General features: G+C 37.8%; 1 long non-coding RNA gene across 1 annotated transcript; it reads left to right on the top strand.

Moving 5' to 3' along the window:
- Positions 1-83,350: 83,350 nt before the first annotated feature.
- Positions 83,351-128,059, top strand: LOC140523769 (uncharacterized). Its single transcript, XR_011973464.1, has 2 exons — positions 83,351-83,643; positions 127,710-128,059. It is a non-coding gene; the product is annotated as an uncharacterized lncRNA (long non-coding RNA).
- The last annotated feature ends 16,120 nt before the right edge of the window (positions 128,060-144,179 follow it).

The following is a 144,179-nucleotide window of genomic DNA, read 5'->3' as shown; positions in this document are numbered from 1 at the left end:
GATATTCCAGAAGTCAAAGGAACTAGGACTAAAACCAAGAATCACCTACCCAGCAAAACTGAGTATAATACTTCAGGGGAAAAAAATGGTCTTTCAATGAAATTGAGGACTTTCCAGAATTCTTGATGAAAAGACCAGAGCTGAGAAGAAAATTTGACCTTCAAACACAAGAATGAAGAGAAGCATGAAAAGGTAAACAGCAAAGAGAAATTATAAGGGACTTACTAAAGTTGAACTATTTACATTTCCACATGGAAAGACAATATTTGTAGCTCTTGAAACTTTTTTCAGTATCTGGGTAGTTGGTGGGATTACACACACACACACACACACACACACACACACACACACACACACACACTAATAGAGAGAGAGACAGAGAGCACAGGGTGAATTGAATAGGATGGAATCATATCTCAAAAAATGAAATTAAGCAGTGAGAGAGAAATATATTGGGAGGAGAAAGGGAGAAATGGAATGGGGCAAATTATCTCATAAAAGAGACAAGTAAAAGATTTTTCAGTGGAGGGAAAAAGAGGAGAGGTGGGAGAAAAACATGAAGCTTACTCTCATCACATTTGACTACAGGAAGGAATAAAATGCACACTCATTTTGGTATGAAAACCTATCTTACAATACAGGAAAGTGGGGGAGAAGGGGATAAGCAGGGTGGGGGGGATGATGGAAGGGAGGGCAATGGAAGGAGGGAGCAATTTGAAGTCAACACTCTTGGGGAGGGACAGGATCAGAAGAGAGAATAGGAGCAAAGGGGGAGGGATAGGATGGGGGGAAATGTAAAGATAAGGAAACCATGGCCTCAGAAGTTAAATGCCCAAGATACAAGATACAAACCATAAGGATCAAGTGGTAAAGTCAGGATTTCAAACCATATAGCCCAACTCCAAGTCTGTCATTCTTTCCAGTATACCACACCAAATCCCTCCAAAATTCTGACCTCAGAAATTCTATTATTTGACACCACTTTTTATTTTGACCCATTATTCAGACTAAATGTACTATAAATCTTGGGCACATAATCTCAGCTAGGCTCTCTCTGCTAAACAATGCTTATATATTTTTTAATTTTTTAAACTTTATTTTTGCTATACTTATTATTTTATTTATTTATATTTTACTTTTATACACTCATTCTTCCTAATAGCCAACATCTAGAGGAGAAGCAGCATAGTGTAGTGGATAGATCACTAACAAGACCTGGGTTCAAGTCCTACTTCTAATATATACCACCTGCACGGCCCTAGGCAAATAATTTAACCAAGTGTTAGTGGTCTAGGCAACTAAGATTATAAATTGCAAGGAGGATAGCATGCATTAGGAGAGAAAAGTTTCTTTACCTGGAATTCCCTAAACTAATGAAATCACAAGTCTAATTCCTATCTATAATAACATTGTGTAGCATTTTAAGGCTTACAAAGATATAGATAGATAGATAGATAGATAGATAGATAGATAGATAGATAGATAGATAGATAGATAGATAGACAGACAGACAGACAGACAGACAGACAGACAGACAGACAGATAGACAGACAGACAGACAGACAGACAGACAGACAGACAGACAGATAGATAGATAGATAGATAGATAGATAGATAGATAGACAGACAGACAGACAGACAGACAGATAGATAGATAGATACAGATAGATCGATATAGATATAGATATATGTACACATATATATGTGTATATTATATATACATATATATTATTTATCTAATTTGATCCTCCCAACAACTCTGTGAGGCAGGTGCCATTATCAATTCCCATTTTACATATGAAGAAACCAAGGCCAAGAGAGGTTAGGTGACTTGTTCATTTTAATATAGCCAGCACGTATCAGAGGAGAGATTTGAACTCCAAGTCTCTCTGACTTAAAGTCCAGCACACTAGCTTTTATACCATATGACCACAATAACTCTACAAACTTTTTTTTAAATCAAATCCCAACCCATAGTTCAGCTGCCATTTTGAATCTTCAATTTAACTAAGAAGATTGAGGCCACTTAGTAATAGTTGCCTCAGCTTCTCTCATCTGTTCCTCAGAACTTTTAACTACCACCAAATATTCTCCTTCCCTTTTGTGTCATAAGTATAAGTATCCTACATGTTGCTAAGGATAATCTGGCTACCAATGGCCTTGATCCTATCCCTTATTGCCACCTCCAGGACCTTGCTCTAGTAATGAAGGAACACGTTTTTCTCTTGCATCTCTTAGTTCTCCTCCACTGTCACAACTGTGCTCATGTATTCCCAATCTTAAAAAGGCTTCACTCACTCCTTATGCCTAAACCAGCAACTGTTCCCTCTTACTTCCCTTTCATAATCAACACCCCCATTTCTTCACCACCCACTTTTTCAGCTCCCAGGCAACCTGACCGTCTTCTATTTTTCTCACTCTACACTCTCACCTTTGACAATCTCATTCATTCCTAATTAGGAAAATTATCATCGTTACCTAGTTATCTATGGATTACTTCCAGATCTGTATCTCTCTGGTCACATATCTCCCAATACCTATGAGATATCTCTTCCTTTATGTCCTGCCAATAATTTGCCGAAACAAGCTTATTATCTTTCCCACAAAACCTGCCCCTCCTCATGACATCATTCTTCTTCCTTCTCTCTCTCATCCCTCATATTCAATTAGCAATCAAGTGTTCTCAACTCCTCCTCTGCAATACCTCTAGCCTTTGTCCCCTCTGTTCTGTATTGCCTAGCCCTTCCTAGCACCATTGCCCAATGGTCCACTAGTACCTTATGTTACGCCTTGAAAAGACTAGCGTCTTGACCTATTTGTTCAAATGAGTGATCACTTGAGATTAGATGACTTCTCTCTCTTTACAGATAATGCTGAAATCTAAAGAGGTCAGGTGATTTGTCTAAAGTCACGCTGGCAGTCAGTGGCAGTGACACTTCTGATGTAGTTACAAAACTTGCACATATCACATAGTTAGAAAAGCAGAGTCATATTGTGTAAAACTGAATAAAATATTTTAGAGGGTGTGGAAAATTCAGTAAGGAAGGTTCTTATTGAGAAGGTCAAATCTGAGCTAGGCCTTAAAAAAATGGATAAAATTTAGAGGGGGAAAAAAGTGGGAACTTTGAAAGGAGTGATTTTCAAGGTTGGAATGAGCTAGGAGAAACCAAGGGGGAGATTTTCTTGACTAGGTCCGAGGGTTCATGTTGAGAAGTGAGAGGAAACTAGATTAGGTAGGAATAGGAGTAACATTACCAGATCTGTGAAGGTTCCTAAATCAGATCTGTTCTAATCCTGAGGACTATGTTACCCATAGAATAAAGGGGACAGATCATAAGAACCCAAGGGAAAGGGAGGCAAGAATGTAGGAAAAGGTATAGTTTGATTAACTCGGAGATCAAATTGTGACTAGAGGAAAGTGAAGAAGGGAAAAGGGTTGGAAGAACAACAGGGAGAGGAGCAGAAAGAAGACACGGAACAGGTTTAGGAGAGCAATAGGAAAATATGGAAGGATAGGTGACTGAGATCAGAGAGAGAGTTTTCAGAACTCAAGATCATGAATGGTCTGGAAAAACAAAAGAATGCAAATTCTTTCTCTTGACCCTATGTAGGGCATGAAAGAAGGAACAAGTAGCATTAGAGATTGTTGCCAAGGGGTCAGTGTCTTGTAGGGAAAGCTAAATTTCCATAAATTCAAAATGGGAAAAGTATGTGAGGAAGAGATCTAAGATGAAAGGGAATTTGTCAACAGTAAACCAAGAGTTCTAGAAGGCATCATGGGAGAAGTCTGAGAAGTAAAGGTGAGAGAAGAGGTTGATCAGGATGAGGATGAGAAGATAGGTAAAGATTGGAGGGGAAAGGGTTTTATCTTAACAGAGAATCTATTTGAATCAGAATCTCCAGTCACAGGGAGTAGGAGAAAGGAGAATATTACTCCTACAAGTAGGGCAGGGTCAGCTCATTAGAGTCCCACCTTTCAAGATCCTAGAATCATTATTTAAAACTCAAGTCAAACTTGGAATGGACTTCAGAGGTTATAGGTTCATATTTTAGATCTTGAGTGCCAAACCCCTCACTTTACAGATGAAGAAACGGAGGCCCAGGGAGGTTAGTGACTTGCCCAAGGTCACACATCTAATAAGCCTCAGAGGTGGAGACTTGTACTTAGGCCCTCTAACTAAACAATAAGTACTCTTTCCACTGTACCACAGTCCCCTAATCTGACCTCTGTATGAAGCATGAATTCTCTCTACAACATCCCTGAGAAGTGATTGTCCAGAATTTTCTTGAAAATTGCTAAGGATGAAGAACTTGATATCTTCCAAGGCAACATACACCATTTTGGGGTAGCTCTGGTTGTTAGGAATTCTTTTCTTAGATCAAATAAAAATCTGTGTTTCTAATAATTTTGCTGATTGCTCCCAAATTTGTCCCCCTCCACCTAGGGGGGTTGGGTAAAATATATGAAGATTGGTGAAAAGAACTGATGATTTCTAACCTACAGAGAGAAGGTTTAAGTGGTACATGATCCTTGTCTTTCTATGTAATAATAATTAATAACAGTAATAGCTAGCATTTATCCAGTGACTAAGTTTTGCAAAGCACCTTATAAATATCTCATTTTGTCCTCATGACAACCCTGAGAGGTAGATACGATTGTTATCATCATCTTTCAAATGGAGAAACTGAGGAAGACAAAGGTTAAGTGACTTGCCTAGAATCCCACAACCAGGAAGTATCCCAGGCTGGATTGAACTCTAGACTACAGGTCCTGGTCTAACACCCTATTTGCTGGACCACCCAGCTGCTCAAATTAGAAGAGGATTTGTGTGGAAGAGGGTGTAGACTATGTCTCAGTGTGTTCATGTGTAAAATAAAGCATTCGGACTAATAGTAAAAACAGGGATGTCCTCTGAGGTCCTTTCTAGCTCCTGATCTGTGGTCTAACATCTTACGAACGTGTAAGCCTGTGAGGACAGCCTGACAGTAGCTCTTGGCAACAAATAATTCAATAAGGATTTATTAAGCCCTTACTATGTGCTGGGTACTATGCTAAATGATCAAAATCCAAAGCTAGTCCTTGCCCTCAAGGAACCAACATTCTGTCAGGATAAGTTAATAGAAAATAATAGAAAATAGGAATTAGTACCTACAAAGTAGTTTCCAAGAGTACAAGTAACTAAGGGAATCAGGATAAACTTCTTATAGGAGGTTGCCCTCAAGCTAAGTTTTGAAGGAAGCTAGCAATTCTAGGAGGTACAGATAAGGACTAAGAAGGAAACATCTTCCAGGCAAAGGGTCCACGAAAAGGCATAGAGGTGGGGGATGGAATCTCATAAACGTGGGACACAGAATAGCAAACAATCCAACATAGCTAGACTGTAAAGTTCATGAAAGAGAATAATGACCCTAGAAAGATAGGCTGGAGCCAGATATGACTGGAAGAAATGTTATGCACCATCTAGTCCAATATCCCATTTTACAGATGAAGAAATGGAGGTTCAGAGGGATTGTAACTTGCCCAAGGTCCTACAGTAAGGGGCAGATTGTTCAGTCATTTCAAGTCATGTCCTACTCTTTATGAACCCATTTGGGATTTTTTTGGCAAAGATTCTGAAGTCCTTTTCCCCTTCCTTCTCCAGTTCATTTTACAGATGAGGAAACTGAGGCAAATAGGGTTAAATGACTTGCCTAGGGTCACATAGCTAGTAAATGTCTGATGCCAGATTTGAACTCAGATCTTCCTGACTCCAGGCCCGGCACTATCCACTGCATATTTCAAATCCACTGACCTAAACTCAGTTCTGTTAACTCCAAATTCAGAGCTCTTTCAGAGCAGAAAAGTATTAACCATATGGATGATCCTGTAGGATAATATTATCCAAATGATTTGTGAGGTGATGACAATTGGTGGAGAGAAAAATGTAGGTGTACAAGTTGTAGAGGATGGGAATTATTGGTTTCTTTCTTTCTTAGATTTGTAGCAATAAGGTAATAATCAATAAACCTTTATTAAGTAAGTACCCACTATGTGCTGGGCACTGGGCTAAGCAGTGAGAATATAAATAAGCAAATAAAAGGCAATTCCTGCCCTCAAGGAATTTACAATCTAATTAGAGAAGACAATATACAAAAGGAAGCTGTAAAGGGGAGGGGAAACATAATCATAAAGTCAGAGCCATCAAATAATTGCTTTGGCCCAGTTCTGCTGTGATGCAATTCCGCCTACAGAACTACCGAATGCCAACGTTGGAGGGGACTTCAAAAGGCATCCCGTCCTCCCTTCAGTGAATACTCATGTGAATGTCTTTGGAGGAATGAAACTGAAGATGTGAAGTGAAAATGAGGACCTGACCTTTCCCTTTTTGAGGAAGGGGCAGGGTGAGAGGAAAGAAAGAGGTTCTAAAATTCTCATTGTATGTTGGACTGCTTTCTTTTTTAAAAATTTAGATGCCAGTAAACCACACCTTTGAGGAAAAGTGGGGATTTATCAGAATGACTAATCTATTTGAGAGTAGGAAGGTGGATGGAGCAAACATTTAGGGCCAGGAAAATGTCCATTGTTCATTGGGTCCAGGGTGTGTCTGTTATCTTAATTCTGCCAATGAAATAGGAGCTACAGGTCTCAGAAAAGGAAACAGGGAGAGGTCTGAATAGGATAGAGGTTTCAGTAAGAAAAGAAGAAGTTGGAGGATGAGAAGAAATGTTATGAGGACCTGGGACCTAAAACTTCAGAAAATGGAGCACAAAGGTACTGACTACGTGGTCCTGGAGCACAAGACCTCCAAACAGAAGGAACAAGAAGGTGGAAAAGTCAATTTGACAATAAAATGCAAAGCTACATATCATAACAAATTAAGGAATTCACTTTAAACAGCCCATCCATAGCAAGCAGGGCAGACCGACAGTAGGAATTAATTTTAGTGATTATAAGATCTTAAAATGAGAAGTAGGGGTAATCTAGGACAATCCCCTAATTTTTCTTTTTTTTAATCTTTTAAAATATTTTTTGCTGATATTTTCTGTTCCTTGTATTATCCTTTATTCTTCCCTTCCCAGAGAGTTATTCCATATAACAAATAGTATTTTTAGAGAGGAGAAAAAAAATCAGTACAATTGATTGATATCCTGAAAAAGTCTGAAAACTTGTGCAATCTATAACACTTGTGGACCTCACACCTACATGAAGGGGTGGGGGAAGGTGTCCTCTCAGTTCTTTTCATTTGAATCCTGCTTGGTCTTTATAATTTGGTTATATTCGCTTGTGATGGTGTGTGTGTGTGTGTGTGTGTGTGTGGTTGTTCCTTCCATTTGCTTTGCTGTACTCATTGTGTACAGTCTTTTCTTGGCTCTGCTTATTTCATTATGCATGAGTCCATGTAGAACTTTTCATGCTTCTTTGTATTCAGCAAAAACATCATTTTTTACACCACAGTAACATTCCACTGCATTCATATAACACTTAAACATTTCCCAATTGATGGACATGTACTTTGTTTCCAAGTCTCTGCTGTTACAAAAATTGTTACAATAAATGTTTTGGAATATATGAAGACTTTCTTCTTATCAATGACTTTCTTGGGGTATAAACCAAGTAATGGATTCTCTGGTTCAAAGGACCAGTACACTAATTTTCAAATGAGGAAATCAGTCCTGTTTTATTTCCACCACAATGTACCAGGGATAGGCAAAACTTAAAAAAGATGCATTACCATTTGCTTTGCTGCTGTACCCTAAGGCTCAGTAGGCTTTTGTCTACCTCGTTAGAATGTGAGCTCCTTTGAGAGAAGGGAATATCTTACTTTTCAATTGGTATCCCCATCACTTATCAATTAGCACCATGCTTGGCACCTAGTAAGCCCTTAATAAATGTTTTTCATTTGTTCATTATAGAGCTAAAACCATCACGTTAACGTTACTCTACCTCTCCAAATTTTGTATGTTCTCCCCTGATCTGCCCCTTCATTGAACTCATATTATATCTATAATCTTAAACACACCACTCAATATTTTAAAATATTATTTCTGGGTTACTCCCTGCTTGTATGGCTGAAGAAAAAAGTATGTGTCTGCTGACCGAGATTCGGCTAAGGTAAGTGCAGAAAGGCTTATCACCAGTAGGATGGCCACTGGATAATGAATTATTTATCTATGGTAACCCGTAATCAAAGTCAAATTTAAACAAATTTTTGTTCCTCTTTATTCTATGTGTTCCCTTTCTATTTTTTTGTTGACAGTAGAAGAGTAGTTAATGGAAAGAGGGAAAGAAAGAAGGCATTTAGAAACACTCAGTTTTTAGACCATCTCTAAATATGATATTAATTTTTGGTCATCTAAATGTAAGCTCCTTGTCCAACAACAATAATAAAAATAGTTCACATTAATATAGCCCTTTAAGGTTTACAAAAAAGGTTTCACATATATTAGCTCATTAAATCTGTGTAACATCCCTATGAGTTAGGTACTATTGCTATCCTTTACAGATCAGTAAAGTGGGGTTCTGAGAGGACGTGACACAACCATGGTCACTAAACTAGTAAACATCTAAAGTGGGGGAAAATCTCCCATGAAACTCTTGTCTTCCTGACTTCAACATGCTACTGGAATGTTGTCGTCACTAAAATTTAAGTCAAAGATACAAAGTACCTGTAGCTAGGTGGAAAGATGACTGATCCAATAAAAGGGATGGTAGAGTTGGCTTATCATATGTCCAGTGTCAACAAGTAACTTTATTTCATGGGATACTTTGATCAGCTTAGCTTTTAGTGCTAAGAAGAGACAAGCACTAAATCCTAGCCTTTCAGAGTCAGAAGAGATCTCAGTGTCCATCTACTCTAACTCATGCCTACAGAAAGGATCCCCACTAAGTACTCACCTACTCTATCTAAAATTTCTATAAAGAGGAAACTCATCCTCCTGAAGCAGCTGTTTCTACTTTTAGATAATAGTTGTTTTTAGGAAGTTTTCCCTAATATTAAGCCTAAATTTGCTTCTAACCTTCTTCCATCCATTGTTCAATTTCTGTCCTCTGAGGCCACAAAGAAAAGATCTAATCTTTCTTTTACATAATCATTTATATACTTGAAGAGAGCTATTGTTACCCATAAGTCTTCTCTTCTCTAGAACAAACATCTCTACCTCCTTCAGCTAATCCTCATAAGAAAGACATGGGCTCAAGACTTTTCAACATTCTAGTTCCTTGCCTCTGTTTTCTCTGATTTATCAATGGTAGCTTCAGTATCCAGAGCTAAACATGATACTCCAGATGTGTTCTGAGGAGCAGTACAGCAGAATTATTGCCTCCTAGTTGCAATTTCTGAACCAACATCTGCTACAGAGGTTAAGGAGGTAGAGAAATTCTATAAGAAATATGTTGAGTTCCTCCAGACTAAGTCAATATGCCTTAATATTCAGTAAATTGAATGTATAGATAGCAAGAAGAGCAAAGTTCAAGGTTAAGAAATTAAGGTAAAAAAACTTACATGTAGACAACTCATACCTATCAGTCAAGATCACTCTTCAGGATGAGAATGGGAAAACACTGGGTATGACAAGAAAAAAGCAGCAGCATGAAGGAAAAAATGAAATGATTCTATCTTAAGAGATTAAAAAAATTCCTGATATAAGTATCCCTTCAGATTGAAGAAAGAATATTTGAATTGAACACTGAATCCTTAAGAGACTCTGAGAGTCCTTTCAGATTCAGTACTGAATATTAAGGCTTACTGACTTAGTCTGGAGCATCTCAATACGTTCCTCATAGAATTTCTCTACCTCTTCACCTCTGCAATAGATGTTGGTTCAGAAATTGTAGGGGATCCTTCTGCTGTGCTGCTCCTCAGACCACATCTGGAATATTCATGTTCAGAAAAGAAGTGAATGGATGACAGCATCTATCAGGCAGTCAAAGGTCAAGTTCAAAGAAGTCAGCAAAGGCCAGTAGTACTCTAGAGCCAGGCAAGCAAGCAAGGACCAGAATCCAAGGAGGCAGGGAGCCCAGATCAGGAATTCAATCAGGTATGTCCAGACAACAGGAATTGAAGACAAAGAATTTGGGAAAACAAAAGATCAAAGTCTAGGGAAGAGTCAAAATTGCATTCATGTGTCACCAACCAAAAGAATGGGATCTGATGTTGAGCCAATGACCTCTGAAGGAAAAGTTTATTCTCCGGTCCCTTCCTGTAGTCAGATGTGGTTTCAGAGTATGGACAAACTAAGTCTAAAGGTGGGGGGAGCAACTAGGTATATCTGGCTAGAGAAAGAAAGGAAAAGGGGGGCAGAAAGTTAGGTATCTCCTGACATTTGGATGCATATGATGTATTAGGGATAAATACTACCAACATTTTTATAATTATCATCATCACTCCAGAATTAAGCAACATGAAAAGAAAAGGTCTAAAGCCTTCATCTGTGCAAGTGGGTAAGAGTGAAGACCAGGGTGTGTTACCTTAAGAAGTTAATACCAGGGAAAAATTTCTCTGGAAGTCAAATGATAAACAGAGCCTTTCCAAAGAAGGGCAAGTTTTCCACTAAGGAAAACCATGTAATAGTCACTGTGGAATTAGATCCAATGGTTCAGAGGTGGCAGGACCAAATATATGAGAAAGAGACTGTAAGTTCCTTGAGAAGAACATGTTTCCATTTTTATCATTTTTTCCTCAAACCCTATCACAGTGCCTTGTGTACAATAATAAGCAAATAATTAAAAATAAATACTTTAATAAATTATTGTTGAATTAAATGAAATGCAAAGTGGTACAGACCATGACTGAAGGACGATAGCTGGAAATGAGACTTGGGTTCCTGGAACCCTATAATCCACTAGTTATTAGGTGCAGCAACTTCTCTTGACCACCTATGCCTCTATTTGTTCTCTGAAGCTAGGGCATGGCCTAGACACCTCATTTTGTTTGTGAGACTCTGGCAGTTTTAAAATGGTCTAGGTTAAGTATCTTATGGTATCTGAAACATGGTCATGTTGATGTTGTTTTCCAAACTGGTTGATCCAGTCATTTTTAAAATCACTGGTAAATTTCCTGGAGTTTTGTCAAATAATCTATTCTTCCTACCTAGAAAACACTACCATTCTCTGTTCAGAAACGATGCCCCTGTGATAAAATGGAATGAAGGCATGGGCTTCACGGGGGTGGAATCATCACTTCTACTGAGCCTCTAGCCCATAACCACACCCTATATCGAGTTGTGTCATTTTGCCCCCCCAAAAATAGTGATTCTGAAACACTTCAACTTTTCAAAACCTCACTTAAGCCTGTGAGCTATCAGGGGCAGTTACATTCTTTTGACTGTCCATCCCTTAACTGCACACACCACACCACATATCCTACCCTTGGCCTCCAAGGGATCTGTTTCTGAGCATGAGAGCAACAGACATCACCCAGAATTCAAAGTTTTCTTGTAAAAATGTCAATTGCAATAAAAGGAACCTGGAGCCAGGCTGGCAGCCCCAGCGGCTGTTAAAGGATGAAATCAGCAACTTAGCCTCTATGCCTACATGACACCAAACAGCCCGTTAAAAGAGTGAAGAATTCAGTCCGTCATCCAGATGTTTTGTCCATACAGGACCAAACACGCTTATATTTTTGAAAATCCAGATGTCTGCCATCACATGGAAAAGCTGGGCAGTGTAGTATATAAATAGTGCTAGGCTGAGGCTTACAAGGCCTGGATTCAAATCTAGACCCTGAAACTGACTAGCTATGTGATTGTCAGCGGATCACATAACCTTTCTGAAGCTCAATTTCCACTTCAGTAAAAGAGGAAAATAAGAGTTTCCCTAACCTTCACCTTTATGGTATTATTGGAGTGGGAGGGTCACTGTGTAAGCTGTAAAGTACTGTGGAAATGTGAGTCCGGTCACTATCATGTAGAGCAAAATTCACGCACTTAGAAGTATCTGGATATTTGTTGTCCTCTAGACACACTTTTAGGCTGATGAATAGGGAAATCTAAAGATTTTGGACAAAATATTTTCTTCTCTGCAATCAAAAACTACTCCAGAGAGATCTTTTTGAAAGAGACTTTGAAAGAGATCTATTGTGCTAGAGAGGTGATAATTGGAGGGACAAAGATAGGTGGAGTTGTGGATAGAGTCTAGACCTGAAGTCAGGAATATGACCTTAGACACTTAACTAGCTGTATGACCCTACGCAAGTCACTTAACCTCTATCCACCTCAGTTTCCCCAATATAAAAAGGGGATATTAATAGCACTTACCTCCCAGGGTTGTTGTGAAGATCAAATGAGAACATATTTGTAAAGTTCTCAGTATCTGGTACATAGTAGGTGCTCAATAAATGGTTGTTTCTTTTGTTTCTTTTTCCCCCTATAAACCTGGAAGGTGATCTGCTTCTAGTATTTAGACCTAAGCTGTGGGCAACCCAACAGAGTCTACTCCAATTTCTAATGGTTCAGAGATTTTCCTATCCATTCCCATTCCTCCAAATCACTAGAAGATCAATTCATTTCTGTGGTAGACTCAGAGTTTGGGGTCCTGGGAGTAAATCTAAATCTCAAGACTGAAAGGTAAAACCTCCTCAAACCTCCCCAAAGAGCAAGACTCAAATGGCTCAGGGCTCTGTGGAACCAATATACATTCAAGGCAATTCTTCTATGAGGATACCATTTCTGTATGAACAGAGATCATGGTAGTGTAGACTAGCCTCTTGGTCTGAGGGGGGAATAATAGAAGGGTTATTTAATCAAAAATTAGACCCCTCACAATTTTCTCAAAGTGCCTACCATCTGGAGAGGCATGCTTTGTGCCACTATAGTCTCCCGAATGTATACTCATGATCTATTGCTTATGTCCATCTCTCCTGTGCTCCCACAAGTCTGCAGCAATAAAAAGGAGCTCCTGAGGACAGCATGTGCAAGGGAATTTATAAAACAAAACCGCAACATAATAAAAAGAACAATAAGAGAAGCCTAATAAACCCAGGATGAAACACAGTCATGTGAAAGAGAAGATCTGAACATCTGTACTTTTTCTTATTTATAACCATGTCATGAAAACAGGAAAAACAGCGTGCAAGACCACAAGTGGAATTTTCTTTAGGCCCCATTTCTGCTTGTGGATTTCCACTCGGAAGAAATTCACCGATCTGATTGTGTTCCATAGGTATATAATATACCATTCATTATTGTGTTGTGCATCCTATGATTGTCAGTTACTTTTTCTTACTCATTGTTATTTATTCTCAGGAATGCCCCTATCCTGCATACATCTGGATTTATAAAGTTAGCAGCAAAGGAAAAAGCAGGACCCATCTGACCCTTCCTCACTTCTGGGCTCTATAGATCCTTTTAAAATTATATTCAGTCCCTTTCTTCATTATGTATGTGTGTATGTGTGTGTGTGTGTGTGTCTCTTCTTGTGAACTAGATTCTGAGTCAATCTTTTTTTTATTATTTTAATGTAACAGTGTTCATGATAACAAATGTCCTTGCACCAAATTAAGTCATCAATACTCTCATTGTAAAGTCAATCATAATATTAGTAATCATTAATATGTACACAATTTGGTCTCCTTAAAGGAGACACATCTGGCTTTCTTGGCAGTGGACAATTTCCAAGCCCTCACTTGATACCATGTGCGTGTCTAACTCCTGTTCACAACAATAGCTTTTATCCTTAGGGTTTGGTAGTATAGTTAATTGATGCCTTTATCTCTCCATGAAAGATGCCAGCTCAGATCAAAAAAAAAAACAAAAACATACTACAAAGGCTTGGCTTTGTGTCTGGTGGAAATCGAGCACCTCAAAGCCTGAGTAGAGGAAAATAGGAGAGGAAAATAAAGATTGCTTTCATCCACGTTGCTGAACATTTTGCCTACATCTTTCTTTTTCCCTGTTACTATCAAAAATTGGTTAAAATCAGAGGGGAGGTATCTAAGAGCTGAAAACATGGGTGTGTGCTACAGGAAAAAACAACCTAAAGAGAGAGAATGGCAGATGAAGAGAGAGACAGAGAGACTAACAAAAGAAGGGGGAAGAAGGAAGGCAGGCATAGTCCAAGTGTTTGCCCATAGGACTGGTTTCCCACTAGGGCAAGCAGTAGAATGCCCTGAGAACCCACATACATTATTCATTCAGTCTTTCAGCAAGGCGCAATCTGATTTAGTGGAAAGGCCACTGCTCTAGGAGTCAGAAGACCTGAATTCTGGTCACAGCCCTGCTAGAAACTACCTAGGGGTCATTTAATGCCTCTGTGCTCCTCTATAAAATGAATGGAGCTGAACTAGATGATATTGAAGGTCTCTTTTCACTCAATATTTGTTGAGCACCTTTATGTACCTAACACTATACTTCTGACAGAGAAGTTAATTTTTGTATATACATATATGTGTATACACACACACAAACATGTATACATCTATATATGGGGGTGCACACATATATATCATATACATATATGTATATAAACACAGACACATTTGTATATATACACAGGCATAAACATATAAACACATGCCTCTCTCTCTCTCTCTTTCTCTCTCTCTCTCTCTCTCTCTCTCTCTCTCTCTCTTTCTCTCTCTCTCTCTCTCTCTCTCTCTCTCTCTCTCTCTCTCTCTCTCTCTCTCTCTCTCCCTACCTGGTTTGTTTAGATAATCAGGGAGGTAGCATCACACAATGGAAAGAACATTTAGTTTGCAACCATTTTGTAATCCAGCCATTTACCAATGCCTTTTACCTCTCTGGGCTTTTGTTTCCTTATTGGAAAAATGATGGGATTGGTTGGATTAGTTAACTTTTGAGGTGTTTTCCAGTTCTAGATTAATAATCCTATAATCTACTAATAGATATATTTTTGACAGATTCCAATCCATAAGAGATAAAATCACAGATTCTTTCCAAAATTATGTGATTGACCCTAAATGGGGATATGATATCTGTAGAAGGATTTTAGTTCCCAGAGTAAAAGGTACCAGTAAAAGTTATCTTCTTCATTATTATCAAAGTCAAATTATATTTTTAAATTATAAACTTCTTAAGGGTAGAAAATGTCTCTCTTTTTCCTTTACATACCTCAGCCCAACACAGACCCTGGTACACAGTAGGTACTTAATAAATATTTGTTGATTGATTATATTCATTGAACTGAAATCTGAATTGAGGCTTTTTTTACATGACTAAGAAAATCAAATTTAATTTATTTTCAATACTGCCTTTAAAAATCTAAATTTTCAATTTCCCTGTCCATTTAGCCCACTTACCAACACTAATTTCACAAACATAGTTGATTTCATTTAATGTTTGAAATATTCAAATGAGCATATTGAACACTCATTTTCTTATGCCATAAAAATCCTCAGTAATATTAATGTCTCCTCATCCAGGAAGTATTTCCTACTGGCCAAGATTCTCATTCTTTCTAAGACTTTTCACAGCAATCCATCTATCCCTGCTCTACCATTATAAAGGCAAGCTACTTAACTTGTAGGTATTTGATTTATACATATAAATATAATTATATGTATATATTATGTATGTAATATATATTGCATGTTTGTGTTTTAATCAGACCTATAATTTCATTGGTGTAGAGTCTCTGGGTTAGGAAACTCACTCTACCAAGTGAATGGACAACTGTCTATAACTTATACCTTAGAATAACTAGGACACTGAAAGGTGGCGACTTGTCCAAAATAACATAATATGTGTCAGAGGTAGGACTGGAACTCAGATCTTCCTGACTCTAAGACCTCTCAAATATGTATTTGTTGAACATGAAAGTTTGAATAGGCCTTAGGGATCATCTAGTCTAGGGGTTTCTTAAGCTTTTTTTGTGTCACGGACCCCTTTGCCAGTATGGTAAAAAACAATGGACCCCTCAAAATAATGTTTTTAAATGCAGGTAATGAATACCTAAGATTACAAAAGAAACAAAGGTTAGCAAAAATATAAGTATGTGTTTTTCCCCAATCAAACTCACAGGACCCATGGAAAACGGCACATAAAATTATCCCTGATTTATTTTAGAGCAGAAACCAAGCCCTGAAAGACTTAATCCATTGATAACTGGAATGTGGCCTTGTGTTAATGCTGCTGATTGCCTCAGTCACCCTACAGCTAAGCCTAGCCTTTCCATGACTTCCCCCTTTCCAGTTCTGTAAACTTAATCAATTGAACTGATACTCCTAAAACATGGATTTGACCATGCTGCTTCCCTGTTGGAGAAGTTTCAGTGGCCCACTGTTACTTTTAGGATAAAACATAATATTCTCTCTTTTACTTTTAAAACCCTTCTGGGTCCAGACTATCTTTCCACATCACTTTCCTGCATGAATGGTATTCTTCAGGCAAACTGGCTTGCTTGCTAATTCCTGATACCCATCATTCCTTTTCCCATCTCTATGCCTTTGTCCAGTTTGTACCCCATGCTTGTAATACCATCCCTTCTCATTTCGGCCTCTTGGAACACCTAGCTCCCTTCAAGGCTCACCTACTATAGGAGCATCTAACTTATAGTTCCAAGTATTAAGTGACTCCCCCACCTCACCCCCGCCAGAACCTTTACACTTAATGTTGTTTATGTCATGCTTACATTTCTATCTGAACATGTTGCATTCTCCTAGCAGAATGTAACTCCCTTGAAGGTAGGGAATATTTTTTTCTTTGTATTTCTAGTACCTAGAACAGGGACTGACATAGGACAAACACTTAAACATTTACTGAAGTGAAGCTAAGAAAAGTTTTCAAGAGAGAGCCATGATTATAGCTGCTTTTAAGGAAGATTAATTCAGAAGATGAATTAGAGAGTTTGAGTATGGAGGCAAAGACTAGCTCTGAGCCTAGGACACAGATTAGGTATTTGGTAGTCCCAGATGATAAGGCAGCTAGGTGGTGCAAGGGATAGAGCATGGGGCTGGAATCAGGTAGATTCATCTTTCTGAGTTCAAATCTGGCTGTAGAACACTTACTAGCTGTGTAACCCTGGGAAAGTCACTTAATTCCATTTGCCTTAGTTCCTCATCTGTTAAATGAGAAGGAGAAGGAAAAAACACTCCAGCATTTTTGCAAAGAAAACCCTAAGCGGGCTCACGGAGAGTCAGACACAACTGAAAAAACTCAACAATGGGAAGGGATGATACACTGGCATGGAGATTGTGGGAATGATAAAGAAGGGATGGCTTTTAGACATGGGGCATTTTGAAGGAAAAACAGTCAAAACCTGGTAACTGAAAATGGAAGGGAAGGGCTAAAGACCACATGAAGTTTTCATGTTCATACAGGAACTGAGATAATGGAGGGGTCATTGATAGACAAGTTGGGGAGAGGAACTGGTTGAAGAGGCAGAAAAAGGGTAAGATAATGAGTCCACATTTAGATATCCTGAGTTAGAGGTACTGGTGGGATTGTTTTTGTGGAGATGTCCTAGACAAGGTTGGCAACACTAGATTGACTCCCATAAGAAAGGCAACAGCTAGAGAAAGAGATATGAGAGTTGTTTACATAGATGTGATCACTGAACCCAGGCCTCCTGATTTAGTCCAATGTTCTTTATAGCATACTATCATGACTTGATGCCTTAGGGTCACTTTGGACATGTAGCAGAACTTCTCACAGGGGCTGTTCTCAAGGTAAGGCCTTGGACAAGCAGCATCAAACCATAATAGAAGCTATTATTGGATAATAATATTGATGTCTGAGCAGAAATTTGCTGGTAAATCTTTAATAACTGGCCTTCTGGGGGTGGGGGAGCATTTCAGAGAAACTTTCTTTTAAGTTTAATTTGCATTGCTAACATTTTACCCATCACTTTCTTAAGTCTAGAAGTCAACATAACAATAAGACCAGTCCTGATTTTTGCCAGTTTCTGAGGTATAATTGCTTACATTGAAAAATTAACAATTGGCTCTCTCACACTAGTTCAAATTAGCTCCAGCATATCTTGTGTCTGTTTTCTTGATTTCAGATGATTTCAGCAGCAATACATCCAAATCTTCTGATCAAGAAAAATGTACTAAGGTGGGAAAACAACAGTTTTCAAGCTTTTCAAGCTGTCTCTATCTACTGATATATTCACATAAAACTATTATAAAGCCATCTGTATAATTTAACAAAGATGCACTTAGAAACCACTTTTCTGGTCTACCTAGCAACAGAGATAGACTATCTTTGGAGTGAAAGTACCCAAAGATTACTTAATGCTTCATTTAGAACACAAATCAATCCAGTTCTGATTTTGAAAGTGTTGTTGAGAGAGGTCTTATCTTCTGACTGCCCCACCTAAGCTAAATTTACTGCCTTCAGTCAAGTATTCTACATTGTTAGCACTGGTACTTAACCAATAAGTCCGACAGAACACTGAGACCATTCTCTCCCTCCTCAAATTTTCTTCATCTGGATCTCCCCTTTTCCCCCTCCACATTCTGCTTTATACTTAATCGTGTAATAGAATTCATAAGGAAGCTTATATCCTATCACCCCATTCAACTGTAAGTTTCTGGAGAGTAGGGACCATATCCTTTTTCATCTCCATATCTGCCATAATAGAGCAGGGCCTGGCCACGTTATAGGTGCTTTTCCAAAAAAAAAAAAATCTGCTGAATATGTTTGTTTTTATTCATGGATCAAGTTCTCGTTGGAAATTTCTCACTCCATAATGCATTACTATGATTTTCCAACAAAATAAAGTCATGTCTTCTTTTCACCCTACTAAATTAGTCCATGTGGCTTTATTTAAATTCGTTAAAGTGTACACTCTTTAAATGTACTGGACACAATATTGCATCCCATTCCTTGTTACAATTCTTCAGTTCATGAATTAAAGCATACTCCAAACATAAAAGTGTTAGGCATTCTTCAGGCTCCATTGTTTAGGATACTTCCTGGCACTTCAACCACCCTGTGTTTCAGGTTTGTCTCCATTCCAATTTGAGGCTCTAAATCAGAAGTATTTTTTTTAAAGGATTCCCATTAAGCATTCAGAAAGAGAAAAGGCATCTCGGAACTTGATGTCAATGTCAATTACAAAGCTGGGCAAAGTCTGGGTTATATTGACCCTGGCCATCAGTATCAGAGGCATTTAAAAAAAAATGAATCAGAAATGATTTGTTTGTTCGAAAATAGGGTAATCTCTTTGTTTTGCCAGTAAAAATGAAGACTTGAGCAACAAAGCAGTGGAATTTATTCACCACTACCCTGTATTTCCTTAAGAAAGCAAGAATTGTGTGTTCCTCACAAGGATAATACACAGTGAGTATCTGTAGGTTAGATATACTGGCAACGGCCAGTCAACTTGTAACTGAAAATCTAAAAGTTTAACAGGAAATCTAATAATGAAACTTGCAGGATTATAGAGCTGATAAAGCAGAAAAAAAATAGTAGGTGGAAGCTGTTAAGAAGCATTGCTCAAAGAGGCTGCTATATCGTTGATAAATTTCTTGAGATATGGAGGGATCCTCCTTCTCTTGTGAATTTATTTATTTATTATCCATGATCTTCTAAGATAATGCCTTGCCTTGTTTGATCATCAACAAGGCCACACCAGCAGACTTTTCTGCTCAGGAATTTTTCCCTAAAGTCATAGAGATTTCAGGTTATCTCAATGTCATGTGGGGTACTAAACTGTACAACAGAGAGTGAGATAGAGTGAATGCCAAATGGGGAACCTAGTTAAGGTGGACTTTGCTCCACTTGAGGTACCTTGGGGGGCTAGGCATTATAGGTGGAAAGGGGAGTAAACTATGGCTGAAGCAGGACAGGCTACTGTGGAAGAAAAAAAGGAATGAAATCTTCTGATTTAAAAATGTCCAGGTACATGAAGGTTGGGAGCATTATTGATAGTATTGTGAAGAAGAAGAAGAAGAAGAAGAAGAAGAAGAAGAAGAAGAAGAAGAAGAAGAACAAGAACAAGAACAAGAACAAGAACAAGAAGAAGAACAAGAAGAACAAGAAGAACAAGAACAAGAACAAGAAGAAGAACAAGAAGAAGAACAAGAAGAAAAAGGAGGAAGAGAAAAAGTCTGTGAAACATCTTTTAAAATACACAGAAGTAAGTTCAGAGGGAAACAAAGACAAGGCAAGCAACCTTTAAAATAACATGATGAATTTTACTAGGGGCAGCTAGGTGGCATAGGGGAGAGACTCTGGGAGTTGGAGTCAGGAAAGCCTGAGCTCAAATATTGCCTCAGCCACTGTCTGTGGGAGCCCAGAGAAGTATTTAACTTCTCCAGCCTTAGTTTTTGTAAAGTAGAGGTAATAAATGATTTAATCCCTACATTACAGGGTTACTATTGTGAGGACCAAGTGTGATAACATCTGTAATGTAAAGCATTCTGCAACCTTTAAAGCACATATAAATATCTGCTATTACTAAATACTTTAAAAAGCAAGCTATCTGGAATGGAAATGAAGGGTTTTCTATATAACCCTCTTCTGTTCTATACTTCTTTCTTTCAAGTTCAGGAGTTTTAAAAAATTAAAGAAAAAAATATGTACCCCAAAACATCTTAAACCAAGTCAGAAATTTAATGATTTCATCTTTGTTTTTCTACTAAATGTCAAGGGAACTTTGAGTAAGTCATGCATCACCTGTATGCCTCAATTTCCTGTTCTTCACAAAAGGGGCAGTGATGTTCATGAGAGCTGTGTGGTTTGGTGTGGTGGCAAGACTGTAGGTTCTCCCATTTACTATCTAGATGACTCTGGACAAATTGCTCCACCTTCTGAGCCTCGGGCTCTGAATCTGTAAAATAAGAGTTCTGGACAAGATGGCTTTTGAGGTCCCCTGTTTCACCACTAAATGTTTTATCTTTGTTTGCAATTATCTGCTAAACTATGTTGTTGGATGGTGAGGATTCATTAGTTTCCATTTTCAAGGGGTTCCTATCTCTATGGCTTTCCACAAGGAGTCCAAAAATGCTCTACTCTAGCCACTACTGTATAGCCCAGAAGTAGAGTTTAGAACAGGGACTAAGAGGGTCCAGTTAATGGTTATCACTTTGCATGGATACAGAGAAACTAAGCAGGGATTTCCAAGCAAAAATCACTAAAAATAAGAACTGTCTCCAGGCAGCAATGTGTTGGTTGGATAACTTTGTCTCAGCATCTCTAGAGGGAAAAAAAAGGAATCCTGTAGGGTATCTCTAATCAATCAGAAAATCAGTGGTTCAACAAGCATTTTTTAAACACTCACTATGCACCAGTCAATGCACTAAGTGCTAAGGATACAAAGAAAAAGAACATTTCCTGCCCTCCAAGAACTTAGATTTTAATGGGGTCAATAGCATATACATAAATGGATACACCCAAGATACATATAGACCAGACAGAGTCAACAGCAGAAGACAACATAGAGTTCAACTGATTCATCAATGGTTCCCTAAATTCAAAGTTTGAAAGTTTCTGGAGGAACCTCAGACGCATGCAGAAAGATAGTCATCAAAAGAAATTGAGACATTTTAAAGACATTTGTGCTCCTTTTCTTCTTCTACACACACCTCGCCCCTGCCAAAGTCAAAGAGGTTACTATTGCAATTTTTAGTAGAAAACATATATTTTGGGGCCCATGGATGGAGACCTGGATTTGGAGTGTGAAGATTCAGTTCAAATACTATTACCTCTCTCACTTCTGGAAGGATTATAATGTTGCCTAATATCAGCATTTTGAGGTTTACAATATACTTTACATGACATTATCTCCCTTGATCTTCACTGCAACCTTATAAGGTAGGTACGATTATTATCTTCATTTTACAGATGATACTAAAGCTTAAGAAAGTTAAATGACTTGCCCATAATATGAGGTAGAATCAAATCCAGGTCTTCCTGATGGCAAGTTCAGCATTCTACTTTTTATTCCATAGTAAAAATCAACAAAAATCAAAGAAAAATGATGTTTTGTCAGCAGATAGATAGATAGATAGATAGATAGATAGATAGATAGATAGATAGATAGATAGATAGATAGAAAGATTGCTAATATCTATAGGCCTAGGCATTAGTCCATTAGACTGAGCACTGAGCACCTTGAGGGCAGAGACTGCCCTCAAAATACATTTTGCCTCTTTTTGTATTCTTAGAACTTGGCACAATGTCTGACACATAGTAAGTACTTAATAAATGTTATTGACTGACTGGTTAGCTGGTTGGAAGTGAGCAATTGACAATTCTCTCTTCCTCTTTCTTTTCCTGTTCAATGAAGGGATCATACTGCTTTGTTTCCAAAGTGTATTTGGACTTTGAATCCTATGGACTCACTATTGGAAAGTCTGGAGACTACCCTGAGTTACTGGACCTTTGAGCTTGCTCTAGAATAAACCAAGGTGGTCTTAGAGAGGTCATTCAGCCAGCCCAGACTTCCTATGGCCATTGTGACTGACATTCTGTCTGTCAGTCACTCATGGTCCTGACATGACCTTTGGACTCTCCATCTAGGACTCTTCTTGTACCATCTTACTGTCTTTTCCATCCTTGTCTCTGACTTAGCTAAACATGTTTCTTTAGTTTTGATTAATGTTGTTATCCAGTTTCTCCTCCACATCACTTATATGGTGGGTTTCTCCCCCTCAGATGTTAGCCTCTCCCCTGATGAACCTCATTTCATTACCCATATTCCTTTAGTCTCTAGTCTAGGAGTTCTAAGCTCTTTCTGTGTCATGGATCCCTTTGGCAGTCTCTTGAATACTATAGCTCTCTTCTTAGAATAATGCTTTATTTTAAATTCAAAATCGAAGGAAATGCTAACTACAAGAGGTTAATAAAAATAAAGACATAACTTTTCCCTATCTAAATTCATAGACTCCCCTGAAATCTATCCATAAACAAAAGACCCCAGTTTAAGAATCCCTGCCCTGGGTCCTACTGGGGGGTACATTTTGATAGAGAGGAGGCTAGAAAGAGCATAAGGACATGAACTCTCTGGGGTGGGGAAAGGAGAGAGAAAGAACCTTTCAAGGAAGAAAAAGGAAAGAAGAAAGAGGCTGAGTTAGCCAGGAAATTGATGTCAACATTTTACCCAGGGCTTTACTACACATATGTCCCATTAGGCACTGGTTTATGAAATCAAAGTGAGGATATGGCTTCAGAAATGATGGATAAAAGAGGAGGAAAAGAATACCAGTCAACCAAGTAGATAAAGTTCTCAATTATGAATTTTCTTGTCCTGCAAATCTATTTCTACGCCTTCAGTTCAGTGAACCTGGTGCCTGATTGCAGCATCCTCCAACAAGCTCTAGGCATCTTCAAGACATGTTAGTCACTCACCCAGACTGCTCTCCCTTTGTTGATGACAAACAGGAACCAGGGGCCAAGACTCAGCACTTTTCTTTCTGTGGGATGTTCAGTTGATGCAAGAAAAGCTTCAGAACCAATCTTCTATAGTAATTACAGTGAGGAGACCTACAAGTTGGGGAAAGTCAAAGCAAATGGAGTGGGAGGCAAAGCCAGAGAATGAAAAAGAGAAATGCTCCTCTTCTGTGAAACTTGAGAAACATCCTGTTGATAGAGTGGCACCTGGGATATGAAAGAACTGGACAGCAAGAATTAAGTTCAAATCCTGCCTCAGACAGATACTGGCCAGGCGACCCTCAGAGAGTCCATGACGTAAGCAGCTAACACTAGGTTGTACAACAGGTGCCTAGTTTTAATTGATGGTGGTTTTTTTCTCCTACTAATGAAAATCAAAGACCCCATTCAGAACTAAGACTTTGGTAGAGAATAATACATTTCTGTCCCATATTCTGGTCTTCTTGGTTTGTTATAAGCCCCTCCAAATGGTTTATTTGAGGTGAGTTGATTTTGACACCTGTGTGTAAAGCATGGATCTGGAGTCAGAAGACCTAGGTTCACATGTCATCTCTGCCACAGATTCTTTGCATGAGCTGGTACAAAGTGCTTCACCTACTTGGGCCTCAGTTTCCTTATAAAGACCCTTGCTTAGATGGCCTCTGGGGAACCTTGCAGCTCATCATCTATTATCCAACGGGCATTTATTAATGTCAGACCACAAAGTCACCTGGCTTGTCTCACTCTAAACCTGGTGGAAATGGTTACAAATAAATGTAACCTAGAGAAAGATGGAGTTGAAGGAAGTTTGTTAGGTACTACTTTGTATTTACAAAAAAAAAATTTTTAAAAGCCCAGCCATTGTAGCAATATGGCTAGCAACGTTGTTGTTGTGGCCGCTACTGTGGTTATTATTATACCCTGACAACTTACATCGCCTTTCTGTGTTTTTCAAGACAAAAGAGCCCAGCTGAGATTTAAACAAAGGAGAATACAGGGAAAAGGAGAGAATACAAGGGGCAAGAATAGTTTGCAGAGAGCCAAAAGTGGAAAAGGAAGTCTAATTCTGTCCTACTCTGGGGGAGAAAAAAAAAGTTTTTTTGAGAAACGTAAACAAATCAGGAAATCCTGGCACTTACTCTAGTTCCGATCTGGAGAAACACACCAACCCTATCCCTATGTGAGAGCTGCTGTTTGTGAATGAAATCCAGATTAAATTATTCATTGAGCCTGGCTGCTCCCACAGTGTCCAGGTTTCCTCTTGCCTGTGGCATAGCTTAAACCTTAAAATAATAATCATAAAAAACCATATGCATGTTATTAACTCTCCATATTCAAATGGAAATACAATGCTATCATAAATCTCTCTTTTTCTAATGTAAATTCCTTTCTCCGGCATGAAGCTGCAGGAAAGCCTTGTATCTGAGTAATCTACACTTGAAAGAGAATTTTTGCTAAACCAGTTATGATAGGGGAAACATGTTTTTCTCTGAGTCTAAAGATTAAAGTTGGTCGTAAAAAGGGGTGGGGGATTGAGGGAGAATTATTGGCTGCTCAGCTAATGATTAGACTTCAAGGACAAATTAAGGGCACAGAAAAGAAAGAGTCCTGGAGATAAGTGAAAACAGTCCCAATAATATTAAATAAAAGGTACATTGTTTATCTGAGGTTGTAATCTCCACCCCCACATTCACCTCCATCTATGCAACCCCCCAATTGGCTACCCCCAAGTGGAGTTCAAACTCCATGGAACAATTCTTGCCTAAGACTAGTGACTGCTTTTCCTTTTCATTCTCCTGTAGCCCCTCCTTTCTGCTTTCCCTCCCTTCCTCTTTCCCTCTGGATCTTCTGATTGACAGTGAGTGTCCTTCAGTCTTTCAAAAAGGTTCTAACCCAAAAGGGATTTTTAAGTGTTGACTTATTGTGAGAATTTACCAAAAGTGCCCAATGTCTTTCCTCTGCCCCAGGTCTACAAAGCTGATTTGTTTCTTCTCCCACTCTTACCCCCCTCCCCAATCAATTCTTTCATCAATTGCTCTTCTGCACATAGTCTTGACCTGGCCTTAAAGCAACCAATAAACCTGTTTATTACAGAGCTTCAGAGACCAGCTTTAAGGGTCTTCCTAGGACTTTGACATCAAGACAAGTCTGAAGTCCAAGATGAGTAACTATACACACAGGGAGTTAAAAAGAGTGTTTTTACTTAGAAATGATGGTGAAAAACACGAGGGTGGATACCAGTGAGATAACTGGAAAGAGTGATTGCTTTGAAGGTAGGGCACCTGTGAAACTTTGGTGTGGTCACTTCACTCTTATTGGCCTCAACTTCCTCAACATACAACGAGTGAGTTGGCCTATCTGAATTTTGAGGTTGCTTCTGGCTTTAAATCTGACTCGTCTCTCATCCATTCAGTGTGGTTTCTATTTTTGTGTATATATTTGTGCAAACATATAAAGTCAATGGGGGGAAATGGGGAAAGGGAAGGATAAGAACTTGATCTAGTGAAAAGAGGGTTAAACTCAGTCTGAACTCCTGAGTTTGAGCACTGACTCTGGGCATCTATTAACTGTGAACTAGGGTAAGCATTCTCATAAAATGTAAAGAGAGGGTGATGTCTGCCTTACCTGCCTCACAGAACCTCTAGTACTGAAATTCCCAAGGCCTAGTGCATTGTGAGGGCTTTTAAAAAGGACAAAATGATGACAGTTCAGACAAGGGATTTCATCAAGGCAGAGAAATCCTAGTGTAGAAACTCCATCCATCTATGCAAATCAAACATTGTCAGTGACCTAAAGACTTGGAAAGTTGGCTGAGGCATGGATAAGTGACTTGCTAGCCCCACAGCCAGTGCAGTCAAGGTCAGGACTCGAATTCAGGTCTTCCTAACTACAAAGTCAACTCTCTGGTCACATTACCATGCTGCCTCAAGTACATGTGTGCACACATCCATACTCTAGAAGGCAATTTATATGTATAGAATAGCTAACATTTCCATAGGTTTTGAGTTTATTAGGCCCTTTACATACCTCATCTCATTTGATTCACAACGCTGGGAAGGTAGGTGCTATTATTATCTCCATCATAAGGATATGAATACTTTGGCCAAAACAGAGTGACTTGCACATTTTGGGAGGGGAGGGGGAGCTCTTGACCTTTAATTTCATTACTATATTAAAGTCCTACAAAGGAAATGAAGATTGGGAACTGTTCTGCATCTTCCAGCTAGAGAAATGCCTAGGTCCCAGAGAGCTTAAGTAATTTGCTCAGGTTCCAATGGACCATGGAAGCAGCCCTTAAAACTAAGCCTTTCTGACTGCAAGGCTGAGAAGATTCTCAATTCCAGACTGCCTCTCCTAATATACCCTTATATTGATAACCATGGTATTGGTGATTCTTAGTATGGCCTGCATCTTCTTGGATTTGGTTAAGATGTTCTGTCCCTATGAACAGGCCCACAGGACTTCCTTATAATACTTAGAATATAAGCCAGACCATAACCGAACACTTTCTGAGAAAAACATCCAAACTTGCCTACTACCTTAAAGTAATTTCTTTAATTAATTCCTTTAATACTAAGTGCCTTAGCAGCTCTAAGTCTACCATGACGATAACACTTACCATCTGGGACTTCCACTACTACCAGCTTCTTCTCTTACCCAATACTGACCCTATCTAATCCTGATTCCTTAATTTGATGTTTTCTATTGAAGCAGGAACATCTTGTGCAACTCCTAGACTTTCAGATTTATGGCCCCTATAGAAACTTTCATATGATCTGCAGCTATCCAAGAGGTTTTGGTTTGGATCTCATTGTTATCAAACTCATAAAAATATCTTCCATCACCAGCTTCATCTGCTTGTATAACATAGTCCAGGAGAGGCCCACACTGACTTAGGCCCCATTTCATTTCTCTTCTATTCACCTGCATTGGGGGAGGGGAGAGAGGGAAGAGGGGCAGCTCCTGCAGCCATGGCCATGTTAGTGGCCTTAATGGAGTGTCATGGCTGCTCAGTTGGGTTTTTTTAAAACCACGCCTAACCTAATTCACATTTTCTTTCTCCACAAAGCTGAAGCAGCATTTCTCATTTCAACCTGGTGTTCCCTAGCCAGCTCTAAGTTGTAACCTCAGTGTGGCAAGAGAAGGGAAACAGGTGCTTCATGTCTGCAGCATCTGGTTTAGATGACCACAATGTAGCGAGAACACCTGCACTGAGCGGGCAGCCAAGTCTTGCCTCCCATTGTATTCCACTAAGCTTTCTGCCTCCAGCAAAAAAAAAAAAAAAAAAAAGGCATTGTATATCAGATTTGCCAAAGGAACTCCCAGGGAGGTGGGGAGAGACAGGATAAACAATTCTGAGACAAAACTGAAGGGTAAGCCAGTCAGTGTGAGACCTTGATTGTTAGTGACCCCCCAAGACAATCATTCAAGCCTGACTCCAGAGAGTGTGGACAAATCTGTACTGGCAAAGAACTACCTGGGCAAAGGAGTTTGCTTTGGATCTCCAAGGTTTCTGTTAATGTACAGTCTCACTCCTGCAAATATCATTCTACTTCAGATGTCTAAATCCACAGATTGGAAAGAAAATATTCCTATGCATTTGATGTTATGGTTTATACAACTTCATTGCTATAAGAAACATGCCTGGAGCAGCTTGAGTTATTAGTAGAAATGCAGAGGAACTTGAAATGTGAAATCCTAAAAGGCTAGAGAATTCCTTTTTCTCAGTATTATAGTTTTCAAGATGGAAGAGACCTCCAGGATCATTAAGTCTAAACCTTCTCACTTTACATACCAGGAAACTGAGGTCCAAAGACCTCAGTGATTGGTCAAGGGTCATACAGCTAGTGTGTAAGGAGGCTAGAAGTCAAGTCTCCTCAAACCCAAGTCCAATGTGCTCCCTCCATGACTATAGCATATTATACAACGTTACACTGAAATCCCTCAAGAAATGAGCAAAGAGAATTCATTTGAGCCACTTAAGTGATATGGTATCATGTAAAACATCTGTAGCATCTTCAAACCCAAATAAGGGATGGGTGACATTTATCAACTCACATCCAGCGTATCTTCCATGAAAAACAGCTTAGAAGGCGCCTCATTTTGTTGGTAAACAGGTCTAAGGATGCCTTTGTGTTTCTTTCCTTTGTATGGAGCGCCAACGAGTGGGCAAGTTAGAAAACTGCATTCATAGGAAAGCAACATATAGGAGATATTCATTAAATTAGGGCAACCTTCCAGTCTGGAATCAGATAATTTGCATCTTATTCGTGGGACTTAAGACATAAAGATCTGGAGGAAATACATTCTTTTGGATAGGAAGAGAAATTCCAAAGGTATTTGCTTGCATTTTTAAAGGAGAACTGAGGCAAACCACTGCAGAAGTCCTATACAATCCTAACTTAATTTTTTGAAATTGAACAAATATGCTTGAAAAATTGTAATGATTCTTTTTGTTTTATATACCACAGATACTCCACAAACCAGCCCACACTCATTCCCTCTCCCTTGTCACAAAGAAAGCTAGAAAAACAAAATCACCTGACTTAGCTACCATACCTGAGAACATAACCCTCCACACCAGTATCCCCCACCTTTCTATTAAAAGAATAAAGGTGCTTTTAATTTATCATCAAGTCTCTAGAACCAATATTAGTGAATGCCATAAATTCTATTTTGTTGTTGTTATGCAGTCATGTCTGACTCTCTGTGATCCCATTTGGGGTTTTCTTGGCAAAGACACTGGAGTGGTTTGCCATTTCCTTCTCCAGTTCATTTTACAGATGAGGAAACTAAAACGAACAGGGTTAAGTGACTTGCTTAGAGTCACACAGCTAGAAGTGTCTGCGGTCAGATTTTCACTCAGGGCTTCCTGACTCTAGGTCTGCTGTTCTCCCACTGAGCCACCTTGCTGCCCAATATACATGTATACATGTACACACTCTCTCACTCTCTCTCTCTCTCTGTATGTATATATGCATATGTATACATATATATACACACATCATATACATATATATATACATATACACACAATACGTACATATATATATTTTGCTTTTTAAACCCTCCTAGCTGCTTTCCCAAATAACGCATGTGATTTGATGACTAGGGATGTTAACAATAGAGTAGATGAATTCACCCTGCAAACTGTGTGTGGTATTTATGACCCAGAATGACAAAAACTGGTAAAAAAAAAATTCAGATTTTTCTGAATGTCTCTTACAATGAACTTAGCAATCCTGCAATTCTGTCTCTAGAGATGCTGATGGTAAAAAGACTTCTGGTCTTTCACATTACTGTTCTTGGAACAGTAAAATTTACTTTAAGACTATTCCAGCAGCATTCTGTTTGGTGTCCCAATTAGACTTTCCTCAAACCTACATGCCATATTAAAATTGTTTTAGAAATAAGCATGTTCTAAATATTGACAAATTGACTTTCCCAGGTTTACTTTGTACAGTCTCTGTTGGGGACTTATCTCACGTTTTGCTCTGGAAAATGTGAGACCATTTTTATTTCATTTTGCAATAGATTTACTAGGGTAAATCTTCTGCGGGTGAAAGACATCCATAAACTTTAGGACCCAAAGGATTACTCAGCACACTTAGCTGCTGCTATCCACATGAAGCCAGCAAAGCTCAGCTCCAGTTACTTAAAAGTTTCCTGGTAATTATTAAATAAACTCTGAAGTCTTTCCTTAGCTTGAAAGTGGTTTGTTTAATGACCATTTATTTAAAGATCATTAAGTCTTCGGGGTTCAAGGGTAACAGGGGAGATAATACCATGGCGATGATACCAACCTTCTTTTACAGCATCGGCTTCCCTGGAGATCAGACTTTCTAAATGACTTTGTTGTGGAGCCAGGCTGTTCTATTAATCTGTCTGTCCCAGCCTTCACCTTATGCCCAGACAGTTAATCTAAAAAAGGGGAAAAGCTGGCGGACTTATGGGGATAACTAGAGTAATACAACATCTATAAATAATCCTTTTGACAGTGTCAAAGGGGACTATCATGTCACTAAAGATTATTGTCTCTCAGATATTTGGTTGCTAGGGTGTTAAAACACACCTTTCAGCTCTCCTCAATTCAGAGAGTCATCAAACCTAACCTTTATTATATTTTTTCTGAATATAAAAAAAATAAGGTGTGCCTGAGATTCTTATAAAAAAAAAAACCTACTCAATTACTCCTCTTGGGGTCAGTCTTCTAGACTCCAGGACTTAAGGGATAAGAAGACCTGAATTTGACTCCTGCCTCAGACACTTGCCAGCTGTGTGATCCTGGACAATTCACTTTGCTTCTCTCAGCCTCACTTTTCTAATCTATTAAATGGGGTAATCATTACACCTATATCACAGAGTTGTTGTAAAAGTCAAATGAAATGGATGAATGAATAAATGAATGAATGAATAAAGAATTTATTAAGTGCTCACTATTTGCAAAGCATTGTGCCAAGTGCCAGGGATACAAATAGAAGTTAGCCAGTCTCTGCTATCAAGTTTGCTTTCTTTTATTTTAATTTATCTAATTTTTAATTGAAGGGATAAAATAAGTGTTTTCATAACATAGTATAATTTTTAAAATGATTGCATGTGAAATTGCAAATATATTATCTACAAATAGATAATAGGTTTTGTTTTTTTCTTGAGGAATCTTGTGAGGTTTCATTTTAATTGCCTCTTTGACATAAGTCAGGCACATGGTCTCATTTTCACTAATGCAAATTATTAGACACAATCAATTATGCAAATCTATTATGTACAACTTGTTATTCCATCTAAATATGTCATAAAGTTATCATGTAAATTTCTTTTTTTTCCTTTTTTTAAGGAGCTCACATTCTAATAAGGAAGAGAACACATAGTATATGTAAAGCACTTTGCAAATTTTAAAGTACTGTGTAAGTATTAGACATCACATAATTCTAGCTATCATTTAAGGTTCTCACGGGTTTTTTTTTAACTTGGAGGGAATACAACATATTAAAATAATGCGCCCATTGGAGAAGGCAAATGTCACTTGAAAAAAAATTTAAATATGAAGATTTTACTTTTTTTTAATTTCCCAAAACACTTTATTCATTTCTGTACAAGTAAAGAAAGAACCTTTCCTCAAACCTAACCTAGCAGAAACTTTTTCAGTTATGAGACAACTGGATGACCCTGTGGAGAGAGTGCTGGACTTAGAGTCAGGAGGACCTGAGTTCAAGTACGGCTTCAAACACATGCTATCTGTGTGACTCTAAGCAAGTCACTTAACCTCTGTCTACCTGTTTCCTCATCTGCAAAGTGGGGATAGTATCTACCACCCAAAGCTGTTGTGAGGATCGATTGAGATAATATTTTAAAGCACTTAGCACAGGACCTGGCACACAGTAGGTACTTATAAATGGTAGCCATTAGTATTATTTAGTTTTTGCCTTTGTATCCACAGGCCCCCATGGAGGCAGGAGCAGCCTTGCTGAGTACAGTTTTTTTATTGATCTTTTCATTTAACCCTTCTCTTGTCACAGATTTGCCGCTGTCATTTTTAAAAGGAGTGCAGCAACCATGCAGAAGTCTCTATATTAGAAGTACAGGTCGTTCAACCAGGAGAAATCAAAGTAGGCCACTCAGGCTTTGGCCCTCATGATTATGGAATTTTCCCAGTGCAAAATTTTAATCATGGAAGGTTAAACTACTATAAAATATTGACTACTAGAAAGTTAACATTCAAGGGAAAATGTTCGTTTCAAAAATGAATCCAAATTTTCCAATTCTCCTCTTTTGGGTTAACAGAGAAGAATATAGTTTTCATTTTTCCTTCTCCCCCAATCTCCCAAACCTCCACTACTCTCTCAGAACTAAATTGACCTTCATGAACATGCAGTAAAAACACAGACTTGAACTTGGTCCAAAAGCCTTTTAGCACCTCATCATTATGAACTCTGAGGTTATGTTTGAATATAAATTTTCTAATTTTCCTTTACTAGACAGATAGACAACACAAAATCAGTTTGGGCATGTTGGATAGCTTCAGTCTTACAAAGGAAGAAAAAATGGAAAAGCTTTCAGAAATACCTCTGTCAATGTGAAAATTAGTGAAAATGAGAGCGTTCATCTGCCTGACTGGTGTCAAAGAAGCAATTAAAATGAAACCTCACAAGATTCCTCAAGAAAAATACAAAACATAAACGATTGGTTTCAAGATTGAGCAAGATTTCAAACAGACAAAGGTGTTTACACGCTTTTGGCGTTAGACCGTAAGGTCATAGACGTAGACCTGTGAAGTCAATGACTGAATGACAGGGACAGTAGGTTCCTGACTAGTTTCCAATAATCTAGTCTTTTGTTATAAATAAAAGTATAGTGAATTGTGATCAGATCGTTAAAAAGAATTATAATAAACACACATAAGAAAGTCACATTGGGCCACAATATATACTCTAAACCTAGGAATAGTTCAAACGCATATGTGAGAATAGTTAGGTAAAAATCCCAAAGGAAAACTTCTGGAGGTTAGCCCATGTACCACCACTGAATGAGATCTAATTTCTTCTTTTTACTGACTGAGTTGATGACAAGGAACACAGTGAATTTTGGTTCTTAGTTATAGCCTGCAGGGCTAATTGAATACCTACTTGGAGAAGACAATTTTGATTTTTTTTCTCCTATTTAATCCATTAAGCATATTGTTCCTGGCAAATAAACATGATGTGTGTGTGTGTGTGTGTGTGTGTGTGTGTGTTGAGCATGAACCTACTAACTGGTAGTCAATCTACAAACATTTATTAAGCAGTTAATATGGGCCAGGATGGTAAAGACAAAAGTGAGACACTAAAAATATTTATATTCCAATAGGAGAGATGATATATGTGTGCATATATATATGTGTGTGTTGATGTTTGCATGTATCTGTGTATGTATGTACATGTATGTATGACTATAAAATGCAAACAGGGCAGCTAAGTGGCACAGTGGATAGAGAGCCAGGCCTGGAGTCAGGAAGTTGTTAGCTATATGACTGGTCAAGTCACTTAACTCTGTTTGCCTCAGTTTCCTCATCTGTAAAAATAATCTGGAGAAATAAAATGGCAAACTACTCCAGGATTTTGCCAAGAAAACCCTAAATGGGGGTCACCAAAAGTTAGACATGATTGAAAAATGACTGAACAACAATAAAAAAAATTCAAACAAAATGAATACAAGGTGTGTAGACTGTGGAGGAAAGGGACTAGGAGTTAGGGGGATCCAGAAAGAGTTGTTGTAGAATATGGCATTAAAGAAACCAAAGATTCCAAAAGATAAAGGTGAAAAGGGGAGAACATTCCAGTCATGGGGGTCATTCAGTAGAAAGGCACAGAGATGGGAGATGCAGTATATCTTATATGAAACTTAGCAAGGAAATTAATTTGGCTACATGGTACCATAGAGTAGATGGAAAGGAAGTATGTGTAAGAAGTATGGTATTTAAAAAGTTCAAGCAATATAATTTCTGAGCAATTAGTCATTTTATTAATTATGCTAACATTTTAATAATCGAGGTCAGTGACATTCTCAAATGCCTCATGGCAGGGGGCTCAAGGCTTAAATGGCCTTGGAAAAGTGGATGTTCTAGTGGGTGGCAGTCAACTCTGATTGGTTAACATGTTGGTTGGTTGTTGTCCTTTGTTTTCAAAGAGGACCAAAATGGCATCACCATGATAAAATGAAGTTTCAGTGTGTCCAACTGTGGCTGAGCAGACCAATATGAGCTCGGAATGCTCTACCTCAGGTTGGGCACAAATAGTCCATATGAATTTTGATAATGGATACTCCAAATTCGCACATCGTATGTTTCCCTTGTGCTGTCTTAATTCTCCTTTGTTCATAGAGCACAGCACCCTTTCTGATGTGGGCATGCTATGCTGAGTGGTCTTGTGCCAGTGTCTCCCACGTTGCACAGGCAAATCCAAAATTCTTGAGAGAGATCTTGAAAGTATCCTTGTATGTCCTCTTTTGACCACCATGTGCTCACCTGCCCCATGCAAGTTCTCCATAAAATAGTCTTTGGCAAATATATATTTTACATTCAAACAATGTGGCCAGTCCATTGGAGTTACGCTCTCTGAAGCATGGTTTGAATATTTGGCAGTTCAGCTTGAGCAAGGACTTCAGTGCATGGTACCTTATTCTGCCAGGTGATCCTCAAAAATCTTCCTAAGACAGTTCAAATGGAAACAATTCAGTTTCCTGGCATGGCGCTAGTAGACCATCCATGTTTCACAGGCATACAACAATGAGGTCAGCACAATGACCCTGTAGACCTTCAGTTTGGTAGTTAGTCTAATACCTCTTCTCTCCCAAACTTTTCTTTGGAGCCTCCCAAACACTGAGCTAGCTCTGACAATGCATGCATCAAGCTCATTATCAATGTGTACATCCCTGGAAAGTACATTACCAAGGTAAGTGAACTTATCCACAGCATTCAAAACTTCTCCGTTTGTTGTAACCAATGATTCCACATATGCATGGTGTGGTGGTGGCTGATAGAGCACCTGTGTTTTCTTGGTGTTATTAGGCCAAAATTAGCACAGGCAGCAGAGAATTGATCCATACTTTGTTGCATCTCAGTTTCAGAGGCTGCACTCAGTGCACAATCACCTGCAAACAGAAAATCATGTACTAACACTCCCTCCACTTTGGTCTTGGCTTGTAGCCTTTTCAAATTGAAGAACTTACCATCAGTACGGTAGCTGACCTTGACGCCCTGTTCAACCTCATTGAAAGCATTTGACTACCAGAAGAATCAATGTCAACAAATTACAGCTCTTCTCTGGGCATGAACAGTTTGTTGCTGACTTGGAGAGAAAGTTGAGCCAACACACAGTTGGCAACAGTGGAGCAGAAAAGGAGTGGGCAGCATTCAGAGAGTTGGTGTACAGCACTGCATCTGCTCATCTGGGTCAGAACACTTGCAAACACCAAGACTGGTTTGATGAAAATGATGGGGAAATTCAAAAGCTGCTTAACAAAAAATAGAACTCCACAGGATTTACCAGCAGGATAGTTCATCCATCTCTAAGAAGGCAGCATTTAATTCCATCAAAAGCAAAGTACAAGCAAAGCTTAGAGAGATGCAGGATTCCTGGCTCAGTAAGAAGGCAGATGAAACTCAGTTCTATGCCGAGAGTAACAATCCAAAGCGCTTTTCTCATTCCCTGAGAGCTATTTATGGACCAAAAACCTATGATGCATCACAACTACTCAGTGCTGATGGAGCCACATTGATTAGTGATAAGAACATGATCCTAGAGAGATAGGCTGAACACTTTCATAGTGTTCTCAACAGACCATCATCAATCAATGCTGAGGTCAATTGACCATTTACCTCAGGTTGAAGTCAGTCCCTCCTTAGCTGAACTTCCAACTGAAGAAGAGGTTTTGAGGGCCATTAGGCTCCTTTCATGTGGCAAAGCACCTGGTGCTGATTCTATTCCAGCTGAGATTTACAAGGTAGGGGGACCATTGCTCATATAAAAGCTGACTGAAATTTTTTAGGTTATATGGCAAGAGGAGGTTATCCCCAGGAGTTCAAGGTTAACAAGTAATGAAAGAATGAATATTACAATGAAAGGCTGAACCTATTCTGATGATCTTCAATGATGTCATTTACTAAGTCACTCCCAGCCTTGGGCAATCTAAACAAAGAATCTGTATCCCCCACTAAAACCTGAGCAGAAGACAATGGTCCAAGAGTTTCACCTTAGATTCCAAGCCTGATCTAGTTGGGTGGAGTAGCAATACTCAGAATAAGTAGAATATTAATCCTATCTTCCATCAGCCCTCTCCTTGAGATATTGGACAAGGAAACATGACAAGGGAATACAACTTGGATCTTCTCAATTTTAATAACTGATTATTCATATGAGAGAGAAATAATCACTTCTCTCAGAAGACTAAAAAGGTGTGAACAGTTTTAAATGTCTACTTTATATTTGATTCTAGGGGTAATAGTGAAGCACTGGAAGAGGGTGATGGAATGGGCAAACCAGCAAATCCACTTGGAGCCTGTGTGGAAGATGAATTAGAATGGCGAGGGAGACCAAAATGGAGACTCTTGCAATCATAAGAGTAAGAGTTCAGGCGGTGGTGATTGGATGAGTAGGAAACAAGGTATACATTTGAGAGATGTTGTGGAGGGATAAATGGCAAGGTTTGACAACTGATTAGACATGTGGAAAGAGTAAGAGTCAAGGACAAGAGCAAGGCTGCACACCTCAACTTGAAGAATGTTAGGGCCCTCAACAGGAATATGGAAGCTCAAAAAGAGGAGTGGGTCTGAGGAGAAAGCTATGTTTTCTGTGTTAGACATTTTAGATAATAATGGGATATCCAGTTCAAAATGTCCAATAGGCAGTTGGTAACACAGGATTGGAGGTCAGGAGGGAGACTAAGACTAGATATATAGATCTGGAAATTATATGATGATAAATGACCCCATATAAGTTAATGAGGTCATCAAGGGAGAGAATATATATATGCCCAAGACTTTTGTCTTCACTCCACCCCTACCACCCATCTATTAGTGATTTTTCAATGAATCAACAACCATTATTAAGTGTTCTAGGCATGGTGCTAAGCACTGTGAATACAAAGTCAGGTAAAAGAGAGCATGGAATACCATGTTCTCAAAGGGTTAACAGTCTAATGGGGGAGACAACATGAAAACCACTATGTACAACTGTGCTATGGAGAAGATCAATTAGAGATAATCAATAGAGGGAAAATGTTAATATTAAGGGGGATCAGAAAAGGTTTCGTGCAGAAGGTAGGTTGTTAGCTAAGACTTTAAGGAAGGCAAGGTAGTTAAGAGGCAGAGATGAGTAGGGAAAAGCATCCCAGGAATGGGGGATGGTGAGTGAAAATTCCCCAAATTGGGAAACAAAACACCTCATTCAAGGAACAGTAAGTTGCCACTGGATCAAAGAGTTCATGGGGAGGAGAGTCATAAGGAAGAAGAAGGATGGAAAGGTAGGAAAGAGCCAGGTCATGGAGGGCTTTAAAAACCAGACAGAGGATTTTATATTTGGTCTTAGAGACAATAGGGAGCAATTAGAATTGATTTAATAGGAAGTGACATGATCAGATTTGTGCTTTTGGAAGATCAATATGACAGCTGAATGGAGGATGGACTAGAGTGGGGAGAGACTTGAAGCAGTAGGACCAAAAGATGCTACTAGAATTTATTGAGTAAGGTGTGACATGGTCAGACTGTGCTTGAGAAAAATCACTTCAGTGACTGAATGGAGGGTAAATTGGAGAGGAGAGAATCTTGAGGCAGGCAGATGTACCAACAGGCTATTGTAATAGTCTAGGTATAAAGTAATTAAGACCTGCACTAGAGTGGTGCCAGTGTCAGAGGAGAGAAGTGGATATAATCAAGAGATGCCACAAAGGTAAAATTGACAGTTCTTGGCAATAGATTGAAAATAGACGCTAAGGGATGATGAGGAATCCAGTATTCCTAGGTTGTGAGTCTGAGGGACTGGGAGGATAATGTTGTCCTCTACAGAAATAGGGTATTTAGGAATGGGAGAAGATATTTCCTAAATTTAACTGAAAAATGCACAAAGTGGATCATCTGTAAGATGATAATATCCAAGGCTATGAAAACACTCACATTTCTCATGGAGCCACTGCTAACAGGACAGGAGCTGTCCATGGCTGAAGCTCTTTCAGTTCAACTAGGAAAAAGGGATTAGCACCAGGACTAAAAAGGATATTGATATTCTTGCAAAGTATGTTTATTTGTTTCCTTAAATCCAGTTGGCCTAATCTTGAACCACTTCTTCTATTGTTGTCTATAGTTGCTCTTATACAAGAGTGTAGGACTCCAATCAGGATGGAAAATCTGAGTTTGGATCCTGCCCTTGAAACTCAACAAAGACAAAATGTTGTATGCTAGCTGTGGGAGATGGACAAGTCACTTAACTACTCTGGGACATAGCTTTCTCATCTATAAAATGGGGATAATTATAATAATAATACCTGCATTGTCCACCTCAAGAGAGCTTGTAAAGCTTGAATGGGATAAGGAGTGTGTAGTTCTCTGCAAACCTAAAAGTACTACAAATCTCAACTAGTAGGAAGTAGTAACCACAATATTGCTGTTGTTGTATGTTTTTATTTGTTGTTGGGTTTTTAATGTTTGATGATAGAGGCAGTGGTGCTGTTGTGTCTCATTCCTTTCATCTTAGTTCAATGGAGCTCAGCTAAAAACTCCTGGGACAAGGTGATAGTCTGATGTTATTTATTTATGTTTAATGTTCTGCAGACTATTATGCAGGTGAATGAAGTACCTACTTTTTATAATTAAATAAGAACAATGGGACGCTTTTTTGTTTTTGTTATTCTAGCTGATTTTTTCAGAATGACCTTGTCTCCAATCCCTCATGATGTAAGACATTAACACTGTGAACTGTTATGCCCAAGTTAACTTGGCCCACTGGCATCAAAGCCCATGCTACAAAAGATCCTTGGCTAGATATCCCTGACTGGTCCCACACAGCAAAATCAAGTAGCCTATAGGCTAAGTTTCAGTTGGAAGTTAGTGGCTAGTGAAAATAAATATCTAATTATTTTCCCCATCCAAGATCTCAGATCTTTCTGATACCTATCCATGGACTTCAGGTACAGGACTATAGCAAACTACAATCTCTGTCTCCTGTGTGTGGAATTAGATAATGTATTTATTTCCATAATATGTTTTATTATCTTATGGAAGTGAAGTGAGGAATAAATAAGGTAAGTTATTGACCTCTGAAGACCTGGAATGTGGTCTTTAGGAAAAGGACATTTGATTTTTTTAAAATTATTTTTAATTTATAGAATAAAACAAGTATTTCTATAATATAGTACAATAAAAAGATGGTTGCATATCAAACTATAAATCTACTATGCACACCTTGCTATTCATTTCATATATACAACAAAATTATCGTGTAAGTTTTTTTTCTTCCCTTCCTCCCAGAGATGGCTATCATTAGAAATAAATGTGTGTGTGTGTGTGTGTGTGTGTGTGTGTGTGTGCAAAGTTATTCTATACATACTTCTATCTATAGATTCTTTCTCTGGATGCAGATAGTGTCTTTCTTCATATGTTCTTCCAAAGCAGGTTTGAAAGGACAACCAGGATGAGGAGAGACATATATGATTCTGAATATTGTAAGGTCAGTATCTATGATATCTCCCCTCAGTCCCTAGGTATAACACCTATGAGCGGCAACATGTGTGTAATTTCCAAAGAGTATGTGCATGCCACTCTTAAAAAGTGTCATAGAGACCCTGTTCTTGAGTGAATCTCTGTGTAGATATAGAAATTAGGCTACAAAAAAGGGAAGATATGACTATCTGCAAAGGTGAGTGTAAAACACAAGTTTATTCTGTGTGATCAACAAATTATCAAGGAAGCAACCAAACCTCAATCAGATAAAAACCTCTGTTCTGGATTTTCATTTGTTAGAGCTGTGAGCTTTATGGGAACAAGCTGGAAAACTCTGATCATGCTAGAATATACACTCTTAGGCTTTCCAACTATATCTAGGCAGGAACCAGGGGAAAGTATAAATATTTTCAAACGACTGATAGTAAATACTAGCTAGGACCCTGACAAAGATAACAAGAAAAAGTAGCAGTAGTGGTGAGCAAGGAATAGCACTGCAAGCCTACTGCGAGTAGTTTTTAGAGAACTTCATCACATTATGAGAAAAAAAATCCCGCTAGGGCTGTGACCCAGGGAAATGCTTATTGGGGGAGATCTTTGTAGGACTCTGAATTACTGCAGTGCTCCCTTTGACAACTAGGTGGTGCTATGGATAGAGCAAGTCAGGAAGTTTTGAGATCAATCCAACCTCGGACATTTGTTAGCTGTGTGACCCTAGTCCAGTAATTTAACATCTGTTTGCCTCAGTTTCCTCAACTGTAAAATCGGATCATAATAGCACCTGCCTCCTAGGGTTGTTTTGAGGGTCAAGTGAGATAATATTTGTAAAAGTGTGTAGCACAATGCCTGACACATAGTGGACATATAATGTTATTTCCTTCCGTTTTTCCTTCTTCCCTCTTTTCTTCCCTTCCTCCCCTTCTTCCTTTTTTCCTTCCTTTCTGCATTTTCTCTTTTTTCCTTCCTTCCTTCCTTCCTTCCTTCCTTCCTTCCTTCCTTCCTTCCTTCCTTCCTTCCTCCCTTCCTTGCTTTTCTCCTTCCTTCTCTGTAAATATTCATTAATGTTTTTTAGTAAAATCTTGTTCTCACACATTATCATCTTCATGCTTACAAGAGGAAACTAGCTATAAACTTTCCAGGCTATCCCAGGAAGGGATTTGCCTAGGTTTCTAACTAGATGGTTGAATGAAAAGGGGTGTGACCTCTCCCCAAGCTTAACCCAGGTGTCCCAGTACAAGGATTCATAGTATCCACAACTAGAAAGGATCCTATAGATTATCTAGTATAATATTCTCTTTTTTACACGTAGAGAAACTGAGGCTTATGGTAGTGAAATGATTTGACTTACATCATGAAAGTAGTAAATAGCAGATTTGAACTCATGCCCTCTGAAACCAAAGCTGTTGTTATTTCTACTTTATGATGCCAGCTAACTTTTCTATAACACAGTATATATCTTCTCTTTATGCATTCAAGTTAATTAAACACCATCTTGAAGATTCTTTATTGTTATATAGCTCTTTAGATGGCTTCCCATTTATCATATTGTAAGAGCCATACTTTCCCGACAATTTCAATAATGACAAAATGCTGTTGAGTAATATGTGAAGCTTTGTAGGCCTTTGCTACAACAGCTTTTGTATGGATTGCATTGTTGGCTCTTTTTAAAAAAATGACTTCTGATATAAAATGAAAATCATTGTTTTCTGACTAGTGTACCTTATAACTCTGCTTTTCATGTCAGGTTTCAAAGACCTCCCTCCAAAACCAATAGGTCAAACTAATCCTTGTGATGTTGGCCTTCATGAGTACAGATACTGAGCACACAGATTGCATGTTTTATCCATAAGTTTCAACTTTCTCCCCATTAAACCTTCTCTTAAAACTGATAAGGGGGCGGAGCCAAGATGGCGGAGTAGAAAGACACACATACACATAGCTCCGAAGGCGCAACCCATAGAACATCTACAAAGAAGTAACTCACGGCGAATTCTGCACCCAGAGGCCACAGAACGTTGGAGAGAGGGAGATTTCTGTTCTGGAGAGACCTGCAAACCTCTCCCAAAAGGTCCTTCGCGCCACAGACTGGGCACCGGGACTGGGAGCTGAGTATAGCCCTGCCGCGGCCACGGCACCAAGAGGAAAAGATCCGAGCAGGCTTCAGGGACGGGATCTCCAGTGGCCACGCGGGTCCCTCCACCCACAGGTGACAGGGGTCGGTGAGAGGGTCTCTTTGGTGGGTCGAGAGGGGAGTGGGGTGCCCCCATAACTCAGGCCCCCTCAGGAGGCAACAGCAGAGGCAGGAGCAGACTGGGGCTCCCCAAGCAGGCAGGAGCCTGGATCCATTGTTGAAGGTCTCTGCATAAACCCCCTGAGGGAACTGAGCCCGTGAGGCAGCCCTGCCCCCACCCAAAGCACTGAGGCTGGGAAGCAGCATTTGATTCTCAGACCCCAAGCTCTGGCTGGGAGGATCTGGAGGTGAGGTGGGTGTGAGGAAAATATTCAGAGCTCAAGTCACTGGCTGGGAAAATGCCCAGAAAAGGGAAAAAAACCAAGACTATTCAGGGTTACTTTCTTGGTGAGCAGGTTTCTCCTCCCCTCCCTTCTGATGTGGAAGAGCGGTGCTCACCATCAGGGGAAGACACAGAAGTCAGTGCTTCTAAATCTCAGCCCACTCAATGGGATCAGTTCTGGGAAAAGGTCTTAAAGAGCCCAAACAATTTTCAAAATCTTGATAGAGAGGTGGAGGAAAAACTGGGAAGAGTAATAAAAGACTTGCAAGCAAAGTATGAACAACAAATCAGCACCCTGCTAAAGGAGACCCAAAAAAATGTGGAAGAAAATAACACCCTGAAAAATAGGCTAACTCAATTGGCAAAGGAGGTTCAAGAAGCCAAGGAGGAGAAGAATGCTTTCAAAAGCAGAATTAGCCAAATGGAAAAGGAGATTCAAAAGCTCACTGAAGAAAATAATTCTTTCAAAATTAGAATGGAACAGATGGAGGCTAATGACTTTATGAGAAACCAAGAAATCACAAAACAAAACCAAAAGAATGAAAAAATGGAAGATAATGTGAAATATCTCATTGGAAAAACAACTGACCTGGAGAATAAATCCAGGAGAGACAATTTAAAAATTATGGACCTACCTGAAAGCCTTGACCAAATAAAAGAGCCTAGACATCATCTTTCATGAAATTGTCAAGGAAAACTGCCCTGAGATTCTAGAACCAGAGGGCAAAATAAGTATTCAAGGAATCCACAGATCACCGCCTGAAAGAGATCCACAAAGAGAAACTCCTAGGAACATTGTGGCCAAATTCCAGAGTTCCCTGGTCAAGGAGAAAATGTTGCAAGCAGCTAGAAAGAAACAATTCAAGTATTGTGGAAATACAATCAGGATAACACAAGATCTAGCAGCTTCCACATTAAGGGATCGAAGGGCGTGGAATAGGATATTCCAGAAGTCAAAGGAACTAGGACTAAAACCAAGAATCACCTACCCAGCAAAACTGAATATAATACATCAGGGGAAAAATTGGTCTTTCAATGAAATCGAGGACTTTCAAGCATTCTTGATGAAAAGACCAGAGCTGAAAAGAAAATTTGACTTTCAAACACAAGAATGAAGAGAAGCATGAAAAAGTAAATAGCAAAGAGAAGTTGTAAGGGACTTTACAAAAGTCGAACTGTTTACATTCCTACATGGAAAGACAATATTTGTAACTCTTGAAACTATTCAGCATCTGGGTACAGGGTGGGATAACACACACACACACATGCACACGCACACGCACACACACATAGAGACAGAGTGCACAGAGTGAACTGAAGAGGAGAGGATCATATCTTAAAAAAAAATGAAATCAAGCAGTGAGAGAGAAATATATTGGGAGGAGAAAGGGAGAAATGGAATGGGGCAAATTATCACTCATAAAAGAGGCAAGCAAAAGACTTTTTAGTGAAGGGGAAAAGAGGGGAGGTGAGAGAAAAACATGAAGTTTACTCTCATCACATTCCACTAAAAGAAGGAATAAAATGCACAGTCATTTTGGTATGAAAACCTATCTTACAATACAGGAAAGTGGGGGATAAGGGGATAAGCAGGGTGGGGGGGATGATGGAAGGGAGGGCAAGGGGAGGAGGGAGCAATTTGAGATCAACACTCATGGGGAGGGACAGGATCAAAAGAGAGAACAGAAGTAATGGGGGACAGGATAGGATGGAGGGAAATAAAATTAGTTCTTACACAACACTACTATTGTGGAAGTCATTTGCAAAACTACACAGATCTGGCCTATATTGAATTGCTTGCCTTCCAAAGGGAAGGGGTGGGGAGGGAGGGAGGGCAGATTGGCAGACAGGGGCAATTAGAACGCTCAGTGTTTTGGGGTGGGGGGAGGGGACAAAAGGGGAGAAAATGTGGAACCCAAAATTTTGTGAAAATGAATGTTAAATGTTAAATAAATTAATAAAAAAAAAAAAGAACTGATAAGGAGCTGCAGTGTTGGGTTTCACCTTTGACTTTGACAGCATTTATAAGCATCATTTGATGTTGAAAGAGCCCTGAATTTGTAACCAGAAGATTTGGGTTCAACTTAGAACATTTGGGCAGGTCACTTGCCTCTCTAGGCATTAGTTTCTTCCTATATAAAAATGAAACTTGGGAGTAAATGGAGTAAAGTCACTTCTAGACCTAAGTTCTATGAACCTGAAATGAGAATTGAAGGCTGTCAAATGATCAGAATATAAAGAAAGGACAAATGTACCATGAACTAGATAACTGCTATGCAAAAAGCACATTCACAACTGAACAAAAAGTCAGCTGAAGACTTTTAACAGGCCAATTCAAATACTGAAACAGAGTGAAGAGTTAACATTAAAGGAATTGTCTTAAAAGGAGTTCTGTTACAGGGGCAACTGGGCAGGTTACTTCTTTATGAATAAATCTCATCTCTGGCACTGCTTTGAGATACCTCAGTGACAGTACCACACTAATCCAAGACAGAAATATTGGTTGTGTTTCGTTGAAGTCAGTCTTAAAGCTTTTGTTTTTAGCCCTGAGCTAGATGAATCTACTGGTAAAGAGATATACAAAGTAGATCTTTTTTGACTTCAGGTTTTTATGGAAGGATTTTTGGAGTACATTAAAGGGAAATGTCAAAATGTTAATATTGACACCGATAAAAGATGAAGTGAATGCTTTAAAGGAAAGAATGAAAGAATAGAGAAATTACTCTTTGTCTTGTCGTTATGTTCCTGCTATCATTAAAGACTTTTGGCAAAGGACTGGAAAAAAATGAAAGAATAGTAAATGTGTGCATCCAATCAGAGTAACATAAAAAATTGACCAAATACCCATTTTAAGGTACAGATTCTGATCACTTTTAAGCATGAGTTCTTAACCTTTTTGTGTGTTATGGACCTTTATGCAAGCCAGGTGAAACCCATGAAACTTTTCTCAAAATAATAGTTTTTTAAATTTACAATTGAAAGACGTGCTAAATTTCAGTTGGAGGTTAATGGCTAATGAAAATAAAGATGCAATTATTTTCCCATTCAAGTTCTCAGACCCCTTGAGTACTCCAGATAAAGAAGTGCTATTTTAAAGAATCAAAAGAGTGCTCTTTCTTGACGCCTGTCTTCTCATTTTTATATAAACATGTAGCAAGTGAGAAATTACACTTAACAAAAAAAAATGTCTTCACACTCACTAGTAAATCAATTAATAAATATTTATTATGGGCTTCCTATGTCAGGCATTGTGCTAAGCACTGAGGATCCAAAGAAAGTCAAAAGATAGTCCTTCCCTGCAAGAAGCTCACAGTCTATTGGGAGAGATAACATGCAAAGAACTATGTACGAACAGCCTACACCCAAGACAAATGAAAAGGAATCAAAAGAGGGAAAGTACTAGAATGAAGAGAAATTGAGAATGATTTCCTGTAGAAAATGAGAGTTCAGCTGGGACTTGAAGGAAGCCAGGAAAACAGAGAGGTGGAGATGAAAAATGAGAGCATTTCAGACCTAGGGGACATCCAGGAAAAAAAAATTCCTGGAGGCAGAAGAAGGAGTGTCTTGTTTGAGGAACAGCAAGGAAGACAGGATTACTGGATCCAAGAGTATGTAGGGGAGAAGGGTGAAGGAGGAGGGCTGGGTGCTAGCTCTACGAAGGTTGGAAAAGTTTGGGATGGGAAGCAAGGGCTGGGTTTTGAGGAACTTTGGAAGCCCAATAGAGGATTTAGTGTTTGATCTTGAGGCAAATAGGGAGTCACTGTAGTTTATTGATTAGATGATGGCTTGGTAGAACCTCTGATTTAGAAAATTCAGTTTGGCAGCTGAGTAGAGAAGCATGTGGAAGACAAATCAATGAGAAGGCTATGATCATGGCATTATGGTGCCATTTACTAGTGCTGGATGGGAGGCATATATCTTATTTTTGAAATTCCAGCAGGAATGATAGGTGGAGGTAGCAACAAGATGATGTATATCCTGTGGAACCTAGCTTCTTCTCACTTTGTTAATCAGTAAAATGATAATGATAATAATAATGTCATTATGTATTTATATAGCACTGTTACAAAGTACTGTATATATATTATCTTCTTTAATCCTGAAAATAAGCAAGATTGGCAGTTAGTGCAGACAATTAGTGCATACCTTTGCACGTGGTTCCCCATTGTCCTATCAGGTCCTCCAGCTTCCATTCTCTCTACCTTCCCTAACTTATTCTTTACCTCTCTAACAGAATAATCCTGCTTATCTTAGATCTGGCCATAGAGCTCCTTGCAAATTCCTTTGCCTGACTTTCAAGGCCTTCTCCAATGTGCCTTAGCTCATATTATTGCCTTCCACAAACACATGCTCCAGACAAATTAAACTGCTATTTGCCTCCTCCTACCCTCACCCCACTAACATCACATTATCTCTTGTTTCCATATCTTTGTCCATGTTGTTTCCTGTGCTTGAAATTCCTGTCTCCCTACTTTACCTGTTGAATTGTTACCTGACCTCTACAGTCCAATTCAAATGCTGCCTCCTCCATATAACCTTTCTTAAATCCTTCCTGGTCAGCATAGCCTTCTCCCTTGGAACTCACATAGTACTAAGTAAGAAGACGTCTAATGAACTCATCATACAATATTCTAGGCATATGTTGTCCAACTCCGTGATTTCGTTGGTGCAGAGAACTTCTACTGAGAAAACTACCTTAACCAATGCTGACTGGCAACTATTCTATGACTTAGATGAATCTTAGAGAATTGACTAGATCACTGAGAAACTCAGTCACAGGGTCACACAGCCACTGGGCATCAGAAGTGGAATTTGAATCCAGTTAACATGGCAGCCTACGTAGGCTACTTCCCATGAGGAAAGCTACTACATGGTGGTTCAAGGGGTACTTTGTAAGAACCCACAATTAAAATCCATGTCTGTCTGAAGTGTTGGTTGGTGGTTGGTTGGTCATTGTCCTTCATTCATAAAGAGGACCAAACATCACTCTGTTAGAGTCAACTTACAGTATGTTTGACTGTGGCTGATCAGACCAATATGGGCTTGGAATGCTCTACTACAGGTCAGGCACAAATAGTCCATATGAACATTTGGGGTGGATTCTCTAAATTTCCACATCTTACATTTCTTTTGAGCTGATACAATTCTGCTTTGCTCATAGAGACAACCAATGCCTTCTTTGATGCAGGCACACCATGCTGGGTAGTCCTTTGCTAGTGTCTCACATGTCATACAGTCAATTCCAAAGTTCTTCAGAAGGTTGGTTCTTTAACTAAGCCTCAAACTCTGTCTCTCACAAAATACAGAGGGGCCAATATGGGGCCTCCAGTGCTAGATTTTCTTTATCAAATTAACAGCAGCAAAAGACAAACAAAAATAAGAACAAGTTTATAGCACTTTAAAGTTTGTGGGACACTTCATATTACTTATCTAAGCAATGAAACAGCTGGGTAGCAGAGTGGGTAGAGCTCCGGACCTGGAGTCAGGAGGACCTGAGCTCAGATCCAGCCTCAGACATTTATTAGTTGCGTGATTCTAGGCATGTCACTTAACACTATTTGCTTCTGTTTCCTCATTTGTAACAATGAACTGAGAAGGAAATGGCAAGCCACTCCAGTGTCTTTGCCAGGAAAATCCCTAAGGGGATCACAAAGAGTTGGATATGACCAAAATCTCCAAACAATAGAAAGGTAGAAAAAACTTAATACTACATAAATTTGGCTTAGTTCTCCCTATATCAAGGGAATTCATTGTATGAGATCACATAAGGAAGAACATCCTCCTCTTACCTCCCACATTATAACCTCTAGCTATGATCCTTTGCTTCTATGGGAGTATATATTACCATTATATAGTATATTCATTCATTCAGTGCTAATAATGGTATATACTAGAATGAAGGCAGTGGGAGTAGAGAAAAGGAAATGTTTGCAAGAGGTATTGTAGAGGTAGGATTGACCAGGATTTGAAAACTGAGTAAATATGAAAGTTTAGAGAACTGGAATCACCAAGAATTATGTCAAAGTTTTAAACATGGGAGGCTGGATAAATAGTGATGACAGAAATACAAGCCACTAAATCTTTGTGGGGGGGAGACAGGAGGGAAGAGTCATGGGAAGGGATGTGGGGAGAAATTTTGGCAATGTAAAAACAAAAGATATCAATAACACTTATTTTAAAAATATATAGTCTTAGAAATTTGTCTGCAACTTTTAAATTATTCAGGAAAATGGAACAGTCATATCTACTTTGCAATGATATTGGGAAATTGCCATACCTCAGACTTGGAAAGACCATGGAAATCATCCATATGAGGAAACTGAGGTCCAGAAAAGCTAAATTACTTTCTATGGTTACAAAGACAGTAGATGGCAGAACTAGGAATTTAATCCTGGTCCTTCAGGCTCCAAATGCTGTATTCTTTCTACTGCAGTGAAGTAGTAATAGAATAGGTGCTATAGATGCTTGGGAAGAACTTAGAGATCATATAGTGTAACCTAAGTCATAAAATCACAGGACTAGAACTGGAAGGGATTTTAGAAGCTATCTAGCCCAACTCTCTCCCCATTTTACAGCTAAGGAAACTGAGGCCCAGAGAGGTCATGAGTTTCTCATGTTCATGGAGGTAGTAAGTTAACAGAATAAGGATCTAATGTTATGTCCTCCCAACTCCAAATCTTGACCTATTTCTATTATAACATGATGCTTGGGAAGAACTTAGAGTTCATATATTGTAACCCATGTAGTATAACCCATATCATAGAATGATGAAATCAAAGCATGGAAGGAACCATTTTACAGAAAAGTAAACTGAGACCCAAGGAGAGTAAGTTACTGCCCCAGGGTAATACAGGTGGTATCAGAGATGAGGTTGAACCCAGATTCTCTGACTTCAGTTAGTGTTCTTTCTATAATACTATACCTCCTATCTCAGTATGCTGGTCTCATCTGTTTCTAAATCAAGAGGGAAAAATGTGGCTAAGATATCATTTTTAATACGTGGTGGAGCGTTATTATTATGAAATATCATCTGAAATTACAAAACTTGTAGAATACTTTATTTCATACTAGGAGTCTAAGGGTATGTGGATAATTTAAAAATACTTCTTAAAACAAGCCAACAAAGTAGAAAGTTTGCCAATTGCTTTACTTGCCCCTAAAATGTATGAAACAATTTCTCTCATGCTTTCCATTCAAAAAAGTTACAGTACATGAAGGGAAAGAATGATTTCTATAGACATGGCCAATAGCCATGGTGGTTTCTTTTCATTTACCAGAAAAGAAAAGACTATTAATCAGCCCAGATGCTGGGAAAAAAAAGGAACAGTCTACAAAGATCATGGAAGGAAATGGAAACTTGGAGGTAGAAAAGACAATGAGATTGAATTTAGAAAGGAAATAGTAAGCCTGTGGGATAAAAAGAAGCAGAAAAAATGGCAGCAACAGAAACCAAAGAACAATGATTAACAGAGAAAAGAGGGATGTGAGTCTGAAAGGGGAAAATGACAGAGTGCAATTTTAAATGGCAGGAAGATGGGAAATAATATTTTCATAAAATACATATCCTTGTAAACACTCACTTTTTAAAAAATTGTTGTATTTCTTAACTTAGTGTACCAATCAGCAACTCAAGCCACTATTTGTCAAGTCATATAAATACTTCATATTCACCTTCTTTGTGCATGTATTAGGGGGCTGGAATTTACTCTGTACTTTAGAAGGCTTTTGAACTTATATAGAAAATCATTTCTGTAATGCAAAAGAATTGCACATAGTTAACAAGACAGATAAGTCTTGACATTAATACTCCCAATCTATGTTGGCCAGGCAAAATAAGATCCTAATTACAAGGCAAGGGACCAAGACAGAATAAAATCTCTCAAGTCCTTTTAAGCATTGTCTCTCAGACCCAGTGTTACCAATGGCTGGAAGTAGAAAAATGTCCAATAGAAAGAAACAATTGAGACATTCGTTGCTTAAGATTCCATTTACATTTTTATTGTTAAGGCTTACCACTTGCTTATTTTAAATAATCTGTTAGGATCTACAAACAAATGAAAATGTATTTGAATAATCTATGCCTTTTGAGTTTCATAGCTGGTACAACTTCAATACTTTCATATCTGATACCTATAATCAAGACCTACGTCCGTATTTATTAGTAACAAATATCTATCATTCAAAATAGAAATGTAAAGAGCATGTGAAATCATAACCTAATAATTCTAATAATTCTTCCTGCTTCAGATGTTACCGATTCCTCATGTATATTTGGGGCAATTAAATTGAAGATAGTAGGTAAAATTTTGGAGGGAAAATCATGTATATGGTAGTTAAAAGTTGGAGGAATTAATGGTTTCATAGGAGTGCTTCTCTATATAATAAAAATAGCTGATCTAGGGGGCTGCTTTCTGTTTTCCTTTGAAGTTCTAGATCTCATAGGAGTAGACTGAGGCTACTTGAAAATAAACATTAGTGGGAACATGGTATGGTTTAAAAAGAATTAGAATTAGAATTATCGGGCCAGAATTTGAATTCTGACTCTGCTTCTTCCTGTATGATCTTGGAAAGGTTATTTAACTTTTCTGGACCTCAGTTTACTCACCTTTAAAATAAAAGAGTTGGACAAGGCGATCAAAACCAGAAAATTTCCATATATTCCAAAATTTTAAGAAGTATCATTTTTCTTGGTATCCAAAAACTGGAAATAAATAAGTGATTATCAACTGGAAGCCAAGATAACTGAACAAATTGTGTAGATTAATGCTATGTACTACTATCACATTGTAAGAAACAGATATAATAAGAACTCAAAGAAACATGGGAAATTTGAATGACTGGATACAGAGCAACCAAAGCAAAACCAGGAGGAAAATCTACAAAGAAATTATATAAAAGAAAACCACACTGAAAAACAGCTGAACTCAGATTAAATGATGAACAAATGATCATCTGCAGATGATCAAATACAACATCGTCTTCCCTCTTTATTATTTTATTATTATTTGTCATCCCAATATTTGTTATTATTTGTCATCCCAATATTTGTTATTATTTGTTATCCCAATTTTATTATTGGGAGGAACTGCAGGTGCTGAATGCCAAATATATTGATGTTAGTTCTGATTATTTGTTTTTCTTTGTTACAGGACAGAGTTCTTTTGGGAGTGGGAGTGTGTTGAAAAATGATTGGGTTGTTAAAAAAAAGGCAACAATAAAAATGTTCTTTTTTTTAAATAAGAGTGCTAGACTAGATGACCTCTAAGGTATTAAAAGTGACACACAAAGAAAAATGAGTGAGATTTACAGAATAGTTGTATTTGCCTTGGCTTTTCTATCTATCATGAGAGTCCATCAAGACTCAGAACCAAAGTAGGAAACTGGTCAAACCAGACTGATTATCTTGACATAGTTGAAGCCCCCATATCATGGTGAGGGGAGCTGGAGGGAGAATGAGGTATGAGGGGGTTGAACAATTCAGTTATGGCTAAAACTCAAACATTTGAGGTCTTTCAATGACTACCAAATCGCTTACCCTCCCTTTCTTTCACCTTCTAATGATTTTGGAGTTGTACAGATATAAGCTCAGTGCAAGGGTGTGCTAGAAACTGCTGATACCAACTTGGCAAAAGCCAATTGTTAAAACAGGTATTTTGGACTTGGAAATCAGCAAATGCACAAATCACAGCTTGATTTATTGTTTTGTTGATTGTCTAGACTTAAGAACTTTATGGAGAAATGCTAATAATGCAGATTAAACTTAAAAGAATGCTATGTATACTTTTTATTTTGTTTGGAAAACTGGTTGTTAAACATTTACCATCATGTCCCTGGATCATGGTCATCTTGGCAGCATCTCAAGCCTTCAGGATGAATTTAGATCCAAAAATTATCTTGGAACAAATTAGTCCATTGTGGGGCAGGCAGCTCATTTTATAGATGAGAGAACTGAGGCCCAGTGAGGTTAAGTAACTTGTCCAAGGTCACACAGTTAGTTAGTAGTAATGAGATGATTTGAAATCAACTAATTTTAAACCAGACATTCTTTCCCCCGTACTATTCTGATTGTTAAGGCTTTGGCAGGAGGTGGGGAAGGAGAGAGGGGAATTGTCATTGATACAAGGCTTTGCGGTTTAATTTTAGCACCTTGAATTACAGATTAAGGATAAGGAAATCAAGTGAACTAATAGGCTAACAGGCGGAGAATGTCTGGAGTAGTGCACATTTGCAATGATCTGGGCTGCTATATTCTACTCAAGCTTAGTACCCAGGGTGGTCCAATATATTGAGCTTCCTGCCATAAAGCTATCACCCAGCACAGGTCAAGTTCATCATTAATACCAGATTCAAAACTATTCTTTGCAAACTCTTCTCTGTAATTAAAGCAGGATGAGCTTTGGGAAATCCTCCAGGAGCAAGCTCATTTTTAAAGCAGTTTGCTGTCCCATGTGATTAAAAAGCAAGGGGTAAGCTTAGGACAAACTAATAGGAAGGAAAACACTGAGAATAATCAAGAAAAACTCTAGTGTGGTACCACAAGCACAAGCAGATTGGATCAAAACAAAATAGAATAGTTGCTTCCTCAACCTTATAATGAGTTGTGATCCATGCCTACCATTATAATGATATCTTCAATCACTGTGAAACATGGCAGCAGTCATCTCACCACTAGTCATCTAGCTCTGGTTCTTTCCCAATTGAAGCACGGGACAACTAAAATTTATTTAACTGAATAAAAGAGTGAGAAAATGTGAGAAAACAAATAAAGTTTCTTAATTGCCATCAACACACAAAATATAAGGGCTTCATCACTAGAGACTGTTAAGAAGAAAACAGATAATATTTATTCTAGATTAAGTAATTAGCAGGCATTTATAAAATGTCTACTAAGTTTCAGGCATTGTGGTAGACACTAGGAATAGAAAGACAAAAGTAAAATAATTCATGCTTTCAAGATGTTTACATTCTGCCAGGGAAACAACAGATAACATGTAATGAATGTGTGTGGGAGGCCATGGTGTCCCAAAATTGATAGAAGATAATTTGAAGGAATTAGAAAAGGCTTCACATAGAAGACAGAGTTAAACTTTGAAGAAAACTAAGGATTCTAAGAGATAGACATGAAGAATTATATCTCTCTAGAGTGTATTGGATACTTCCGGGGCAGCTAGGTGGTACAGTGGATAGAGCACCAGTGCAGGAGTCAGGAGGACCTGAGTTCAAATCTCACCTCAGACACTTGACACTCACTAACTGTATGACCTTGGTCAATCACTTAACCCCACTTGTCTCATCCTGAGTCATCTCCAGTCATCCTGCTGAATATCTGGTCACTGGATTCAGATGGCTCTGGAGGAGAAGTGAGGCTAGTGACCTGCACAGCCCTCACTCACTCAAAAACAAAGTCAAGTGCAAGTCATGTCATCATTTCTCTGATGGCATGGTGTTCTTTGGCAAAGAAGGACGAACATACACATAGCACACACTGGATATTTCAGATTCTTCAGACATTCCCTTTTAGGGCAGGGAGTGAAATGAAATAACTGATCCCTTTCAATTCTTTGATTCTATAACTTTTATCACATATTTCTCTTAGTTTTTAATCAGCTTCAGTTTTGATGCAACCTTCACAGAAAATTGGGTTTGTCTGGGACACTAATATACTGTTGGTGGAGTTGTGAATTGATCCAACTATTTTGAAGAGCAATTTGGAACTATGCCCAAAGGGCTATAAAACCGTGCACACCCTTTGATCCTGTAATACCACTACTAGGTCTATATCCAGAGACTTCCAAAAGAAGGGGAGAAGACCTATTTGTATAAAAATATTTATATAATCTCCTTTTGTGGTGGCTAAGAATTGGAAATCAAAGGGATGCCCATTAATTGGGAAAATGCTAAACAAGCTGTGGTATATGATTATAATAGAATATTATTGTGCTATAAAAAATGACAAACAGGATGACTTCAGAAAAACATGGAAAGATTTACATGAACTGATGCATAGTGAAGTGAACAGAACCAGGAGAATGTTGTACAAAATGTCAAGATATTGGAAAACAACCTGTTTTCCAGATCTAAGGCTCAGCAAGCAGACTGTGCCCTGAACTTGGCATAACAACAATCCTTCACACTAACCCTCTGGATGATCTTACCCTATGGCAAAATCTCACATAATTACTGTATTGCCAGATGTTCTCTGAGCTCAGACAAGTTCTGGTCATGAAGCCCTGATACAAAATTTGTCACACTTTTTCTGCTACCTCTCATTGTCAGGGCTACAGCTCACTTTATAACCACTAGCATAAGTATTGAAATCTACGTACACTAAAGTGGGTCCACCCACTAGGGGTAGGATCTCAGCACATGTGTCCTTGCTTACAAGTCATTTCCCTCACTTTGAAAATAAATTTCTATTTGATCCTTCTGTTCAGTTCTGGCCATCCACAAATTGGAAGCTGGTTTGGTCCAGTGGATATTAATAGGTGTCAGAAGTGGGATTCAACATGGAACTGGGTCATTGGACTCTGGTACCAGTGGAAATGGACTAGATGCCACCAGAGATTTATTTCTTTTGCGTCCAGTCCCCCTCATCTGATGATTCCTGTGTCCTTCTCCCTGACCCAGTACCTCAAGCTCCTTCCTTCGTTGAGCTCAACATTCTCTGTGAGGAAAACTCTAGGGCCCTCTGGTGATCCGATTCATCTCAGACCACTCTGGTAAGGATATCCTTTCTTAAACCACCAGTTAAAGGGTTAATTGGTCCCTCTGTGTGCCTCCATTGTTTTAAACTGCACACCTCTGTAACTGTGTGCCACTGTTAAAACCAGTAAACACATGCCTGGACATGGACTATAACTATGCACTTTATTCTATTTGTATCTGTCTTGTCATTTTGTCCGTGTTTGCATCTTTGTAAAATGTCTGTATTGTGCTTGTGCTGTGAGCTAGATCTTGTTACCTTGAAAGATTTAAAATGCATCCAGTCAGAAAAACTTCTAAGGACTATAGCCAGAGTTCAGAACATTGAGAAGATTAATGAACTTTCATACTTAAAGCTACTGTCAGAGTAAGTGGGACTAACTCAAACTTTAGGCTTTCTGTGGGAGATTGGGTTAAAAGAAAAAAAAACCCTGCAAGACACTTTTTTCTCCCTGTCATTTCAGCTTTGATTATGTTGATTTACGGAAATAAAGTCAGATAATCAAAGTTTATAGAATTGCTAAAAAAAAATCTTGGTAAATTTTGGAGGTTTAGATATTAATCATTAAGGAATTTGAAGACATTTTTTAAATTGCAGGGGAGAAGTCCCAAGACTTTGAGTAATTCCAAGAACTCACTCCCTTCTGAAATATCTTATTAAGATTTGGGGTACAACTCTGTAGAATTTGTTTTAAGGAAAAATAAGAATTAACTTTTATGAGTTTTAAAAGCAAATGGCAAGATTAATAGACTCATTGTTCTAGGGCAGCAAAAAAGGCAGTTAGTTAGAAGTAACAACAGAGTGAGGAAAGAAAAAAAATTAAGTAAAAGGATTGCACTTTTTAGCCACTTCTAGTTAACCCTTCCTTAGTGAGACACCCTCTCCCTCTTATCCTGTTAATAAGTTTTCTCATCTTATATCAGATTCCCAAAAACAGGTGTTAAAAATAATGCTATAAAAATGTAGGGAAAATAGAATTTTTAGTTGCAGAAATTTATTAGCTGTGTAATCTTAAGACAGTTATTTTATCACTGTTTTCCCCAGTTTTCTAATCAGGAAAGAGAAAAATTGTAATGATACCATCTCAGAGCTGTTGTGATGAAATGATCGTAAAATGCTTGACATGGTGATTGGCATGTGCTAAGCACTACATCACTATCATTATTTATTTAATTGAATGTAATTGTTCCATACCTGATAATTCTAATGTGGTTTTAAAATGCTAAAAGGAATAAAGTCAATTATTTTTATATGGCATAAATTGGAAATGCAATTTATGTCAACTGAAGTTTTGCTTCATTTTTAAATACATAATTTTGTTATTATTGTATTTCTAAATTCTCTTATGTTGTAAACGTAGAAAGCTCATTGTAACAGAAATGCTGTTAGACAAAACAACTTTTTAACCTGGATGCTGCTACCCATGGATTGGGCTTTTTAAAGGATGTGATAAAAATAGATATTTGAAACTGTTAAATAATTTAATGAAGTATATTTTGATGTGAAGCAGATAATGAGTTTACTATAATAACAAATTCTCATTTGAAATTCTTGGCTATTATAAAAGTATACAAAGTAGTTTAAAGATGTAGCTTTAACATATTGATGATGAGTCAACTATCAGCCATTTACTGTATAGAGGGCAGGTAGGTGGTGCAGTGGATAGAGCACCAGTGCAGGAGTCAGGAGGACCCGAGTTCAAATCTCACCTCAGACACTTGACACTCACTAGCTGTGTGACCTTGGACAAACCACTTAACTCCAATTGCCTCATCCTGGGTCATTTTCCATCATCCTGATAAATATTTGGTCACTGGATTCAAATGGCTCTGGAGGAGAAGTGAGGCTGGTGACCTGCACAGCCCTCCCTCACTCAAAGCAAAGTCAAGTGCAAGTCATGTCATTACTGCTCTGATGATATGGTCTTCTTCGACAATGAAGGACAAACACACACACATTTGCTGTACATTTGAAGCCCCAGAATATCAGTGGTTTTAATTTATAAGTAAAGGATAAATGAAATTTTTACTGTTAGGGGAACATCAGGAAAGATATTTAAACCCTAAATTGTGGTTAGTGTAATTGTTCTATTTAAGGTAAAAACTACTAGGACTATAATTACTATTGTTTTGAGCTTTGATTACAAGGATAGTTGTCTAAATTGTCATGAAGCCAATAGTAGAAAATGGCATGTGCTGCAGTCTGGGAACTGCTAAAGATGGATGTCTGTGCCTGGGAAAAGTTTTGGGGACAACTTAGGCATGGCCCAAGGTAAGATCCTCCTGACTCTGTTATCCCATTCTGCTGTTTCCGTTCTGAAAAGGAAATTTTCCCACCTGGCTAATCATGAGTCTTGCTTTTAATACCCGGTAACTATATGATTGACTGTCAGATGTGACTCATGCTTGAAATCAAACAGAGCTAAGGGAGGTTTTGCCCCTGTTAGGATATATGACACTGTTATAACTACATCTCTCCTTTTCCTTTTATTGCAAATCTCTATAATCAAGAACTTTTATAAGTATAACACTATATCTATTAAATGATAGGTTGATACTGGTACATCTCCAAGTTACTATATAACAGTGTGCAAATACGAACACCTTATAATTTTAACCTGTATTTGTGGTCAAATTATAATACAGGGACAATATCCTCGTAGAGGAAAATGATTAAATAAAGTAATAGGGCAAATATGGAAAGTAAAACATTTTCTAAATAAATGGAATAATAAATTTTGAGGAAGCAACAGGATTAGACTATTTTCATAAATTTTGAGAAAACAGTATTAGACTGTTTTCTCTAAGAACTATATACAGATGTATATGATTGGCTTATAAATGTATCTATCATAGAAATCCAGCTGTGAGTGTGTTTCAGTAATAAGTTCACAAAATTGTATTAGGGAGATTACACATAAATTGTATTGATAATGGTAAAGAAAGTAAATATTTTCCCATTTTTAAAGTGTCAGTCTGATCATTCTAAAAAGCAGAAGAACTCATTTTACAGCTGGACATAAATTTTGAAAAGATTCTTGTATCAGACACAGGATTTAGGTAAGGATAGAAACAGTAAATTGCATATAAACTGAAATTCTCTCAATTTTCAAATTTAGGAAACCAAATCTACCAAATTGTATTAAGTCAGAATTATCCCGGAACCTCTAGGTTTGGAACAGGAGAAGCAGAGCTCTCTTTTGAGTTGTCCTGAGAACAGAACCTTTTTGGTCCAAGAAAGGATATCTAGGGAGCAGATAACCATGTAAGATATTTGTGACTCAAAATGTGGTAGTTAAATGGACTTGGAGAATGAGTTACTAGGCTACAAAGAGACTTGATGTGAGTTAACATTGGTGACAATTATTGTATTGTTTGGTCTTTTGTTTCAAGATATTTGTGTTTAAATTTTCTTGGTTACCTTGGTGACAATGTAAAGCTAGTCCATTGTGAGCCCTCTAAGTAGTCTGATCTGTACCTGACAATGTTATTATGCAATTATGAGAGCTGTGAGAAAATTTATTTCATTGTTTGAAACTAACCCTCCAATGACTGAAAAACTGGACCATCTCTAGGTACTATTTAGAGGTGCTGACCGGAAACTTGGGTCCAAAGACTAATGGTTCAAGGAGTTTTCTCACAATTTTCAATCAATCATTGTTTCTAGGGACCCCTACCAGGTCCTTCTGACTATTCCCACAGCTTCCAAACTTGTGGGTATGGACTCCTAGATGATCTAAAGAAAGTCCCTGCTCCTGAGTAAATGGCAGAAATCTCTGGGGACCTTCACATTTCTCTAGTATGGACCCAGAGCAGCCAACATCCAAATGAGACAGCTGTCCAAAGGTCTAGGCAAGGGCCGAGTATGCCATTCTGTTTTTTTTCCTCTTCTCTTTTTTTATGCGCCCAACCACCACGGCCCTGATTCAAGCATGTTTTGGCATTTTCTCCCTGTACATTCTTGGGTTCCTCTTCTCTCCTTGAAAGCAAATAATGACTTGTTTAGAAGACCTATTCCATTCAACATCTCATCCTGGCCCAACTGGCCTCTTGTGGCATCTTGACTTATACTTCCCTCTCCACTATTGGCCAGAAGGAGAGGGATTTTTTCAGTCTGCTCCCTTCGGCCAAAGGAGGGAAATGTCAAGATAGTAGGAGATGGTCTGTTTTCCAGAGCTAAGACCCAGCAAACAGGCTGTGCTCTGAGCTTGGCATAACAACATGCTTTGCACTGACCTTCTCAATGATCTCACCCTCTGGCAAAATCTCATGTAATTAGCATATTGCTTTGAGTAGGACCAAGTGTTCTGGGAGCTGGGACAAGAGCTTGACAAGCTGAGACAAGCTCTGGTCATGAAGCCCTGCCATGGATCAAACTTGTCACATTGTTGACTCTCATTGTCAGGGCTACAATTCACGGCATAGCCATTAATCTAAGTATTAAGCTTAGCCTACACTGGAGCAGGTCCCCCCTCCAGTTAGGAGGAGGGCTGTATCACATGTGTCTAATTTGTCTCCTTGATCGCAAGCCATTTTCCTCACTTTGAAATTCAACTGCTGTTTGATTCCTGACTCTCCTGTCTCCAGCCTGCTCTGCATCCACAGGTTAGAGGCCAGTTCGATCCAGTTGACAACAGTAACGGCAATACTGTACAATGAAGATCTGTGAATGACTTAGCTATTCTCAGCAATCCAACGCATCTCAAAGGACTCATGATGAAACATACTGTCTGCCTCCAGAGAAAGAACTGGCATTGTTTGAATAAAGATTCAAGTTTTCTTTCTTTCTTTCTTTCTTTCTTTCTTTCTTTCTTTCTTTCTTTCTTTCTTTCTTTCTTTCTTTCTTTCTTTCTTTCTTTCTTCCTTCCTTCCTTCCTTCCTTCCTTTCTTTCTTTCTTTCTTTCTTTCTTTCTTTCTTTCTTTCTTTCTTTCTTTCTTTCTTTCTTTCTTTCATTTTTTTCTTTTGAGTTTTCTTGTCCAAAATGACTAATGTGGAAATATTTTACATGATTGCACATGTGTAACCTTTATCTGATTGCTTACCATCCCAGGGAGAGGGAGAGGGGAAGAAAGGAAGGAGGGATAGAATTTGGAACTCAAAATTTTAAATAAAAATGTTTTTAAAAAATGACTCAGATGCATATAAAGCTTTTTTAAACCAAGGAAAAACAAAATTCAGGTTTTATAAAAAATAATACTATTTACAAAATAATCTCAATGAAATGTAAAATTAAATCCAGTTATTGTATACTTCTCTAGAAAGAAAGGAAAGAAGGAAGGAAGGAAGGAAGGAAGGAAGGAAGGAAGGAAGGAAGGAAGGAAGGAAGGAAGGAAGGAAGGAAGGAAGGAAGAAAATTGGATTTGTTTGAAACAATCAGTTTACAAATATTTATCAAGCTCCTACTAGGTGCCAGGCCAGAGAAACAATGATAAAAATGAAATAGTCAATGTCCTCAAAAAACCTACATTCTATCAAGGAAGATAACACACATATAATGTACATAAAATTTCTGCAGAATAAAAACGAAGTATGGAGGGAGAAAGTACTAGTAGCTGGGGGTGGGAGGCATCAGAAAAGGCCTCATGTTGAAGGTGGCCCTTGTGTTGAGCTTTGAAAGAAACAAGGAATCTAAGTCATGGAGAGAGGAGAGGAGAGCCTATGCAAAAGTATAGGGAAAAGAGATGGAATGTCTTGTGTAAGGACCAGTAAAAAGGCCAGACTAGCCAAACTAAAGAATGCATGAAGGGGAGTAAAGTACAATTTGCCTGCAAAAGTAGGTTGAGGCCAAGCTGTGAAAGGCTTTTAATGCCAAATAGCAGTGTGTGTATTTGATCCTAGAGGAAACAGGGAAGCACTGAAGTTTATTGAATGGCATGGTCAGTCCCTGGCTTTGGGAAAATTACCTTATCAACTGTGTGGAAGTTGAACTGAAGACAGGAGAGTCTTGAGGCAAAGAGATTATTAGGAAGCTATTTCAATAGTCCAGGTGAGAAGTCTTAAGGGCCTGAACTAGAGTGGTGACCATGCGAATAGGTGAAAGACGACAAGAGCAATGTGAGACATGTTGTGGAGGCTGGATCAGTAAACTTGGCAACTACTTTGATGACTGGGATGAGAGAAAGTAAGAGGCTGAAGATAATCCCATGGTTAAAAATCTTAGTGATTAGAAGGATAGTGAAGGAAAGTGACAGAAAACAAGAGGGAAGTTTGGAAGAGGGGAAAGTATGAGGAAAAGATGAAGAAATCTGCTTTGCATATGTTTAGTTAAGATACCTATACGATCCAGTTGGAAACACCTGATAGGCAATTGATGACTCAGGACAAGTACTAAGGAGAGAGACTAGGGCTGTAAAATGATGATGATGATGATGATAACAAAAAGCTAGCAATTATATAGTGGTTTATGGTTAATAAAATGCTTCACCAATATTAACTCATAATATCCTTACAATAACAGGAGAAGGTGCTATTATTACCATTTTGCAAATGAGGAAACTGAGGCTGAGAGAAATTAAGTTACTTGCCTGGGGTCACAACACCGGTAAGTGTGTGAAGCTGTATTTGAACTCAGATCTTCTAGACTCCATACCCAGGGGTCCATCTATTGTACCACCAAGCTGCCAAAATCTGAGAATCACTTCCTTGGAGATGACAGTTCATCACCTAATCATTCTAATTAATCACTAGAAAGAGTATAAAAAGAAATAAGGTCCCAGGGCAGAAGTTTGGGGCACACTCATAATTAAGGAGCCCTATTTGCAAGACGATCCAATAAAGGAGACTGAGAAAGAACATGTAGGAGGAGAACCAAGAGAGAGTACTGTCACAAAAACCCAGAGAAAGGAGAGAATCCAGGAGAAGAAGGTGGTCAGATTTTTACAGAGAGGTCAAGAATGAGGAGGAATGAGAAAAGGTCATCAACATTTGTAACTACCTGCTTGCCTGAATCAACCAATCAAGCAGGAGTATTTATTAAGTGTCTACTATATGTCTTCCCAATATCCTAGGAATACATAATCTAGTTTAATGGACAAAAAGATACATATGAACCACTCAGGAAATGATTCAATATGACTTCTTATAAGTTGTTTCACCTCTCTGAGTCTCAAACAAAATCAATGCCCATTGATCATTGACTCATTGAAAAAATTGTGGTATGTGAATATAATAAAATATAATCTTATCATACAAAATTTTGAATATGAGAAATTCGAAGAAACAGTGGAAAGATTTGTACAAATTAACACAAATGAAGAAAATAGAACCAGAAGAATAATACCCACAATACCTACAATGATACAAACAATGATTTTAAAACAGCCAAATTTAGATGAACTGCCATAATAAGTCTTGGACCTCAAGAACAGATAACTGAACATACTTTCCTCCCTTTGGTAGAGAAATGAGGGACTACAGAAGCAAAAAGTTGTATATGGCATCATATAGAGCTGCCAGGTGGTTTTGCTTGCTTCTCTTTGTTAAAAAGAAGGTTCAGTGAGGGTTAGGCAGTGCCATGGGTGTGCCTAGAAATGATGTAATATATAAAATAAAAGGTATTAATGAAACTTTTAAAATATAAATAAGTAAATGCCAGTTCTTATAATTCATATCTGTTTTCAGGAAAATGTTAGGACCAGGAGTGATGTACATGCCTGTTATCCCTGGGGAGGCTGAGACCAGTGGATCTCTTAAGCTCTGGACTCTGTACTGAACTATGTCCATCAGGTGTGCACACTGTCCGGCACCAACACAGCAAGCCTATCAGCTTGCCTTAGGAGGGGCGAATCAGCTTGCCTTAGGAGGGGCGAATCAGCTTGCCTTAGGAGGGGCGAACCAGCTTGTCCAAACCCCCATGTTGATGAGTAATGGGATTAGACCCTGAAGCGCTACTGCATGTCCAGCCTGGGCAAGACAGGGATACCCAGACTTAGGGAGGAAAGTTAGGCAGTAGCAATTCTTAAAGATAAAAAGTCTTCTAGCACATTCAGGCTGCAGAAATCTTGTGTTGGTTGTGGAGAGCAGAGACTGACCTCTGCCTCATTATGGAAACTGACCTTCTGTAATGGCTGGCAGCCACCCAATTTTGTTCTGCAGAACTCCACTAGATTTGTGGTGTGAAACTTTCTTTTGTTTAATTTGGGTCTCCTGAATGTTGTTACATGTAGAGGACTCAGGTCAGTTGATCCCTGGAGAGAAAAGTTAGCTCCTGTCTGGAAATTCCTAGTAATTCCTAGTGCTGGTGGCAGTATTATAAACCTGTATTCCAGGATATACCATGGGAGTGAAATCAGGAAGCCTGCCTTTCTGTTCAATAGTACTCAAGAGGGTCCCTTTTAGCTTCATCCAGTGAACACAAAGTCTTTACCCAGAGTGTCTGGTGCACCGTTATAAAAGCTTTCAGTTTATAATATCATAAATCTAGGACTGGAATAGACCTTTGAGGTCATGTAATCCAACACCCTTATTTTACAGATAAGGAAACTGAGGCCCAGGGAGATTAAAGTCCAAAGTCAGAGGAAAGTTCAAAGACAGGATTTGAATCCCCCATCCACCAATTCTAGGTTCAGCCCTCTTTCCCCTATACCTTGAGTCCGTCAATAGCTCAGTATTATACTATCTCCTAGATTAGCTCAAGGACTAAAGAACAGTGCATGGGAAAAGTGGCCTAAAAAGATTTAGGGTCCGGGGGTTAGAAATCATTTCTTAAAAATACTCTGAGTGCAAGAAGCATTTGTTTCTGTTCCATGTGTTTGCTAATTCTCCTTAACTAGCATTCAGAGTTTGAAAGACCAGTGTTTTTGTTGAGTCATATTATCATACTTCATAGGAAAAATAAACAGTTTTCTGAGGAACTGTCACTACTCAGAAAAGATCCAATGGCTCTTTTTTAGAACTGAGTTGAATGAGACACAATCGGGGCTTTTGAGTAAGGGTGCGGGTTAAGACGTTAATGGTATTTTCAGATGTGGTTCTGGTGTGACTGGTGGAATTTTTGAGACAGCTTGTGGATTTCATTCTTTTGTATAGCTAAAGAAGTTAGGAGTCATCATGATAGCTGTCATTTATATGGTATTTTAAGGTTTGCGAAGTGCAGTCCTCCCAACTACCCTATGAGGTAGGTGCTGTTATGATCCCTATTTTACAGAAGAGGAAACCGAGGCTGACAAAAATGAAGCAATTTGCCCCTGGTCTAGTCACATGGGTAGTAAGTTTCTGAGGAGGGATTTGTTCTAGGTCTTTCTAACTCCAGATTGAATACCCTATTCACTGTGCCATAACTTCACCTAACAATTAAGTGAAATTTAAGTAAAAATGTTGGGGCAAGAGGGAATGAATAGAGGAAAGAAAGAAGTATGGGGAGAGTAAAAGTATCCTTCCATATACCTCTTGCTCTTGGAATGTTATTTGGCATTAGGTGAGATGCAAACACAAAGGAGTTACAGTTTCTGGTGTTAACTAGAAATGGCACAAATAGCCAAATAGATTGAGGGTTTATTATAAATGCCTGCTACAAACCTGAGAACTGACAACCCTCAAGCACAAGGCAATTTTCTGTCCTGCTACAGTTGAGGTCTGTTTACATCCCTGGCCTCAGTGTACCATAAATTCCTTCACTTTCCCCGAAAGGTTTGTTCCTTCCCAGGCTCTTTATGTGAGAAAAGTTATACCATTTGAACCAGTGACATGGAACTGTGGAAGAACAGATTTACTCACTGAGCAGGTTAATTCATGAAAATATTGGACTAATTGTTGTTGGATTTGGCCTTTGGGGATACAATATTTAGACAGCTTTCTTCATTCTGTTCATAAAGATGTGTTAAGAAATATTACAGCCAACATGTTCATTTCATGAGGTTTCCTCCCACATCATGAGCTGACAAAGGACAGAGTCCAATGCCTTGGAATCAATACCATCACTAAACAGTAACAGTTGGTGGGTGTTGACTGATGGGTCATACTGATGAACTCAAGTGATCATTTTCCAACTGATTCATGGAATTCATTATTGCTTTTAATTTTTAATGGCTTTCTGTTGCAAACCATTTTCCCTCACTTTTTTCTTCCAGCAACTGACAAAATGTATTTTTAGAGACAACATCTGTCACTTTGTTAGTGTTTTGAAATATTTTGAAATCAGCAGCATTTATACTTACTATGTGCACTTACACTGTGCTAAGAGCTTTGCAATTATCTCATTTAAGCCTCACAACAGCCCTGGGAGGCAGGTGCTATTATCATCCCCATTTTACAAATAGCTTTGGAAATTTCACCCTGTCTTGATTGGCAGGTGAGTGAGTGAGTGAGTGCAAACTTACCTAGCCCACTATTCGTAGTTGGCCATAGACCAGACCATTTTTCATATTTCTTTCAACCATTCACATCTGGTCACTTTGTTACCAACACCACAGAGCACACAAATACCACCATCCACATATACACATATTTTCTACTTACTGCTTTGGGTAAAATTATAATTTATATGATCATTGCTTCTCAAAAGAAGATGCCAAATGACTATCCTCCACATTCTATTGCTACATTTTTCTCCCAAATGTATTTCATATTATTCCTCTTTCTACATTTTATGTTCTAGACAAATTAGGCTGTTCTCTGCCCTCAAAAAAGACCCAATGCTCTCTTACTTTCATGCCACTACTAATGCCATTCCTGAAAACCATAATGCCCTCCCTCTTTCCTTATCTTTCTCTGAAGAATTTCTATTCATCTGTTAAGGCCTAATTCAACTGCTACCTCTTTCATGAAGTCTTCCCAGATTCTTTATTGCAATCTCAGTCTTCAGACTTCACAGGATCATAGAATTTGAGAGTTGGAAGAGATCTCAGGGGCCATATAATGCAATTCATACATGAAAGGAATCCTCTCTTATAACACCCAACAAGTGGTCATCCAACCATTGCTTGAAGACCTTTAACAAAAGGTAAGAAATCTGATAAGCGTATAATCTGTACCATTGTCCAAATCATTGATAGAAGTATTAAATAATACAGGACCAAGCACAGATTCTGAGTTCCTCCACTGAGGATCTTCTGCTATATTGACATGGCATCATTAACAACTACTCATTCAATCTGTCGATCCAACTAGTTCTGAATCCATAAAACTATAATATTGTTTAATTCACATTTCTCTATCTTCTACACAGAACACTATGAGATACTTCATTAGAAGTTTTGTTAAAATCTCCAAACATACTATCCGCAGTATTCTAATTTCAACTGCTAGTTTAATAATCCTGTTGGAAAAACAAATGAGGTTAGTTTGACATGACATGTTCTTGGTGGAGCTATCATGCGTGGCTCTTTGTAATCATTGATTCCCTTTCCAGGTGCTTGCCAACCATCTCTTTAATGACCTATTCTAGAACTTAACACGAATGGAAGTTGAGCTTGCCCACCTAAAATGTGCAGAGTCCATTTTCTTCTCTTTTTTGAACAATATATACTTTCTTCCCAACTTGTGAAAACTTCCATTTTCATGATTTTTCTAATTTTTCCAATATCAATGGTTACGCTCAATCGTCAGATCTACTAGTGATATCAAGCCAGGAAATTGCAATTCATCAAGGAAATCCAGATGTTCTCATTATCTCTTTATCTTATGTATCAACTTAATCTTAGCTATTTTTTCTTTTGTGAAGGTCACTTCACAAGAACCTGCCACATTCAGATCTATCTTTTTCTTATCTTGCCTGGCTTCCGGGTTTTTTTTACATTTCTGTTTAGATCTAAGTTGGTTGGTAAGATGTTAATGCATTCACATTGGTCTCCAGACAAATACCATTTTTTCTCCTCTTTGGAATTGATTGCCATTGCATCTTTGAAATTTCCCATCACCTCTGGGTTGACTTACTCTGAAACATGTTACTCTGTAGGATCCTATTTGTCTTTCATTTGACTCTTTGAAATCTGTCCCCAAAGTATAGAATACATATCAGACTTTGCGAAGATTTTCTGTCCTTTTCTATCCCAAATTCTAGGATGGAGGATCCAATCCCCTTCAAATGTTCCTACCGGTCTCACTTCAAAGATCAGTCTCTCCCCATTAGTGAGAACCAGATCCAGAGCAGAACTTACCACCCTGTCCTTGTTTTGTATAGTACTTTATTCTGCATCTTTTGATATTAGTGTCTATGTCTGCCTACTGGAATATAAGCTTCATGAAGGCAGGACTCTTAACCAATCTTTGTATCTTTCACTGGCACTTAGGACAACATCCTGCACACAGTAGGCACTGAAAAATTTACTGAATGAGTTTGTGAATCAGTTAATGAAATGGGAGTAAATAATTCTGAGCATCAAACAACTTGATGAAATAGTGTAACCAGTTAAGCAACCAACTGAATTTTCATAGGGGAGTAGGAACACATGCCAAAACAACATTATTCTAGTTTTGTGAATTCTACTTTTAAAAAAGGAAAGTGTCAACATTGCTTTCAAAATTAGAACAAGTTAGTTTAGCTCATTAAAGGTATAGTAAGAAGCTTTTACCATCAAACTCTAATCCACACCTATTTAACTACTGAAGCGGACAGATCTGCAGACCATGTCACAAAGAACACATTTAAATATGTCAGGTGTCCCATTTCTCCATCTAAAAGAGTTGCTGCAATATTTAAAGCCACTTTTTGGAAATTTTCCTCTTTCATTTGTTCCAGCACCAATCAACATATAGCCAGTGAATCAAATAAGGAAACTGGTTGTCCTGTAAACCCCTCCCCCCAACAAAAAAACCACTTTTTTCTGAAGGTGTTAGTGATATAAATGGGCTTAAAGGGCCCATTATATTTTAATAAGCTGTGACATGCAGCTTCCACTAAAGAGACAAAGTCCTATGAAACTTGATAGGAAATGTCCACTGGGACCATAAGGTGATGGTGCTGCCATCTGAACTTACTCATGTCATTAAATAAAACTGGAGTTAAATGTTTGCTATTGCTATGACGATGACTTCCCCAGGTTTTTGTTTCCTTAATGAACCTCAAGGTTCTCAATTCTTACAAAAATGTAATTTATGCTTTCTTCATGCTAAATAATAAACCAGGTATAATTCAAATACATTTTATGACTTGTGAGTCATAACAATAATACTTATTATGCTTCACAAGTCTGTGCTATTACTATTAGGCACATTTATAGAATCCTTTAAGATTTGAAAAGTTTTTTATTTACACTCTTCGACGATCAAATTGAGCCTGTGACATTTATTAGCTTTTTGGCTTTGGACAGATCATTTGTTGTTTATGTACCTCATAAACCTTCCTAGGACTTACCTGCTAAATCAAAGTCAGATTGTTATCTTCGTTGGTAGAAGGAACTCACATGCTAAATGTTCCCTCACATATATACATTTGTATTTTAAGAACATAAACAAAATCATACAATTTGAGAGCTTGAAGGAATTAATATCTTCATTTTACACACAAGAAAACTGAGCTCTGAAAGATGACCTAACTGCTCACGATCACGCAGCCAGCAAGTGGTACAAATAGGATTGGAACCCAGGTCAGGTAAGCTAAGTTGATTTTTCATTCTACATGCTCTGTAGCACTAGTGATCTATGAAAGTCAGTAGTCTGTATCCATCTATAACACCAAATGATGTTTTGTGCAAGTGTTGCTCTCCTTAATGGCAACCTCAAAGGTGAGGGTAATGTAGCAGCATCCCTAAATTTCCCTTCCAAAGGATATAAACAAATATGAGATGATGTGATACCAACTCTCCATCAATGCTAAATAACACCACTTGTCAGAATAGTCGCTATATAAAGGGGTTAGTTAGAAGAAAGTAACTGAAGATGAAGACTCAAGTAAAGTTTCAATGAAGGTACAATAATGACTATTTTCAAATAACCCCTTTTATTATCTGAAGAACTGATGAATCATTTCTACTTTAGAAATAAAAGCTGAATCAGACATCATCCTTTCTACCCATCTGAGCCATGATTCAAGGTGAATAGTATAGTTTAGTCCAAATGAGAGTCATGCTTTTCCAAGTCAGATGTCATCTTTGAGAGCCCAGCATGTCTACCTCACAATGAGGCATCACGGGCAATATACAATATGATCTCATATTCCCTTTAGGAGAATTGGGTCAATTCCACACACTAATATTTCCTGTTTGCCTTGCTGGGAACTTCCCTATATCTTTCTCAAGTAGCTTTCCTTCTATGGAAAACTTTTGCACTGATGGAATAGTGACATCAGCTGGCCATAAAGTAAACTACCCCTCTATAATCTAAATGTTCCCAAAACTTTATTCAGTCAGACTCTCAAGGAGTTCCCAAAAAGCTCTTCATGGCCTGACGTGCTCCCCTTATTCCAGATTACTGACAGAAAAAAGGAGGCAACTAACAATTGTGTGTTATCTTTTGCCCATCCATCTCCCTAGTTACGAATAATTATTATCAATATGTGTCAGGAAGCTAAAATGGAAAGAGCAGTTGATGTGGGACTGGAAGACCAATGTTCAAGTCTCAGTTGTACCATTTACTAGCTGTCTGACTTGAAGCAAGTAACTTCATTTTTGTTTCCTCTACTGTAAATGAAGATGATAACACTTGTGTTACCTACCTCAGAGAATTACTAAACAAGCATCAAATAATACATATAAAAGCAGAAACTTAAATTGTGATTACAACAGTATGGTGAATTTCCAATTGAGGACATTCCTTTTGCCACTGCAGATTGGTACCCTTTCTACACTCTATGGTCTTAGATCAAAGGTTATCATTAAAATATAATGATGATTTATTATACTAGAAATAGTTCATAATCATTTTAATTAATACTTTCCCAAAGAATTTGGCAGTACTTTTTGGAAATGCCAAGTGCCTTTTTTATACAAACCCCAACAAATATTACAAAAACTTCTCACTTTATTTTTAAGGTATAATTTCTAGTTTGTTCTTCTAGTTTATGTATATAAACTGGCATTGAACTAATGACTATAATATTCAGGGACTAGGACAGTGCCCTGATTATAGCAATGCTTTTATATATGATAAGGCTAGTTAAATTAAACTGAATGCTTCCATTGAAGAAGCCTTTCAAAATGGATGCAGATTTCCAGTCCACTCTAATGCCAGTTCCTTGAAGGCTGGAACTATTTCTTTGTTTCTGTCTTTGATATCTCTCGTACCCAGAATAGTACCTGGCACCTTGGTGGTGCTTAATACATATTTTCTAGAGTGAATTGAAGAAGACTACACAAATGAAAATTTACCCCAATGTGAGTCAACAACAATGTGCTTTTGTGCATCTGGTTTAATTTTTTTTTAAGGAAATCTTTTCAGTAGAATTCATTCATCTTCACCCTGAAGAGGCAATGGGGCTGAACTTCAATCAATTTCTAACTGTGGTAAAGTGTCAGGAGCTAGAAAACTGTAACAGAATTTTCCCTGATGCAAGAGAAACATGTATATAGGGTCCTGGAAAACCTAAAAACTATACTAAAAAATTAATAAAACTTTTGGGACACCCTGAGTATGGGTTGGTTTTTCCAATTACAGCAGGAACTTCTTGAGAACAAGGATTGTGTAATTTTTTTTCTATTTCCATCCATAGCACTTAGCACATGTTTGGCACATCGAATGTGCTTAATAAATGTCTTTTCTTTTATGCATCATTGTATGCTGATTACCATTCATCTAAAAACTGTTGCTGCTGCCTCTCAGAGATCAACCAATGTTAAAGTTCACTTGCAAAAAAGCTAGGGTTAAGAGCCAGCAAAAAGAGGCACATATTCTAGAGGTCTGGTTTAGTTCCCTGGTCATTTATCCCTGATTTACCAAATCCCAGATTTTTGGATTTTGCCTGTTACATTATACAATGAACTGAAATTGAAGGTTTTCCAGAAGAGGCCTATGATCAAGATGTATCATTGAAGTTCCCATGTTGATTTTCATTCAGATGGTTTTATGATTAGTCTTTATTTCTAGCCTACAAACTGAAGCTTAATTGGGAAAACTCAGAAGGAAAGCAAGCCAAAAACTACAAAAGGAGAAAATGAAAATTAATTCAAAGCACAAGATAAAAAATGGAACTGCCACCATTCAGAAACTCTTCCAAGACCATGCTCAAACAAATGTATTTTTCGTTTGTTTGTTTATTTAAAGGAACAAGGAGGAAAAGAAAGAAAGGCACGTGTCAGAAACTGGGGATCCAAGCTCAACAGGCTCTATAGATCCTATTCCAGAAAAACCCCAGATTAATGTAACGTATGTTCCAATAATGACATAATTGAAAGGGAAAGCAAAACAATAAAAATGTTTAAAGACTTGAATAAAGAGCAACAATTAGCAGGGAGAAAGAATTTGACAGCACTTTTTGAAGATATCTGGATCAAGAAAACAAACTTGCTGAAAGGTAAATTTTACATTATTAAATAATTTTTGTCATTTATAAAGATTAAATTATTTTAAAGTTCACATGAAAGAATTATCAGCTTCCTTTTAAGACATCTTCCAGGAAAAAATGGGGAAAAAAAATAAAGAGATGTCTGGTAGATCCAGCTAATTTTTAATAGTTAAAACCACAGATATATAATCAGCATTAATATTATGTCTAAAAGATGTTAATTCTTTTCATGCATAAAGAGAAACATTTCTCACTTAAAATATATCAAAGATACTATCATTCATAATTAGATTTTCTTTTATGATTATTACTATTTCTTTAAAAATCTTTCAAAATTTTTTATAGCATCATTGAGTTTAGTTGTTGTTTGGTTGTTTTTTCAGTCATGTCCAACCCTGTGTGAATAAATTTGTGTTTGTGGGCTTTTGGCAAAGATACTGGAGTGGTTTGTCATTTCCTTCTCCAGCTCCTTTTACAGATGAGGAAATTAAGGCAGACAGGATTAAATGACTTGCCCAGAGTTACACAGCTAGGAAGAATCTTGAGTCAGATTTGAACTCAGAAAGATCAATCTTCCTGACTTTAAGCACAGAACTCTCTCCACTATGCCATCTAGCCGCCCCAGTCACTGAATGGTACCCAAATTTTATGTATTAACAGATATATATGTAAGTAAATTTTAAGCTACTATATAAGTATTATTATCAAGATTACTGTTATTGTTAATATTTTATTATTTGTTTGGCATTCTGAAAGAATATGTATATGAGTATATCTGTATACACTTTCAAAAGTCTTAGTGTAGTTTCAAGTTAAGTTAAGACTTGGGACACATTGCACATTATATATATTTAAAGAGAATAGGGTAGTGGTTCAGTAGACTAAATAGCCCAAAACCCTACAGAGCATCAGACAAAAGCCAGGGTCCTCCAAATTATAATCCTAAGCAATTCTATGCTGCATATTAGATATAGTGGAAAGAGTGCCAGCTTCAGAGTAAGGATAGCTAGGTTCAAACCCTGCCTTGGACATACTGGTTTTGTGATCCTAGGAAAATAATTTAATTTTTCAGTTTTCTGGACCACTACATAATGCTTGAAGATGCAAAATGGTTAATGGTTAATTTGCACTGGTAGAGGAAGTTTCCTCTATAAATAAATACTGAGGTATTGGGAACTCTATCCACACAGATGAAATCACAGGTCCAAAGGAAAGGGAATCCACACACACATATATACGTAAAATAGATATGAGTGTTACAAATATATGCACATGCATACTCATGTGTATGTAAATACCTTGCTGTTGAGGCATTTCAGTTATGTACAAGTCTTCGTGCTCCCATTTATCTTGGCAAAAATACTAGAGTGGTTTGGCATTTCCTTCTCCAGCATTTAATAGATGAAGAAACAGAGGCAAATAGGGTTAAGTGACTTGCCCAGGGTCACACACTTGGTAAGTGTCTTGAGGATAGATTTGAACTCAGGAAGATGAATCTTCCTGACTCCAGGCCAAGCATTCTATTCACTGCACCACCTAGCTACCCCATGTAAATACTTACATATGTATACAGATATATAAATCATTCCCTGTTTAAAAAAAAAAAACAACAACAGGGAGTTTAGATATCCAAAAACTGAGCATAGTCTAATGTTTATCCAGGAAAAGGCAACAAGGAAACCTAGAGTACTCAAAATTGTGCCATATGAGGAGCAGTTGAAGGAGCTAGGGAGAAGCAAGAGAAAAGGAGCTAGCTAGCCTAGAGAAGAGAAAACTTGATAACTCTCTACAAGTGTCTGAAAGGACTATCAAATGGAAAAGAGATCAGATGTGTTCTTCTTGGCCTAGAGGACAGAACTAGGGCAATGAATGGGAATTGCAAAAAGTTAAATTTTGATTCCATGTAAGGAAAAAAATTCCCAACATTTAAAACTATCCAAACGGGGACTGGGCTGCTTCAGGAGGCCGTGATATTCCATCTTGATGGAGTCCTCCAACTAGAGGCTGGACAGTTAGTTTTTGAGAATTTTATGAAGATTCTTTTTCAGGTAGGTGAGGGGCTAGATATGTGAAAAGCCAAGGTCAGTAGTCTTTTATCAGTATTCATCCTCCTTTACTTTTCTCCAACACTTAACAACACTGATCACTCTCTCCTTTCTCCTTTTTTTTCTTAACCAGGACAGAATCAACGAACCTGAGAAATGAAAAGTCCCCAATGTATACCCAAGACATTTGTACCAGGGTGTCTCCTCAGTCACAAGAACTTATATTTGTATACCCAGTGCCAGCATGTTGCATGTATAAGGCACTAAATAAGTGTTTATGGAACATTAATAGGATTGAACTGCATTGCATTGAACCAATGTATAAGGTACCTACTAAAGTTAAAACAAACCTAGGTAGCATTAATATATGTCCAATTTTCAAATGACAAGAAATAATAGTCCCACCATATGTACTATGTTCTGTTGAAGATATAGCTGTGGATTTTAGAAAGATTTTGAAATTAAAGTACTTTTGCCAACAATACGCTGGTTGGGGGCTAAGTTGAAGGAAAAAAAATTGATTCATTTTTATACTTTCCCAGGATATAAAGAGAATAATTATACTAGCCTCTAGATAAGAGGTTCATAACCACATTCCTAAGGGGTCCATGGATAGATATCCAGGTACCTGTGAAGTTGGATGGGGAGAAAGTTACAACATTTTTTCTCCACTAACTTCTGATATTTGGTATTTCTTTCAATTTTTTAAAAAACATTATTTTGAGAAGGGGTCCATAGGATGCTTCACCAGATTCCCAAGTGCATCTATGACACAAAAAAGTAAGAATCCTTGACCTAAGCAATGAATGAGTCAACACTGGCTAGGGAACTGTGACTAAGTGACCTAGTACTGAGATTGGACCTCTGACATTTTTTATGGGTTTCTTTCCAGGAGGTCCTCTCAGTGACTAGATGGAAAGTCACATCCAAGTAGAAGAGTATCTTAGCTCATAGAATGTTGGGGAATGGGGTGGGCAGAGATGAGTACTAACAATCGACCACATGTCCATTAACACAGAAACATACATACTACCACTCCACTGCTGGATCTATATTCTTCATTACCAGTACTGGTTATGAATTATGCCCAGAGCAGTTAAATACATGCTATGGTATGCTAATAAAAATATATATTAGTGATGCACACATTTATACACATAAACCTCTCTTTGTGTGTGTGTGTGTGCGCGTGTCCAAAATGTGCACTTGCATAATGACTTTCCAAATAAACCACTTTGAGTATAACAGTTTTCAAAGCATAAAACTGGCTGATTCCTTCTTTTACCTCCCAGTCCATTCTACTATTATTATCAGTTATTTCAGATTTATAAAATATATTCAGTAGGCATTAGTCAAGATTATTTGGACCAAATTTTGTCATTTATTAACTACATTTTGGCAAGAATACGTCAGCTTCAAAATCTCACTCAACAATCCACAAATGTGTTTTGACCAGGGCATAGTACATTATTTTTTGTATAGTAATGTATATCACTTATATTTTTATTAGACTGACATGGCACCATATCCATATAGAAACAGAGTATAACTGAGTCACTGTAATAGCTGAAGTCAAAACTCACAAGGTCTCAACTATCAGTTTTAAGCCCTTACTACTAGGCAAAATTTCCTGTTACAGCAAAGCTAAGTGAGCTAAGCATTCTCTTAGCAGTCTCCTAAGGTTTTTTTGGCTTTGTTTTTATAATTTAAGGATATTTTCGAGTTAAATCAGTACATTTTCACTCTTCTGTTCCAGATCCTCTACCTCTTTCAACATTAGCCATAGTGTGTTGCAAGCAGAATGGTCAATAATGACCCAAGATTCCAAAGCTAAATTCATTTCTTCTTATGGTCATTTTTCTTCATCAGAGAACATGAATACCACCCATTATTTTGAAAGTCCCCTTACACTTCATGATCATAGACTCTGCTCGGCTGGCAAGGATATTTGCATTCATTCTTCTTTTCTACCTGAATTCTCTGACAACTGTTAGTAAATGTTCAGACACTCCAAGAAAGGTTCTGTTGGACTTGGAGTCCACATACCCATCTGGAATCCCCCAGAGTCACATCACCACTTCAGATGTTTAAACCTTGCATCCTGAGCATGCTCCTGACACACCTTGAATAATACCTGAGTAATTCAAGGTAATAGTAGAGCAGCAGCAGTAACAACAGATACCGACGTTCGCTCAGCACTAAAAAGTTTATGGAATTCTTTATATACATTGTCTCATTTGAACCTCACAACACGCTAGGAGGCAGACAGTGCAGACATAATTATCCCTATTTGAAAATAGAGGAAACTGAAGTTCAGAGAGGCAAGGAAATTAGACCATGGTCACATAACGAGTGTCAGAAGATAGGTATCATCCTATTATTTTTATCAAGGCCTTTTTCTTATTTTCAGTTTTATTGATGTGTTTTGTTTTTGCATTATAACAGTTATAGATTGTTTCCACTTCATGAAAGTTCCTTTGTAACAAAGTAAAACAGTCAAATAAAATTAAGAATACAGTGACCTCATCTGAAAGTGAGTTCAATATTTTACATCTATAGCAAAACACTTGTATTTAAAAAAAAATTTAACAGACATCTAATTTATCTCCCTTCCAACCCCCACTCCATCCCACTTGGGAAGAAAAAAAAGGGAAGTTTCTTGTAACAAATATGCATAACGATGCAAAACAAATTGCCCAAGTGTCTGTATACTCAAACATACACACATATACAAACACATGTGTATACATATATGATATATATATACATATACACACATGTGTGTGTCTCATTCAGCATTCTAAGTTCATCACTTCTCTGGGAAGGAAAAAAAAAGATAGAAGGAAGGATAACTGGATACTTTAGTGGATTTGTGATCTCACTGATTCTAGTACTACTTTTCCATAGTGCAGATCACAATCTATCCAACCACCCCCACCTCCAACATATGAAACAAAAATTCTGTAAATGCAAAGATAGATGGATAAGTGGATGGATGGAGAAAACAACAACTAACATTTATATAGCACTTACTACGTGGCAGACATTGTTCCAAGAGCTTTACAACTATTATCTCATTTGACACTTACAACAACCCTAGCAAATAGGTGTCGTTATTAATTTCATTTTATAGATGAGGAAACTGAAACAAACAGACGGTAAGTGATTTGCCTTTTGTCGCATAGCTGGTAAATATTTGAGGACAGATTCTTGAACTCAGGTCATCCTGACTGTAGGACCAGCATTCTGTCTACTGTGTCACCCAGAGAGAGAGAGGGAGGGAGGGAGGAAGGAAGGAAGGAAGGAAGGAAGGAAGGAAGGAAGGAAGGAAGGAAGGAAGGAAGGAAGGAAGGAAGAAAGGAAGGAAGGAAGGAAGGAAGGGAGGGAGGGAGGGAGGGAGGGAGGGAGGGAGGGAGGGAGGGAGGAAGGGAGGGAGGGAGAAAGGAAGAAAGGAAGGGAGGAAGGGAGGAAGGGAGGGAGGGAGAGGAAGAAAGGAAGGGAGGAAGGAAGGAAGGGAGGGAGGGAGGAAGGAAGGGAGGGAGGGAGGAAGGAAGAAAGGAAGGGAGGAAGGAAGGAAGGAAGGGAGGAAGGAAGGGAGGGAGGGAGGGAGGAAGGAAGGGAGGGAGGGAGGGAGGAAGGAAGGGAGGGAGGGAGGGAGGGAGGGAGAGAATTGGGGGGGGAGGGGAGAAGAAATAAGGAAGGAAGAAATGACTAAATCACAATCTCCCTTTATTTAAGATGCATTAGAATTCATTAAGAGGCAGGGAAAGGGCTTAAAGTGAAGCCAAAAGGTTATACATATGCTTTTACCCAAGGTCAGTCAGCTAGCATTTATTAACTCCTGTTCTGCGTCAGGCATTGTGCTAAGTGCTGGGATTCAAAAGAAAGACAACAATCAGTGCCTGATCTCACAAACTCACTGCCTGCTACATGTATCTAAAATCCACTCATATATAAGCATGAATAACAGTATAATGTGGCTCTGTCCACCCTTAGGGTGGGTAGAGGAGAAGGGGAGAAGGGGCAAGGAAGGCAAAACAACCCAAGGGCACTGATAGAAATTTGGGTCTTTTGCCTTGTGGGGTCTCCAAGCTGCTGGGACTTAAGTACATGACAAGCAGAATATTCTCCTCAGTGTCTAGAGCACTGAAAGGAAGACCTGAGTTCAAATTCAGCCTCAAACACTTACTGTCTGTGGGATGCTGCGTAAATCATTTAATCTTTGTTTGCCTTAATCCACTGGAGAAGAAAATGGTGAACCACTCCAGGATCTTTGCCCAAGAAAACCCCATGAACAGTATGATCCATGAAATCATGAAGAGTCGCATTTCAAAGATGTTTTTAGAATCTGTTTTTTGACTTCCTTAATGTCTCTCCAAGATAAACCACAAACCACGTTCACTGACCTATTTATCATTCCTGTTCCTCAAATTATAGAGGAATCCAAGAGATTCAGAAGCTCTTGGGACCAACTCTTGATGTACTCGTTGAGCTGATATGAAGCCTTAGGCAAATTGATTTCTCTTTGTGACTGTTTTCTTGTCTATTAAGTTGGAAGGGTGATAATTATCATCCACCTCAACAGAACCCTGTGAACAATTACTCATAACTATAAAATGGGCTCAGTAATACTCAGTAAATAGCAGTGCTCCCCTACAAGCTTTCTGCAGCACTCTTTCTTCATCAAATTGTTTTGTAAATGGTACAGAGATAGCACAGGGCAGTGAAATAAGCCAGTTGAAGAGATAGAACTGCACTTAAATCCTAGCTACACCAGTAATGTTGCTGCAAGACTTTACACTTCTCTGCCTCAATTTCCTCATCTATAAAATGGAAAGAATAGATTAGCCATCAAGAATGATCCTATGACCCTACTTGCACTGCCTACCTCACAGGGTTGTCCCAAGGAGCAAGTGGGACAATGCATAGAAATACTTTGAACGTAAATGTCAACTACTAATATCATTACAGGACGCAAGCTGTCTTTGATATTCAACTGGTTGTAAGAGTTCTAATTCTCTAGTCACTTATCTTCCAGAATGGAAGTTTATAATGCGATTATTCTGTGTTCTTATTATAGTCCACTAATGGGTAGCAAGGTGAGTAGAGCAGGTATTCCCCTTGATGTTCTGTTCTCCTCACCCCTTTGTTTTTTGACACCTCTTTTTCTCATCTTACATTTTTCCAGAGAGACCTTCTATTCATGGATCAGCTGGAGTGCTAGTTTCATAGGGAGTAAATATTTGGATTTATTTTCCAGTTTTACCTGCTTATTATCCTATCATCAATACGTACAGTGAGCAGCCTTAATCCTTATAGTGAAGACTTGTGTTCAAATCCAGACCTTGGCATTAACTAGCGATATGACCTTGGGCAAGGAATTTAAACTCTCTCAGTCTCAGTTTCCTCATCTATGAATTCAAGAGGTTGGAATAGATTGGCCTCTAAGGTACCTTCTGCTCTAAATCTATGATCCCTAAGATACTCATCCTTGAATTTCTATTTTTTACAGACAGAAACTAGTCTGAAACATTTTTTTCATGTTTATCATCTTCCTTCTTATCTCCTTCCTTTATATCCTATCTGACTCTATTTCTTCATAAAATTGTTTTGCCTCAGGGACACTGGAATGATCAACAAACCAGCTCTACCTAGGTTCAACTACTGGCTCTCCTACTTACTAGATGTGTGACTGTGGGCAAGTCATTCAACTTCTCTGGGTCTCAGCATCCTCATCAGCAAAATGAAGAGGTTGGACTCAATGACCTCTAAGGTACCTTCAGTTTTCATTCTATGATGCTTACATGTTATTTGTTTCCTGAGATAGCATCAAAACTTTGCTCGGAAAGTGCAAAGCAATTCTTTCTTCCTTAGGCATAATCCTCATTTTTCTCATTAGCAGGAGAATCAGGTTCCTGTGCAGTCATTGGTCAACCCTTAGTTCTACAGAGTTCTAAGTTCTAAGTTATCAAGGCCCACCTGGGTCCTGCTGTCCTGACTGGTCAGATTTAAGTCATACCATTATTTCCTAAGGGACTTTGGTCTTGCTCATTTCACTTCCAAATCAACATACTCTCTGGTCTTCTCCACCTTCTAAACCATCAGCCTTGCTCTTCTTGAGATGCCTCTACTTTAGGTGTTGCTCTCCTTGTTGGAGAGTCCCTAGTAGGGACTACCATTTCATAGTGGGCATTAGACTTGCTCACTTCACTCTCCACTCAACTCACTCTCCAGACTTCTCAATCTCTTAGTCAGCAGCCTTACTCCCAGAGGGGGGACCCTCCCTGACTCCCTTTATAAATCTCTTTTATGTGTTTTCTTCCGTTAAAATGTAGGCTCCTTGAGAGCATGGACTGTACTTCTTTGACTTGTATTTGTATCCCCAGTGCTTATCCCACTAATGTGGCACATAATACTCACTTATGACTGCTTTGTCTATATATCTAAATCATATAGGTGCACTAAGACTGTCTCCTCTTAAAGCATATGCTGCATGAAGTTGCATTTCTGTTTACCTTCATGTTTTAAGCAGCATATAGACAAAACTAGGATACCTCCCAAGGCTGCTGGACTCAATGTCCAAAGCCATGTGTATTATATCAACTATTTGACATCTGGAGATAACTTGTACCTGTCAGAAATAGTTTAAATCTAAAGCAATTCATCTCTCCATTTAGTTATTTCACTTTTTCCCTCTGTGCGTGATAGTTTAAATTCACATTGAAACACACAAAACTTAACTCTATGTAGGAAAACCAAGTCTAGGATTGGGGTGGGGATGGGGTAAGGGTTCTTGTCTTCCTAGAATTTTGTATACCACTTGATTCAACCCCTTCCAATTCACTACGATTATTAGTTGAATTATAGTTTAAGGTCAATTTGTCTTACCTTCTACTGAATTGTAAGCTGTTTGAAGACAGCAGCTAGGGCATTTTAATATTTATATTCCATAGGCCCTTGCTTCCTGCAAGTAAGTTTTCTAATTTGATTACTCTGAATTCTTATTATAGTTTATGATTGGATAATATTATTGTGTTGCACATGGCAGGTACTTAACAAGTGTTTCTTGAATTTGAAATTCTTCTAATACCTTAGTACTCACTAGATGTACTGAACATCTACATATTTTCTCATTTACTACCACTGCCACTGCCAAACAATATTTGTTAATACATCTATGCCTGTTGGATTATGTTTTGTGCAGGAAAACAGAGATCTTTGCCTACAGTTGAAATACTTCTCACTTAACAATTTTTCCTTTGATTATATTTCTGAGATTTGGATAAGTGAAGAAGAAAAATGGAACCAGATAAATAGCCACTTACTCCAATGGATGTTATTTCATTAATGTGGATATTGCCACAATGCACCCATCTACATTTGTCCATCTTGTGCCACTCTTGGCTATGTTCTCACATAAGTCACAAAGTTCATCAGTAGGAGGTCCACTCAATGTTCTGGGAGTCCACTTCATTTTCTTTTGGCATCGTGAAAATATTGGTGGAACCCTGGGGCTCTCATTTCCATTGCTCTCAACATATCTGGTCATACATTTCTTCTTTGAGCATACATTTCCCTAGTGATACCTTTTACTTTATGCAGTCCTTCTTCATGGTCCCTTACTTGTTGTTTTGCAGCTGGCTTATACCAACAATGTACCTACCCACAATGTATCTATCCATTGTCCTCTGAGTGATACTCATTTTTAAAATTCTTTGGAGACCATAGTGTTCCATGACTCACAGTTATACCCCACATTGGTAGAATATTGGTATTAAAAGAGATGGTCTTTATTTTCTGAAAAAAACTTAAGGTCCTCAAAAAAGTTTTACAGTTTTCTGAAGACAGACTAGCCTGCTTACCTTCCACATAATGCTGAGTTGTTGTCCCACCTGTTTAATACCCTCTAACCATAAATACTATATCCATTAGTGGGCATATATGGAATAGCTATCTAGTACCAAGCTCCATGTCACTGGAGGCATTTTTACTACTTTAGATTGAAAAGCAAGTAAAGATTCAAGAAATAGTCATAGCCTTCTTTCCCTATTCCAGTAAGACATTACAGGATACCACTGTGAAATAGAAAGAGCTCTGGATTGGGAAAGAAGAGACTCAGGTCCAAGTCTTGGCCCTCACTTAAGTATAACCTTAGTCTAAGCAAATTATTTACTAGGGGTTCATAACCTGGACTCCTTGAACTTAAAAAACATTGATAATTGTGTTTCAATATATTTTCTTTGTGATCTTATATATTTTACATTATGCATTTAAAAGCATTATTCTGAGAAGGGGTGCATAGGCTTCATCAAACTGCCCAAGGGCTCAGAGATATAAAAAAAACATTAAGAATCCCTAAACTAGTGGTTTGTGTTCTACCAATACATGTTGTAGCTAGATCAACTTAGCACAAAGATTCATCTATGTTTATTAAAATTCCTAAAGATTATCACAATCCCCTAAAGCTTTCTGAAGAAGCTAGACCAGATGACCTAACCTAGCTTGTCTTCTAGTTTTAAAAAGTGATGGTTCTCTAAGTGGGTGTGAAATGGCCAGGAAATCTATGTGGAGGTATGCCCTGTGTCATGTTTCTACAGTGTTATACTGCTTCACTGAAGACATTACGGGCCTAGTACTAGTTTGCCAGTGTTTCAGTGTCTGTATAGGGGTAGTACAGTCCATCCATGAGCACTAACCAGAAGGTTAGCTTCTCCTTCAGCAGTCAAGGATTTAGTGCTCACTTTTTCATTTCCGGTTGAAGCCATTGTATATTTACTACATGTCTGTTATGTTCAGTGCACTGTACTGGACACTTCAATTTATGGTAAATAAATTCATCTGCCTCTACTGAAGCTAATTATTATATATTCATCTTTGTGACAAGCACTATGAGATATATGATAAAATATAAGATGTACATCTGGATCTCTAAAAGTTTAATACCTCATTCAAATCACCTCAGTTCAATTTAATTCTATAGATACTGAAAACCTGCTACACATAAAGTACTGTGTTGTTAGGTTCTGGGGAGCAAAAGGCAAAATAGAAAACAGTTCTCACTATCTAGGAGATTTCATCTTATAGGATATAATCAAGTGTCTCTGCACCTTCCTACCTGTGTGACCTCAGGCAAGTCACTTCATCTTTCTAGATTTCACTTTCTTTATCTGTAAAATGTGTGGAGGGCAACTAAATGATCTCTAAGGTCCCCCACTAGCTCTAAACTTTGATCCTATGAAGTGTACTATAGACACAATTCAGACTGCAGATCATCTCAGCTCTTTTTGGTACAGAGAGCAATGAGTGAAATGGATTGTGGGCATAGGTATTCATATAGATTGTGCACACCTGGTCCACATTCATGTTGATTGGGAGTAGGTAAAAGACAATGGATGATTCTAATTAAGTCCTATGCACTCTAATCATCTCATATACAAATCTGAGGGAGGGATGGTAAGAAGTATAACACAGGAAATAACAGTTAGAAACCCCTGCTGATTTTGAAGGATATGACTCTGTGAAATAAGATCTATTTTATCTTTTTGAATTTGTTCAAAAACCACTACCTTAAACTTAATCATAAACTTCGTTCTAAAGTCATGAGTCACCCCAAAGATATCTGTGATAACCGAGATAAAAGTAGGTCACTTATCCTACAGTTATGACTATCAATGCCCAATGACTGGGCAGAAAAATGAATTAGAATCCCTCGCCTGGCCTAGAACGCCTACCTCTGGAAAGAACCTTACGAGGTAATAAACACTCGTTTTCCTTGAATTCTCCGTCTAAAGCAAATCAACCAAGACCAGGTTGTACCTTTGGAAAAGTAACCTTTTCTCTTAATTGGCTCATCAGAGAACAACCAAAATCCTTCTTCTGGGTAATCTGCGTTCAGACAAACAAAATTAGTCAATTTTAAATGTTGTAATTCCCTGTGCCAGGGAAGAGAGCTGAGTCCCAGCTTGTCCACATGGTTTCTAGCGTCCCGTGCAATCAACATTCTTCAGTTTATCTTTCAGGAACTCCTCAGATGCAAACACTTAGGAAGGGCATTTGAATAGAGTTTTCCCCAGAAGTTCTAGATATACAAAGAACAAGACTGCCTCTGTCAGACACAAAAGCAAAAGAACATTCCTTTTTTTTTTTGGTCTTTAATTGTTTCAGAAGTCTGAAGTCTTCTTTAGGACTGCACAGAATGTATCCTGTAACAGATCAAGCAACAAAACCAAGAAGTGAAGCATGCCAGTTAAGATTTACCATATTCTGGGATTCAGAGAAACAAAGGGCAGCTGCGTACTTAGTTGTCAAAAAAGCTGAGTACAGGTGTTAAGTACCAGCTGAAGTTCCTGAGAGATCCTGAAACTGGTCAATAAACAGAATGCATTCCAGCAGTCTTGCCTGGAGGTGATAAAGTAATGGATTACACTTACAGAGAGGGTCTTGGCCACTTAAAACTGAAAGAATGTATTAATGGCAACCGCTGCTCTCTTCTGGAACCAGGAGTTGTGATTTTAAGAGCTTAGGAGCAGCACTTAGCAGGACAAGCTACAGGCTGTTTTGATGAAAGAAAGGTAATAAGTCATTACAATAGAGAAATTTATCTTCTCTAACAACTATTTGTCTTTCGTCCACGCAGTGGAAACTTTACCTTCAAATGTTCTGATATTTTTTTTAGCTAAGGAGTCAGCCAGTTGGTCAATAAACTTTTAGTAAGCCTACTATGTGGCAAGCATAATGCTAAATGTTGAACATAGAAGGAAATGTAAAAGATTGTCCCTGTTCTCTAGGAGCTCACAATCTCATGGGAGAGAAAGCATGAAGATAACTACATATAAACAAGCTATGAACGATAGAAATGAGATATAATCAACAGAGAGAAAGCAGTAGAATTAAGAAGGAGCCCAAAAGGTTTCTTGTAAAAAGTGGGATTTTTAGCTGGGATTTGAAGGAAGCCAGGAGGCAGAGATGAGGAGGGAGAACATTTCAGGCATAGGCAATAGCCAGTGAAAATGCCCAGAGTAAAGAGATGGAAATTGAAACAAAAAACAGGTCCGAATCACTGAATTACAGAATACATTTGAGGTAGGGGGGAAGGGTGTAAGATGTGGGAAGACTGGAAAAGTATGGAAGGGAAGGAGAGTATCTATGAGGTCCTAAACTTGAGCAGCAGGCAGCCTCATCTCTTCCCAGAGTTGCCAAGACAAGTACTACACAGTACTCAGACTATTATATATTATGTTGTCTGGGAATGTTTTGACTGCAGAAGTAGTGTGTCCCATAATCAGATAAAGAAAAGAGAGGGGAAGGAGAGGGGAGGGGAGGGGAGGGAAGATCACAAAGCAATTTGTTCCAACAGTTCTAGTCCATAAGCCCAAAATGGGCAGCTTTTTGGGCTGATGAGATCTGAAGACCATCATCAAAAGATATGCTAGCCTATTTTTCTACTCTGCTATTGATATTAAGAATGAATTAATTACTTTGAAAATAATTCATCCTTATGTTGCATTGCTTTACAAATATTTTGGCAGTGCATGTGAACATGATATCATTATTAATTTTGAGAAGGCTTGTTTTATTCTGAATGACTTTCTTTTGGAAGGGGCATTTTGGGAAACATCCGAGAAAAACGTAAGGGACATGTAGCTGGTGCAGTGGATAGAGCACTGGGAATGAAGGCAAGAGGACCTGAGTTCAAATCCAGCCTCTGACATTTACTGGCTGAGTGACCCTTGACAAGCCACTTAAACTCTGTTTGCCTCAGTTTCTTCAACTGTAAAATGGGGTAATAATAGCACCTACCTCTCAGGGTTGTTATGAAGATCAAATGAGATAACAGTTGTAAAGGGCTAAACACAGTGCCTGGCACACAGTAAGTGCTCTCTAAATGTCAGTTATTATTGTTCCTTAAGGGTACTGAATAGATGACTTGCTACAAGAGGAAGCGGAAAGCCTATGTAGTGTTAGTAAAGAAGTTGAACTGACAGAAGCCTTCTCCCTTGTTGATGTCATCATGTGGTATTTCACATACTTCCAATGTTCACTGTTTCCATGCCAGTGTTTATAACAATGTAAGATTGTGTTTGTCTGGATTACTGTTTTGCTAAATCATTCAGGCCTACCTGAAAATGTTCTGCTTTTCCAAAAGTGGATAAAAAATATTAATCAAACTATTTTAAAGGGGTTTGAATATTACCTAAAAAAATTGTCTCTTCGGTATTCTTAAAGGTTGAGTTATGTCAGTTTCTATTAATTTATTTGGTCTGCAAAAATTATGTAAATGTGCATAAAATCACAATCAGGAAGCATTATTGTTTCTTTGCCACAGTCACCTGAAAGGAAGCTATACTTTCATCATCTTAAAATAAATATGATCATGTTTCAGTATGGCTTTACATGATCAAAGACTAGTATGATATTTCAGTATTTAGGGAATAAAAAAATTGACTGATTCAATCAAAATGATCAAAATTTTCATATTACCACTGAAACTTTATATGTATATTATATATTATAGAATATAATTCTATATAATTTATACTTATATAATATGACATAATATAATACATAATTGCAAATATATAATTATCTCATACAAAAATATGTTATATATTATAGTGTGTTATATAATATATAATATTGAAAACTACATATCTTAAACTGGTAGCTTATTGAAAATGTTCATTACTGTACAGTAATGCTACATTAAAGAGAATATATTAGAAAGCATACAGATTACTTTAATTGAAACAACCTGATTTTACATTGAGCTTTGATTGAAGGTAGGAATTTAAGATGCTACACTCAAATGTGAGCATACAATGTACAATATGAAAAATAGTTGAGACCGTTTTCAATGTGAGATTTTTTAAGCGTAATTATTTGCAGAAACTTAAATGAATTATTTTATGCCCCAAATACATTATACTGCCACAATTACCTCAATTCTCCAGAGGCTGTGGAAAATATTTACTTAAATAGCATGTCATATGTTAACCTACTGATTTAACTTAGTAGTATTATTGTCTCAATGCTGTTTGGTCTGGATTCACAAAATGTCATGTAGATAAGCTTGCTCTAGTGTGGATATTGTTACTTGATTTGGTTAACTAAATTTCCCCTGTGCATTTTTGTGAAGTACCATTAATTTAAGGAATGTTCTTCTTCTTTCATGCCACTGTCTGGTAATCAGAAAATACTTACGGCACATCTTTCATGCTAGCATTTATATAGCACCTACTATGTCCCAGGCACTGTCTTAAATGCTTCACAATTAAATATCATTTGATCCTGACAACAACCCAAGAAGGTAAGTGCCATATTTCCTTCCCATTTTACAGCTGAAGATTACATAGGCAGGAAAGTTGTTTGGACAGTGGCTTGTTTTCTTCTCCAGAGCTTGGTTTCAGTGCCTGACTCTTCTTTGAAATTCAACTCTTCACATTAGAGAAATTTCAAAGAAGAGTCAGGCACTGAAACCAAGCTCATCATGTACCTAAAATGCACACAGGATGGCTTTCATATGACCTATTGTTGGGTACAAACCTTTGTATTACAAAGAACTCAATATTTCTACCATACTTCTGGCCAGTGGCTTTCAAATTTTTGGTAGCATTCCTCTTCATGGGGTCAACATTGAATCCTCTATCTTATTGCTTGAAGTGCAAGTTCTGTGAACACAGGGTTGTTTCATTTCTGTATTTTTATCTCCAACACCTACTATGAGGGATCCAAGAATTAGCCCTAGAAGGGACTTCATATAAATCTAATCTCTTCATTTTATAGATGAGGAAACTGAAGCCCATGGAGTTCACATCACATTCTCAAGGTCACATTCCGAAAACATCAGAAGTTGGTTTAGTACCAAAGTCCTCTTATTCAAGTCTGGGCTCTTTCTACTGTACCATGAAGCCTCGTATTAGGTACTCAATTACTATTGATTACTAGATGATTACTATTCATTCCATTTGTAACTGACAGAAAGATGGAGTGGGGAAAGGGAATAAGAAAAACAAAACCTAATCAGAATAAAATAAGAATTAGATGATGAGTAACGCTCTGTTTTTGGTGGGTGATCACATGCTATTTTAAACTAGGTATAGATATTAATAACATAAGAGTCCAGCCCACAGGCCCCCTGGAGAACCTTCATCATTGGTCACCAGCCCATGCTTAAAGAACCATGGTTTTAAATGAAAAGCAAGTGAGGAGACCTTGCTAAAATCAGAACTCATTGTTCTAAGAATATTAGTCAGTAGACTCTTAAAACAACTCCTTTGTCTTTTAACGAGATTTCAGTTTAGTCAGGTTTGGTATTATTTTGATGGTGACATTCAAGTCTAGAATCACAGGGAAGCTGGAAACTGCTTATAGCAAACATGAGGAAACTGTTCCACGTTGCCCTTGGGTACGTGTCACCCCATCTTCCCGGCACAGGATCTAGAGCCACATGTGGGGGTGTGATTAAAATAGGACAGTAAGAGAAAAGCAGTTACCTACTTGTGGTGGGAATATGGAAGTGGAAGAAGATTCAGACTGGTATAGGAGCTGACTTTAGACGTAGATAAGAATAATGATAATAACATTTACGTAGCACTTTCAGGTTTGCAAAGCACTTTACAAATACTACCTCATTCAAGCTTCACAATAACCCCCCTAGGGGGTAGGTACTACTATTATCCCCATTTTATAGATAAGGAAACTGAGGCAAATAGAGGTTAAATAGCTTAACCAGGATCATATAGCTAATAAGTGTCTGAGGTTAGATTTGAGCTCAGGAATCCTGACTCCCAGTCCAGTACTCTATCCACTGTGCCACCTAACTGGATGGGATATATATATACATATATATATATATACATATATATATATATATACATATATATATGCATACACACACACATATATATATACATATATATATACATATATATACATATATATATATATGCATACACACACACATATACAAACACATCATCTTTAAATTTTATTTATGTAACATATACGTGTGTGGATTTGCAAAGCCTTTTATACACATTTTCTCATTTGAGCCTTAAAACCCTATTGCATAGGTACAATTATCATTTTATTTTGAAGCTGATCAAGCTGAGACTCAAGGGATTGATGATCTTCCATAGTCAGGTAGCTTGCAGCATCAGAGGCAGGAATTCAAACCAAGACAACCTAACTCCACCTAACCCCAAGCCCAGCACTCTTCATTCTTCTCATACTGCCTCCGGTGGCTAAGCACTTTCTTTTAAGCCTATGACCCAAGTGGCAACTCAAGACAAAAGAAGACAGTGGATAATCGGCAAATCATTCTACTTATTTAAGGCTCTATGGCTAGTTCTGGCCTTTGGAGCCCCAAATTCTGTTAATGCCTCTGCTCTAGCTCTTTCCCTCCCATTTTGGTTTAATCCCCCTCATTTTGGTTTAATAACTAAGACAGCTTGGAGTCAGGAAGATTCATCTTCATGAGTTCTAATCTGACCTCAGATACTTACTAGCCTTGTGACTCTGGGCAAGTCACTTCACCCTGTTTGCCTCAGTTCTGCATATGTAAAATGAACTGGAGAAAGAAGTGGCATACCACTCCAGTATCACTGCCAAGAAAATCTCAAGTGGGGTCACAAAGAGTTGGAAATGACCAAGCAACGACAAAAAAAGCATACTGGCAATAAGCAGTATCACCTCTAGCAGCTCAGTCCTTTTTTGGTGCCCACAGTCCACAAACAAATTCATAAGATCAAAGATTTAGAGCTAGAAGGAAACTCAGAGGTTATATATAGTTCAACTTCCCCCCCACCTCCGCCCTACTCCCCTTTCCTTCACTTTTCTACTCTGAGAAATCTGAGAGCCAGAAAAGTTAAGACACAAGCCTAAGATAACACAACTAGGAAGTGGCCAAGCTAAGATTTCAACCTCACTCCTCTTATTCCAAATCCCCTATTCCATCTTGCCTCCCAGAAGCACTGAAGACAATTTACTTCTCTGCCCATTGATAGAGGAGCCAGAGGTAGCACATTTTAGCTCCAGATATTCCTGAGAGAGGTAACAGGATTTAAAGAGTCATCAGTACAACACTGCCCATCCTAATCTGTATGTGATAGTTAGAAGGCTCCATGAAAGTGGGGATAATGACACTGTGCTCATCCCCAAAGCCCATGACAGCTCTGAAGAGCTATACCTGAATAACTGGGTGTGACCCAGGGACAGATCATTTTACTGATGAAAGGATCAGACTTTTGCAGTGTTCTTATGGACCAAACTCTACTTCTACCAGGTGAGATCATGCTAGAAGGGCAGAGATTCCAAGAATGGAGGGATAGTAGAAAGTGCATTAGACTAGTAATTGGAAGATCTTGGCCCTTCTGAATTTGCCACTTACTGGCTTTTTGACTTTGGGCAAGTCCTTTAGCCTCATCTTTCACGCATGGCAAGACTGTGCTAGAGCCAGTTCTGGAGAATTGTTCAATTTTCAGTGTGAGCATTTAGACCTCAAAAAGCAGCAAATACTATAAATCAGGACTTTGTTTTATTGTTTTGTTAACTCTCTAGACTTAAGAAAATGATGGAGAAAATGTTAACAATGAATATTAAATATAAAAGTGTGTTGGAGAATAATTTTTCTCCCTTAGTGCTGGTTGTTAAGTATTTATCAACATACCCCTGGCAGGTGAGAATTGTGGGGGGAAAGGAAAGGCTCAAAACATCATTGGTCACAGCTACTCATTAGTAGCTAGGGCACAACATCCAAGAGTGGTACAATGAAGGACACATAGTTATTTTTCTAAATGTACAGAAATTTCTGCTCTCCATAGTTCATAGATATTTACTTGATGACAAGTCAAGTCACAAGTATTATAGTAAGGCAAAATGCAAAATAATAACACAAGGAAAACAATTATTGAATTTTGTTTTGACTGCACAAGTATCCTGTCCTAGATCCAGCTATCTTGCAAAAAAAAATCATTTTATGTATAAGCAGTTATGAACTATGCCAGGTGTATGCCAGTAATTGTTTAACAACTGACTCTCAGGGAAGGTGGAAAGGATGTATGCATGATGCTTTTTTTAGTTTAATCTGTATTATTTTCCCATAACTTTCTTCAGTCTACATAAATGACAATGTATCAAGCTCTCATTTGTAGTCATATAAATGCTTACACTAAAAATTTAACAATCAGTTCTCAAAAGTCAGCATACTTTTGATTGTGCCAACGTGGCATTTCCTGAGGTATCTTCACAATGATTTTTTTTTGACAAAGATTGTATTGCTGTGTGAAGCTGCTAGTAAAGATCTCCATCTGTCAATGAAATTTCACCCTCTTTGCATCAAAATTTCTGAGAGTTAAGTGTTTTGCTCTGGGTTTCACAGCCAGTATGTGTCAGAGGCAGAATTAGAACCCAGGCCTTCCTGACTCTGAGGACAATATTCTATGTGCTATGCTTCTCTGACTCTCTTTCCCACTGATTTTTACAAACAAATCATCTTGGGCAGTTGTAAGGGTGTCCTTAAAATCCCAAGAAATCCTACTCAGATGTCCATTTTCTTCCACAAATTTAGGCCCATTATGAAAAATCCCTTTAGAAGAAAAACAAACAGACCATTGTAAGAAGGACACTGGTCTATTCTGGTAGTCATTTTAGTAGATTAGCATGGAAGTATTTGTGAAGCCACCAATTCCCTCTTTTGAGGAGGTTTGGGGCTGATAAACACACTGCCCAGGAAATTGCACGCTAGCTGACTGGTAATGAAAGTTTTGATAATGTAGTTAAGATGTACCTTTTTCTGCTCTTTGATTGTAAAGTGATGTAAACACTCACTGAAAATTTGTTATTAAGCCCAGATTATCCTTTCCCTGGGTGTTGATTCACTTTTGTTTTGGATGCTTATTTAGTTTTAAGTATACTCATTTTTTCAATGAGGAATTTTAAATGCTGCCTTTCCCCAAAGACTGGGATGGCCTTTGCCTGAAGGTTACATTAAGTTATTCCACCAAGCACATTGAGGTCTTTGTGATGACAGCAGGAAAGACCTGAGAAAAGGGAGAAACCTGCTGAAGGACATATGCCAGAGAGGGAATGGGGGTCTTTGTTTGGGGGGGAGGTAAGGGAAGGGACAGGTGGGGAAGGAAGTGGTGGAGGGGAGGGGAGGGAGAAAAGCAAAGAGCGAAGAAGATGAAGGAGTCCTGGAAGTGACTATTATTTCAAGAGATGGCTCTGATAAGCTTATAGTAGAGCACAGAGCATGGTCAGTGACCTTTAACTGGATTCCTGTTACACTGGCTGCCAGTCTTCAGTTGTGACAGAGACAGGACCCTGCCTTTGAACACACACACACACACACACACACACACACACACACACACACTGTAGCACTCAACCATTATAACTGCCAAAACAGCACTCAAACACAGTGTCTAGCATGTAGTAAGTACTGGATCAATGTTTTATCAGTGTGTTTAATTACTTTTTTTGTGTACACCATTACACAATTATTCAAGTTAACTCTACCTGTTACATGTGCTTCTTCAGTTTATGAGGCACAAAGCTTCCGTCACCAGCTTTACTATGTCCTTGACTGATGCTTGGGGTGTGGGGAGAGGAATGCTATGCCCATTGTAACAGAGGTGGTTGAGTCTGGTTTGGGTTTAAATGCCATTTACCAGTAAAATTGAAGAGTTTCTCTATTTGTACTATAGGATCTTTGGTGTTCCATTTCATTGCCTAGTTACTTTGAATAAGTGCTTCCCTTTGTTTCCTTTTCCCCCCAAGAAGAGATGTGACCTTTTGCAAAATATGTTTTAGTGAAACTAAGTTTGGTGCTCCCCCTGGATCAGGATTAAAACTATTCATTTTACTAAAGCTTTTTATTTATGCCAGAATGAGAACAAATTTTTTCCCTAGCATAATTCAATTTACCTGGTCCAGATGAACTAAATTCTCAAGCACCAAAAGTACTGGTAGATATGGCTTCTGGGACTATTTAAGTGACATTTTAAAGATATTATACTCTCATGGTCTTTAAAATATCACTTAAAATATCTCTTACTCTCATGATTAAAGATACTGTAGAACTAGAGATCAAATGTCCTGATTTTCAAAAAAGGGAAGAGAATGGAATGTGGAAACTATGCCTGTAAACTAGACTTCATTTTCTGGAAAATTCTGGAATGTTTTATGTAAGAGATAGGGAATTTCTAGAAAAAGGAAGCAGTAATCCCACAAAGCAAGCATAGATAGCTTCATAAGGAACAAGGTATGACACAGGAACTTTATTTCCCTTTCTGAATGGGTCACTAAACTGGTAGATCAGTAGAATGGGATTTATAGAGTTTACCTAGAATGTTAACAAAGTATTTGCTATAATGATAACAAAGTACTATGTAACATGTTTTTTTGAAATACAATTTAATTTTATTTTCAATTGCAAATTCTCTCCCTCTCTTCATTCCCTCCCCAATCACTGAGATGGCAAGAAAAACAAAACCCATTACAAATATGTATAGTCATTTAAATAAATTTCCATATTTACTGGGTCAAGAAAGAAAGCAAGGAAGGAAGAAAGGAAGGAAGGAAGGAAAGAAGATAAAGAAAGAAAGAAAGAGGAAAGGAAAGGATAGGAAAGGAAAAGAAAAGAAAAGATGCTTCAATCTATACTTTGAGTCCATCAGGTCTCTATGTGGGAGTGGATAGCATGTTTCATCCTTGATGATATTTTTATGGAAAAGATGGAGAGTTGGGTAGTAGACATAATACAGTTAGATATTGAATTGGTTGAATGAGAAGACTCATATAACTGTTAGTGGGTCAATATCAACTTGGAAGATCTCCAGTGAAGAATCCTAAGAAATCTATACTTACCTCTGTGCTGTTTGACATTTTTGTAGATGAAATAGCTAAAAAGTAAAGATTTCAGGTTTATCAGATTTGCAGATGATACTAAGCTAGGAGAGGTAGCAACATGGTGGATGAAAGAATTGTGAGCCAAAAGAGATCTTCGTAGGCTAAAATGGAGGTCTGAATTTAAGATGAAATTCAACAGGGATAAATTTTAAGATCTTACACTTGGGTTCGCAAAATGTCAACTTTACTAATACAAGATGGAGAAAGTATGGTTAGACAATAGTTTGACTAAAAAGTGGCTGGGGAAGTTAAGTGGGTGGACTCAAAATCAATCAATAGTGTATATAGGAGTCATAAAAGATCATATAATGTGGGACTATATTAAAAGAGTCAGAGTTTCCAGGAGTTAAGGGGGTGCTAGTTTCTCTGTACTCTGTCAGTCAGGTGATATCTATTGGATTGTAGTCAGCTCAGAGTACCACATTTAGGAAAGACATGAATGATCTAGAAAATGTTTAGAGGGAGACAACCAGGATGGTTCGTTGAACTCATGCCATATCAGTTATGGGAATGTGACTATTTATCCAAGAAAAGGTAGAGGGATTAGATCTTCTCTATATGGTTCCAGAGAGAAGAACTACAAACAATGGTAGAAATTGCAAAGTGGCAAAATTTGACTTGCTATCAGGAAAAACTTAACAATTCAGGTGAAATGGGCTGTCTCAGGAGGTAATAATTTCCCCTTAGCATGATTCCTTGAACAAAGGAGGGATGATCACTTGTCAACTACATTATAGTAGGAATGCTTTTTCAGATATGAGTTGGGCTAACAGGCTTCTGAGGTCCCTTTGGTCTCTAAAATTCTGTAATTATATAAAGTTGTCTTTAAAAATGTATTTTGTTCCTCTTTTCCCTAATACAGGAGTTGACAGCATTTGGGCCCTCCAAAAGATAAGTGGTCCCACTAGCTCTATTTCCAAAGATGATCAGGGAAAAATGAAAAGAACCTATATCTTCCAAAATGCTTATAGCGGTTCTCTGCCTTGGCAAAGAACTGGAAATTGCAGGAATGTCTATCAATTGAGGAATGGGTGAACAAGCTATGATATAATTGTGATGGAATAATACAGTACTATAAGAAATTATGAGCTCAACGATCTTAGAATAAAATGGGAAGATTTGCATGAAATAATAAAGAGTGAAATGAGCGGAACCAAGACAACATTGTATACAGTAACAGCAATATTGTTTTAAGAATGACTTTGAGCAAATAATTCATTTTGACACCCAAATTAAGTGTAAAGGACATATGAGGAAAGACACTATCTCCATCTAGAGAAATAACTGATAAATAGAAATATGTATAGAATAATGTATATATACATATATATACATATGTGTATACACACACACACACATACTTATTTGTGCCTAATGGTAGCCACCTCTGGAGGGGGGGAGAGAAAAAGGGGGTAAAAGAAATTTACATTATAACTTTATGATATGTTTAAAAGAAATAGCAAGTTGTACAGAATAGATTTGCAGTTTCATGTGGAACCATCTTTTGTATTACACTGCGTTATGGAAATGTCTGTTTTATTCCATAATTAAAAAAAAAAAGAAAAAATTTAAGTGGTCAAAGGATATGAATAGGTTTCAAAAGAAGAAATACAAACTATCAACAGCCTTATGAAAAAAGCTCCCAATAATTAATAACAAAAGAAATTAAAATTAAAACAATTCTGTCAATTCACTTTGTACCCAGAAAACTGGAAAATATGATCAAAGACAGAAATCGTCAATGTTTGAAGGGCTGTGGAATAGATACACTAATCTACTTTTGCTGCAGCTGTGAATTGCTATGCTCAAAAAGTGATTAAATTTTGTGTACTCTTTGCCCGAGATATATCATTATTGAGTATATACCCTAAGGAGGTCAAATTCAGAGGTAAAGATTCCTTACATATTGAAATATTTATAGCAGCCTTTTATGTGATAGTAAAAAAGTGAAAATGGTATCAAATAAGAAATAATAGTATAAATTGTGGCATATGGTGTGGAATGATCCACATTCATGATTGTGGGATATTATTTATTGCACTTCAAGAAAAAATGATTTTGAGAAATTCAGGAAAATGTGGGAAGAATAGTATGAATTCATGTAAAGTAAACAAAGCTGAGGAAATGACATACGCAATGGCCACAATAATGAGTAGGAAAATAGCACAGCAGATCTCAATGTTCAGATTAATTCAATGACCAATCTTGTTTTTAGAGGACTGATTATGAAATATATCAGGTGGTGGACTATGGGTACATAATTAGGCATATGTTTTGTGACATGATCAGTTTGTCTGCTTTGATTAATTACTCTTTGGTTCAACAGAGAGTTCTGTGGGATAGAGAGTAGTGGTGATTTAAATTTTAAATTAAACTTATATTTAAAAGAAATAGTAAGTTATATATAATAGATTTGCAGTTTTGTGTGCAATCATCTTTTTTTATTATGCTATGTTATGGAAATGTTTTATTCCATAAATTAAAAATAATAATTAATTAATTTTTAAGTAGTGGTGATTTAAATGTTTTAAATATACAGACTACAAACCATCAAGAATACTATAGGGTTGCTGCAAAGGGTCCACATATTGTCATGTATTTTCCCAATCAACAAATGCTAACTGTTATAAGCATCCAATAAAATACTCAATAAAATTGGAAACCACTGCTCTAGGATAAACAATCTGAATTTCTTTAGCCTTTCCTCAGAGGAGCTATATTTCCTTCCTGAGAATGTGCTGGTGTGATTATAACATCAGTCAATGTTTATCAGGTACTTTATGGCTTTCTAAATGATTTCTGCATAATAACCCTTTATAATGAAAAGTACACATGATATTATCTCCAATTTAGAGATGAAATATCTTGAGTCAGAGGGACTAGTACTTACCTGTATTACATGGTTTGTAAGTGGTAAAGCTGGGATGAGAATCAGTCTTTAGATTCCAAGCTTAATATATTTTCTGCAGAACTGCCTGTCCAATATAGAGAATTATGATTTGTAAGAACTGAACTGAAACTTTGAGACTATGATCTATAAGAATGATTGAACTGAAACTGTAAAATGAGACTTTGAAAATGAGGAGCATCAAGAAATAGCAAAGAGATGAGAATGCCTTGCTTTCAAAGACATTCTCACATCCCCAGTGCTATAATCTCAATTTGATTCCATTCCATTCAACAAACATTTAATAATAACTTACTAGGTGTAACTTGTCCCACATCTAGAAGGTTTGGATTCCAAGTCCTATGACACATGTAGGCTGTGATTCAATAGTCAATGAGTACAAAGGAAAAGATTTAACAATGCTATTAGAAATTTAAGGGAGGGGAATCGTTGCCATTCAGAAGAAACAAGTGAGGTTTCATGGAGGAAGTGATACTTAAATAGGGCCTTGAAGGAAGGAGAAAACACCAACAGGTGAGATGAGAGGATGCCCATCATAGACATCATAGATAGGAATAACATAGGCAGAGAAACACAAGAAGGCAAGACAAGAATGGAGAACACCCTACACCACTTTAGGTGGAACATGGAGTAGGTAAAAGAGTAGTATGAAATAAGGTTGGACAGGTAGACAGTAGGCATGTTTGCCTGCAGACCAGTTTATGGATGGGAAGCCAGCTTGTGAGATGAAAATAAATGCTCATTGAACTGAATTGAACAAAATAACACTTTAAGAAAATATCATTACTATTATTTCTCCCATTTTTACAGAGAAGGAAGCTGAGAAATAATACAGCTATACAATTTATCTCCCCTTTCAACTTACCCACCAGACTGCTCTATCTCCATATAAACTGCTTGCTCCCCAAAGCAGAACATGTCTTAAGAATGTCCAGTCTCCCTGTCTTCACTCTCCACTTCTGGATCACTTTCCTGCTTGCTCCACCGCCAACTCCACACTGGCTTCCAAGTCCCTAGTGGGTACCCTCCTCCTCTGCCCTTCCCTCATAGTCTATTTTCTAGCTTCTCTTTGTTTTTCTTTCAAATCTTCCCCTATTAGAATTTAAGTGCCTTGAGAATAGAGAAAGTCTTGATTACTTGTTTTTATAACCCCAGCATTTAGTTTAGTGCCTGGAATGTGCTAAATCCAATAAATGCTTCATCTGTACATCTATCCATCTATGTCTCTGTCTCTCTCTAGCTCTAGCTCTGTCTGTCTCTCTGTCTCTGTCCCCCTGTGTCTCTCCATGTCTGTGTCTGTGTCTCTCTGTTTCTGTCTGTGTCTCTCTGTTTCTGTCTCTCTCAGTTATATGATGAACATTTTTAGGGAGAGAGGGCTTGATAGATGGACACAAATATTTCAGGAAAAAGAAATAAATTGTCTCCCAATGACTTCATAGCCTTTCCCTTTGGTTCAGGATTCAAGAGATTCTCAATATGTGAGAAAACATTAGTTTTATTAACACAAACTTCCTTCCTCAGTTTAACCATTTGTTTTCCCTGAAAGCTGCAGAAAACTCCTAAAGGGAAAGCAAAGTTTCATTAGGTAGCCTTTGAATTGGATTCTAGCAAATGGGTAGCATTTGGATAAGCAGGAGAGGAGTAAAAAAAATGCCTGATGGGAAAATCAAAACGAACGATAGCTTAGAAATGTAAAAAATGAAGGTGGGAACAGAGAGGAGACCAATGACAGAGACAGTACTGGACAGGAAGTTAGATCCTTAACTAGTGATCCTGGGCTAGTCATTTAGTCTCATTCAAGCCTCAGTTTCCTTATCCATAAAACTTGGCAACAGATTAGACACAGGAGAGAAAGAGTAAGGAGTCCAAGATGACACCTAGGTTATCTAGATTGTCTAGGGCTTACTGTCTAGTTCAAGCCTAGGTGAGTGAGAAGTAGTAGTGTTCTTGACAGTAATGGGGAAGTTAAGAAGAGGAAGTTTGTTGGAGAAAGATAATGAGTTCTATTTTGGACAAAAGTTTTATTTAGCAGAATCTGTATTTGAATTAACATATATCCAACACAGAGGTCATATGTTTCTCTCAAACCTCCTTCTTTCACTTTATAACCTACCCAACTACCTCTCATTTTGCTTCTCACACATGACATTCTATCTCCTTCTGTCTCTGTGCCTTTGCACAAGAGTGTGAAAGAGTGTACACTTCTTACCTCTTCCTCTTAGAATCTCTACCATCCTTTGAAACTCAGTTCAAGTACAATTTTCTCCTATATGAGACTTTTCATGATCTGTTCAGCTGGTAGAACATCACCTTCCCCCCCACAATGTCTTTCTTTTTTCCCCTACCCCATGTGAAATTACCTTTTTAACTATGAATTTTTTAATTTAGTTTTTTATTTACTCACATGTACATGTTATTTCTTCAAACAGAACATAAGCTCCTTGAGGATAGTGCCCCACTTCATTTTTGTCTTTGTATAGCCTACTGTTATACTTGATATTTAGTGTGTTTGCTGAATGACTGAGTGACTGATATGTTAATAGTTGTTCTGTTTATAAGATCATTAGCCCAAAGAGCTCTGTTTTCAGATTCTTCCCTTTCATGTAAGCAATGCACTTTTAGTTTCTCATGACAACAGGACCCTGACACTGTTGTCTTTAACAGGATAGTAATGGTGAAATTCACTCCATCAGGTTGTTGTTCCTTTAAGAACTATTCCAAAAATGATTTAGGCTTGGCATTTGAAAAGCCAGTCATGTAGAATTATTTCTGAAGAAGTATGTTCAATCAAATTTCTGTGAATTCTAGAATTTTAAAAGGATTAAAGAGGTTTGATATTTAAAGGAAATTCCTTTCTTGTGAAAGACAGTGTGAAACTTCTGGGTTACATGACTACAAGGGCTAGAAAATTAGATATTTTCTCCAATCTTCATGTCCAATATAGCAATTACGAACCAGAGAAAAAGTATTTTCATCTGTCTCCATGGCCTAGGACATCAAAGACCTACAGGAGGTGAAAACGCTAACAGCAGAGAAGGTTAATCCCTAACTCTCACTCAACACCCCCTTCCCATCATCTACCAGGCTTCTAGCAGCAAAGCTGAATAAGCCGATCCACTCATTTGCAACAGAACTCAACTCTACATCCCAACCCCCTGACCTCCTAGTGCTGAGGAGATCCAAACTGCAGGGAAATATTAAGGAAGAACGAGGCAGAGATGAGGCATGAGAGTATTCTATGCGACAACAAAGCTCAGCCAGAGAACTGAGGATTTGTACATGGGGGAAAGAGCCCGCAATCCTTTTGGGGCCAATTCTGTCACCACAGAAGTTACTTGAAGCAGAGTGAACCATAGCTAGCTAGTGAACCATAAATTGCCCAGAGTGGAGGAAGGTTGAGACAACTTTGAGATCCAGCCCCTAGAGAAACTGTCATCAAAGAAGAAAGAATCAGAAAGTGAGGAATAAGGGAAAATAAGGGTGGGGAAAGACTGAAATTACCAAAGATCTCAGGAGAAAGAAAACTCAATTAAAGTCCTAGTCAGGAGTGGGGAACCTGCAACCTTGAGGCCACATATGACCCTCTAGGTCCTCAAATGTGGTCTTTTGACTGAATCCAAACTTTATAGAACATTTTAGATTCATTCAAAGTGCTGTACTTGAGGACCCAGTGGGCCACTTGAGGTTTCAGATCCCCCACCCCTGTAAAACTAACAGGAAAGATACCAATAGCAGAAAGGAAAATAACCTCTAGATCAGGGGAAAGAGATCACACATCTCTGACCAAGCATTGCAAGACAAAGGCAAACAAATCAACATCTGATGAAGGACCTTGTGGATTCCCAAGAAAGCATGGAACCAGAGCTCATTGTTTCTGTGTAGTTTAAAAGGAAATAAAAATTGTGGAAACAGAATTCATGGATTATACAACAGAAATAATTGGCAGAATAGAAAAAAATGAATTCATAGTAGTAAAGCTCACCAAAGAAACCTTTTTTTAAGTATTAAGATTCACTATATTATTACTCTCAAATCAAAGGAAATAGTATCATAAATTCTCTTGGCAATTCAAGCTGGTATGTCTTCCTGGTTAGATCTTAATACCTCATGAGACTATGGTTCATAATTGTTCTCCTGAGTTCTTATCCAGTGAATGTTCAAATACTTAAAGTAAGACAATAAGTTACAGCGTATGCAGTTAAGAAATCTAGAGGTGGATAGGAAAAGGCAAAGGAAGGGAACAAAAGAAGAGAAGAGATATTAAAATAACATGTATGCACATAAGAAATCAAGAAACCCTACTCTTACTTGGATTAAATAGTCTCAGATGTTTTTAGTTATAAACTAATAATAAACATATAATACTTTAAAATTCGCAACACATTTGCTTAAAACAACTCTGTGAATGAGGGAGTACAAATATCATTCTCTCCATTTTTCTGATGAGGAGACTGAGGCTGTAAAAAAATGAAGGAACCTGTTCATGAGCTGTATCTGGAGTCAGAGGACATGGGTTTGAATATTGGCTGTCACTTTCTGGGCCTCAGTTTCATCATCCATGAAATGAGGAAGTTGGACTGGACCATCTCTACAGTTCCTTTCAGCTAGAAAAGTATGATCCTATGACACAACTAGGAAGTACTGAAGGCAAAATTTGAACCCAGGTCTCATTACTGTCTGCAATCTCTCAATCCTGAATTGATGATTCATTTTCATCTTTCTTCTGAGTCCTCCAGAAATTCTGCACAACTTTTTGAGGTGTAAGGCTCAAGGTTGTTCATATTACTCTGGTTAAGATCTGGCTAGGCCTTCAGAGTTTCTATATACAATAATCAAAGATACCTCCGCCATAACAACAGCAATAATAAAAGTATTCCAAGATACATAAAAAGGATGCAAACAGGACAATTGAGGCCCAATCCTGCTGGGAAACAGGGACCTAGACTAGATGATCTCCTCAGATTCCCCTTCTAGGATTTTATTCAAACAAACAAACATTGGAATGTTCAATGGGGACATGACACTGGATAAGTACTGGACTAGCCAATTTTTTTTAGATTTACACAGACACACATACACAGACATACACACATGCACACAAACACCTTGGCACCTGATCTTTTGAGAAATAACAAAGATTTCAGCAAGCAAGAAAAGCACCCATGCCAGGTGTCATAGAGAAGGCTGCATTCCAGCGTTTGTATTATCGAGTGGCCCTAAGACTTTGATAGCCTTTGATCAGTCCGTTGCCCCGGAACAGCTTTCTAAGATAGGAAGGGAAACGTGGCCTCTCAGTAACCCTCCTCTTTTTTGGGGGAGAGTAAGACAAGTTAATTGGGCTTGAAGCTACAGATGACCCTTTCAAGTCATGTAAAATGAGCCTGCTCTACTTATCTCAGGTAGATAACCATTAATATCGCTTGTACTGTCTAAGGGGAGAGAAAGGGACTTGTTTGTTTTCAATGTTTTCTGAGAAAGGCAACAAAGAGTCCAAGGGAAGCCCTGAGAAGACAATGATACCATTTAGATGGTTGAGAAGACACTGAAAGGGGAGACACAGGACCTCACTGATAAATCAATATTATTGATAACACTTCTTTTCCCCTTCATTTCGCTTCATTAGCAAAACTCAGACTAAGTGGCCCCAGTGGATCTGCTTTAGACTTATGTTTTTGTTAATTACCTCTAAAAATAACTCATTTTCATGTGTTAACTGTGAATTCAAAGCTTCACGCAATCCAAAAAAAGGCATTGTTCAAGTTACATTAAATTTGTTCAATTGCTGACAAAGTTTGAGGAGCATTTTCCCCTTTGAGTTTGTGTGACCTCCTTTATGCTTAACAGTGGAGAACTCTGTGTGCAGACAATAGAAAAGAGTCACAAAGGAAGGTAGGAATGGGTCACTAAGAGTGAGTGCAAAATTTCCTTCCTGAAAGATTTTGGAGATAAAATAGTCACCCAAAGCTGATGTTAGGAGCTTCCTCTCTTCTCTCTTCTCTCTTCTCTCATTTGAGAGCCCATTTACATGACGTCTATGTCTTAGCATTCAAATATGCATAGAAAGAGCATAAGAATATAGAATATATTGCATTTTTTTTTGCATTTTTTTCTTTGAGTGCTTCCAGTTTTGGCAGACTCTCTGATATCCTTCTCATTCTAGAAAATTACAGGAAGCAAAGGGTATTTACTAAATCAATAAAATAAAAAATCAACCACCATTTTATTAAGCACTTAGAGGCAGCCAAGTGCTACTGTGACTGAGCTACTTGACTTGGAATCAGTAAGTCATAAGTTTACTACCTGTAGGACCCTAGGAAATCACTTGCTCTCTCACATGCCATCTGTTTCCTTCCCTGTAACATGGGGATAATAATAGCATTAAGCTCACAGGGTTGTTGATGTGAGATCACACATATAAGACACTTTGCTAATCTTAAAGCTCCATATAAATGCCATCTGTTCTTACTATTTTTATGGTCGTCATTGCTACAATGTGCTAAGCACTGGCTGCAAAGAAAAAGAATGAAAATATCCCTATTGGAAAGGAGTTTGAATTCTTTCAGGAGAGACAATATGTACATGAATAAATATATGTGGAAGAGGAGAAACAATCAATCAACAAATATTTATTAAGTAACTACTATGTGTTAGGCACTGTGCAGGAGATGCAAGTATAAAGAATAAACCAATCTCTACCCTCAATAAGCTTACAGTCTAATGAGGTAGATAGTAAACACATATAAATACTATATGTGTGTGCAGCCTAAATATAAAGTGAATAAATACACATATATATAAATGTGTTTACAAAGGTATTAACTAAAATAAATATAAGGTAGTTGAATGCAATATCATTAGGGAGAAGAGGAATGGGTAGCTGTGGTGATCAGGAGAAGCTTCTATAGAAGATAGGGTTTGAACTGAATCTTAAAGGAAGTAAGCAATTTTATTCTACTCCAAAAGATGGGTTGTCAATTTCCCTTCAGAAAAAAAAATGAAAACAGCATTCATCCTTTCACCTGGCAGCAATGTTTCCAAAACTCAGAATGCTAAAAGAAATGAAAACTATTTCTTCAGATTTGTGTCATTGAACAGAAAAGTATGACTCTAGAAAGTCAAATCAAAAAGATTGGAGAGGGCAAGATTTGTGAACATTCTCTATTGGGTTTCCCTTTCCCTCAGGAAATAAAATGATCCCTGGCAGTTTCCTACAGATGGATGAACACATAAAATGTTTCATGCCCTCAACAAGAAGTGTTCTGGTCGCATTCTAGATGCACTCATAAGGAATTTAATCTCTGGTGCATCTAGCTATGAGGACTCATTCTCATGTCATTGTTAGAAAAAAGGAGGGCTATGAGATAAAATTGTTTTAGGCACTGGGTGGACTAACCATCCTACAGGACATTTTTATATGATTCTTCAATCATCAAAGGTTTTAAGAATGGTTTACCTGATACCTTTGACAAGAATAGGATGCTAGATTCAGTATCCTTCCTTCAGGGCATGATGAGAGGATAAGATTTTTTTTCTTGATCTCAAGAACTCATCATCTCATTGACTGAAGGTAGTGTCACCATGGGCAATTTCAGAGAGTGAGAGGCATTTCCCACTCAGTTACTATTTTAAAAAATTTGGTGCAAGAATTGTTCAGATAAAACACAAAATTATAATCAGAAATTATCTACTTTAAATAATTTTTTTAAAGTTTCTTATTGAAACAGTAGGATATAGTGTTCTTTGGCTAGAAAAGCAATACATGGTGATGGCTTATGTTATTCATGTCTCTCAAAAGTATTCCATGATAACCATGAAGTCTTTTTCTCTTTCCGCTTGCTAAGCCGAAGTTTAAGCAAATATTTTAATTATATTTTTATAGGTATTTTTTTATCACTTTCATTTCTGAATCATCCCAGTTCCCCCAACCAGTTACCCATTGTCTTTAAAAAGTCTTTAAAAAGTCCACAAAATTAACCAAAACATCAACACGTCTAACACTATGTGCAATATTCCATATCCGTAGACCCCACTTCTGCAGAGAGGGGAAGGAAGCACCTTTTTTTCAATACTTCTCTGGGGTCAAGTTTAAAAGTGGTTATTATACTTTTTTCAGTTGCTATTTACATTTGCATGACATCAGATAATTCTTTTCACCTGGCTCAAGCTATGCCATAATACTTTTAGAAAACAAAGTAAAGATTAGGTGCATCTTTTGAAGAAATGGACAAAGAAAAAATGGACACAAGAATAAAACTTCAAATAGTTAAATTGCCACATCTATTTATACACTTTAGCTAAAATATTGTCATCTATTTCTTCTCATATTTCCCATCAAACACATTTTCAATATTAAAAGTCTTCTCTCCTCTTTTTTCTGCTAGAAAATGCCAGCCTCCCCTGAATGAGAGTGGGTGTCATATTTAAATTAAGTGATAAGGCTGTTAAATCAGGACATTTCTAAAGACTAGTGTGGGAGAGGAATTAGATAAAGTAGATACAGGAAGTGTTGTAAAGCCATACTCCCAATAAAGAATCAAGCTAACCTCGTCTAGGGTCAATTCTCAGCAGTAGTGATTTTCCATCCTAATTTCACAAAATGTGGCATTTTCCATCTCTTCTGACTACTTAAAAAGAAACACAAAGAAGGTTAACTCCCAAAATTCCTTTTCTCCTAGGAAATAGAATAGGCCACTGATTCCCATACACAGACATGAAAAGGCTAAGTCCTCTTGACAGCCACGCAGATTCCCCTAAGAAGTGTGGAGTCAACACTGGAGGCACAAAGAATCCTGATTCACATGTTCCTAGAAAAAAATCTCTTACAAAGCCAAAATGCTGTTCAATGATGATTTGTTACACATGAAGGAATAATGTAACCTGGATCACCAAAGTCACATTTTACTCTTTGCTAACGTTTATAGGCTGCTAGCTTGAATCAAGCTATCACTCCTTGTTGTTCAGTGGTTTTTCAGTCATGTTTAACTCTTGGTGGCCCCGTTTGGGGGTTTCTTGGCAAAGATACTGCAGCGGTTTGCCATTTCCTTATCCAGCTCATTTTGCAGATGAGAAAACTGAGGCAAAATGGTTAAATGACTTGCCCAAGGTCACACAGTTCGTTCCTGTCAGGCCAGATTTGACCTCAGGTCTTCCTGACCTGAAACTCTAACCGCTGTACCACCTATCCGTCCCTCAGTGTTACTACATCTCTTCTTTCTATCCTTACCTACAATTTATGCTCTTTCTGACCAACCATATTTTATAGGTCTCTCTCCCAGTCTTTCTGTACAGAGTGGGACATGGTTTCCACAATGGACACTGTAGCTCAAACATCCACTAGCGATTTAGAAATTGTGAGGGAGGAACTATCAGTTCTGACAGTATCTGGAATTGAATCAAGTCAAATCAAGTCAACAAGAGTTTATTTGTTAAGCTCATACTGTGTACCAGGCACTGTGCTAAGTATTAGGGAAAATAAATACCAATAATAATAAAACCAAAAAGTAGTCTCTGTTCTTAAGAAGCTCACAGTCTAATGAAGGGACAATATGCAAACAATTATGTACAAACAAGATTTATTCAGGAAAAACATGAATATGTAGTTAAGGATAGAAAGAAGAGACACAGAGACACAAATACTATAATGTCTTTGGGTATTTTTCAATGGGATGGATACTTTTTCTGTTCCAATAAAATGTACTCCATGTTACCCCCTTGGTGGCCATGAAAGCACCAACTTCCACAAATCTGCTTATGGCAAGAACACTTGATTTTCCCCTTATAGAGATAAACAATCCTGTCTCTGATGTGTCTTGGTAATACTTTATCAATTTCTTGATTCAAAGTCAAGGATCCCATTTGAATGGTGGCTAGACATAGGATTGACATACTTGCTCCTTATCTTACTCAAGACTTTGAGTTAAGGTCTATGACACACCTCTTTATATCCCCAAAGAGGAGGGGTTCTTCTTTTCATAGAAATAGCCATCTCAATAAATAGTTATGACTTTTGGGAAATGGACAAGGAGACCTCATAGGAAGGAGAGCAAATCAGAAAGCATCATTCATGCATTTAACAAAGGAGGTATTGTAATGTGTGTGGGTAGGTTTTTGTTACTATAATACAGGCATTTCTACCTACCTGAACTCTCATGCAAGTAGAATATAGGAGCTTATTTATGGCGTATTTGTTGAGCATAGAACATAGGATTATGGCTTTAAAACTGGAAGGGGACTCAGAGGTGATCTAATTCGACTCTTACATTTTATAGATGAGGATAAGGAGACCTCAAAAGGTTAAGTGTGATCACCCATGGTCCTGAAGGTAGTAATTGGCAGAGAAAAGTTTTGAACTGAGTATCCCTTTATTTATTTTTGCAGATTCTGGAAACATAGGTTTAGATAAGAAGATTTAGGCTTTTATATAATAATTCACATGTTAAATTTAGAGGAGGATCAAACAGACTAGAGGCTAGTTCTTATGCTATTTATTATTATAATAATATATTTATTATTATAATAATATATTTATTATTATATTTATTATTTTTACCAATGACTTGGATGCCTATACAGAAGGCACACTTATATTTACCAATAAAAGTACAGAAAGAAACCTCTCCCAAAAAATATAACACTTTCATTGCTACCTTATTAATGATACATTTCTTTTTAAAAACATATTTCTTAAGAATAGACTAGATTAAATGTACATTGTTTTTTGTATAATTTTTTTATATAATTCTTTTCTTGTTCTGTTAAGTCCCTAATTTTAAAAAAAGGATTTTTTAAAAACAAAAATTAATTTTTTAAAAAATCAGAAGGATAATTCATACCTAGGACAATATAATCAGGATTTTAAAAGACACAGGCTGAGATGACTTTCATGAATGTGTGTGTGTGTGTGATGGTTGTTAGAATCATAGAATCTAAGATTCAAAAAGGATATTAACTTTTGCTGAAAGTTTAAGTCCCCATGACATCATCTTTGAAAAATGGTCAACCATCTTCCAAGTTCCATTGATGGAGAGAACTCATGAAAATATCTCTATTTTGAATAGCTCTATTGCTAGAAATTGCTTCCTTACATTGAGCGGAATCTATTTCCCCATAACTTTCATCCACTGGTTGAAACCAAACAAAATAAATGTACTCCCTCTTAAACATTAAAAATCTACAAGTAATTGAGGAAAACAGTTATGTCCCTCTCCCCAAATCTTCTCTAGACATTCTGTTTTTTTATCTGAACCTCATTTGATATGGCTTTCACATGGTCCCCCACTTCCAGACACTCTCTAGTTTGCCAGTAGTACTTCTGAACTATGGCACCCAGAATAAAATACTCCAGATGTGATATGAGTACCACAAGGCAGAGTACAATGGGACTATCATCTCCCTTGTTCTGAATACTTTACTTCCGTTATTGCCATTTAATATTGTATGTCTTTTTCATTTTCATACCACAATACTGATTCATAATGAGCATGTAATCCACCATGTAAACATGGCTGTTTTCCCCCTCTAAGAATTATGTTGTTATTTTTCTTTTATCTTGTACTTCTGACATTTGGGGATTTTTAAATAGTTTTTTCAATTGATATCCTTTGGTTTTATATCCTGTAGACTTCCCACTATATTCTTCTTCCTCTTCCCAGAAAGTTCTTCCTTATAACACTGATTGACATGTTCAAACATATTTACCTTTCTAGGATTACCTTTACTCCTGTGTTTGCATTTCTAAGATTCTACCCAGCTCTGGTCTTTTCATCAGGAATGCCTGAAAACCTTCTATTCCATTAAATATCCATTCCTCTCCATAATAAAATAAATAAATCAAAAGTAAAATTATAATTTTTTAAGAAAAAATAAAAAATCACCAAAATCAATAAATAAAATAAAAAGAATCTAATGTTATATACAAGATTCCACATCTGTGGAAACTTACCTTTGAAAAAAAAGCAGGGAGGAGCAAGTCTTTTCATAGCTTTTCTCTGGGGCTAAGTTTGTTAATACTAATACTTATAGCTAGCATTTATATAGTGCTTCAAATCTTCAAAATATTTAGATATCATCTCAATTTATCCTGTCACCATTTTCCCTGTCTTACAGATGAAGAAATTAAAGCAAACAGAGTTTAAGTGATTTGTTCAGGGTCATACACCTAGTGATTGAGGCTGAATTTGAACTCAGATCTTTTTGACTCCAGATCCAGCACTCAGGCACCATGACACCTAACGGCCAAATATACTTTAATTTTGCAACATTCAGTTTTGATTGCTTTATAGATCTTTTTAATTGCATTATTATAGTAATTACATATACTGCATTCTTGACTTCATTTTGGAGCAGTTCATGTAACTCCCCTTTTTTTCTGTATTCATTATGCTTATTGTTTCTTATAACATAGTAATATTCCATTAAATCTATATACCACAATTTGTTTATCTAGGCATTAATTGATAGGCACACACTTTGTTTCTGGTTCTTTGCTACCATGAAAGTGATGCTCTAAATATTTTAGTGAACTTGGAGTCTTTCATACAGTAGAATCTTTGAACCAAAGGTATGAAAATTTCAGTGATATGATCAGTGTCTCCACCTAAAGAATAATTTCCTCTATGGCATTTGGCTCCAACTTTAAAATGGAAATCCTTTCCATTCAAAATCTTATACCACTGGATTAGTTCACCATTTGATACAGCCCATGGATGGACTTCTACTTCCGTATATTGGTTCGGATATATGTCTGATTGAGGCAATCAGAAAAGGTTCCCTTTCTGGTCATCGTCTTCCCTTTCATCGAATGGCCAAAACCAGAACCCTATAATTTTCTCATATTATTCATAATTGATTTTGCACTATTGATTAATTGATTTGACTGATTGAATGAAGCTGTCTAGACCTTCTATGATTACATTCATTGAGTGTAGGGTTCCCACTCTTACACAATGAAGAAATACAGTGAGTTAAGCCTAAGAAATAAACATAAAAGAGTAAAATAACTCCACAACTACTGTAGAGCCTCAGAGAATAAAAGTATCTTTGCTCCAAGGAATCCAAGAGTGACTAGAAAAATGAAACAAGATATTTTAGAAATGAGAGCTCCTGCTCTCGCTGGTTCCTCCCTTAAAAGGAGCAGAGTGAGCCTACTCTGCAGCCACTGCTGCTGCTGCCTCCATCACAAGCTGCAGCTGGAAGTATGGTGGGCCAGAGTGGCATGATCACCACGTCATGTGCAGAGCCCTCTTCAGGGCTATTTTGACCACAAGAGATGGAGCAACCCCAACTTCAAGAGCAGGCTCTGAGACCGAAGAAAGAAACAGAAGCTTGCTAAGGAAAGAGCTGGGCTTTCCAAGTTACCTGACCTTGAAGATGCAGAAGCTGTTCACAAGTTCTTTCTTGAAGAAATGCAACTTGGTGAGGAATTACTAGGCCAACATGAATATGAAAATGGTGTTGACCACTTGACAAATGCCATTGCTCTCTATAGGCAGACACAGCAGATGTTGCAAGTTTTACTGCAAACTCTTCCATCACCAGTGTTCCAAATGCTTCTGACTAAGCTGCCAACAAGTTAGAGAACTGTGAGTGTACAGAGCTTGACCAAAGATGTGTAGGATGAGAAACATGACAATGTAATAAAATCTTAATAAAAAAATTGTTTTACATAATTCATAACCCAGAAGATGAACAGCAAGGGGAGAAGAGCAAACCTGCTAATTACACTGAAATCTACCAAAGTTGATACTAACTTTGTGTAGGTAGATTTGCTTGGATTTCATTTATCTTAATGAGAAGTGTATTTTGATTTAAAAAAATTCATTTTATAAATATACTATGAATTATTTAAGAATTACTCATTTCATTTGTTAGTAAAGTATGTGGTTGTAAGATACATATGACATGACACTATTACATGTTAAAAATACCCAGTGCTCATTTTTGAAAAATAAAAGTTAAGGCAATAAAAATAATTCTGCACCCCATGTTAGAGAAGTAATAGGTGGATTTAGTTTATGTTAGTAAATTTTGTAGTATGATTGAAAACTGCTCATTTTTTTTTTTAATTTACCAAAGCTAACAAGCTGTGAAAGTCACTGGATGTGAAATATTTCCTATTCATAAAGAAAATCACGGATACTTTTAGGAGATATTTTTGGTGTATAGGAAAACAACTATCAACAACCAGAAAAAACATGGAAAATCATTTTATTTAAAACAAGATTACAAGTCCTGGATATTTATCTGGCAAATCAGAGTTATTGGAAAGAGCACTGAACTAGTAACAGTCAAGAAACGTGTGTTCTAGTTCTCCTCTGCCTCTAAAGACTATGAGTATTGTAGGATGGACTTCTTTATCACAGAATTGCTATAAAATGAGAGATTCATATTGAATAATCTGAGTTCTTTAAAAAAGGAAGAGAAAAGAAATTAGATCTCCTGAGGGGGAAAAACAGAAGAATTAATTTTAGAAACCCTTACCAACATAACAAACTCCCTGAAAAGGGAAATGGAATGCATAGAACTCAAATTTTCCATGAGACAATGAGAAATATTAAAACATCCAAAGACTGAAAAATTAGAGCATATAAAGTAAAACAATTCCAGGAGAGTTAATCTGAGAATCATTTAATATCCCCAAAATTACCCAACAAAAAACTTCAAGAAATCATGAAATTTCTGACATGTATTAGAACCAAAAGGCAAAGTGCAAATATAAAGAATCCACTTAACACCTCTTGAAAGAAGTTGCAAATTGAAAACACTCAAGAACATTATAGTCAAAACTGAGAAGGTTAAAGAAAAAAAATCTGCAAATGATGAGGGCTGGAAGGGGGGGGTGTGTGAGCTCCCCCACAAAGACCAGGGTACCAGGGGCAGGTTGTCTAGAGAAGAATTCATGAACTCAAGCATTGTTGAAGTCAAGGTAAAGATTCATTATGCTTTTCAGTGGGCAAGAGTTCTTAGGGAACCTACAACCTTAAAGGGGTACAGGGAAAGTTTATATAAGATATTCTATAGTATCCCTTGAACCAAATATGCTAAGTAGGAGTTTTGGGGTGGGATTAGGGAATGATTAAAGAGTGGTCAGTTCTTAAAGGAACATGCACTTTTGATATCTACTGCGTACTGTATTGGGTACTGTATTTTGCCCAAAATTCATTGTGAAATAGCCCAAAGTGGGGCTACCTGGAGGTGTGGTATTAGGGCTGAAACATCACTAAGTAAACCAAGGGTCAGGGCTGACCAGGAAAAACCAGGTTGCTCACATCAATGTCTTGTTAGACAAGATAAATGTAAGGGAGTATAGGTATGTCCATGTTTAGGATACATATGATTGGTCAGTGAGTAGTAAATGTTGTTATGACATAGTACACAGCTGGTTCAAACTAATGAGTTCTATAGGTGCAATTGGCTACTATAGCAGGAAGGGAGATAACGGTTGTTACTAGGGCAGGCTGTGTCCTTGGGCTGGGGAGAAACTGCCCAAGATAGTATTTTGAGGCTAGGGAGAAATGTGATTTTTAAAGAGAAATGTGATTTTAGAATTGGAGTCCAAGTACATGTACCCAAGCATCCCATGACAAACAGTTCCCCCCCCAAAAAAATTTCAGGGACCAAGAAACCATAGTCAGGCTCACATAGCACTTAAAATTTAAGTTTACAAAAGGGAAAAGGAAAAGTGTTATAACCAAGAATAACATCTTGCAAAACTAAATATATTATAGGGGGAATGGACATTTAATGGAATAGAAGACTTTCAGGCATCCCTGATGAAAAGATCAGAGGTGGGCAGAATATTAGAAATGCAAACACAGGGGAAAAGGTGACCCTAGGAAGGTAAGTAAGTTTAAGTGTATGGATCAATAGAGAGAGAAGAAAGAAGTGTCCCTTTAAAATCCCACTATCTTCAAGGGTTATAGATGGAGTTAAGAATAACAAAAAGTAGGGCTTAGAGATGATTTTGTTCAGAGTAGAAAGGTTTATAGTTTGTTTTAATATGGGAAATTAAAAGGGAGAGAGAAATGAATGTTCTGTGGGAGAAATGAGAGGAACATACTCCAGCTCATAATTGGGCTTAGTCGGAAGGAGAACATACCAAGACAGAGAAAGATGCAGTGTGAACCAAGCATCTCATGAACTTCACTCTCATCTAAAGGAGACAAAAGAAGATTAGGAAAGGGGGCAGAGAGAGAGAGAGACAGACAGACAGACAGAGACAGAGAGAGAGAGAAAGAGAGAGAGAGAGAATTTGGTGCTGAAATGCATTAAATTCAACACACAAATAAATGGAGAGGGAAGAGAAGAAGTATAAGTAAGAGAACAGAGTCAGGGTGGAAATGATCACAGGCAAAATAAATTTCAACTTTGGAAGACAGATCACAAAGGAAGAATTACAAGAAGAGGAGGAACGTAGAAGAACCAGTCAAGAAATTGAGTAAAGAAAGGAGGAGCAAAGGAATGGGACCAGACCACATCAATTATGAATTACTCATATTGATCAAGAAATAAATGAATATAATGGAATGTTACTGTGATGGAAGAAATTATGAATATTATGAACACAGAAAAGCATGAGAAGGTATGAGCTGATACAAAATGAAGTAAAACTGGAGAAAACAATATACATGATAACTGTAAAAAACATAAATGGGAAAACAAACAAAACTGAATCTCTAAAATTATGACAAAATTTGACCCCAAAGAAGAGATGTGAGAAGTCATGTCCCCTCAGTTCTTTGCAGAGGTGGGAGATTATGGGTGTGAAACAACGAATATAATGTTTGGTAAGTCTTTGAACTATTTTTTCTCCTCTCATTCTTTGTTATAAGGGAGAGTTCTCTGGGAGGGTAGCAGAAAGATATATTGGGAAGCAGGTAAAAATAAAAGCAACAACTGAAACTTATTAAAAATAGAAGGAAAAAATCTTGCTAAAGGTATAGCTCTTTTATCCATTTCTTATAAAAAAAATAGTTAACTAATCCACAGTGTTGTTTTAATAGGTTTTGTTTGCAGAAGAAGTATTTTTGAAATGTGGAAGTCTGATTTTTAGTCTTCTGTTTCAGTCAAGCACAGCTGGAGAAATGCTTAATCTACCTGTACAATACCACCAGTGGTAGCTGCTATAGGCTTAGTGCCCAGGAAGAAATAGCAGGCCTGTAGGGGTCCCAATTTTGCACATTCAACCCATTTCAGAGATCTAGTATAGATGGGTAGCTATTAGAAAAATCATTTCTCATTTCAAGAAATTGAATTATGTCTATCTAGGTGACTTTCACATCCATGTTATAGTCAAGAAAGACCTCTTGACTACCACTTATGATGCAAATGTAGAAGTGCAGTAAACTCCTAGGGTCACAGCTTTAGACCTGGAGGGGAACTATTTAAAATACATATAAATGTAAGTACCCAACTATTTAAATTCCCTGATTTTACATTTGAGGAAACTAGGGCCCGGAAAGGTAAAGTAATTTTCCCAATGTCACACAGAGGGTAAATGGCAAAGCCATAATTCAAACATAGGTCATCTGACTCCAAAAAAGCATTCTCTGCAGTATACTATGTGATTTAATCTTTCATTTCATGTAAGTGAAAAGTCAAGTCAGTAACAGGTAGGTTTCACTGTGGGGAAAATACGCTATATCAGGTAGTGAGTGATTCTAACTATGGCAGACAAAGGATGTCCAAAAGGTCAGAGCAATCTACCTGTCTGGATAAGCCCATCATTAGATACATCTGAAATACTCTAATAAAATTTCATTGTTCCAGCCACTAAAGATGTACATTTACTTCTACATAGGCTTGCTCTCTGAACTACTTCATTTCATTAGGTTATAAAAAGGGTGAAACAGAGTTCATTTTAAATTGCACTTTATACTGAAAGAATTATTAAGTCAATTGCCATGTTTTTTTGATTTGACAGGTCCACACATTGGTTGCATTAATACCACCAGGCACCAAAGAAGAAAGAACAACTATTTATTTGAAAAGGGTGGTTCCTCATAATTACATTAAGATAATAATTCCCAGTAAAGAAATTTGCTTAAGATAATGAACACTGTGAACCCAAACTGTCTCTCATTATACTATATGTAGGTTTTATTTTTAAACATGGTGCTTAGATCATTCAGGAAAACTAATGGTGTGAAAGACAAATTACCTATAATTATTGTATATTACTTCCAGTTCCTGACAAGATTCTGGTAATACAAAAAACACATACTATGAATGACTTGATGCAATATAATATGTCTCATTCATAGAAATAGAAATAGAAAGAAAAATCCGGGCTATATCATTTAGGAAAAAGGTACTTTTAAAAGAGAGTTCCACCAAGAGACAACATTAAAAAATACCAGTCTTGCAAGTTTCATTTCATGTGGTACACAAGTTACTTGTGTTGTAATGACTATTACTTAATATGTGAACTAAAAGGTTACAGTGACTGAAGAGATTGATTTGAGTGCAACAATTTTGCCACATCCAAATGGAATGTAGTAGGTAGGGTCTCAGACCCTCACCATGAAAGCTACCCCAAAGTCAGAACACGTTGCAGGTCAGCATCTGCTCAAAACCATAGCTCATAAGCCCCCACTGATGGATGCTTTCTCCCCCAGCCAACCAGAGGATACATTAATTCAAAGTAAAAGGCATTTGGTAAAGCAAAAGAGTAAAATAAACAAGAGTATTTCCCTCTTCATATATACACAGGAATATATTCTACTACAGCAGTAAAACACATTGGAATACATGTAATCAAGGCAACTTTCTTAAGATAGCATCACAGCTGGAAACTTTCTCAGTCCTCTTTGCATTATCCTCCCCAGAACTACAAATGTCTTCTGCTGTTATCATCAGACTTATGAGTTTTCTCTGGTAAGTTAGAGTTCTGATGATCCATTCCCTCTGCCACAATGCTCTCTACTGGTATCTCTGGAGAACTGCTCACCTCTAGTTACAGCTCTGCCGGCAGCAGCACTAGGGAGGGTTCTCTGGTCATAACACGTCAGAAACCTGCCAAGTACAAACTTTTTTGGCAGTGCACTTGCTGTGAGCCCTCTCTTAAGTAAATCAATCAACGCTTGTTTTGATATTGAAGCTTTGTCTCAATAATCTTTTGATTGTGTTAATTAGAAAATTCTTGTGTTGACTTAGAAAAAAACCCCCACACAATCTGATGAAGATGGGTGTGGGGGTGGCACAGCAAACAATGGATGTATTTGTACTCAAGAAATGAGCAAAGAATTAGAAAGGGAATTTTCTACACAATCAGAAGTCTGAGCTTACAAGAGAGAAGATCAAAAGATTATAGAATCATAGAATGATAGGGTAAAGAGATTATAGAATCAGAATGATAGGGTCATAGATTTAGACCTGAAAGGATCTTAGAGGCCATTTAGAGTCACTAGGTAGCACAGTACTATGGCGCAGAACCTAGAATCAAGACGACCTGAATTCAAATCCAGCTTCAAATACTAGCTATATGTTCCTGGACAAGTCACTTAACCTCTGCCTCAGTTTCCTTAACTGTAAAATGGAGATAATAATAGTACCTAACTCACAGGGTTATTGTAAGGAGTGCTTAGCTCAGTTCCTGGTACATAATAAGAGTCATATAAATGCTTATTTCCTCCCTCTCATCTATTTCAACACTCTCACCATAAAATATTAGTTATTCTTCATGCCTGCCTTGAACTCAGGAGGAAAAAAATGCACTAAAGGAATCCTATAACTAAGGTGAGGTAATATACTAATATTTGTAAGAAACATGACATATATGAAGTTAGGTAATTATGATTCAACCTGATGCTAATCCATTTAGCTAAGATTTCTTGTAAGCAAAGCAAAGAAGAAAGAGAAATTGGTTGTATTCACTTCCAAGATGTCTCATTACACATTTTCCAGGCTTTCGCAAGTCACAACCCATCTAAATTTCTTTTTATTCAAGGGCTGTTTTAATGCAAAAGTGTTTAAATGTCAGAATAGACCGCTACTAAAGATATCTTAAAATAAGTTAGTCACTATCTGTCATAGATGTCCTAGGCTTTTACTTGCCTAGAAACAAGGGATTTGAGAAGATGCCTTCAAAAGAGCCCCTTCTAGCTCTCAGATTCTAAATGTATATTCAGTTCTCAAATGCACATAGACATAGATATGGTTTATAGATCATCTCACTGGCAGATGATTCAAAAAAGCAATTACATTTGGCTTTCAAAAGTGGTTGCTGTATATATTTTAAAATAATAGCATTTTGATAAACTAGGAATTTACTTTAGCAACATGATGAAATTGTGCTGTAAGACCTGAGAAGCAGTTTCTTTTCCCTCAGCCTGATACCTGCTTCTGAACTCTTCCATGGAAATAGAAACCTTATATCATAGACAGATAAAAAGAACCAGACTAACCAGAACTGAATTTTCTCAAAAGTTCTCTAAGCAGTAGAGGGCTTTTGATTTCAAAAGCCTTCCTTTTTGAGAATTAGGTTATAATACATGCAAGAATAAGAAGAGAACTAGATGACAAAGGAAAATGCCATTGTATTAACTAAATGCCATTAATAGAAAGTATCAATATAGCATGTATTTAAGCAGACTACTACAGATGGTCTCATTCTTGGAAGCATATTGTGCCATCAATTTATAGTCAATTGCAGTAGGAAGACAGAGACTGAGGTAATCAACGAAGCAGTGAAACTCAGACACTTCTGTACTAAAACTCAAATCACATAAATCAGGTTTTTAAAACTTCACTGACTTTCTCCTTTCTTTACAATGGGAACAAATCAATTAAACAAGCAACAAGCATTTATTAAGCAACTAGTATGTGCCAGACACTAGACAAGGTAACAGGGAGATGAATTAAAAAATAAGACAGTCTCTGCCTTCCAGGAGTTTATGTTCTAATGGGCATTGTCCTGAGAAGGAAAAAAGCTCAGGAGGAGTTTAGAATTTTGAAATTATTTACATTTTAAGATGGGTACTAAAGTGAAAAATCCTAGTATGCAAAATTCTATATGTACTATATAATTAAACTCAATGTCCACTATTATCTTTTAAAATATACGCACACATATAAGTGTATTTTACATATATATGTACCTGTATATATATATAAAACTAACATATATTAGTTTTACATCAGTTATTATTTTCCTAATCTTGTGGTCTGCTTTCCTAATGGATGGGTGATAACTATAGCTTCTTTTAAAACAACATTAACATATTTACATTATACAAGAAATAAAATTAAAATGTAAATTGATTAATGACATGACTAAATATCACAGATAGTTCTGATATATTAATCTACAGAATAAGCATGAATGATACAATAGACCCAAGACTAAAGAAATGCTATGCATCTGAGAGACATTCATAACAGATCAAAGGCACTTAATAAATGCTTGCTAAATGATTGTCTTCTAAGCATCAAGCTCTGTGGTAAACCCTGAGAATACAAGCAAAAATGAAACAGTCTATGCTGCTATCAAGGATCTTACATTCTAACTAGGGAGGCAACATGAGTATATGAAGATATGGACAAAATTTTAAAAAGATGATTTGAGGAAGGAATACTCTGGTAGCCAAAAAAAATTAAAAAGGCTTCACTAGGAAGATTTGTCCTTGAGCTGAGTTTTGAGAGAAAACATTAATTCCAAGAGGCAAAAATGGGGAGGGAGATTTCACAAAGGGAAGTAAAGTGTAAGAAGACAGGGAAGGTAGAAAGTCTCTGGGATATAAAGAGCTTTAAATGCCAAACACAGGAGCCACAAGAGTTTATTAAATGGAGGGTAGAAAGAATAATATGATCAGACCTGGGTTTAAGGACAGTCACTTTAGAAACTGGAGGACAGTGAGGAGAATCTTGGTAGGGAGATCAAGAAATGGACTTTGGCAACAGTTTAAATATGAGGTGATGAGAATCTGAGATAGAGTGGAGGCTATGTGAGTATAAAGAAAAAGATGTAAGTGAAAGATTATGAGGAGATGGAAATTTAATAGCTGAATGGATACTTGAGGTGAGTGACAGTCAAGAATGACACAAATGTTCTAAAACTGGGTATTTGGAAAGATGATGATACCCTAGAAAATAATAGGAAAGTTGGAAAGAGGTGATGATTTGGAAGAAAGCTAATCAATCCTACTTTGGACATGTTGAATTTTAGATGCATATGGGATATTCAAATATCCAATAAACAGTTGGCAATGTGAGACTAGAACTCAAGAGAGAGAATGGGATTGGATATATAGATTTGGGAATCATTTGCATAGTATTGATCATTAAACTCATGGCAAATGATGAGGTCACCAAGTGAGAGAGTATAGAATGAAAAAAGAGCCCAAGAAAAGACTGTGGTTTATATTCACAATAATTGGGCATGACATGAATGACAATCTACTCAAGGAAAGTGAGTCAGAGAGGTAAGAAGAGAATTAGGAGAGAGAAGTGTCACAAAAACCCAGACAAGAGAGAAAATTACAAGAGGAGAGGGTAGTCAGAAATGTCAGATCCCACAGAGAGGTAAAGAATAATGAGGATTGAGAAAACATTGTTAGACTGGGCAGTTAAGAGTTAATTGATACCTTTGGAGAGAGAAGCTTCATTTGAGAGATGAAATTAGAAGCCAGACCTCAGAGTACAGACTAAGAAGGAGGTGGAGGAACCCAGCATAGATGACTTTTTCAAGGAGTTTGGATGAGAAAGGGATGATAGGGAGGATGGTAGCATCTAGTGAAAGTTTTTTAAGAGTAGAGGGTATGTGGACTCTCAATTTCTTTTGGCAATCACGTATGCCCAAGCAAAAAAAAGATACGTATTATCATTGAAACAATATTTTGACTTTTATAAGAATTCTCAGCTATCAAAAAAAAAGAATTCTCAGCTTAAAATTGTCATCAGTCATGACATTGAGTCATAATGCCATTCTATACTTCAAATTTCAAACAGAGACCCTTGATAATGATTTATATGGTATTTCATGAATTTTCATGGAATGGCCTACCTCTTTTACCTATCAAATAGTAAGTTATTTGCATCTTTCACATCTCATCTTCTCTAGAAAGTCCTCTTTAATTATATGTCAATATCTGACCTTCAGTTTAACTCCGCCGTGATGAATTAAGCACATTGGATGCATTTTGATAGGTTTTGGAAAAACATGAAAATAAAACACAACCCCAGAATTCAAGAAGCTTGTTGTAGTCTAATGTAGTTGGTAGGGTTCACTGATAATATAAATTAGAATTCCGGATGAATAAGAAAGTTTTATTTTAAATAATATGTGTGTGTGTGTGTGTATTTGATGAGAGACAGATCTTACCTTGGAGTGGGAGATCATGGAAAACTTCCAGAAATAGGTATCTGTATGTATCCTCCCCCTATCATTTTTTCTCCTTCTTTCCCTTTCTCTCCACCCCTTTCTTGCTCTATCTTCTCTCACACTCAATTTCTCTGTCATAATCTTACCCATGATTCAGATAGTACTTCACCTATATTCTTTAAAAACTTGCCATAGGGATGGGGACAAGAAGGAAAATATTTGTCAGTTGTGAACAGACTAGACAGATTGTGTATACCTACATGCACATTATATATTCCCTGTCCAGTTATCTATCTTTCCGCAGAATTATTCACCTTACAAGATAGAATACATGGAATGAGACTGGAAGGGTAGATTAAAGGCAATTTCTAGAGTGTCAAAATACCAGTCAAAGGAATGAGAACTTTTTTCTACTGGCAATGAAATCACTGAAGATGGTTAAATGGTAGATTGATATGATCAAAGATATGTATTAGGAAGAGGAATCTGGTAGCAGTGAGGAGTATGGATTAGATCAACAAACCAGATGTGGGAAGAAAGAGTAGGAGACTTATTGCACCAGTGTGAGTAAGAAGTAATGAGGGCTTGAAGTAGGATGGTGGTAGTAAGAATGACAAGGAAGGCTATGTGAGAAATCTAGGGGAAATAACTTTGAAGGACTTATTAATGGGTTGGTTGTATGGAATAAGAAAGGAGGAATTGTAACAAGTAAAAATGACACTAAGGCACAGTTTTCTCTGGAGCAAGATATGTATTAACAGTGATGCATATAGTATTAGTAAAACAGGTCACACTGGCACCTCAGCAAAAGCCAGGGACCTGAGTATGATCAATTTATTAGTTAGGCTAGCAATAACCATTGAGTCAATGGCCTGTCCCAAAGACCAGACACCAACAGGATCTTTTAAACCTATGTCTTCTTTCTGCCTGGCCTGACAGTACTTTATTTGGACCTCCACTGGCAAAGGTAAGACAATCCCAATTGGCAGGTGCGTTGACCTTCAAATGAGGCTGATCATGGCCCTCTCTGGCAATCTAGGAATATTAATTGTTTGGTGGGCATCAATTGCCTCTAGTAATCTTGGCCAGGAAAAAAAAGCCTACCCCAATCAGGATTTCCCACCCTCTCCTTTATCCTTCCCCTTGGAGACCAAGTTACCCCTAACTTTGATGAGAACAGCAAGGACAGGAGAGTTATCTCCAGGGGAGGAACCTCACTTACCATAGTTTCTCTGTTTACTGGGGATAGAGGGTGGAGTCATCATATTACTCAATCACACCTTTTAGGACCTTCCTGGTGAGCTAAACTGAGAAGTGAGGTCTGACAAAATGGTAAGGTCTGAGCAAAAGGATGGATTTCAGATAAATATGATACAGTCAAAAATAGTTTCAAGGTTACAAGTCTGACAAGGGAAATTGATAGAAATACTAGTAAACTCCAAAGTTCAGTTTTAAACATTGAATATCTAGGTGAAGAAGTCTGGAAGGCAATTGGAGATGGAATTCTTGAGACTTGGAAAGTGATCTGACCTAAAGATATAGATTTAGGGTACATATAGAGGTGGAAATTGAAGCATGAGAATGAATGAGTTTACCAAGAAGGAGAAGAGACAGAAGATAAATTTTGCATACTTCTTCAGGTCAGGGAAAGAGACTAGGCTTGGGATTTTATTGATAAGAGGTTCTCAGGTGAGGAAATTCCCTCTACCCATGCAGGTTGGTGCTTTCTCTGCAACTTAAAGTCTTAGAAAGTTGCCTAAGTCATTGAAGAATTAAATGATTCGTCCATTGTCACATAACTAAGACATATCAGAGGCAGAAAATAAATCCAGGTCTTTCTGGCTATGAGAGTTCCTATATTATATTAAACTACCTCTTTGACTCCTTCAAATCTGGGTATATGTAAAAGACTGTAAACTCACTCTTAAGTATATTGCTGAAGAATACACTGCCAGTGTTTCTACTTTTTGTATAAGATTATCAAGTTCTTGAGAACAGGCCCTCTACCTCCACTTTCATGACCTTCTTAATAGCACCTCATTCTCTATATGTTAAATCTAACCCCCACTAACATCCTGTTTCATTGTCTCATCAGTGCATGGAAATGACCCTTGGTTCTTGAAGTGAAAGGCAATTTCTATTAAGGGGAAAGCCTTCATGGGAGGGCCTGGCTCTAATTGGTAATGGTAGAACTGGAATTTAAATGCAGGCCTTCTGACTTCAAGTCTGGCTTCAAGACTCTTCCCACTGTACCAAGCCTCCATCTTTTGAAGTACTGAGGGAGGATCAAATGAGATATTTGTAAAGTATCTAGCACAGTGCTTAATAAATGCTTATTCCCTTCTTTCCTCTTTCTTATTAAACAATACAGCACCTAATTTTATCAAACTGTTCTATATTTAAAGGTTTTGAAGGAGAAACCTTTTCTTCTGCATGGTTTGGAATGTAGTTGGCATTTTTAAAATCACTCAGATGTGCAACCTTGCTCTAACCCAGCTTTATAATATCTCCGTGACGTTCCCTAACTCCTGAATTGTTATGTACTATTTTTTTGGATAAGCATCTAAAAGACTGATTACATTATTTAGCTTTAGGTTAAGTGATGGAGAAAACAAGACTTGACCCTGGCCTATCCACTGGCGATACCTGGGGAACTGTAGCCTTTCAGTCCCATTGACCAGGAGATACTGCACATTTGGAAAAGACCTGACTCTATAGAGAGTATTCTCAAAACAGACACTGCTTTCAAGAAGATTTGACTATTTACTGATCATGGCATGAATGAGACTTAAAAGGTACCCAAATTTTTTCCCAGGAGTTTGATATTATTGGATGTGTATTCTGCTTTCCTTTAGAGTAAAATTATGGTATCTAGGGGGTACAGTGGGAAGATGGCTGGAGATGGAACCAGGAAGACCCAAATTCGAATTCTGTCTTTCAGTACTGTGTGATCCTGAGTAAGTCACTTAACTTTTCAGTGCTTCTTTCTTCATCTGTAAAAGGAAAGGGATTGGATTGGATGGTCTTTAAGGTTCCTTCCTTTGAGCCTACTTCTTGCCTGTGTGACCTTGGGTAAGTCACGTTCCCTCTCATGGCTTCAGCTTCCCCCTTTTGATAAATGAAAGGGTTGAACTACATGACTCTCTTTTCTGCTTTAAAATGCTCTGATCCAGATGCTTGCTATACTATCTCTTCCACCTCTAATATTTTTGTGATGTTGACTCTTGGGCATGGGTAAGACTAGCCTGTCTCACTCAAGATTAGAGTTTTGCTGCCACCTGTTGACAATGACAGTAAATAGCAACAACGGAAGAAAAAAAAAACCATTCCTAGGACTGGGTAGTGCTTGAGTGGGTCCATTTTCCTGGATCCTCTCTGCACTGCAGCGGGTTAGTCCCCTCCTCACCTTTTTATTCTATCCAGTTCTTATCCATGTCATAGAAGTTAGGAAATTTTCAAAATTTAATGATGATTTTAAAGTAATTTAACCCATTTCAGTTTCTAAGTAGCAAATATTAACTCTATTCAGAATGATTGGAAGAAAAACAGCAAGTAAATATTAAAATAGGAGGCAGCTAGGTGGTTCAATAGATAAAGCCCCAGGCCTGGAGTCAGGAAGACTTGAGTTCAAATCCACCCTCAGACACTTACTAGCTGAGTGACCCTGGGCAAGTCACTTAACCTGCTTGCCTTAATCCACTGAAGAAGGAAATAGCAAACTATTTTGGCATTTTTGCCAAGAAAACCCAATGGACTGTCCATAGGGTCACTAAGAGTCAGACATAACTGAAAAACAAAATATATTAAAATGTATTATATTAAATGTTTATAAAACATATAAATGTAGGCACTATTCGTCATAAGTTGTTTTAAATGTTAAAACAATGCCAGTGGGGGGGTTTTGGTTGTTTTAGTCTAACCTATTTTCCTACTACAGTAAGGAACTACCATTGTGGAAACTTCCTTCACTGATTTATATCTAACTCCTCTGCCTTAGAGAGCTGTCAGGAGGGATTAAGTGACTTGCCCATGGTCACAAAGCTGGTATATGTTAGAGGAGAATATCAACCTAGGTCTGTCTGACTCTGAAGCTTTAGACTTTTAGGTCAAGCTGATTCACGTATGAATAGTTAATATATTAAATACTATCAGATGAGGAATAAAAATTCAACTTAATGAGCTTAAATTCAAAAAAGAGTTGAGTTAAAAATAACTGCTGAATTTTTACCAATTCTTTTCATCATAATATATTCTAATCAAAATTGCAGGGATTTATAAAAAGCTACTTGTTCCTTCTTTCCTTCCTTCCTTTCTTTTTCTTTCTTTTTTCCTTCCTTCCTTCCTTCCTTTCTTTCATTCTTTTCTTTCCCTTTCTTTCATTCTTTTCTTTTTTCTCTCTTTCTTTCTCTTTCTTTCTTTCCTTCCTTCCTTCTTTCTTTCTTCCTTTCTTGTAGAATTGGTATGAACATTGCTCCAAAAAGTCAGATGGTTTCTATCAATAAGTTGATCTCATACACTGAGTTACTACTCTGGGCAAAACACTTGAGGAAGAGAGACAAAAGAAAGAAGAAGAAAAGATTCCCAAAAGGTCAGGAATATGAATAAATACTGAAGGGATGCAAAGGAAAGGAGCAGTCATAATCTAATGAAGTTTATTATGGAAGGCATCCTACTGGAGGTAAGTCTTAGAATAAGGTTTTGAAAAAAGGAAAGGACACATTAGCAGAGGGGGAAGTGGTGGACATTGTTGGTGAGTGGGTGTCATCCATGTTGTTACTGTTCAGTCATTTTAGTTGTGGCTTACTCTTTGTGACCTCATTTGTGGATCTCTTGGCATAAATATTGGAGTATTTTGCCATTTACTTTTCCAGCTCATTTTACAGATGAGGAATTGAGGCAAACAGAGTTAAGTGACTTGCCCAGGGTTATACAGATAGTATGTATCTGAGGTGAGATTTGGACTCAGGAAGGTGAGTTGTCCTAACTTCAGGCCAGCACTCTACTCATTGTGCTGCCTAGCTGCCCCAAGAAGAAAGTTCCCATTTTTGTTTTTGGTCATTTTCAGTTGTGTCCAATCCCATTCAGAGTCTTCTTGGCAAAAAATTGGAGTGGTTTGCCATTTCCTTTTCCAGCTCATTTTACAGATGAGAAAACTGAGGCAAACAGGGCCAAGTGACTTACTCAGGGCCACACAGCTAGTACATATCTGAAGCCCGATTTGAACTCATGAAGATGAATCCTGATTCCAGGATAGGTGCTCGATCTACTGCACCACCCAGCTGCCCTTATCATTTTCATTGTCACATAGTAATAAGAATTTTGCTAGAATAATTTGCTAGAATAAGAATGCTAGAATTTACATATTTTAATGTTTACAAAGCAATTTTTGTTATCTTATTAGTTGTCTCAGAACTGTTTGAGATAAACTAAGGACCATCTAGTCAGCAATTATACTGAGACTATTTATAAATTATATTAATAGATGATAAATGTATATTGCAAAGAGACTTTGGAGGTCATCTGCTCGAACCTCTTCATTTTGAAAACAAACATAAAGGACTTACTTGCTGGTGGACCTAGAGCTAGAAAGTATCAGAGCGGACTGTGGACACAGGATTTCCTGACTTCTGGTCCAGTATTCTACCCATGATGCTATGCTGTCTCCAAACAGTTGCATGTTCTTAAATCATTCACCTTGATGATCACTTTTTATTCTACACTACAATGTCAGCTTTTCAGGTGGTTACACAGAACAAACAATCGAACCTATATTCAGGATGGTGAAAGGGATAAAATCAGCTTAGAGAAAAGTATGTTCCAGATTCTTAAATGGTGAATGAAAGAATGAAGGGCAAACTTTCACCTTGCTTTGTTTTGTTTATTGAAAAGCTTGGCTTGTTTGTCAAGTCCAATGCTGTCCTGCCTGTAGACATGTGCAGAGCCAAAATTGTAGTCAGCACTGGACAAAGAAGGAAGAGCGTCTCAGAGATATAGCAAATAATAAACAGCATGAGACTTCTTAAAAGAGATTCACCCTCCACTTGAGTTCTTGTTCGGAAGCAGAACTCCCCGTTCCTCATGCTACTATGTTATATATCTTCCAATGAGCTAAGAAAAGTGACCTAAAACCTACTGCTAGGTGAAAGGGTATTGGGCACAGACGAAGGAAAGAAAAAGTAAAACAATAAGGCCTTTGATGGACAGGATTGAGATTTCTTAACATTACAGAAGGCTAAATCAGTGGTTATAGGATGGCTGGCAGCAACTCCCACTAAAATAACACATATCCCTATTGCGTAACTTGGAGAGAGAAATCGCTGGGGAGGGTGGCTTACAATGCTTTCTAAACCAGGTTAACCAAGCCTCTCTGCCCTTCATAAAGAGGATATTAATAAAGCGTAAGTATAAAGAAAACATTTTTTTTGGCAGTCGGTTCAAAGACTGCTGACATCCCTGTTTTGTGCAATCCATGGGTCACCTTGGGTGGGGTTGCTGTTTTTGTCATTTACTCCTGGAGAAAAGTAGGTCAAAATGTGTTTGCCTTCTCTCCTCTTTGATTAAATCCTTGCATTCAATCATGTGTTGCCTCTTAATTGATGTTCTGTTAATCCAGAGTGCCACCTACTGATTCCTCAGGGAACGTTTCCTGCTACACCTGTGTGAGCCCACACAGGGCTGGACTTTTTCTTGGAACAGTCTTGGAAGTCTCATGACGTTAGGCAAGCAAAGTACACAGTTGAAAGTAGAAAGACAGTCAAAGCAGAAGATATGGTTAAGGATGAAAATAATTGTTGGTGCAATGAAGGGATTAATATAGATATTACTAGATTTACCTGATATTTTTTTTAAATGGTAAAGAATGCAGGAGCAGGTGAGGAATATAGGATACTCTGGGACATACTTTTCACAGCTATGGCCAAGTAGAGACCATAAAAAAGAAAATAGATAATATTAACTTCGCAAAAATTAAAAACTTTTAAAAAACACTAGCAATCCAACCAGTATAAGGAGGGAAACTGTCAATTATGTTTGTATCAAATATCCCTAATAAAAATATAATATCCAAAATACATAGGGAGCTACAAACATAGAAGGCCAAGAGCAACTTCCCAATAGGTGAGGCGTAAACTGAAGGAGAATTACCAACTGAGGAAATCTGCTAAAGTAAAAGGTAAGGGTACTGGTACTGACTAATAAGGAGGAAGGGATAAAGCATTTATTAAGTGCCTACTATATGCAAGCTATGCTAAATGTTCTTCAGATATCTCATTTGACAAATATTGATTTCATTTGAGGTAGATTCTATTATTATTCCTATTTTACAGTTGAAGAAACTGAGGCAGACAGTGGTTATGTAGCTTGGTCAGTGAATTATAGCTAGTAAGGGTCTGAGACCAGATTTGAACTCAGGTCTTCCTTATTCCAGGCCAAGCTGTTGAGACGGTGAGGTAGCTGGTGGCTCATTAGATAAAACATCCAGTTTCACACACTTATTAGCTATGTAATTTAGGCAGTTTCCTCCCCTATAAAATAGGGATAATAATAGCACCTACCTCCCAGAGTTGTTGTGAGGATCACATGAGATAACATTTGTAAAAGTGCTGAGCACAGTACGCGTCACATAGTAGGCACTACAGAAGTGTTTATTCCCTTCCCAACACTTTATCCATTGTACCCCCTGGCTGCTCTCCCCACATCATCAACCAATATAAAATGACAATACAAAAACTAATGAGGAGTGAAACTGCTATTTTACTATAAAATCAACACGTAACTCTCCCCCCAAAAAATCCACTGTATTTTGAATTCTTTGTGAAGTTGAAGTGGGTATGTTAACTCTAATAACATAAATATAGAGAATATGCTCATGGACTTTATTTCTCATAGTGTTTGGAGCCCAAGGTCCTTCCCTTGGAATAGCACTTAAGGACATCTGGAATGTCAATGGAATCCAAGTATATGGAAGCTGCAAAGCTCTAGGAATTCTGACTCCAGTCCCCATCTAGAATAAGGTTATCATGATGGAATTCAAAGAGCAGAGCTCCTACCTAGGAAGCATTATAACCTAGCAATCCAGACCCAAGGTAGATCACAACAGCATGGAATAACCGGCTAGTTTCTGGTAACTCCTCTAGAGAAGGAAGGTGCTATGAAATGGAAACAATATGCATCAAAATCTTAGGGACAGCCTACAACTTTAGCAAAAATGAGAGCCTTATAGGAATTACCAACCACAAAAAGCTGAGGAAGAGACTGAGCTAAAGCAGTCCTGGAAAACTGAAAAATGCTGTTAGGCAATAAGAAGGTTCACATAACTGAATCCATCAATCTCTGGTTGTATTCACTGATTTGAATGATATATGTTGCGTAAGTAGGAAATAAATGATACAGCAAATCTGACTATAAGTTTATTGTCTTTTAATTTTTAAAAAAGCATTAAGCAAAACTTTACATTTACGAAAAAGACTCATTTGGGGAAATTATTTTTCTACTTCATTTTTCAGAAAGCTGGATATAAACCCAGGAGTGATGTCAACAGGAAAGAACTGTGATTGGATGAGGAAGCTGAAAAGGAATGGGGGTGGACTGGAATGTAAGAGCAGAATACAATTTGAGAGAAGTGTTGCAACTCTAATATCCAATTCCAGCTTCTGAACCATTATTATGAATACCAAGATAAGGTGAAGGGGATCAGCATTCTTCAGACTATCCAAGACAAAGACTTAAAGAAGGGGCAAAGCAAACCATAACATAATGTGTGCCAAATGTGTACCCCTTCGTCTGTAAATGCAAAGTTCTTATGCCTACCTGGAGAGACAGGAAGAAGAAGGAATAAAAGAAGATTAACTTGTAACTCCCATGGAATTAGGAATTTGTTTTCTTTGGTGTACATATGGTGAATTTTTTTTCTATCTGATTCATTTCCTTTTTTACTTATTCACAGGATAATGAAAATAATGCTGGATTTTGAATCAAGGGGCTTAAATTTGAATCCCATTTCTAACCTTTACCACTTATATTTAATTAATTATGTTCAGTTAACAAACATTTATTTTTCTCTCCTCCACGTTCATGAAGAAAAAGGGGAAATAGGCCTTGTAATAAATATGGATAGTCAAGCAAAACAAATTTCCATATTGCCACTTATTACTAGTAAGTGAATCTGGGCAAGTCATAAACTTTCTAAATGTTTCCCTGTGTTTAAAATGAATGGGTTTTAGATTAGGGGTCTTCTCTGATCCCTTTTAGCTTTAAATCTGTTTATTACATTGCTCCGTGTTTGAACTAAATACTTTATTCCTAATGGATCTATGTGTCTCTGGTATGCCTAAACTATATATTGGCATAGGGCAAGAGTACTTGAGCTGAGGTTTTAATAGTGATTGCCCCAAAGCAGCATGCTGAATTCTGGGTATGATTAAGAAGAATACTATGTTAGAAACTATTTCAGAGCAAGGACCATTACTTTCATTTATTCAACAAATATTTAATCCCAAAAGGCACTAGCACAATGCCCTGAACACAGTAGGCTCAGTTCAGCTTGGCATTTCCACATCCAAGGAATATCACTTAGTCCCTGCAATTTTCATTATTTTAACACTCAATTTTTGGTGAATAAATTGTTGAATATCTTACAACCTTTAAGACAGTCCACATAGCTGAAATGTTGATGTTTGACTCTCTATTTTAATTTTTTACTGTGTCTATAACCCTCCACTCAAGTCCTAGTTCAATGCCTTTCTGGCATGGAAGTGGTCCTGGATTTTTAAAGACTAAATGTGAGCTCTACTCAGCTCTATCAAGTTGGAAAGACTTCAAATGAGGGTCCAGTTATGGACTGGATATCAGTTGTCTGAGACCAGATTAACTTGGTTCATAAAGAAGCATCACCAAGTTGGCTGTTGGTTGATACAATTTTCAGTCACAGTTATTCTTGGTGACCATCTATAAGCTGTACAGGAATTGTAATTTGTATCAGAGAAGGGAATGTCCACAAGGATGAAAACTCAGCTCCCTGAAGAGCTGAAATGTAAGTATATCTATGTCATCTTGTACGTGTTTTCCTCTTTAAGGACAGGAAATCCAGTTTCCTGTCTGTATTTAAGAGAAAACAGAAAGAGCAACATGAATGTAGCATGAGACAAAAATAAGGAAAGTCCTTTGTGGCTAGTAAAGACAAGAAGAGAAATATTACAAGCCCCATAGGAATTCCAAGTTGCCTTCACTGTGAAGATCATGATCTTTCTAAGCTCTCAGAGCTAGACAGCCTCGTGAGCTGCTATGGCCAAAAAACAAAGTATTACCTCATGGGTAAACTTAATACTCTCTGGTTCTCCAATAAAAGGCATCTACAGTCTGTGTCTGGGTCTATACTCAAAATCTTTTCAAATTATCAGAACATACCAGAATGTGTATACTACTGACTTTTTTTAGAGTCCAGAATTGCCTAGGATTACAATTTTACTGGAGGATACATTCAACAACATTCAGAAAACATTTAAGTGCCCACTTAATGTGAGACAGAGGCAGCAGAGCATAGTAACCTTAGAGTCAGGAAGACCAGGATTCAAGTCCTCTTTATGATACATTTTAGCTGTGTGCCCCTTAGCCACTTAAACTCTCATTGCCCCTAAGCAGTTCTTTAAAAAGACATTGTTAGTCTGTATCATCAGTGGAAGCAGTTTTCTTCGTAGAAATTAAGGGTCAAAACCCTACCCCCAAATCCAGAAGCACACATGCAAAAAAAGCATAAAGCATAATGTAGGGTGCTAAGAGGGAGGAGAGAAAGAAAGGAAGGAATTGGGAAAGGGTTCATTGAGGAGGTGGCTTTGAGACTGGACTTTGAAGGATAGATAGAATTTCCAAAGACTGAGATAGGTGAAAAGCATTTTAGGACATAAATTGAATAAAGCAAAAGAAAGTAGACAAGTGTTTGTTACATGTTTGAGCTAAGAATTGGCATGAGAAGGGCAGCCTAATGAAAAGATTAATTTACCATCTACATGTGGGATAAATTGGAGAGGAGTCAGACTGAAATGGGACCATAGCTTACGGAGCAATTACGTTACTCTAGGAGAGAGGTAATAAGGGTTTGACCTAGAGTGGTGGGAGTGCAAATGGAAATGAGGGGGCAGAGACCAGTAATCCTGCAAAGATGGAGTCAAATGGAATTGACAAATGATAAAATATACAGAATAAGGAAAAGAGAGAAATCAAAACTGCTACCTTCCAAATTTATCAGGGTTGTTAGGCAAAGGTTTGGGACAGGAAAGATAACTCCCTGTTAAAACAAAACAAAATAAAAATGATCAGTATCCAGGTTTCTTTGTTGAGTGAAGTTCAAGGGAGTAAGACGGTGAAGAGCAAATGTTTAGTCTGGATGGACATCAATCAGTACTGGATTAGAGCCTACAACACGAGAAATCTCTAATCTTTTAGAGAAATTGATCATTTATGTTCTTTGCCTCAACTGGCTGGATAGTCCTGGGACAAGTGTGCCTTGACCCCCAGCTCTGTCCATAAAGCCAAGGGCTCAGACAAAACATAACAAAATTAAAATCAGGCTATTGCTATGGGTTAATAGGAGAATGGTATTATGACTGACAGAAATGTTAGGCAGAGGCTACAAGTTCATGGCCCAGCTGATGCTAAGAAAGCTGTAGCTAGAGGGAATGGCATATCTTCCCCACTCAAGTTGACATGAAACCATGAGCACATGGACCTAATGTTGCTTTTGTCCCTCTCAGGTCAATTCTTTCCTGCCTTGGGTGAAGGAATACTAGAAAGCTTGTATGGTCATAATTTGCTATGACCACAACTACTTAAAAGTACTTTTGAGTTCATGTATCTATTGTAAGCTTTTCTGAGTGAGTTTCATGTTGATATGGCACTGAATAAGTAAATTAATTTAGATAAATTGTCATTTTCATTATATTAGCTTAACCTACCCCTGAGCAATTTTACTATTTTCCTAATTGTGTAGATCTCAATTTATTTCTATGAAACCCATTTAGTATTTATGATATAGTTCCTCGGGATTGACTGTCCTGCAGTTTTCTTTTCTTGTTTTTGCTCTTCCTAATTTGAGTTGATGTTGGTCCTTCATTCTTGGAGAGGACCAATGACATCATGAGGGTGATGTCTTTACTTGCATGAAATGGATATGAGTGAGGCCGAGTTGCACAAAGTTGTCAGCCTCACTCTCTCCTCCAGAGTTCAGTGGCAAAACAAAGATGTCTGACAATGGTCCAGGATACAGTGGATGACTTGGCCTTTCTAAATTAAAGTCTTTCCCAAGTCTCAGTTTGTCTGAGGCCATTCCCATTCAATGACTGAGGGTGGAGTAAGAGTTGAGACAAAAGATGGTTTAATTTACCATCATAAAGATAGCAATCTGGGAGGGGAAGACTCTTAGAGTTTCTTTCTAGAACAGAAAATAAATCACTATTTATACTATCCATACTTAGGTTGGGGAAGTTATTGTCCATTTTGTTCTTTGAAGCAGTTGAAGCTATGGGGTGAAGGTAGAGTTACCTAATAGGAAATCAGAAATGAGAGTCTAGAGGAGTCATCTCCAGAGTCTGAGCTATGGCCTGACTCCAAGGATGGTATGATCAACTTATCAGAGGGGGGAAGATGTATCACCTCCTACCCTTTCTGCAATAGCCAATCATTAGACATAAATCTAATTGCAATACAACCACACCTGCTCTTACCACCTACTACTTATTCCTTGATTCCAATCTCACCTGTTCTGAGCTTGGAGTTGCTCCACAGTGTAGTAATAATCTAACCACTACCTAGGCACCCATAGTATTAACTTTTTTTTTTTTTATTAAACTTTTAACATTTATTTTCACACAATTTTGGGTTACAAATTTTCTCCCCTTTTTTCCCCCTGCCCCCCCCAGACCCAAGCTTTCTAATTGCCCCTGTGACCTATCTGCTCTCTCCTCTATCCTCCCTCCCTGCCCTTGTCTCCGTCTTCTCTTTTGTCCTGTAGGGCCGGATAGCTTTCTTGACCCCTTAACCTGTATTTCTTGTTACCCAGTGGTAAGAGCATTACATTTGGTCCTAACACTTTGAGTTCTAACTTCTTTAGCTCCCTCCCTCTCTACCCCTTCCCCTTGGAAGACAGGCAGTTCAACATAGGCCATATCTGTTTAGTTTTGCAAATGATTTCCATACTAGTTGTGTTGTATAGGACTAACTATATTTCCCTCCGTCCTGTCCTGTCCCCCATTACTTCTATTTTCTTATGGTCCTTTCCCTCCCCATGAGTGTCGACCTCGTATTGCATTCTCCTCCCCATGCCCTCCCCTCTATCCTCCCCCCCATCCTGCTTGTGCCCCTGTCCCCCACTCTCCTGTATTATGAGATAGGTTTTTCTATCAGAATGAGTGTGCATTATATTCTTTCCTTTAGTGGAATGTGATGAGAGTAGATCTCATGTTTTTCTCTTGCCTCCCCTCTTTATCCCACCACTAATAAGTCTTTTGCTTGCCTCTTTTATGAGAGATAATTTGCCCCATATAACTTCTCCCTTTCTCCTCCCAATATTTCTCTCTCACTGCTTGATTTCATTTTTTTTTTTTTAGTATATGATCCCATCCTCTTCAATTCACTCTGTGCACTCTGTCTCTATGTATGTGTGCGTGTGTGCATGTGTGTGTGTGTGTATTCCCACCCAGTGCTCAGATACTGAAATGTTTCAAGAGTTATAAATATTGTCTTTCCATGTAGGAATGTAAACAGTTCAACTTTAGTAAGTCCCTTATGATTTCTCTTTGCTGTTCGCCTTTTCATGGTTCTCTTCATTCTTGTGTTAGAAAGTCAAATTTTCTTTCCAGCTCTGGTCTTTTCATCAGGAAAATTTGAAAGTCTTCTATTTCATTGAAAGACCATTTTTTCTCCTGAAGTATTATACTCAGTTTTGCTGGGTAGGTGATTCTTGGCTTCAGTCCTAGTTCCTTTGACTTCTGGAATATCCTATTCCATTCCCTTCTATCCCTCAATGTAGAAGGTGCCAGATCTTGTACTATCCTGATTGTATTTCCACAGTACTTGAATTGTTTCTTTCTAGCTGCTTGCAATATTTTCTCTTTCACCTGGGAATTCTGGAATTTGGCCACAATGCTCCTAGGAGTTTCTCTTTTTGGATCTCTTTCATGCGGTGTTCTGTGGATTCCTTGAATATTTATTTTGCCTTCTGGTTCTAGAATCTCAGGGCAGTTTTCCTTGATATTTTCGTGGAGGATGATGTCTAGGCTCTTCTTTTGATCATGGTTTTCAGGTAGTCCCAGAATTTTTACATTGTCTCTCCTGATTCTATTTTCCAGGTCAGTTGTTTTTCCAATAAGATATTTCACATTATCTTCCATTTTTCGAATCTGCGCGGTATGTTCTGAGATATCTGTCTTTCTCGAGAAGTCCAAAGCATCCATCTGTCCCATTCCAGATTTGAGAGATCTATTTTCTTCAGTAAGCTTTTGAATCTCCTTTTCCATTTGGTTAATTCTGCTTTTGAAAGCATTCTTCTCCTCATTGGCCCCTTGCACCTCCCTTGCCAGCTGAGTTAGGCTAGTTCTCAAGGTGCCAATTTCTTCAAGATTTTTTTGGTTCTCCTTTAGCAGGGAGCTGATGTGTTTTTCATGCTTCTCCCTCATCCCTCTCATTTCCCTTCCCAGTCTTTCCTCCACCTCTCTAACTTGATTTTCAAAATTCCTCTTGAGCTCTTCCATGGCCCGAGCCCATTGGGTGGGCTGGGACACAGAATCCTCGATTTCTGTGTCTTTGCCTGATGGCAAGCATTGTTCCTCCCCATCAGAAAGGAAGGGAGGAAGTGTCTTTTCTCCGATAAAGTACCCTTCAATAGTTTTATTTCTTTTCCCTTTTCTTGGCATTTTCTCCACCTAGTGGCCTGACCTCTGAATGTTCTCCTCACACCCACCTCGCCTCCTGGTCCTCCCAGCCAGCGTTTGGGGACTGAGATTCAAATGCTCCTTCCCACCTTAGGATTTTTGGCGGGGGCAGGGCTGCTATTCAGTGTGAGAATTAAGTTCAGGTGCTGAGGTCAGGGGCAGGGCAGCCTCTCTGGCTCAATTCCCTCAGGGGGTTTATGCACAGACCTTCCACAATGGATCCAGGCTCCCACTCACTTGGGGAGCCCCCGTCCGCAGCCGCCTCTCAGCCCCCACCTCCCAGGGTGGCCTGAGCCATGGGGGCACCTCACTCCCCTCTCAACCCACCAAAGAGACTCTCTCACCTACCCCCGTCAGTCACCTGTTGGTGGGGGGCCCGTGCAGCTGCTGAAGATCCCGCCTCCGGAGCCCTCTCAGAACTGCGTCTCTCGGAGCCGCGGCCGCCGTCGCTGCTGCAGGTCTGGGCTGGGCACCGTGTCTGCAGCGCTACGGACCTTTTGCGAGAGGTTTGCAGGTCCCTCTGTGGGTGGGGGGACCCACGTGGCCGCTGGAGATCCCGTCCCGTAGCCCTCTCGGATCTTTTTCTCACGGTGTCGCTGCCGCGGTAGGGCTGCTCTCTTTTTCCCGCCCCGGAGCCCAGTCCACGGCGCGAAGGACCCCCCGCGAGAGGTTTGCAGGTCTCTCCGGAACAGAAATCTCCCTCGCTCCAATATTCCGTGGTCTCTGGGTGCAGAATTTGCCCTGGGTTAGTCCCCTCTGCCGTTCTGTGGTTTGTGGGTTCGGAGCTATGTGTATGTGTGTCTTTCTACTTCGCCATCTTGGCTCCGCCCCCCCCCCCATAGTATTAACTCTAAAAATTATGTTGGAAAATTCTGCTCCACCCTTCTTGCTTCATCCCTACTTTCTTTTTTCCCTAGATCATTTCATGACTATAGCAGGCTTTCTTGTGGCCTCTGGACAGGAACCAATGAGTAAAATCTTCATTGCTTCCTTTTTTGTTTGAATGGGACAATATGAGTATCATAGTCTATACAGGCAAGAACATATTGTGATGTACATCAAAGATCTCCATATATTATCTTTCTGTATCCAAGCCCACCTTTATTCCAGACTTCCCTATTTTGCCATAAGTACCGTCATCTTTCTAGTCATCTAGGTTTCCAACCTCAGTGTTATCTTCAACACCTCAATTTCCCTCATTCTATATATACCAGTTACTTGCCAAATCTTACCATCTATCTATCCATACCCCTCCTATCAGTCCCTTTCTTTCTACTTACCTGCTCTCTACTTTCCACCATCTTACTTCAGGCTTTCATTCCCTCAGGTCTATAGTATTTCAATAGCTTTTAACTGGTCCCTTTACATCAAGTTTCTCCCACCTTCAACCCATCTACCACAGAGCTTCCAAAGTGATTTTCCTAATGTACAGATCCAACAATATCATTCTCCTTTTCAATAAACTCTGTGGCTCCCTATTGACTCTAGGATCAATTATTATTTCATTTATATATATATGTATTATTTATACGTATATATGTATTATTTTATCCTTCTAAATTTTCCATTCATATGATCTAGAATAAATATACTTATTCATAAAGTTCAACATGTATATATGTATAAATAAACAAATATCCGCATCTTATGAACGGATGCAGGCTGCTTTTTTCTTTTTCTTCTTGCTGATAGCAGTATGAAATCAAACAGATTTAGAAACTGCTGCCCTAGAAGTTAGGAGAAAAACCAGGATTGCAAATATCCATTTAAAAATCATCCATATAGAAGGGAACCTAAAAGTCAGATATACTAGCTTCCTGACCTAATTTTAGTATGCCTACTTGGAAAGAGATACTCATGTTTCTACTTCTAACCTTTTCCCTCTCCTTTTTGTGTTTTAGTCCTTTTTTGTGTTGATCTTCTGACATCTGAACCTGTGACAATAGCCATAACCTACAATTACCTTTCCATGTCTCTGATGATGTTGACTTTGCCTGACCTCTAGCCATACTGTTGTTCTATCGTTTGACTTTGAGGATTTATTTATACCCTGAGTTTCTTCTCTAGACTAGATGTCCTATCCTGAGTAATTCCTAGAAAGTAGTTGGTTTGAGTCCACAATAAGCAGTTTAGCTTCCTTCCTCTTCTTTCCTTCCCCAATTGGTTGCCTCTAACACAAGCCCAATTGTGCCAAATGTAGTGGAAGCTGAACTGGACATGCTACCATAGAGCATGTTTGGTGGTGGGCCTATAGGTACTATCTGACTTAGCACATGTGGAGTCAAAATATATTTCCCTGGCCATTTCTGGTGATATATGTACTCTTATTTGGTACTGAAGCTTTGTGATGACATACCAACCCCTTTTCAGTTACAGTTTGCTTTAGGATGAAGAAACAATCCCCTTATTGGTCACCTAATCCTCAAGACAAAAGTTTGGGTTACAGAATACTGTGTCAAACAGAAATAGCCACTGAGCTGCCTATTCAAGATATTTTAAAAACAACTTCAGTTTTCATTGTTAAAAAAAAAACCTTTTATTTTCTCTCTCTTCCCACCCATTGAATGTGTCTGGACATTTTTCTTGATCTTCCACCTAATGGGTGTAGGGGAAGAAATATTTCTCCCCTCCCCCTTTCTTTGCAGCATCTATGGTGACCACTTACACATGGCAACAGAAGCATGTGCTGGTCTAGATGAGCCTAAAACCTCAAGACTCTAGTTGCCTCTTCTGCTTCGTGTTTCTTTCCTTGAGTACAGATGACTTGCAGAACAGGGATTCTGAAATACATGCTCCTAATTATAGTGGCAATCTGGTACATTTGAAAAGTCAGAAGTTCTGGCAGTAGCAAAGAACTGAAAACAAAGTGAATGCCCATCAGCTGAGGAATGGTTAAACAAGCAGCGGTACATAATGCAATGGAATATTTCTGGTCTGTAAGAAACAACCAGCATGAAGAATTCAGAAAAATATGGGAAGCCTTATGTGCATTATATGCACTGATGCATTGAAATAAGCAGAATCAGGAAAACAATATACACAATGAACAAAAAAAAGAAATGTTGTGGTTTCATGGTGTGTTGTGGGATTGTCTTGAAAGAATTCAAGATGCAGACCATCTCCAACCCAAGCAAAGGCATTTATTGAGCATTACACTCTCTAGTGGGCTAGGCTCTTTAGAGGAACCAGCAGCTTAGCAGAGCAAGACAAGGATTTTTATAGAGTAAAAGGTGTAATTATATCATTACAGAATATACAAATGTTAAAATATAGGAGGGCTTTATTGATATGGAAGGGGTCCTAGCCTTGGTGGAATTATGCATGTGGTTACCCAGAATGCATGGAGAAAAGCACATAAGGGAGGGGGATATTTATGTATGATAATGATACATAATAAGCCTCTCTATGTCCGAAGTTCACCTTAGCACAGTTGTTTGCTATTACCGTGCAGGAGTCCGCTCAGGCTATGAAGTTGTCAAACATCCTGCTCTGTGTCCTGTTGGTGCTGCTTTCTAATTGACTGACTTTTGTAGTGCTGTCTAAAACTAGATTGATGTAGTTGACCCACTTGCTATCCTAGTGAGCCATGAGTTCATGGACATGCCAGCTATCCTAGTGAGGCCATGAGGCGTGTGAAGAAGTTAAGGGTCTGGGGGCAATGGTTAGTTGGGACTGGGGCAGTAGCTAGAGTCCATCAGAAAGAGAGACCGAGAGACAGAGAGAGAGAGAAGCACTTATTAAGCACTTACGATATACAAAGAGCTATGCTAAGTGTTAGTGACACAAATAGAAAAGTAAGACAGTTTCTCTTCTCAAGGAGCTCACATTCTAATTTGGGAGAAAACACATATGGAAGGTTTCAGCTGCAAGTCAGATGGAAAAAGCCCACGGTCCTTAGGTTGCAATGGCAAATCAGATAGTAATGCTTCTTCTTTAATATCATTTCCATTGATAAATTCATATCAGTTTCTGATTCTTTTCTGGGTCCTCAGTAGATGTGGTTATAGTACCCTTAAGAGTAGCTGGCAGGTTATATCACTACAGGGTTTGTTTGGGGTGTGTGGGATATTAAGGAAGGACTGGCCTCTCTTGTGGGAAGGCTGCTTATACATCTTTGGTGTCCACCTTCACCCAACTCTCAACTGTAGCTCCAAGAAGTTATAGTATGTTCAGGGGTCATACCCCAGATAAACCATTTTGGCAGATGGGCTAAACCAGGTTGAGGGTAACCCGTTGGTGAGACAGGGGAATATCTACCATGATAATGGAATGAAGTGAAGACTTCCCCAGGGGAATGGGCAGAGAACAATTTTTCCAATGGCCATGAAAGTGGTGGAAGCAGGTGGTGTGGAGCACTTAGAACTTGGTCAGACATTGAAGACATCAAGGCCATCCACTGCATTCTGGACCTTCACCAGTTGTCTTGGCTTTTTTCCTGCCACTGGACATCAATGACTCTGGAAGACAGAGTGAGGCTGATATCTTTGTGCAACTCTGCTTCACTTAAATCAAATTCACAGGTAAGTCAAGACATCACCCTTTGATGTCACTGGTTCTCTTCAAAAAACACAATGTCCCCATGGGGTATGAGTCCCAGGATAATGGCTGTGGGCACTGCCAGAAGCATTGCTATTCTAAGACTTTTATGGTCAGGGTTCTGAGATGTTACCATAGGCATAAGGGGAGATGGTGGCCAAGTTGGTGGTGATGGTTTGATTTGGCTGACACATTCTGTATCTCTGTTTGTATCTTGAGATGTCTTGCTGCTTCAGCTAGGTTGGCTTGTCTGCCTTGTGAATGGAAGTTGGTGGTGATGGCTAGTTACTTCTCCATAGGAAGTGTTTGATGGCTTTGAGAGCTAGACTGGAAGAAAGATCCTTTTTTTCTGTCACAACCTGTTGCCCAGCAATACTGGTCTGGGGTGAGAAGGGTGTGTGTGTGTGTGTGTGTGTGTGTGTGTGTGTGTGTGTCTGACATGCCTAAGGCTTTTGTGCTTATCTACCTATTGGTGGCAATTTATTGGCCAGTGTTAGTAGTGGTAGGTAAGACCCTCCAGCTTAAATGAATATGTACTAAAATATAATAATTTAAGTTATGATATTAGCATAAATGAAAGAACAAAGAAACCTGAACATAATATAATTATAATAACAAAGTTGAACTTGGAGAAGAGATGAAAAATGTAGTTCTTTACAGAAATGGGGAACTATTATTGTATAATCTTTCATGCACTATCAAACATGGCTCATATGTTTCATGATTTTTCTTAATTAAATTTTTCTAAAAATCTTTATAACACATGTAACAAATACTATGTAGGGAAGGGAGAAGAAATCTATTTAAAAATAAAGGTGATATGGAAATGAAATGTATCAAATTTTTAAGAAAAGTAATTTTGTAACAAAATGAAAATGTAATGGTAAGTTAAGAAGATAGTAGGATTAAGGAACTTTTTTTAAGTGTTTTGTTTTTAGAATAGGAGAACCTGAGCACATATACTGGCAGAAAAGAAGCCTGTGAAGGAAACATTTTTTTAAATTGTATTTCTTTTACCATCTGTAACTTGTAGCACATTTTTACATAGTCATTTATAATTTGAAAATCTTTTCACAGCTGTTTAGTCACTAATTTGTTAGGAGGTGACTCTTAGTGCTTCAATTTAGTATTTTAATTCCAAGAGGGAGAAATTGACACAAGAGAAAGACAAAGTATAATTGGTGGAGCAAAGTCTCAGAAGGGGTGGGATATCAAGAGCATATGTGATAAAATTAATTAGCCTTAGCCAGAAAGAAAGCTGTCTCTTCTTCTGAGATGGAAAAAGGAATGTATTAGTATCATAAGGTGAATAGAATACTATAGGCATCAATTGAAAAGAAGACTTTTGTGATATCTCACACAGTATGCAAAAGATTTCCCTGAGACATTCTCCACTATTGGGTCTGCAAGAAACTTGTAAATTTAAGGGATATTGTTTGTATTGATACCATTAGTGAAATATTTTGGAGATCCTTTTGGTGGGAAGGAGGCTATTCTGTCTTGGTTCAGAGAAATGTGTAAATGAGCAGAGCTTTTAAGAAGAGGTTTTTTTTAATATATAATTTATTTTCAGTTCTCAACATTTACTTCAACAAGAATTTGAATTCAAGGTTTTCTCCCCATCTCTCCCCACCCCCATCCCAGGACAGCATGCGCCCCATCCAACCCTTCCTCCAGTCTGTTCTCCTTTCTATTACTGCCCCTTCTTCTATCCCCCTCCCCTCTATTTTCCTGTAGGGCAAAATAGATTTCTATACACCATTGCCTGTACATCCTATTTCCCAGTTGCATGCTAAAAGAATTTTTAGCTTTCATTATTAAAGCTTTAAGTTCTATATTCTCTCCCTTCTTCCTTCCCCACCCACGCTCATTGAGAAAGCAAGCAATTCAATATGGGTCATACATGTGTAGCCATGCAAAACACTTCCACAATAGTTATGTTGTGAAAGACTAACTACATTTCCCTCTGTCCTATCCTGTCCTCCTTTTATTCCATTCTCTCCCTTGACCTGTCCTCCCACAAAGTGTTTGCTTCTAATTATCCATTTCCCCAATTTGCTCTCCCTTCTATTATCTTCATTCTCCTATCTCCTTCCCAACAATAAGAATCTTGATGAGAATGAGAGGTCTTGATGTTTTTAGGTATGGTAACCTTTTTTAAAAAATTTTGTTTTATTTTACTTGTTTCCAGTGTTCTACAATCATTTCCATATAACTTAGATTTTTCTCCCTCCTTCCTCCTCCATCCCCCTCCTGCTCTCCTCCCTCCCCAAGATGGCATACAATTTTATATAGGTTCTACACATATATTCCTATTAAATACATTTTCACCTTAGTCATGTTGCATAGAAGAATTAAAATGAATGGGAGAAATCATAAAACAAATCAAAACATAATACAAAAGAAAATGATCTGCTACATTCTGTGATCGAATTCCATAGTTCTTTCTCTGGATGTGGAAGGCATTTTGCCTTAAGACACCATTGGGAATTTTATAAGTCCTTGCATTGCAATGAAGTTCTAAGTCTACCAGAAAAAGTCCTCACACACTGTGGTTGTTGCTGTGTATAAAGTTCTCCTGGTTCTGCTCCTTTCACCCAGCATCAGTTCATATAAGTCTTTTCAGGCCCCTCTGAAGTCTTCCTGTTCATCATTTCTTATAGCACAATAGTATTCCATTACATTAACATACCACAGTTTATTCAGCCATTCCCCAATTGATGGGCATCCTCTTGATTTCCAGTTTTTTGTCACCACAAAGAGTGCTGCTGTAAATATTTTTGTACATATGGGACCTTTCCCATTTTTATGATATCTTGGGGATACAGTCTTAGAAGTGGTATTTCTGGGTCAAAGGGTATGCACATTTTTGTAGCCATTTGGGCATAGTTCCAAATTGCTCTACAGAATGGCTGAATCAGCTCACAGCTCCACCAACAATGAATTAGTGTTCCAAGTCTCCCATATCTTCTCCAACATTTATCATCTTCCTGTTTTGTCATGTTAGCCAATCTGATAGGTGTGATGTGGTATCTCAGAGCTGTTTTGATTTGCATCTCTCTAATCAATAGTGATTTAGAGCATTTTTTCATATAACTACAGATAGCTTTGATTTCTTCCTTTGCAAACTGCCTGTTAACATTCTTTGACCATTTATCAATTGGTGAATGACTTGTATTCTTTTACATTTGACTCAGAAGTCTATATATTTTAGAAATGAGACCTTTGTCACAGACTCTAAAGTTGCAAAAGTTCTTTCCCAGTTTTCTGCTTCCCTCCTAATCTTGGTTGCATTGGATTTGTTTGTGCAAAATCTTTTCAATTTAATGTAATAAAAATTATCCATTTTGCATTTCATAATGTTTTCTATCTCTTATTCAGTCAAAAATTCTTCCCTTCTCCATAAATCTGATAAATACACAATTCCTTGCTTCACTAATTTGTTTATAGTATCAGTCTTTATACCTAGATCATGTACCCACTTGGACTTTACTCCTGTGTATGGTGTCAGGCATTGGTCCATGTCTAGTTTCCTCCATACTGTTATCCAGTTTCCCCAGCAATTTTTATCAAACAGTGAGTTCTTATGTCAGAAGCTGGAGGCCTTGGGTTTATCAAACAGTAGATTGCTATACTCATTAACTACTGTGTCTTGGGTACCTAACCTATTCCACTAGTCTACCCATCTTTTTCTAAGCCAGTACAAGTGGTTTTGATAATTGCTATACTTTATAATACAATTTGAGATGTGGTAGAGCTAGGCCACCTTCCCTAGCATTTCTTTTCATTAGTTCCCTTGATATTCTGGACCTTTTGTTCTTCCAGATGAGTTTTGATATTATTTTTCCTAGCTCTACAAAATTATTATCTGATAGTTTGATTGGTATGGCACTAAATGAGTAAATGAATTTAGGCAGAATTGTCATTTTTATTATATTGGCTCAGCCCACTCATGAGCAACTGATGTTCTTCCACTTACTTAGATCCAACTTTATTTGTGTGAAAAGTGCTTTGTAATTGTGTTCATATAGTCCCTGGGTTTGTTTTGGCAGGTAGACTCCCAAATATTTTATAGTGTCTACTGTAGCTTTAAATGGGATTTCTCTTTCTATCTCTTGCTGTTGGGCTTTGTTAGTAATATATAGAAATGCAGAAGATTTGTGTTGGTTTATTTTGTAACCTACAACTTTGCCAAAGTTGTTTGTTATTTCAAGTGGTTTTTTACTTGACTCTCTGGGATTATCTAAGTATATCATCACATCATCTGCAAAGAGTGATAACTTAGTTTCTTCTTTGCCTATTCTAGTTCCTTCAATTTCTTTTTCTTCTCTTCTTGCTACAGCTAACATTTCTAGTACCATATTGAATTATAGTGGTGATAACGGACATCCTTGTTTCACCCCAATCTTACTGGAAATGCATCTAGCTTATCCCCATTGCATATAATGCTTGCTGAAGGTTTTAGGTAGATACTGCTTATTATTTTATGGAAAGTTCCATTTATTACTATGACATTCAGTGTTTTCAATAGGAATGGGTGTTGTATTTGATCAAAAGCTTTTTCTGCATCTATTGAGATAATCATGTGGTTTCTGTTAGTTTTGTTGTTGATATGATCAATAATGTTAATAGTTTCCCTAATATTGAACTAACCCTACATTCCTGGTATAAATCCTACCTGATCATAATGTATTATTCTTGTGATTGCCACATTTTTTTTTGCTAAAATCTTATTTAAAATTTTTGCATCTATATTCATTAGAGAAATTGATCTATAATTTTCTTCCTCTGTTTTTGCTCTTCCTGGTTTAGGTTTCAAAACCATATTTATATCATAAAAAGAATTTGGGGGGCTTCCTCCTTCCCCAATTTTCCCCAATAGCCTATATAGTATTGGGATTAACTGTTATTTAAATATTTGATAGAATTCGTTTGTGAATCTATCTGACCCTGGAGATTTTTTCCTAGGGAGTTCATTGATAGCTTGTTCAATTTCTTTTTCTGAGATAGGGTTATTTAACCATTCAACTTCCTCTTCTGTTAGTCTGGGCAATTTGTATCTTTTAAAATAATCATCCATCTCATTTAGATTGTCAAATTTATGGGCATACAGTTGGGCAATGTAATTTCTTATTATTGTTTTAATTTTCTTCTCATTGGAGGTAAGTTCATCATTTTTATTTTTGATATTGGTAATTTGGTTTTCTTCTTTCTTTTTTTTTAAATCAAATTGACCAAAGGTTTATCAATTTTATTGGGTTTTTTCATAAAACCAACTCCTAGTTTTATTTATTAGTCCAATAGTTTTCTTAATTTCAATTTTATTAATCTCTCCTTTGGTTTTCAGTATTTCTAATTTGGTATTTACTTTGGGATTTTCAATTGTTGTTTTTTGAGCTTTTTGAGGTGCATGCCCAATTTATTGATCTCCTCTTTTTCTATTTTATTCATGTAGTCTTGAAAGATATAAAACTTACCCTAAGCATTGCTTTTGCAGTATCCCATAAAATTTGGTAG

Source organism: Notamacropus eugenii, chromosome 2, assembly GCF_028372415.1.
Source record: "Notamacropus eugenii isolate mMacEug1 chromosome 2, mMacEug1.pri_v2, whole genome shotgun sequence".
NCBI classification, from domain to species: domain Eukaryota; kingdom Metazoa; phylum Chordata; class Mammalia; order Diprotodontia; family Macropodidae; genus Notamacropus; species Notamacropus eugenii.
The sequence above is the reverse complement of the archived record's forward strand: the minus strand, read 5'-3'. Positions and strand labels throughout refer to the sequence as shown.